General features: G+C 42.8%; 4 protein-coding genes, 1 long non-coding RNA gene and 1 pseudogene across 15 annotated transcripts; 3 read left to right on the top strand and 3 right to left on the bottom strand.

Moving 5' to 3' along the window:
- The first annotated feature begins 2,664 nt into the window (after positions 1-2,664).
- LOC139576754 (B-cell CLL/lymphoma 7 protein family member A-like) lies at positions 2,665-13,814 on the top strand. The gene is made up of 6 exons (XM_071403180.1): positions 2,665-2,914; positions 3,775-3,856; positions 4,108-4,204; positions 4,310-4,489; positions 8,277-8,380; positions 13,076-13,814. Exons 1-6 carry the CDS (start codon positions 2,823-2,825, stop codon positions 13,148-13,150), a joined length of 630 nt encoding a protein of 209 aa, XP_071259281.1. The 5' UTR covers positions 2,665-2,822; the 3' UTR covers positions 13,151-13,814.
- Positions 13,815-16,880: 3,066 nt separating this feature from the next.
- LOC139576755 (uncharacterized) lies at positions 16,881-20,262 on the bottom strand. The gene is made up of 2 exons (XR_011675167.1): positions 20,124-20,262; positions 16,881-18,024 (listed from the first exon to the last, which is right to left on the bottom strand). It is a non-coding gene; the product is annotated as an uncharacterized lncRNA (long non-coding RNA).
- On the top strand, positions 20,097-70,443 carry LOC139576753 (MLX-interacting protein-like). Of its 3 annotated transcripts, none has more exons than XM_071403178.1 (17): positions 20,097-20,410; positions 40,127-40,233; positions 40,549-40,634; positions 40,906-40,995; positions 41,694-41,735; positions 43,326-43,566; positions 46,284-46,373; positions 46,573-46,667; positions 46,827-47,427; positions 47,841-47,935; positions 48,041-48,152; positions 48,452-48,564; positions 48,717-48,824; positions 49,372-49,499; positions 49,615-49,738; positions 50,123-50,252; positions 69,132-70,443. In XM_071403178.1, the coding sequence occupies exons 1-17, from the start codon at positions 20,097-20,099 to the stop codon at positions 69,143-69,145; spliced, it is 2,490 nt and encodes an 829-aa protein (XP_071259279.1). In that variant the 3' UTR covers positions 69,146-70,443. The 3 variants fall into 3 exon arrangements, with proteins under 3 accessions (XP_071259279.1, XP_071259277.1, XP_071259278.1); XM_071403176.1 differs by having other exon boundaries at positions 65,711-70,443; XM_071403177.1 differs by lacking the exon at positions 69,132-70,443 and adding an exon at positions 54,635-55,087.
- An 11,262-nt stretch (positions 70,444-81,705) lies between these two features.
- Positions 81,706-83,695, top strand: LOC139575333 (N-acetyllactosaminide beta-1,3-N-acetylglucosaminyltransferase 4-like; annotated as a pseudogene).
- LOC139576750 (CAP-Gly domain-containing linker protein 1-like) lies at positions 83,322-132,856 on the bottom strand. Of its 9 annotated transcripts, none has more exons than XM_071403168.1 (28): positions 132,723-132,856; positions 119,693-119,975; positions 118,490-119,010; positions 117,456-117,580; positions 117,042-117,258; positions 116,675-116,872; positions 116,032-116,123; positions 115,600-115,660; positions 114,240-114,326; positions 113,091-113,195; positions 109,272-110,180; positions 108,884-109,000; positions 108,525-108,582; positions 108,139-108,222; positions 105,145-105,301; positions 103,964-104,108; positions 103,532-103,747; positions 98,074-100,758; positions 97,125-97,262; positions 96,167-96,264; positions 95,593-95,713; positions 95,413-95,465; positions 95,182-95,202; positions 92,499-92,616; positions 91,481-91,631; positions 91,346-91,398; positions 84,561-84,688; positions 83,322-84,319 (listed from the first exon to the last, which is right to left on the bottom strand). In XM_071403168.1, the coding sequence occupies exons 2-28, from the start codon at positions 119,781-119,783 to the stop codon at positions 84,088-84,090; spliced, it is 6,981 nt and encodes a 2,326-aa protein (XP_071259269.1). In that variant the 5' UTR covers positions 119,784-119,975; positions 132,723-132,856; the 3' UTR covers positions 83,322-84,087. The 9 variants fall into 9 exon arrangements, with proteins under 9 accessions (XP_071259269.1, XP_071259267.1, XP_071259268.1 ...); XM_071403166.1 differs by having other exon boundaries at positions 132,500-132,851; XM_071403167.1 differs by having other exon boundaries at positions 132,519-132,851.
- Positions 132,857-133,536: 680 nt separating this feature from the next.
- LOC139576752 (zinc finger CCHC domain-containing protein 8-like) lies at positions 133,537-138,994 on the bottom strand. Its single transcript, XM_071403175.1, has 14 exons — positions 138,787-138,994; positions 138,012-138,054; positions 137,863-137,937; positions 137,651-137,756; positions 137,478-137,552; positions 137,249-137,352; positions 136,899-136,964; positions 136,767-136,827; positions 136,502-136,635; positions 136,210-136,352; positions 135,959-136,074; positions 135,765-135,851; positions 135,572-135,677; positions 133,537-135,369 (listed from the first exon to the last, which is right to left on the bottom strand). Exons 1-14 carry the CDS (start codon positions 138,950-138,952, stop codon positions 134,474-134,476), a joined length of 2,178 nt encoding a protein of 725 aa, XP_071259276.1. The 5' UTR covers positions 138,953-138,994; the 3' UTR covers positions 133,537-134,473.
- Between the last annotated feature and the right edge of the window lie 2,335 nt (positions 138,995-141,329).

Below are 141,329 nucleotides of genomic sequence, written 5' to 3'. Positions count from 1 at the left end.
TCTGATAGAGTTCAGTGTGTCAAATCGGAGGGCCTGTTGTCCGGACCTCTGGCAGTCTCTATGGGGGTGCCACAGGGTTCAATTCTCGGGCCGACTCTCTTCTCTGTATACATCAATGATGTCGCTCTTGCTGCTGGTGATTCTCTGATCCACCTCTACGCAGACGACAACATTCTGTATACCTCTGGCTCTTCTTTGGACACTGTGTTAACTAACCTCCAGACGAGCTTCAATGCCATACAACTCTCCTTCCGTGGCCTCCAACTGCTCTTAAATGCAAGTAAAACTAAATGCATGCTCTTCAACCAATCGCTGCCTGCACCTGCCCGCGCATCCAGCATCACTACTCTGGATGGTTCTGACTTAGAATATGTGGACAACTACAAATACCTAGGTGTCTGGTTAGACTAAACTCTCACATTAAGCATCTCCAATCCAAAATTAAATCTAGAATCGGCTTCCTATTTCGCAACAAAGCATCCTTCACTCATGCTGTCAAACATACTCTCGTAAAACTGACCATCCTACCAATCCTTGACTTTGGCGATGTCACTTATAAAATAGCCTCCAACACTCTACTCAACCAATTGGATGCAGTCTATCACAGTGCCATCCGTTTTGTCACCAAAGCCCCATATACTACCCACCACTGTGACCTGTACGCTCTTGTTGGCTGGCCCTCGCTTCATACTCGTCGCCAAACCCACTGGCTCCAGGTCATCTACAAGTCTCTGCTAGGTAAAGCCCCGCCTTATCTCAGCTCACTGGTCACCATAGCAGCACCCACCCGTAGCACGCGCTCCAACAGGTATATCTCACTGGTCACCCCCAAAGCCAATTCTTCCTTTGGCCGCCTTTCCTTCCAGTTCTCTGCTGCCAATGACTGGAACGAACTGCAAAAATCACTGAAGCTGGAGACTCATATCTCCCTCACTAGCTTTAAGCACCAGCTGTCAGAGCAGCTCACAGATCACTGCAGCTGTACATAGCCCATCTGTAAATAGCCCATCCAACTACCTCAGCCCCATACTGTATTTATTTATTTATTTATCTTGCTCCTTTGCACCCCAGTATCTCTACTTGCACATTCATCTTCTGCATATCTACCATTCCAGTGTTTAATTGCTATATTGTAATTACTTCGCCACCATGGCCTATTTATTGCCTTACCTCCCTTATCCTACCTCATTTGCACATACTGTATATAGACTTTTTCTACTGTATGTTTTTTATTCCATGTGTAACTCTGTGTTGATGTATGTGTCAAACTGCTTTGCTTTATCTTGGTCAGGTCGCAGTTGCAAATGAGAACTTGTTCTCAACTAGCCTACCTGGTTAAATATAGGTTAAAAAGTACATGTTAAAAACAATAGAAACAACCTTGAATAAAAGTATGTTTTCTTGTAAAAACCTCATTCTGTAAAAGCCATTTAAAATGTATACAAATGATTTAACAAAGGAAAAATATTTTTAAGACATGAAAAACATGTTAAAAAGTCACTTTGTTAAAAGGCTGTCTTCGGTCCTTTGTACAGGAACAGGGTGAGTCCTCAAACTCACCTCCTCCTGCTCCTCCGAATCAATTACCGTCCTGTCCGTCGGGGCCCAGAGGAGATCCCTCCCTCTAGGCACCACAGCGCTGTCAGGTTGTGGCCGCCGGCTCCTTGGGTGTTGTGGGGGACCCTTCGTCTGGGGTCGAGGCTCCCTTTCTTCTGTTCCACCCCAGGGCTTCCGTGGCTACCATGGCCACTACCTGGGGGGTAGTCTCTACTCGTTTCGCTACCAGCAGGTTGCGGGAGGACCACAGTGCTTCCTTCAGACATGTGAGGGTGGGCCAGAGCTTGGTGAAGGCCCTTGGTGGAATAGGCCTTCGGCCCACCCCATACAGCAGTCAGTCGAGGGCACGCGGATGTCCTCACCATGCCCTGGGAGTGCATAACGGCCCTGACTTGGAGGATCTCGTGGGCGACCATCTAGGACAGGTCCCGGTGCCAATTCAGCAGTGCAAGATGGGCCACATTGCGCCAAACCGTTGTGGGCTCACCTATAGTAAGCCTGCGCACTGTACACACTGGTTCCCGCTCCTGCACAAGAGAGAGAAGAGAGCGGTGTTTAGTTAAAACCGTGACTGCTTCTTTTTCCAGTTTAAAATATCTTAACTTCTGAAGCTGGACATAGTGTGTGGGGAGCAGAAAAGAGACTGGGGCTCGCAGGTCGACTGGGATCAGCCTCAGGGTTCTGAGGTAAGATCCCAGGCAGAACCGTGCAAGGGCCTGGGTCTTGTTGAACGGGGAGGTGGCAAGAGTGAGATGTAAATCATGACGGGGAGGTGGCAAGAGTGCTGTAAAAGACTCATGGGAAGTATCTAGTTCATGAAGCACACACATACAGAATACAGGTTTCCTCATGGGTGCAGTTTGATGTGATCTTTAATTGGCTATGATTGGCTAATAAAGATCAATTGAATACAGCATATGTTATGACAAGAACAAATAAATAACACATTTAATTGCAAATGTTTTTAATTTATTTGTGCCAAGTAATTATACTTTTAAAAAAAAATGTATAGTCTATGCATTAACTTTTGTTTTCTGGGAGACTTGCAAGATAAATGCTGTAAAACTTTTGTCTGAAGTAGTGCAACTTCTCTTCAGGCTGTCTGTCTACAAAATACAAAAAAAATTGGGCGTGCACGCGCTTTGCTTGTTCTGAACGCTGTCCTTGGCGCAGGCGCGTTACTTCCTCCTACAGCTCGCTTCAGTGTGTTTGCATTGTGCCTAAACTGCCGGCGAGTTTAAGAAAATATTTTACCTTTAGCAGCTATGTCGGGCAGGTCGGTCCGCGCGGAGACACGGAGTAGGGCGAAAGATGACATCAAGCGGGTTATGGCTGCTGTTGATAAAGTACGAAATTGGTAAGAGGGAAAGCGTTATCTAAGACCCGAGAGCAGCATTGCTAGTGGGGGAGGAGAGACCGGGAGAAGAACAAATTTATGAAACGAAAGATATATTGAATGAAATTCGGTCGGATGATATCTCGGCTCATGTGCGCTGCGCTCCCGTGCTCTGGTCAGATGAGGAGGTCGCTTAAACACGTATCATGTGGGAATATTACATCTATTCATAAAATATTGTGGGTTGAACCTAGAAGCCATTTCGTTGCAGTCACATGAAGCCTTTGCCGTTCTAGCATAGTACATGTACTGCCGGCTTGAGAAGCTTTGTCGGCTACTGGTTTTTCACCGCTCGAATGTTATCAATAATAACATCACAGCCCGCGTTCGACGACAGCGGTCAATAGTTAGAATAGTTTCTATGTTCGCGGGGTTTTAAATTTAGCGCTTGGAGAGGTTTTTGTGTCCTACAAATATAGGGAGCGCGTGGGGTGCTGGTGGGAAGAGGAACTGTGCAAAGACCGAATTGCTTTACAATTTTATTTTGGATGGTCCTCTAGTTTAATAAAATTGCAATTTATAGATTTGCACTAATGTGGATGTGTTTGTAGCCTAAATGTAATCACCGCTAAATTAATTTAAATAATTTAGTTGAGGCTATTCGCCTGTAGGCTCACTCATTGGTAGATTTCTCAAATGGCTACAAGTACATTCCTAACTTTCAAATGAACTTTCCACAGATATGTTGAAGGACATTTTCTACGGGGAATTGACATTTAAAGTGATAGTAAACAAAAATATTTTGTGGTGTTTTGTTGACATTTTGAAATTAATACACAAATGCAAACAAGTGTTCCTCATTCCTTGTGTATCTAATGCAGGGAGAAGAAATGGGTAACAGTCGGTGACACATCCTTGCGAATCTACAAGTGGGTGCCAGTAACCGAACCCAAGTCAAATGATGTAAGTCCGTAGGGTGTTTGGGGGCACCAATTTTTATTCTTTTTTTTAATGGTGAGTGTAGAATGAAACTGGGAACAGTTAAATTACAGAAGTACGGTGGATGATCACCATTATGCTTCCTTTTTTCATCTCCTTTCAAATTCCTTCTGATATGACATATACAAAGTGATTATATTGAGATAAAATACATAATGTAATATGTTATACATAATAAATAGCACAACTACAGCATTTTATGTGCGATCTTGCAGAAGAGCAAAAATAAGAAGAAAGGCAAGGATGACAAGTATGGGTCGGAGGTCACAACACCAGAAAACAGCTCTTCTCCTGGAATGATGGACATGCATGGTAAGAGCCAATTCACACCGTTTGCAAACAAAGCGCAAAATAGTTAAAACTGATGTTCAATAATAGTTGTAAACTCATCTTTCTTTTACTTTCTGTATCTCTTAGATGATAACAGTAACCAGAGCTCCATTGCTGACTGCTCCCCGATGAAGCAGGAGAACAGCAACAGTGCCAGCCCTGCCCCAGAGGCCACGGCAACTTCCCAGAGTGACAGCAACGAGGCTAAGAGCGACCACAGCCAGTCCCCTGGCAAAGAGCAGCTGAAGAGCACAGACAGCAAGAGTGGTCAGTCAATATGCTACCTAGCACAGAACGGGAGAGCATTGCCTTAGTTTCAACTAAACTATATGAAACTATACCATGCATACAGCATATTGTCCTCATTAAAGCTGTGCTCTTGTCTTACCTTGAGGTATTTTCTAAGAGTAGTGTCAACTTGTCAAACAATATGACTTAACTTGAGAGGCAGAATGCTTTTATACAGCCCACATAATCCCAGAATAGTAAAAAAAAATGGCAGTTGCACAGCTGTCAAGGTCAAAAGTGTACATGTTATGGCTTGTAGATGGCATTCATAAGGAACATTTGGTGAACAAAATAATATATAATATATGCCATTTAGCACTCTTTTTTCCCCAAAGTGACTTAGTCATGCGTGAAAACAAATGTTGTTTAATCTTCACTAATGTCAATGGCAGCATTGGGAACAGTTCTATGAATTAACCCATCAGCATACAGAGAATGGCTTGAAACAATTTAGCAAGTTGTGGTTAAAGATTTTCAGGCTAGCGATACATATTGACAAACCATAATCAACGATGAGGGTATGGAAGATATCATGAAATGCTAAACATGCCTCATAACAGTATTGTAAAAATAGGCATCTACTGAGAGAGATTTATTCACAAGTCTGAGCATGTACTCTGGGCAACAAGAGTTTCTCATGTATTTTGAGAAGTTTAGCTGTTATGTACTAGACAGGCAAACAGATTGTTGTTTCCTCTTGTGGGAGTGAAATCCTCTGTTCAACAAGGCCTACTGTAGTTTCTGGTGTAATGAGCTGGTAAATCGATCTGCCATGCCAATGCCGTTTAAGGACGGAGTGCAAAACTCCTCAAAACTACAGTGTGCCAACTTGTCATTGATGTAGTTTTCACCAAGTAGCAAGCTAAACACCCGTGAGAGTAGTATTTTCCATAATTCAATACCAACCCCTTGTTCTTTGATTTATTTAACTAGGCAAATCAGTTAAGAACAAATTCTTATTTACAATGAAAGCCTACCAAAAGGCAAAAGACCTCCTGTGGGGACGGGGGCTGGGATTAAAATAAATAAATAACATAAATAAAGGACAAAACACACATCACGACAAGAGACAACACTACATAAAGAGAGAGACCTAAGACAACATGGCAAGCAGCAACACATAACACAGCATGGTAGCAAACACTACATAAAGAGAGAGACCTAAGACAACATGGCAAGCAGCAACACATAACACAGCATGGTAGCAACACAACATGGTACAAACATTATTGGGCACAGACAACAACACAAAGGGCAAGAAGGTAGAGACAACAATATATCACGCGAAGCAGCCAGTTCTGTACATACACGCAACTTCTCTTTTTTGCCACAAGATGGTTCTGTAATGTAGAGTTTTAAGTCAGTTACACTAAGGTATTTGTGTCATCACTCAGATTTGGTGATATTCATTTTGGGAAAAATACCGGTAAATAAATCTTGCTAGGTCATGCCGCAATCAGACCTCGTCTACCAAGATCTGCGATAATACACCCCAAGCAAGGTCACTCATGCCACGTCTGTGAAGTTGAAACTATTGTGGATAGTAAAGAGAAGAATAACATGCAACCCTCAAAGGCCAAGTTGCGTGAGTGTTGCAAAATACATTTACACATGTTATTCAATAATTTCACCCACACCGCTCGTGCGAACGTGTCCACGCGCTGCAAGTCCCCTCATAGGATATCAGGAAGATTCAAACCCACGTGGATGCTTGAAAAACAAGAGGAGAGATTAATTAAAGAACTAACTAGGTTTCACTTTTTATCTGATTAATAGTCAGAGTAGAGAAACATGACTATGGGTAGAAATTCTACAAAGAATCAGCTAAAAAGAGAACAATACTTATGTCAGGTAAAATAACAACCCAATGTTTATCTCCCAGTATAAACTGGCTAGCAACATCTATCTAGCTAAATGTTCATGAATGTTTTGTGTGTTCGACCTACGGCAAAATTAATATACAGTGCCTTCAGAAAGTACTCAGACGCCTTGACTTTTTCTACATTTTATGTTACAGCCTTATTTTAAAATCGATTAAATAAAAACAAATCCTCAGCCATTTACACATAATACCCCATAATGACAAAGCGCGAGATTTTTTATATTTTTTTGCAAATATATGAAAACTTAAACAGAAACAACTTATATACATACATAAGTATTCAGACCCTTTGCTATTAGACTCAATTTTGAGCTTAGGTGCATCCTGTTTCCATTGGTCATCCTTGAGATGAGTCCACCTTTGGTAAATTCAATTGATTTGACATGATTTGGAAAGGCACACACCTGTCTATATGAGGTACCACAGTTGACAGTGCATGTCAGAGCAAAAATCAAGCCATGAGGTCGAAGGAATTGTCCGCAGAGCTCAGAGACAGGATTGTGTCAAGGCACAGATCTGGGGAAGGTTACCAAAAAATTTATGCAGCATTGAAGGTCTCCAAGAACACAGTGGCCTTCATCATTCTTAAATGGAAGAAGTTTGTAACCACCTAGGCTCTTCCTAGTGCTGGCTGCCTGGCCAAACTGAGCAATCGGGGGAGAAGGGCCTTGATCAGGGAGGTGACCAAGAACCCAATGGTCACTCTGACAGAGCTCCAGAGTGTCTCTGTGGAGATGGGAGAAACTTCCAGAAGGACAACCATCTCTGCAGCACTCCACCAATCAGGTCTTTATGGTAGTGTGGCCAGACGGAAGCCACTCCTCATAAGTCACATGACAGCCCGCTTGGAGTTTGCCAAAAGGCACCTAAATGACTCTGACCATGAGAAAGTCTTTCTGGTCTGATGAAACCAAGATTGAACTATTTGGCCTGAATGCCAAGCATCACATCTGGAGGAAACCTGGCACCATCCCTACGGTGAAGCATGGTGGTGGCAGCATCATGCTGTGGGGATGTTTTTCAGAGGCCGGGACTGGGAGACTAGTCAGGATCGAGGCAAAGATGAACGGAGCAGAGCGATCCTTGATGAAAACCTGCTCAGGACCTCAGATTGGGTTGAAGGTTCACCTTCCAACAGGACAACAACCCTAAGCACACAGCCAAGACAATGCAGGAGTGGCTTCAGGACAAGTCTCTGAAGGAATGTCCTTGAGTGGCCCAGCCAGAGCCCGGATTTGAACCCGATCAAACATCTCTGGAGAGACCTGAAAATAGCTGTGTAGCAATGCTCCCCTTCTAACCTGACAGAGATTGAGAGGATCTGCAGAGAAGAATGGGAGAAACTCCCCAAATACAGGTGTGCCAAGCTTATAGCGTCTCAATGCTGTAATCGCTGCCAAAGGTGCTTCAACAAAGTACTGAGTTAATGGTCTGAATACTTATATAAATGTGATATTTCCTTTTTTAATTTGTAATTTGCAAAAATGTCTAAAACCAAAAAAAATCTTTGTCATTATGGAGTATTGTGTGTAGATTGATGAGGGGGGGACTATTTAAGAAATTTTAGAATAAGGCTGTAACGTAACAAAATGTAGAAAAAGTCAAGGGGTCTGAATACTTTCCAAAGGCACTGTAGTTGGTTCACAGTTGGTTTTGATATTTTAACCTCCGTGTCATGAATGCGTCTGGTGTGGATGGACAAAATCAGCAATGACAGATGCACGCGTGTAGTCGGCATGTAACAGAAAATGTACTTGCCTATTTTAATAATTCACTTTTAATCAGAACTGTTACAGAAGTAGTGCCTTGTCCTTTCTTATTCAATTTCCTTAAATCATCTTGTCTACCATGGTTATGCCTGAAACAGACTTTCTGGTATTGCAGGAAATGTTCACTCCTCAGAGTATTCCAACACAAGCACACCCAAGAGGGACGGAAGGTCCACAGGAGGGAATGAACCATCCTCAGACACTCCTCAAGATTCTCAGGTCCTCCCTTCCACAACCATCCAAGACTAGAATGTCTTTGTATACAGTACCAGTCAAAAGTTTGGACACACCTACTCATTCAAGGGTTTTTCTTTATTTTTACATCTGTTATTTTACCAGGTAAGTTGACTGAACACGTTCTCATTTACAGCAACGACCTGGGGAATAGTTAGAGGAGAGGGATGAATGAGCCAACCATGATGGTTTGAGGGCCAGATTTGGAATTTAGCCAGGACACCGGGGTTAACACCCCTACTCTTACGTTAAGTGCCATGGGATCTTTAATGACCTCAGTCAGGACACCCGTTTAACGTCCCATTCGAAAGATGGCACCCTACACAGGGCAGTGTCCCCAGTCGCTGCCCTGAGGTATTGGGATATTTAAAAAAAAAAAAAAAAATTTGACCAGAGGACAGAGTGCCTCCTACTGGCCCTCCAACACCACTTCCAGCAGCATCTGGTCTCCCATCCAGGGACTGACCAGGACCAGCCCTGCTTAGCTTCAGAAGCAAGCCAGCAGTGGTATGCAGGGTGGTATGCTGCTGGTTAAAGACATCAAACCCATGAAATAACACACATGGAATAATGTAGTAACTATAAAAAAAAGTGTTAAACAAATCAAAATATATTTTATATTTGAGATTCTTCAAAGTAGCCACCCTTTGCCTTGATGACAGCTTTGCACACTCTTGGCATTCTTTCAACCAGCTTCATGAGGACTGCTTTTCAGTCTTGAAGGAGTTCCCACATATGCTGAGCACTTGTTGGCTGCTTTTCCTTCACTCTGCGGTCCAACTCATCCCAAACCATCTCAATTGGGTTGAGGTCGGGTGATTATGGAGGCTAGGTCATCTGATGCAGCACTTCATCACTCTCCTTCTTGGTCAAATTACACAGCCTGGAGTTGTTGGGTCATTGTCCTGTTGAAAAACAAATAATAGTCCCACTAAGCGCAAACCAGATGGGTTTGATGCGTCTCGCTGCAGAATGCTGTGGTATCCATGCTTGTTAAGTGTGCCTTTTTTTACTTTTACTTTTTTTATTTCACCTTTATTTAACCAGGTAAGCTAGTTGAGAACAAGTTCTCATTTACAACTGCGACCTGGCCAAGATAAAGCAAAGCAGTGCGACACAACAACACAGTTACACATGGAATAAACAAGCTTACAGTCAATAACACAATAGGGGAAAAAAGAAAGTCTATATACATACAGTGTGTGCAAATGGCGTGGGGGGGGTAAGGCAATAAATAGGCCATAGTAGCGAAGTAATTACAGTTTAGCAAATTAACACTGGAGTGATAAATAGCAGATGATGATGTGCAAGTATAAATACTGGTATGCAAAAGAGCAGGAAAGTAAATAAAAACAATATGGGGATGAGGTAGGTAGATTGGGTGGGCTATGTACAGCTGCAGCGATCGGTTAGCTGCTCAAATCAAATTTTATTTCTCACATACACATGGTTAGCAGATGTTAATGCAAGTGTAGAGAAATGCTTGTGCTTCTAGTTCCGACAATGCAGTAATAACCAAAGAGTAATGCTTGTGCTTCTAGTTCCGACAATGCAGTAATAACCAAAGAGTAATCTAACCTAACAATTTCACAACAGCTACCTTATACACACAACTGTAAAGGGATGAAGAATATGTACATAAAGATATATGAATGAGTGATGGTACAGAACGGCATAGGCAAGATGCAGTAGATGGTATCGAGGACAGTATATACATATGAGATGAGTAATGTAGGGTATGTAAACATTATATTAAGTGGCATTGTTTAAAGTGGCTAGTGATACATTTTATACATGTATGGCAGCAGCCACTCAATGTTAGTGGTGGCTGTTTAACAGTCTGATGGCCTTGAGATAGAAGCTGTTTTTCAGTCTCTCGGTCCCTGCTTTGATGCACCTGTACTGACCTCGCCTTCTGGATGATAGCGGGGTGAACAGGCAGTGGCTCGGCTGGTTGTTGTCCTTGATGATCTTTATGGCCTTCCTGTGACATCGGGTGGTGTAGGTGTCCTGGAGGGCTGGTAGTTTGCCCCCGGTGATGCGTTGTGCAGACCTCACTACCCTCTGGAGAGCCTTACGGTTGTGGGCGGAGCAGTTGCCGTACCAGGCGGTGATACAGCCCGGCAGGATGCTCTCGTTTGTACATCTGTAAAAGTTTGAGAGCGCTTTTGGTGACAAGCCGAATTTCTTCAGCCTCCTGAGGTTGAAGAGGCGCTGCTGCGACTTCTTCACCACGCTGTCTGTGTGGGTGGACCAATTCAGTTTGTCCGTGATGTGTACGCCGAGGAACTTAAAACTTACTACCCTCTCCACTACTGTCCCGTCGATGTGGATAGGGGGGTGCTCCCTCTGCTGATTCCTGAAGTCCACGATCATCTCCTTTGTTTTGTTGACGTTGAGTGTGAGGTTATTTTCCTGACACCACACTCCGAGGGCCCTCACCTCCTCCCTGTAGGCCGTCTCGTCGTTGTTGGTAATCAAGCCTACCACTGTAGTGTTGTCGGCAAACCTGATGATTGAGTTGGAGGCGTGCATGGCCACGCAGTCGTGGGTGAACAGGGAGTACAGGAGAGGGCTCAGAACTCACCCTTGTGGAGCCCCAGTGTTGAGGATCAGCGGGGTGGAGATGTTGTTACCTACCCTCACCACCTGGGGGCGGCCCGTCAGGAAGTCCAGTACCCAGTTGCACAGGGTGGGATCGAGACCCAGGGTCTCGAGCTTAATTATGAGTTTGGAGGGTACTATGATGTTAAATGCTGAGCTGTAGTCGATGAACAGCATTCTCACATAGGTATTCCTCTTGTCCAGATGGGTTAGAGCAGTGTGGTTGCGATTGCGTCGTCTGTGGACCTATTGGGGCGGTAAGCAAATTGGAGTGGGTCTAGGGTGTCAGGTAGGGTGGAGGTGATATGGTCCTTGACTAGTCTCTCAAAGCACTTCATGATGACGGAAGTGAGTGCTACGGGGCGGTAGTTGTTTAGCTCAGTTACCTTAGCTTTCTTGGGAACAGGAACAATGGTGGCCCTCTTGAAGCATGTGGGAACAGCAGACTGGGATCTGGATTGATTGAATATGTCCGTAAACACACCAGCCAGCTGGTCTGCGCATGCTCTGAGGACGCGGCTGGGGATGCCGTCTGGGCCTGCAGCCTTGTGAGGGTTAACACGTTTAAATGTTTTACTCACGTCGGCTGCAGTGAAGGAGAGTCCGCAGGATTTGGTAGCGGGCTGTGTCAGTGGCATGGTATTGTCCTCAAAGCGAGCAAAGAAGTTGTTTAGTTTGTCTGTGAGCAAGACATCCTACCTTATGTTTAAAGTTAGTAAGGGAGATATGTCTCCAGCTTCAGCGATTTCTGCAATTAGTTCCAGTCATTGGCAGCAGAGAACTGGAAGGAGAGGCGGCCAGAGGAGGTGTTGGCTTTCGGGATGACCAGTGAGATATACCTGCTGGAGCGCGTGCTACGGGTGGGTGTTATCGTGACTAGTGAGCTCAGATAAGGCGGAGCTTTACCTAGCATATACTTATAGATGACCTGGAGCCAGAGGGTCTGGTGACGAATATGTAGCGAGGGCCAGCCGACTAGGCATACAGGTCGCAGTGGTGGGTGGTATAAGGGGCTTTGGTGACAAAACGGATGGCACTGTGATAGACTGCATCCAGTTTGCTGAGTAGAGTATTGGAAGCTATTTTGTAAATGAAGTGTGCCTTGAATTCTAAATAAATCAGTGTCACCAGCAGAGCTCCATCACACCACCATCTCCATGTTTCACGGTGGGAACCACACATGCGGAGATCATCAGGTCACCTACCCTGCGTCTCACAAAGACACGGCAGTTGGAATCAAAAATCTAAAATGTGGACTCATCAGACCAAAGGACAGATTTCCACCGGTCTAATGTCCATTGCTCGTGTTTCTTGGCCCAAGCAAGTCTCTTCTTCTTATTGGTGTCCTTTGGTAGTGGTTTCTTTGCAGCAATTTGACCATGAAGGCTTGATTCACGCAGTCTCCTCTGAACAGTTGATGTTGAGATGTCTGTTACTTGAACTCTGTGAATAATTTATTTGGGCTGCAATTTCAGAGGCTGGTAACTCCTAATGAAGTTCTCCTCTGCAGCAGAGGTAACTCTGTCTTCCTTTCCTGTGGCGGTCCTCATGAGAGCCAGTTTCATCATAGCGCTTGATGGTTTTTGCGTCTGCACTTGAAGAAACTTTCAAAGTTCTTGAAATTTTCCAGATTGACTTACCTTCAAGTCTTAAAGAAATGATGGACTGTTGTTTCTCTTTGCTTATTTGAGCTGTTGCCATAATATGTACTTGGTCTTTTGCCAAATAAGGCTATCTTCTGTGTACCACCCCTACCTTGTCACAACACAACTGATTGGCTCAAACACAGTATGGAAAGAAATTCCACAAAGGCACACCTATTAATTGAAATATATTTTTGATTTGTTTAGCACATTTTTTGTGGACTAAATAATTCCATATGTGTCATTTCATAGTTTTGATGTCTTCACTATTATTCTACAATGTAGAAAATAGTAAAAATAAAAACTTTTGACTGGTACTGTATATTTGTCAATTATGCATTTTACTGATGCAGTATAATGAAACTCGTTTAACAGCAAGTATTTTAATATGAAAAGCTTACTTTTTCTGAAATAATTTGTTTTATTTTTGCAGGAATCTGAAGATGGCACTCCTCCCAATAAGAAGGGCAAGTTGGAAACTCCCTCAGCTGATTTTGAGGAAATCTAATTTATCTTCTCCCATCACCAATTCCTCAACCTGTCGCTATTTCCTAATCACTTCAGGTGTCCTAACCTCTCCTGTGTCTTCATCTCTTTCTTCTTCTGCATTGGTCCCAGAGGAGTCCAGCACCCCCACCCCCCTCTCATTTTGCCACTAACACCTGCTATTGTTTTGGTTCTCCGCCAAAGTGTATGTACATACAGTATTTTCATTTAGTCACTTTTGTTGTTTTGCTCAGGAGGGTCAACACACTGTTTGAATCCTTTTATGATCTGTTGGTTCTGCTGCTGTTGTAACTTTTGTATTACTTTGACAGTTAGACATTAGTTCATTTAACTATAAGACAACACCTACATTTTTTATTAATTAGTGGCACTTGGTTGCATATTGGTTTCCCTTTCTCCTCGTGTGAAAGCTGTAGCTTGTAGCATAGGCCTACTTCCAGGTTTGTGTGCCTTGAATTGCCAGAATAATGTGTGTAGATTTGTTTCTATAGTGTGTATACTTCACTCTGGTATATCAAGTGCCCATTGCCCAGTTTTTGTTAACCTTTTCAAAGCATTTTTCAGTGCAAATGTAGGCTGCTTGGTTATAGCTCTTTGAATACCTCACTGAAGTCCAGCAGTGCTGGCAACACTATGTATAGATTAAACAATAAGTATAACCTCTACTTGCGAAGTGTAAGTGGCCTAAATAGTTGTTTCCTCGTCAGCCTTTGCCCAACTAAAAATGCCTTATTCAATTAGTCCTACAGAAAGTCAAATGTTGAATGTCTTCTTTTGGGACCCTTATTTGTATTATTATTTTATTAGTGTTGGAATACATTTGAGTGGGGTTTAACAAGCATAATTTATTCCACAAATATTAATTGATTTCGTCATGTAAAAGGTTTTAAAATAAAACAATTCTACAAAAAACTACTTGTTATGCAGCTGCCACCGATATAAAGCTACAATGCAGATAGCTCTAGTTTAGATCCCTGTAATATGAATATCTTCCAGAATTGAGTCAGAGAGGAAGAGGCAAAGCAAGGTTTTACACCGGAATTTGCTTACGTAAGGCTTATTTGATCAAATAAAAGTTTTGTAATGGTTAGGTATGCACTGATAAGTGGATGCACATGGCATTTTGGAAACTTTAGGGAAAAAAGACTTTATACGGGAGTTGTGCCTGTCAGATGGAGGACATTGCCATTGAGGGCTTCCACCTGCATGTGGCAGGGCTTGCAAACTGTCACGGATTACAAAGGGAAACCCAGCCTTGAGCTGCTCAGTAACGTCAGCCTACCAGATGAGCTAAATGCCTTCTATGCTTGCTTCGAGGCAAGCAACACTGAACCATGCATGATGGCGCCAACAGACATGGCAGCTCTGCTTCGAGCTCCTAAGCAACTTTGCAGTATTTTGTTTTTACAAGCATTTTGCTACACCGGCAATAACATCTGTTAAATATGTGTATGTGACCAATACATTTGATTTGAGAGCACTAGCTGTTCCGGGTGACTGTGTGATCTCGCTCTCTTTAGCCGATGTAAGACCTTTAAACAGGTTAACATTAACAAGGCCAGATGGATTACCAGGACGCGTACTCAGTGCATGCACTGATCAGCTGGCAAGTGTCTTCACTGGCATTTTCAGCCGCTCCCTGACTGTGTCTGTAATACCCACACGTTTCAAGGAGACCACCATAGTCCCTTTGCCCAAGAATGCCAAGGTGTAAACTGTCTAAATGACTATCGCCCCATTGCACTCATATGTAGCCATGAAATGCTTTGAAAGACTGGTCATAGCTCACAACACCATCATCCCAGACACCCTGGACCCACTCCAGTTTGCATACCGCCCCAACCGATCCACAATCTCTATTGCACTCCACACTGCCCTCTCCCACCTGGAAAAAAAGGAACATGTAAGAATGTTAATTGACGACACCTTAGTTTAACACCATACTGCCCTCCAAGCTCATCACTAAGCTCGACCCTGGAACTTGAAAAACTCGTAATTAAGCTCGAGACCCTGGGTCTCGATCCCACCCTCTGCAACTGGATCCTGGACTTCCTGACGGGCCGCCCCCAGGTGGTGAGGGTAGGCAACAACACATCAACCACAATGGCCCTCAACACGGGGGCCCCTCAGGGGTGCGTGCTTAGGCCCCTCCTGTGCTCCCTGTTCACCCATGATTGCGTAGCCGCACCTAACTTCAACACCATCATTTAGTTTGCTGACGACAAGATGGTGGTAAGCCTGATCGCCGCCGACGATGAGACAGCCTATAAGGACGAGGTCCGTGACCTGCCAGTGTGGTGCCAGGACAACAACCTTTCCCTCAACGTCCGCAAGACAAAGGTGCTTATAGTAGACTACAGGAAACGGAGTGCAACGCACGCTCCCATTCACATCGACGAGGCTATAGAGCGGGTTGAGATCAAGTTTCTCTGTGTCCACATCACTAAGGAATTTAACATGGTCCACACACACCAACACAGTCGCAAAGAAGGCATGACAACCTCCTCAGGAGGCTGAAAAGATTTATCATGGGCCCTCAGATCCTCAAAGTTCTACAGCTGCACCATTGAGAGCATCTTGTATCTACCTCAATTATCCTTTACACCTGCACATCGACTATAATTGGAGCCTTGTCTGGCAGCAAAACAGTTCATTCAGCCTCATTTACTGCCTTTAAAAAACAGCTGATATGGCTGACTTGCTTAAACAAATGTGGTTTCTACTGACAATTGAGATGTACAAACTATGGCATAATGGGACGAAAAGCAGATGAGGCAATCCGTAATTTCGATTAAGACATTAATGAGTGAGCTAGGACGGATATAGTCAATATAACTATTTGTTCAGCACTTTTGAAATGTAAAGCGACAGAATTCAAAACATGGGTGGTTCTTACAGTGTTCTCCCTGTACACCAAGTCAGAACCATAGGATAAATAAAGGGGGCATATAAGCAGACAATGAAAGCTCTTACAATATTCAATAATTACATTTCTCAAAAACAGGTTATAGGCTACATGTGCACCACCATGTCAAAACAGTAGTTGAAATTAAGAGGTGGAAATAGGCCAAATTATTAGGGTGAGGCACATGGGCTACTAACAGCTTACTACACAACATACACGCGGCACAAATCATGCTTCATTGAGAGCATGGCCAATGTTGAATGTTTATTATTTTAAACTAGGAAAAGAGGCCCTTAATCTTAGACTTGGGACCACACAGCCACCACTGAATAGGAGGCTAATGATTGCTTTGCAATGCTTGCAGTTAGCCACTGATTCCTTCCAAACCACTCATTGTTGAATTTGCGATTTCCAACTTGTTGTGTAATGTTTATGTCCAATGGCCGATGCGCACCGATACGTTTTATCTATAATTTCTCTTCATATGACAAGGATTAAAAAGGATTTGTCAGTACATTGTCAACTTGATTCATGGTGATGACTGCTAGCTAAGATTTTGAAAGTCCAATCAAAGCTACTGTAGATATAACGTGATTTGATGTAATTCTGTGGCCAATGACCTTGAGCGTTCTTGGATGGGCACTTCTAATATAACTCTATGGCAGCACCCAAGGGGGCTTGAATTTTCGAGCTCTGCCCTTAACACAGAGCGTTGCGCCACCAAGTCTTTCTGCTGGCTTGTCCCACCACCACAGAAGCACTGAGCTAGGCTGAAATACCTGCATTTTGGAGCTGCCTTACTCGAAAAAACTAAAAAGAGACCATGTTTGTATGCAGTTTTATTAACTCAATGATGTATATATATATATTTACATTGTTTGCAAACTGATGTGACACGTATTAATGCCAAAATAACATGCAAAACAGGCACGCCCCCTGCCATTAACCCTTACCTAACCCATTTAAATGTTCAACTTTAATGGGGTAGGAAACGGGAGAGACAAAATGCATGGTACGTGCCTGAAGACCCTGAGCTGTCAACGGACAGTGAACTTGAAATTGATCCTGACGAAAGTGAGGAGAAAGAACCTGGGTCGTCAGGTGGTGTGAAGGCTTCCGAGCCTCACTCCAATGATCAGGAAGACTCTGGCCCAATGGGAGTATGATTCTTGGAGAAAGTGGATCCATACCTTTGGTTGATCTGTTTGTGGTTTTGAGTCTATGGGGACGAAAGTGGTGTCCTGCTTAAAGAAGTAAAATTCGTTTTATATTGGGTATTCGGTTTCCTCGTCAATAGCTATTGAACCAAGCATAACATGACTATGAAGATGGTATATTCTGAATCACGGGGATGTCAAAAAGTCCAAGGTCAATTAGCTACATGACAATATTTCTACCTAAGTAATTACACAAAAACAAAAACCCCCTACACCCCTGTAGTAACATCTCTTCACAATTTTACACACATGTACCAGCATACAATCCATTCTCCAACTAAATATTCACAATGTTTGCTAGTTATATTACACAGTACTAGAATTAGTCCATCCATAAAAATGTGAAATTAAACAATTAAACTGTAGGTGCAAACCTGTCTATGACTTCACTCTTTCCCAAGCGTGTTAGTATGAATATCCTTGTCAATTGTCATTCTATCTTGGTCTCCTAAGCCAGGTATGTAGATGTTTTAATGCACTGAAAGATCTCTCACAGCTGCTAACTGGGATGGTCAGCACAGTCTGTATGATTGCCTTGAGTGATGGGAAAATATCAGTGTCTAACAATGTATACACACAGGACATGTCAGAAGTGGCATCTTTATGTTTAGCAAGGACTAGTTCCTCTGGCTTGAGATGAATATGCCATGTTTGTCTTGTGTGGGCCTGCCCTCTCGAGATGTTCTCCCGTGTTCTCGCTCTGTCTTGTCCCCTCTATTCCTTGCTGTCTGACGTTCTGCTGTCTTGGGTTTCCTATATTATTACAGAGAAGGCATAGTATCAGTGCGGTAGCAATATGGAGTATCCTGAACAGACAAACATACAGAAGCAATATATGCACACACAACATGAACAGGCAAATAATGTTTACATTAATTTTTTCACTCAATCTTAAACCTGATTAACATTCAACTGTCTTACCCTTCACTAACCACAATACCTGTGTTCTCTCTCTGTCGCTTTAGCAACAAAATCTAAATGCGTGCAACCATGTGGCAAAACAAATGAGGTTGGCTTAGATTGTTTACATGTAAGCTATATTTAGTTTCCAATTTTTATTGAAAACAAATACATTTGCACAATGACCACTTGTTGTTTCAAATAAATCTTTACATTTGTTGGTTAGCTAGCTAGTGAATTTTAGCCATATTTGCATAGACATGAAATCAGTCAAAACACCTCAAAACAAGACATGGTATCAATAACTTGAAATATGCTGAAATAAACCACTTATTATTCCCACACATGGCAGTGTCATTCTTGCTAACAATCTGGCCATCCAGAATCACAACAGGCTGATTTAAGCCCCATGGAAGATCGCACATCATTTTTGTGACGTTGTCAGCCAACCCATCTATGTAGCTAGATGCTAAATAATTGTATTGTTAACACACACACACACAATCTATTCACTTCCTCCTGCAAATACAACAACCGTCTCAGTGTTAGCTCGACTGGGTAGTCCCTCATGTTAGTTAGTTAGCTTAACGTTATTTGTCAGTGCAGCTTTTGAGTCGACATGTTGAATGTAAATGACTCGAATCTGGATTACTGTGAAGTCAATAACATCATTATGGGCTAACAAAATGTGCTATAGTAATAGCAAGCGAACAAAGTTTACCTCCGGTTCTCCTTCTCATCTTTGCGCTCTCTCCCACAGAGATTGAGCCTGTGCACGGCAAAATATATTTTGGGGGGACGAATCAAAAATTACTTTAGAAAACCACCTTGTCTCCGCCTCCTAAAGTGCCACCATACACTGAAATGCTGGTTTTAGGCAGCACTAAAAAGACAGGGCAGACCAGGGCTCATGTTTGTAATATTCCTTGCAGTGTAGAATAGCTTATTTTACACTATCCCAGCAGGGCAAAAGACTCGGAACAGAGACAAAATCATTCGGGGCTAAAGCCCGGGCCTGGTGAAGACAATGCTTGATGCAATGCAGACCCGGAGGAGAGCGTGAGAATGAGCAGACACGGTCTGTCCTTTAGAGTTTTGATGCAGAGTGTTGCCGGATAAAGTCATGCTAGGGTATAAATTATCCTGTGAGAGCTTTTGTTCCGAACCCACTAAGGTGTTTCAGGTGCCAAATTTATGGTTATGTTACAGCAGTATGTAGAAGGGAGATTCAAGTGTGAGAAGTGTGCAGGAGGGCATGGGACAAGTGTAGTTTAAAGGGGAAAAGTGTGTGTTTCAATTGTGGGGGTGGCCATGTTGCTGGGGATCAGAAATGTCCTGTGCTAGTGAGAGATTTGAGCCCTGTGAGTAGTAGGCCTTGTTGATTGGAGCCCTGTGAGTAGTAGTTAACTTGTTGCTGTTATGGTCATTAATTGTACCACAATGAGGGGAAGGAAATCCCAGAATATTGAATTGGTAGTAGCAGCAAAACTGGGAAACGCAGCAATATGGAACAAAGCGTCTACCACACGAAGACGACTACTCTCTTCGTCGAAGTTATTTTGAGCCTGCAGCTCGAGTGGAGGGTGTTTCTGTGATACTCCAGCCAATCACGTTGGCAGACATGACGGCGCAACAGTTAGTCCCTTTAGCTTCACTGGAAATACTTCGATACCAACAACACTTTTGTTAGCTGTAAGCAAGCTATATATAGCTAGCAAAATAGGATACTGAAAAGACTGGCAGTGGCTGCCAACAATGCAACGTTTCTCAAAGGGTGGAGCAAAACTGGAAAATGTATTCGAAAGAGCAAAGTAACATCATGTATGAATAACTTTATTTTAACTCGCAACTACTAGCTATGAGAACAGCTAACGTTAGCAAATAATTCCAGAAGAACTAACGTTAGCTAGCTAAATAACTAAGACATGGCTACCACCAGGGAAATACAATACCGAAGCCCCACAGTGCGTATCAAGCAGGAGCAGGACGATGACTCGGACACGGAGGAGTCTCACATTGGTTTCAAGAAGTCGGATGGACGCGAGTCGCAGATAATCCACAGTGGTCACTTCATGGTGTCCTCGCCGCACATTGAACACCCACCAAGAAAAGGTTACGATTTCGACACAGTCAACAAACAAACCTGTCGGACGTATCACTTCGGGAAGAAGTGTACATCACATCTCTCCATTGACGCGTCGTTGACAAAACTTTTCGAATGCATGACCCTTGCATACAGGTTTGTGTATTGGTTGGTTTTCGTCAATCAATTAAACGTGTAACGTTTGCTAACTAAATAGTTACCTAGCTTCCACGCATTGCTTTAATGCGGTGGCATAAATTGAATGGGCTACATCTTGGACTGTGTTAAAAAATATGCGTTGTCCATACCCAGCTACCGAATTGTGAAGTTTGTTTTGCATGGCCCGGTGCTCCGGTTGAGTGGAGATGTTTGAAGACCAATGGACTAGTCTCAAAATATAAACTCCGCCCACGCGGTGCACCGGGACATGCAAAACGAACTCGTCCAATGACAACTAAGTGGTTTTATTTTCTAAGCGAATCACAAGTTGGACGAGCATTTCCTTTTCCAGTGTCTCTCGAGTATTTGATCCCACGCCCAAAGCATTGGGTGTAGCTGAAGTCACGGGTCTAAATTTCTTAAACACAGGCTACAGTATAGTGGCATACAACAACAACCATAGTCTAATTAATGCTTTAAATGTAATAATTCGATGCAGCTCCTTCGCATGTAGTGTCTGTCAATGTCAAATGAGAAGTTATTAGGCTTGCCAGGCTACTTACTGAATTTAGTTCAGTTATATCTATCCTGGGCGTGGCGTTTGGTCGGGAACGATGTGGCTTGGTAGCCAGGCTTAATATTCGGCATATGCTAAATATTATGTGTTGTGCAGTTGTCCCAAGATCAACTGTCTGTGGTTGCAGTATATTGTCCTGTCCTACTTGCAGGTCTGGTCTGGATAACTTTGCATAGTTTGCATAACAGTTTGACAGTTACACCGCACTAGGCACTACTTATCGGCATAACCTTCCGTTATTTTTTTAAACTGTTGAAAAATGAAGTCATATATTTAAACCCATTCTAATAATCTGAAGAAAAATCTTTGTACACAGAAGGTAACTCGCCCGAAAATGTATTGTAATGAAACAGACAGGGAGCGGGTCTCGAACCCTCGACCTTCTAGCCCGAAGTCCGGCGCGCTATCGACTGTGCCGCAAAAGCATGCTCGAGCGGCAGAGTCGATTTCCGCGCTTATAAACCCAGGGTCGTTACAGTATTCTCCAGCAGGTAGCGTTTTGAGTTTTTTTGTATGGAGGTCAATGAATGTCGAATTTGGTCAACCAAAAATGTGTCTTTATATGCTATGTGAGGTTTATTTGATCAAATAGAAGTTTCGTAATGCTTCGGCTGTCAGAATTATGCCTGAGGGTGCAATCCGGAATCCTTTTGACGTCGCTACCCCTAAATCCTAACCATAACCCTAACCGGCACCGTAACCAATTTAAATGGAAACTTCAATGGGGGTGGGGTAGGGACGTCCCAAAGATCCTAGTAGCAAGGACCGTTGTGGTTCACACGCGTATCTGCCCTTTCTTTGATGCCTCCTCCCGACTACCTTCCATTTTTTTAAGACATTTATTTTCATTGTTAAAGCGGCCAATGGAGTATCTGGTTAATATAATGGAACATTTGCGGCCATAATTTTCAAACTAGCAGAGATCCCACTCTGAAAGTTTGATATGCCTGTAGAGTATATTATGTTCAACTATACACGTGTGTGTCTAATCCAAGATGGCGTAGCAGTCGTGTCCCGTGTATATATCTTTTTTTCTACACGTATATTTAAAAAATATTTTTCTTAACCTCAACTTCAACATACTCTCCTGCAATCCTCCTCACTCAATGTGGTATGGATCTGCTATTTTCTTTACTTTTGTACTGGAACCCCCAACAGAAGCTAGCCAGCTAACTAGCTAGTAGTCTGCTAGCGGTCATCAGCTACCTTTAGCCCGGATAACTCTCGCCAGTCTGCACAGCATGACTCAAACCAGAGCAAATCGGACCCTTTTACCACACGGAGCCCTGCTGATCCATGACGACTGGTCTGCCGACGTAACAGCACGAGGGGGCTACAACAGACTTGTTCCGTTGCGACGTCACTCTAAGGCCCTTCTGCTAGCTTGCTAGCCCCGGCCCGCTAGCTGTCTGAATCGCCGTGTCTCCGGCCCGCCGTGCTACTCACTGGATCCCTATAATCACTCGGCTACGCATGCTCTCCCTAATGTCAATATGCCTTGTCCATTGCTGTTTTGGTTAGTAATTATTGCCTTATTTCACTGTAGAGCCTCAAGCCCTGCTCAATATACGTTAGTTAACCCTTTAGTTCCACCTCCCACACATGCGGTGACCTCACCTGGTTTAAATTATGTTTCTAGAGACAATATCTCTCTCATCGTCACTCAATGCATAGGTTTACCTCCACTGTATTCACATCCTACCATACCTTTGTCTGTACATTATGCCTTGAATCTATTCTACCATGCCCAGAAACCTGCACCTTTTACTCTCTGTTCCAAACGTACTAGACGACCAGTTCTTATAGCCTTTAGCCGTACTCTTATCCTACTCCTCTGTTCCTCTGGTGATGTAGAGGTTAATCCAGGCCCTGCTGTGCCTAGCTCCGCTCCCATTCCCCAGGCACTCTCATTTGTTGACTTCTGTAACCGTAAAAGCCTTGGTTTCATGCATGTTAACATCAGAAGCCTCCTCCCTAAGTTTGTTTTATTCACTGCTTTAGCACACTCTGCCAACCCGGATGTCCTAGCCGTGTCTGACTCCTGGTTTAGGAAGACCACCAAAAACCCTGAAATTTCCATCCCTAACTATAAACAATTCCCGACAAGATAGAACTGCCAAAGGGGGCGGAGTTAGCCTGCAGAGTAATGTCTTACTATCCAGGTCTGTGCCCAAACAATTTGAGCTTCTACTTTTAAAAATGCACCTTTCCAGAAACAAGTCTCTCACCATTGCCGCTTGCTATAGACCACCTTCTGCCCCCAGCTGTGCCCTGGACACCATATGTGAATTGATTGCCCCCCATCTAGCTTCAGAGCTTGTGCTGTTAGGTGACCTAAACTGGGACATGCTTAACACCCCGGCCATCCTACAATCTAAACTTGATGCCCTCAATCTCTCACACAAATTATCAATAAACATACCAGGTACAACCCCAAATCCGTAAACACAGGCACCCTCCTAGATATCATCCTAACCAACCTGCCCTCCAAATATACCTCTGCTGTCTTCAACCAGGATCTCAGCGATCACTGCATCATTGCCTGCGTCCGTAATGGGTCTGCGGTCAAACGACCACCCTTAATCTCTGTCAAGCGCTCCCTAAAACACTTCAGCGAGTAGGCCTTTCTAATCGACCTGCCCCGGGTATCCTGGAAGGATATTAACCTCATCCCGTCAGTAGAGGATGCCTGGTTATTCTTTAAAAGTGCTTTCCTCACCATCTTAAATAAGCATGCCCCATTCAAAAAATGTAGAACCAGGAGCAGACATAGCCCTTGGTTCACTCCAGACCTGACTGCCCTTGACCAACACAAAAACATCCTGTGGCGTTCTGCATTAGCATCAAATAGCCCCCGCGATATGCAACTTTTCAGGGAAGTTAGGAACCAATATACATAGGCAGTTAGAAAAAGCTAACCTTTGCTCTCCTAACAGAAATTTGCATCCTATACCACAAACTCCAAAAAGTTCTGGGACACTGTAAAGTCCATGGAGAATAAGAGCACCTCCTCCCAGCTGCCCACTGCACTGAGGCTAGGAAACACTGTCACCACCGATAAATCCGCGATAATTGAGAATTTCAGTAAGCATTTTTCTACGGCTGGCCATGCTTTCCACCTGGCTACCCCTACCCCGGTCAACAGCCTTGCACCCCCCCCCACAGCAACTGGCCCAAGCCACCCCATTTCTCCTTCACCCAAATCCAGATAGCTGATGTTCTGAAAGTGCTGCAAAATCGGGACCCCTACAAATCAGCCCGGCTAGACAATCTGGACCCTCTCTTTCTAAAAAATATCCGCAGAAATTGTTGCAACCTCTATTAACTAGCCTGTTCAACCTCTCTTTCGTATCGTCTGAGATTTCCAAAGATTGGAAAGCTGCCGCGGTCATCCCCCTCTTCAACGGGGGACACACTCTAGACCCAATCTGCTACAGACCTATATCTATCCTACCCTGCCTTTCTAAGGTCTTCAAAGGCCAAGTTAACAAACAGATCACCGACCATTTCGAATCCCACCGTACCTTCTCTGCTATGCAATCTGGTTTCCGAGATGGCCATGGGTGCACCTCAGCCACGCTCAAGGTCCTAAACGATATCATAACCGCCATCGATAAGAGACAATACTGTGCAGCTGTATTCATCAACTTGGCCAAGGCATTCGTCTCTGTCAATCACCACATTCTTATCGGCAGACTCAACAGCCTTGGTTTCTGTAATGACTTCCTCGCCTGGTTCACTAACTACTTCTCCGACAGTTCAGTGTGTCAAATCGGAGGGCCTGTTGTCCGGACCTCTTGCAGTCTCTATGGGGGTGCCACAGGGTTCAACCTCGGGTCGACTCTTTTCTCTGTATACATCAATGATGTCGCTCTTGCTGCTGGTGATTCTCTGATCCACCTCTACGCAGACGACACCATTCTGTTTACTTCTGGCCCTTCTTTGGACACTGTATTAACCAACCTCCAGACGAGCTTCAATGCCATACAACTCTCCTTCCATGTCCTCCAACTGCTCTTAAATGCAAGTAAAACTAAATGCATGCTCTTCAACCGATCGCTGCCCGCACCTGCCCGCCCGTCCAGCATCACTACTCTGGATGGTTCTGACTTAGAATATGTGGACAACTACAAATACCTAGGTGTCTGGTTAGACTGTAAACTCTCCTTCCAGACTCACATTAAACATCTCCAATCCAAAATTAAATCTAGAATCGGCTTCCTATTTCGCAATCAAAGCATCCTTCATTCATGCTGCCAAACATACCCTTGTAAAACTGACCATCCTACCGATCCTTGTCTTTGGCGATGTCATTAATAAAATAGCCTCCAACACTCAGACTGCATCCAATTTGCTATCACAGTGCCATCCGTTTTGTCACCAAAGCCCCATATACTACCCACCACTGCGACCTGTATGCTCTCGTTGGCTGGCCCTTGCTTCATATTCGTCGCCAAACCCACTGGCTCCAGGTCATCTATATGGCTTTGCTAGGTAAAGCCCAGCTGGTCACCATAGCAGCACCAACTCGTAGCACGCACTCCAGCAGGTATATTTCACTGGTCACCCCCAAAGCCAATTCTTTCTCTGGCCGCCTTTACTTCCAGTTCTCTGCTGCCAATGACTGGAACGAACTGCAAAAATCACTGAAGCTGGAGACTCATATCTCCCTCACTAGCTTTAAGCACCAGCTGTCAGAGTAACTCACAGATCACTGCACCTGTACACAGCCCATCTGTAAATAGCCCATCCAACTACCTCATCCCGATACTGTTATTTATTTTATTTATTTTGCTCCTTTGCACCCCAGTATCTCTACTTGCACACTCATCTTCTGTACATCTATCACTCCAGTGTTTAATTGCTATATTGTAATTATTTTGCCACTATGGCTTATTTATTGCCTTACATCCCTTATCCTACCTCATTTGCACACACTGTATATATACTTTTTCTATTGTATTATTGACTGTATGTTTGTTTATTCCATGTGTAACTCTGTGTTGGTGTTTGTGTCGCACTGCTTTGCTTTATCTTGGCTAGGTCGCAGTTGTAAATGAGAACTTGTTCTCAACTAGCCTACCAGCCTAGCCTACCTAAAGTTGAAATAAATAGAAATGTGTGTGTATGTGTAACAGTATAGCTTCTGTCCCTCTCTTCGCCCCTACCTGGGCTCGAACCAGGGACCCTCTGCACACAACAACAGCCACCCTCGAAGCATCGTTACCCATCGCTCCACATAAGCCGCGGCCCTTGCAGAGCAAGGGGAACAACTACTTCAAGGTCTCAGAGCGAGTGACGTCACCGATTGAAACGCTGTCACCGATTGAAACGCTGTTAGCGCGCACCACCGCTAACTAGCTAGCCATTTCACATCGGTTACATATGTGTGCACACTCGATGTCGGAAATTTACATACACTTAGGTTGGAGTCATTGGAACTCGTTTTGCAACCACTCCACAAATTTCTTGTAAACAAACTATAGTTTTGGCAAGTCGGTTAGGATGTCTACTGTGTACAAGTCATTTTTCCAACAATTGTTTACAGACCGATTATTTCACATATAATTTAATGTGGCACATATCCAGTGTGTCAGAAGTTTACATACACTAAGTTGATTGTGCCTTTTAAACAGCTTGGAAAATTCCAGAAAATGATGTCATGGCTTTAGAAGCTTCTGATAGGCTAATTGACATCATTTGAGTCAATTGGAGGTGTACCTGTGGATGTATTTCAAGGCCTACCTTCAAACTCAGTGCCTCGTTAGACTGACCAGGTGAAAGCTATGTCATGGAAAGAGTAGGTGTTCTTAATGTTTTCTATACTCAGTATATAACTTATAAATGCCTCATGAGCTTACTGTAAAACTTCAATTCAACGTCGAATCTCAAATAGCCGCCTGTCCCTTTTTAATAACCAAACAACCGAACACATTTCAGCACCTAGAAGGCCAGCATCCCGGAGTCGCCTCTTCACTGTTGACGTTGAGACTGGTGTTTTGCGGGTACTATTTAATGAAGCTGCCACTTGAGGACTTGTGAGGCATCTGTTTCTCAAACTAATGTACTTGTCCTCTTGCTCAGTTGTGCACCGGGGCCTCCCATTCCTCTTTCTATTCTGGTTAGAGCCAGTTTGCGCTGTTCTGTGAAGGGAGTAGTACACAGCGTTGTACTAGATATTCAGTTTCTATGCAATTTCTCGCCTTCATTTCTCAGAACAAGAATAGACTGACAAGTTTCAGAAGAAAGTTCTTTGTTTCTGGACATTTTGAGCCACAAATGCTGATGCTCCAGATATTCAACTAGTGTAAGAAGGCACAGTTGTATTGCTTATTTAATCAGAACAACAGTTTTCAGCTGTGCTAACATAATTGCAAAAGGGTTTTCTAATGATCAATTAGCCTTTTAAAATTATACACTTGGATTAGCTAACACAACGTGCCATTGGAACACAGGAGTGATGTTTGCTGATAATGGGCCTCTGTACGCCTATGTAGATATTCCATTAAAAATCAGCCGTTTCCAGCTACAGTAGTCATTTACAACATTAACAATGTCTACACTATTTCTGATCAATTTGATGTTATTTTAATCGACAAAAAATGTGCTTTTTTCTAAGTGACCCCAAACTTTTGAGCGGTAGTGTAAGCTTGTTTTGCTCCAATATTTGTAAACAAATAAATCTAAACAAACACTATACAGTGTCAAAAAATTGTTTAAACCTTTCCTTGCCCAAGGACCACCTCTTGGCAAACTGGCAGCCCAGGGACCCCCATTATACGTTAGCCCCCCCCCCACAAAATTGAAAGAAGTATGTGCATCACATACTTTAATGTGATTCCTGAAATGCCGAGCCTGTTGGAATATTTTTTGAAATTTAAATTATACTTCTGTTACAGTGTTTGCTAGTTAGCTCAGCTGCTTGGCTATACATTGCCTTCACAAAGTATGCCTACCCCTTGACTTATTCCACATTTTTGTTTTTTTACAGCCTGAATTCAAAATGGATTACATTCATTTTTATTCTCACACATCTACACATAATACCCCATAATGACAAAATGAAAACATATTTTACATCTGGATTGTACAATATTTGCACTTAAAAAAAGTAAAAATTCTTCAAGATCTGTGAATTTGGTTGTTGATCATTGCTAGACAGCCATTTTCACGTCTTGCAATAGATTTTCAAGCCAATTTAAGTCTGTAACTAGGCCACTCAGGAACATTCAATGTCGTCTTGGTAAGCAACTCCAGTGTAGATTTGGCCTTGTGTTTTAGGTTATTGTCCTCCTGAAAGGTGAATGTGTCTGTTGGAAAGCAGACTGAACCAAGTTTTCCTCTAGAATTTTGCTTGTGCTTAGCTCTATTCCATTTATTTTTTATTTTTAATAAAAACTCCCAGTCCTTGCCGATGACAAGCATACCCATAGCATGATGCAGCCACCACAATGCTTTAAAATATGAAGAGTGGTACTCCGTGATGTGTTGTGTTGGATTTGCCCCAAACATGTATTCAGGACATAAAGTTAATTTCTTTGCCACATATTTTACAGTTATACTTTAGTGACTTATAATGAACAGGATCCCTGTTTTTGAATATTTTTTATTCTGTACAGGCTCCCTTCTTTTCACTCTTATCATTTAGGTTAGTATTGTGGAGTAACCACATTGTTGTTGATCCATCCTCAGTTTTCTCCTATCATTCAATTCTGTAACTGTTTTAAAGTCACCATTTGCCTCATGGTGAAATCCCTGAGTGGTTTTCTTCCTTTCTGGGAACTGAGTTAGGAAGGACGCCTGTATCTTTGTAGTGACTGCGTATGGATACACCATCCAAAGTGTTACAAATAACTTCACCATGCTCAAAGGGACATTCAATGTCTGCTTATTTTTACCCAACTACCAATATGTGCGCTTCTTTGCGAGGCATTGGAAGACCTCCATAGGCTTTGTGGTTGAATCTGTGTTTGAAATTCGCTCCTCAACCTTACAGATAATTTTTTGTTTGGGGTACAGAGAGGAGGTAGTCATTCAACAATCATGTTAAACACTTATTGCACACAGTGAGTCCATGCAACTTATTATGTGACTTGTTAAGCACATGTTTACTCCTGAACTTATTTAGGCTTGCCTTAACAGAGGGGTTGAATAATTATTGACTCAAGACATTTCAGCTTTTCATTATTAAATATGTACTATGCAGAAATCGCTCCACCATTTCCCTTTTGCTAAAATGTTATGAATGCTGTTTCCATCTGCTGTTGACATCAGGATATGATTTGAGAGCACTAGTTAGTTCCAAAAGTGGTTATAGCTTTGACTGCACGCTGACAGTGAATTCAGAGCCATTCAGTGGCTAGCCACACTACTAACATAATTTTACCAGGTTCCCGTGAAGCAAATGTAATGACAGTCCACCACAACATACACAAGACTTTCCTGATTAGCAAGGGGTAGTCTGTTTTAATTTCAATGTGTATTAGAAACACAGTTTGAGATCATTGTGAGGAGATTTCGTTTGAAACAGTAACCAAGGCAGGCTGAGCATAGTGAAGGGTCAATTGGCTCCAATTAATGTAATTTCCTCAATATTATGAGCTGAGAAATAAAGTTGACATCATGAGAAATAAGATATTCCTCTATTTTCTACTGTAAGTAGGCCTATGTAATAAAACATGTTTATTCTGTTGCTAGCGATATTCATAAAAACATTGAAATAAAAATGATTTTTGTGGACCCCCTGCAGTACCTTTGCAGACCCCTAGGGAGCCACGGACCACCAGATGAATACCCCTGGTTTAAACAAGGACTTTGATTATTGGATAGTCAGTCCTTGCATCCATAGCTCTGTCTATACATTTGAGAGTGGTTACATTTCTCCATCCCTCAGGTTTTTACAGAAACGGGGGCGGGAAGATGCTTATTGCCGCTTTAAAGGAGCCCTGGGTAAGAGCAAAATGTCATAAATATACTAACTTTGAGAAATTATTTCTTAATTATGCTTTTGGATACAAAGGTAAAATATGTCAACAATCCTTCCTCCAAAGGACTATTCTATGGTTTACATTTTGTGAAAATCCCCCAAATCATGGTCTTTTTTTGTCTGCATTTTATAAGGAATCACTCGGATGCAGTTTGTTGTCTAGTGCCAAACACAGACAGACATATACACACCCTGTTTCGCTGGACCCTGGATTGTTGGGATTTTACAGCCCGATGTTTAGCCATGCTTGATGTGCTGAGTGTGGAGAGGTCACTTGACACCAGACGCCCAGGCAATGCAAACAGCCTGAGCACCACTTTGCTGACAGGGGTTTTGCAATAAAAGTCGGTGTTGCTCCTTCTCGGAACACCCTCAACCCATGTCAACACATGATATGACACCTGTGCAAGGGAGATTGCATTCCTTTACAGCTCTCTGCTTGCCAAGGATTGGCACCATCGCACATCCCACAACCTTTGCTCTAGTTTTACTGCAGACTAGGTTTAGTGGATGTAGAGAACAATGACAGATGTTCAGAACCTGAACTAAATGTAGGTGGTAGGGCCATGGTGCAGGTACATAATACAAACTTAGCCAATTAAATCAAATGCATTTTTTGCGCTTTCATTCTCATAAGCTAAGGTCACCCCTCAGTGATATCAAGCTAAGGTCACCCCTCAGTGATGTCAGGTAAGCGCTGCTTGACAGTATATCTCTAGTGAACCACACCCTTTACTACTTGGTCGATAATCTGGATTCCTTTAGCACTTTGGCTCTCTCTTAGAGCAACAAAAGTGTACTGCAATGTAGACGGTCCATGTACACCCTGTTTTGCTACACAATAGGACAGCGCCTGAAGAGTCCACCATAATCAAACTCACTCCTCTTTTTTTCTTACACTGCATTTGAAGATGCACATGAATGTGGTAGACTGGCCCAGTTTAAGGAACCACGACGATTCTGTCAACCTTTTTCACTCATAGTAGTTGCACATTGGCTGGGTGCTTCTTCAAATCTACAAATGTCCTCCATCTATGACAGCCCATGTGAGGACACTTGTTGCTCCGGACGCCCACTTCCTACCCAACCCCCCAAGTGAAAGGCAACACTGTGCGGGTGGGTGATTTATTTGTGCCGTGTCAAGCAATTTGAGGAAGTGCCAAGGTCAAGAGTGAATGCCAATGTGCAACTATTATGAGTGAGAAAGGTTGACAGACCCGTTGCAGTAACTTAAACTGGGCCAGTCTACCACATTCATGTACACTCTTGACCTTGGCACTTGCTCAAATGGCTTGACACGGCACAAATAAATCACCCACCCGCAAAGTGTTGCCTTTCACTTGGGGGGTTGGGTAGGGCGTCCGGAGCAACAAGTGTCCTCACCTAGGCTGTCATAGATGGAGAGGTTTTAAGGCCTGGTGTCCCCAGGAATCTCCAATGCAGTGGCTAGTGGCTACATTTGTAGACATGTAGCCAAGTGGATGGGTGATACGGGCATCCGGCTCAGGTGGCTTTGTACCCATCAACTTGGCTTAAGTGGAAGGACATATCCTTGACTCATTGATAGTTTCAGTTCACTTGTCAGGGGACAAAAAATACCTTTAATTCCATTTCTATGCAAAATACATAGTAAATAGAGTCTATGCCCATTGTCATTGGGTAATTTAAACTGAAAAACACTTGCTAGAGTTGCGAGGTAATTTGCTAATTGATGGACTGCAAGCGCCACTTGAGCTGCGACTCGCGCTACCGAAACAGGGCCTGGTTTCCCAAAATCATCTTACGGCGAAGTTCATCTTTAGAACCTTCGTAGGAGCTACGTTAAATCTCCAAGCTGTTTCCCAAAACCATTGTTAGTAAAGTTGCACTTTGACGCTCGTAATTTACCGACTGCCTCAGACCTCTCATAGAACCAGCCCCAACCTGGCCTCCGAGGCAATACGAACCAGCTAAGTGTGTCGTTTAGATGTTTTTTGCATCTAACGAAGATACCCGCTAAACACAGAATCAAGATGTTTGTCTCTCTGACCGCCGATAACTTCAGTATGATGTTGACTAGGCTACAAATACAAAGTTGCCAATGTCTTTTCAGTTGTTACAAATAAGCAAAGGATAAAAATACGTTTCAGATAAATACAGTATAGGCTATATAGGCCTATATATTTAAATCCCATTTAAATCAATTTCATGTTAAATCAATTGAGTTTTATATTTGGCTAATTGTAGGCTACTTTCTGTAATATTTGCCTCAATATATTTAATGTGTAGGCCTAACAGCATGTGCACAATGATGTGCCAAATCTGTGATTTTAGTGCGTTATTATTGGGTAAGCATTAGAATAACCCTCCTATATTTGCAGTCATGGGTGGTAATATCTCTCTAGGAGCTGATCCATTCTCAGTATTGTGAAAGAATTCTAATGTTAAGGTAAGATTTTAATATATACTGAACAAAAACATAAACGCTATTTTTTTTTGCTCCGTTACAGTTCATGTAAGGAAATCAGTCAATTTAAATATATTAACCAATGGATTTCACATGACTGGGAATACAGATATGCATCTGTTGGTCACAGATACCTTAACAAAAATGGGCCTCAGGATCTCGTCACCGTATCTCTGTGCATTCAAAATGCCATAGATAAAATGCAATTGTGTTTGTTGTCCGTAGCTTATACTTGCCCATACCATAACCCCACTGCCACCATGGGGCACTCTGTTCACAACATTGACATCAGCAAACCTGCTCGCCCACACGACTCCATACACGTGGGCTGTGATTGGATGGCCGGCTGTGACACAGCCTGGGATCGAACCCGTGTCTGTAGTGATGCCTCAAGAACTGCGATGCAGTGCATTTGACCACTGCGCAATTTGGGAGGCATGATCTGGCTGTATAATCAGCTTTTTGATAATCTGTCCACCTGACAGGTGTGGCATATCTTGGCAAAGAAGAAATTGTCACTAACAGAGATGTAAACAAAATTTGAGAGAAATAAGCTTTTTGTGCATTTGGAACATTTCTGGAATCTTTTATTTCAGCTCATGAAACATGGGACCAACACTTCACATGTTGCGTTTATACACTGCTCAAAAAAATAAAGGGAACACTTAAACAACACAATGTAACTCCAAGTCAATCACACTTTTATGAAATCAAACTGTCCACTTAGGAAGCAACACTGATTGACAATAAATTTCACATGCTGTTGTGCAAATGGAATAGACAACAGGTGGAAATTATAGGCAATTAGCAAGACACCCCCAATAAAGGAGTGGTTCTGCAGGTGGTGACCACAGACCACTTCTCAGTTCCTATGCTTCCTGGCTGATGTTTTGGTCACTTTTGAATGCTGGTGGTGCTTTCACTCTAGTGGTAGCATGAGACGGAGTCTACAACCCACACAAGTGGCTCAGGTAGTGCAGCTCATCCAGGATGGCACATCAATGCGAGCTGTGTCAAGAAGGTTTGCTGTGTCTGTCAGCGTAGTGTCCAGACCATGGAGGCGCTACCAGGAGACAGGCCAGTACATCAGGAGATGTGGAGGAGGCCGTAGGAGGGCAACAACCTAGCAGCAGGACCGCTACCTCCGCCTTTGTGCAAGGAGGAGCACTGCCAGAGCCCTGCAAAATGACCTCCAGCAGGCCACAAATGTCCATGTGTCTGCTCAAACGGTCAGAAACAGACTCAATGAGGGTGGTATGAGGGCCCGACGTCCACAGGTGGGGGTTGTGCTTACAGCTCAACACCGTGCAGGACGTTTGGCATTTGCCAGAGAACACCAAGATTGGCAAATTCGCCACTGGCGCCCTGTGCTCTTCACAGATGAAAGCAGGTTCACACTGAGCACATGAGCACATGTGACAGACGTGACAGAGTCTGGAGACGCCGTGGAGAACGTTCTGCTGCCTGCAACATCCTCCAGCATGACCGGTTTGGCGGTGGGTCAGTCATGGTGTGGGGTGGCATTTCTTTGTGGGGCCGCACAGCCCTCCATGTGCTCGCCAGAGGTAGGCTGACTGCCATTAGGTACCGAGATGAGATCTTCAGACCCCTTGTGAGACCATATGCTGACACATGCACATTTGTGGCCTGCTGGAGGTCATTTTGCAGGGCTCTGGCAGTGCTCCTTCTGCTACTTCTTGCACAAAGGCGGAGGTAGTGGTCCTGCTGCTGGGTTGTTGCCCTCCTACGGCCTCCTCCACGTCTCCTGATGTACTGGCCTGTCTTCTGGTAGCGCCTCCATGCTCTGGACACTACGCGGAAAGACACAGCAAACCTTTTTGCCACAGCTCGCATTGATGTGCCATTCTGGATGAGCTGCACTACCTGAGCCACTTGTGTGGGTTGTAGACTCCGTGTCATGCTACCACTAGAGTGAAAGCACCGCCAGCATTCAAAAGTGACCAAAACATCAGCCAGGAACCATAGGAACTGAGAAGTGGTCTGTGGTCACCACCTGCAGAACCACTCCTTTATTGGGGGTGTCTTGCTAATTGCCTATAATTTCCACCTTTTGTCTATTCCATTTGCACAACAGCATGTGAAATTTATTGTCAATCAGTGTTGCTTCCTAAGTGGACAGTTTGATTTCACAGAAGTGTGATTGACTTGGAGTTACATTGTGTTGTTTAAGTGTTCCCTTTATTTTTTGGAGCAGTGTATTTTAGTGCAGTGTAGAAAGGTGATCCGAGAGCAGCGCTGCCTATTTTTCAGTATCGACACATGCTTCAACGACGCATTTAACAAACGTTCTCTGCATGGTGTTTTGACAAACGCATGTTAAGTCTTCGGCCGTTGGAACGATGCGTCGTTAAAACACTCCTAAGTGAGTCGTTGTCGCTGTTCACCGTTTACTCCCGATTTAACAGGGTGTTTTATCCTGAATATTGCGAGTTAAGACAAACAGTTAACAACATTAGAAAGCTAAAATTCCCCTATTTAACCATACGTCACCCACATTCCATGGGTGTACATTTGTTTACCTTGTGTTTGATTTGTTTAGTTTAAACTTGGTGGGCAGGCTTTTGTTAAAAATGTAACAAAGTAGACTAATGATTCAGGAAAAAATACACTGCCTTTTACCAAAACAATGTTTTTGTTGCACGTTTCAGTATGGAACCTGCCTAGAAGTAGGGCTGTTGTAACCAATTCTAAGTGGCACACTAGCGGTTCGCAAGTCTACTTTGAATTTGTGATTAAGCAAGGAATGTAGCTTGTCTATAGTTTTGTTTGTGTATCCCATCAGTTAGATACGTTTTATAAGCAGTATTTCTATAGACCTAATGGGATCTTTTGTGTGCAGCATGCGTGTGAATAGACTAGAGGGAGTGGTCTGATCAGAATTGAGTGAGTGAGGCATGGAGGGTAGAGAGAATGTAGGGGAAAGAACTGGGATCACTTGGCCTTGGTTTATTTTTTGTTGTTTTAAACAAATGGAACACTAGAATCAATGGTAAATAAAGGTTGTCTTTGTGACAATATTGTACCTTTCCCTACCGGGCATTCACAGTTTACCTGCCCCGGGCCATTGGGCAACCTTTAATGTCAACCCAACATTGCATTTTCCCCCAGAATCTCATGGAAAGTTCAAAAGGGGAAAGATAGTTCCCGGGCAGGAATTGTGCTCATGTTTAAATAGGGCAACAAGCGGATATGGCAGTGACGTCACCGGTGACGCGCGTCCATTTCTGACTCATCCTCTCTGTCCCAACTGAAACCGGAACTTCTACAGAAGTGTAAGCTGGAGCGTTGTGTGAGGCAACCCATCTGTGTAGAGCGACCAACTAAACACTGGAATTAGCAATGGATGTTCCCCCTACAGACATGGTTGTGGCGCAACCTGTTAGTCCTACACATATGAATGACCCGTTGTTCCTGTTTTTTTCTTGTCCTGTTGACAGCCTCTGTCTTCCTATGTTTGACTCAGCCCCATGAACTGCACTTTTAGTTATAGTAAACAGATTATACTAGGCCAGGGATTCCAAAACCTTTTTGGGCACGACCCATAGGGTGGTGCACAATTGGCCCAGCGTCGTCCGGGTTTGACCGGTGTAGGCTGTCATTGTGAATAAGAATTTGCTCTTAATTGACTTGCCTAGTAAATAAAGGTTACATAATTTTTTTATGTTGATAGTGAAAAATGATTGCGACCCCAACCAAGTGAGAAACATGTAATTAACAGCCAATGTTAACTTTTTTTATTTGGGGCTATGGCAGTTGATTGAAAAACATTCTAACAGTATTTCTGATTGTCTTCTCAAATCACCATCACATAGCCTACTTTTAATGTGGGGCTATGTCAGTCAATTGCAAATTACTGACATAATGTATATTATCTCACCACCACTAATGAGATGGGTGTGCTTAATGCATGTCGAGTTGGAGATTCTCAAAGTCAGGGGGCGTTTTTGGACAGTGCGCACCTCATCTCTGCTGTCACATCCAACCTGGATCGATATTTGGTTTTAATGCAGACGAGAGCACTGAATCCAGCTACACTACAGATACACTACATGACCAAAAGTATGTGGACACCTCGTTGAACATATCTTTCCAAAATCATTGGTATTAATATGGAGTTGGTCCCCCTTTTGCTGCTATAATAGCCTCCAGACTTCTAGGAAGGCTTTCCTCTAGATGTTGGAACATTGCTGCAGGGACTTGCTTCCATTCAGCCACGAGCATTAGTTGGGTCGGGCACTGATGTTGGATGATTAGGCCTGGCTCGCAGTCAGCTTTCCAATTCATCCAAAAGGTGTTCAATGGGTTTGAGATCATGGCTCTGTGCAGGCCAGTCATGTTCTTCCACACCGATCTCGAGAAACCATTTCTGTATGGACCTCGCTTTGTGCATGGGGGCATTGTCATGCTGAAACAGGAAAGAGCTTTCCCCAAACTGCTGCCACAAAATTGGAAGCACAGAATCATCCTGAATGTCATTGTATGCTGTACCGTTAAGATTTCCCTTCACTGGAACTAAGGGGCATAGCCCGAACCTTGAAAAACAGTCCCAGACCATTATTCCTCATCCACCAAACTTTACAGTTGGCACTATGCATCCGCCAAACCCAGATTCTTCCGTCGCACTGCCAGATGGTGATGCGTGATTCATCACTCCAGAGAACGTGTTTCCACTGCTCCAAAGTCCAATGGCGTCGAGCTTTACACCACTCCAGCCGATGCTTGGCATTGCGCATGGTGTTCTTAGGCTTGTGTATGGCTGCTTGGCCATGGAAACCCATTTCATGAAGCTCCCGACCAACAGTTATTGTGCTGACGTTGCTTCTAGAGGTAGTTTGGAACTCTGTAGTGATTGTTGCAACCGAGGACAGATTATTTTTACTCGCTACGTGCTTCAGCACTTGGTGGTTCCTGTTCTATGAGCTTGTGTTCCCTACCACTTCGCGGTTGAGCCGTTGTTGCTCCTAGACGTTTCCACTTCACAATAACAGCACTTACAGTTGACCGGGGCAGCTCTAGCAGGGCAGAAATTTGACAAACTGACTGTTTGGAAAGGTGGCATCCTATGACGGTGCCACGCTGAAGAGCTCAGTGATTTTCAACAAGGCCATTCCACTGCCAATGTTTGTCTATGGAGATTGCATGGCTGAGTGCTCAATTTTATAAACCTGTCACCAACGGGTGTGGCTGAAATAGCCAAATACGTTATCTGCACCATTCGGTCACATGACAGCTCAATCAGCTGTTAGATTTTACTTACTGGCACATCAACTGAGCCAGGATCACAGTCAAATGGATTGGGAAGTAGGTCCCAAAGTGTTCTTCTAATCGATGGAGGTGAGCAGTCATCACTCGTGTGGGACACTTACTGATACTGTACTCAGAGCATGCTCTGACCAACTGGCAAGTGTCTTCACTGACATTTTCAACCTGTCTCTGACTGAGTCTGTAATACCTACATGTTTTAAGCAGAGCACCCTAGTCCCTGTGCCCAAGAACACCAAGGTAACCTGCCTAAATGACTACCGACACGTAGCACTCACATCTGTAGCCATGAAGTGCTTTGAATGGCTGGTCATGGCTCACATCAACACCATAATCCCAGAAATCCTAGAACCATTCCAATTCGCATACCGCCCCAACAGATCCACAGATGAAGCAACCTCTATTGCTCTCCACACTGCCCTTTCCCACCTGGAGAAAAGGAACACCTACGTGAGAATGCTGTTCATTGACTACAGCACGGTGTTCAACACCATAGTGCCCTCAAAGCTCCTCACTAAGCCAAGGACCCTGGGACTAAACACCTCCCTCTGCAACTGGATCCTGGACTTCCTGACGGGCAGCCCCCAGGTGGTAAGGGTAGGCAACAACACATCCGCCACGCTGGTCCTCAACACGGGGGCCCCTCTGGGGTGTGTGCTTAGTCCCCTCCTGTACTCCTTGGTCACCCACTACTGCGTGGTCAAGCACGACTCCAACACCATCAATAAATTTGCCGACGACACAACGGTGGTAGGCCTGATCACATACAACGATGAGACAGCCTATAGGGAGGTGGTCAGAGGCCTGGCATTGTGGTGCCAGGACAACAACCTCTCCCTCAACATGATCAAGACAAAGGAGCTGATCATGGACTACATGAAAAGGAGGGCTGAGCACACCCCCATTCTCATCGATGGGGCTGTAGTGGAGCAGGTCGAGAGCTTTATTAAGTTCCTTGGTGTCCACATCACCAACAAACTATCATGGTCCAAACACACCAAGACATTTGTGAAAAGGGCACGACAAGGCCTATTCTGCCTCAGGAGACTGAAAAGATTTGGCATAGGTCCTCAGATCTTCAAAAAGTTCTACATCTGCACCATTGAGAGCATCCTGACTGGTTGCGTCACCTCCTGGTATGGCAACTGCTCGGCATCCGACCGGAAGGCACCACAGAGGGTAGTGCGTACGGCCCAGTACATCACTGGGGCCAAGCTTCCTGCCATCCAGGACCTCTAAACCTGGCACTGTCAGAGGAAGGCCCTAACAATTGTTAAAGACTCCAGCCACCCTAGGCATAGACACGGCAAGCGGTACCAGAGCACCAAGTCTATGTCCAAAAGACTGCTTAACAGTTTCTACCTCCAAGCCATAATACTGCTGAACTGTTAATCAAATAGCTACCCGACTACCCGACCCCCCCCTGTTTTTACGCTGTTACTCCTCGCTGTTCATTTTTAATGCATAGTCACTTTACCCCTACCTACATGTATATATTACCTCGACTTAACCTGAACCCCTTGTATATAGCTTCGTCATTATTATTTTGTGTTACTTTTTTAATTTAGGTAATATTTTCCTAACTCTTATTTTTCTTAACTGCATTGTTGGTTAATGGCTTGTAAGTTAGCATTTCACGGTAAGGTTGTATTCGGCGCATGTGACAAATACAATTGTGTTATATTTTTCTGTTAGATACATGCACCGCCAAGGGAAGGGGGCATGGTTCACTTTTGAAAGACTCTCCAATAAGAATTATTTCCTCTGAATCCACTGATTGTCACTCATCTGTATAATGTTTTTGTATTTCCCCTGCATGCGTGCTTGCGTTCAGTTCATTCAGTTTCCCAAATATGTCAGTTACATAGACAAGGAGACACATTTTCTTTTCATTACACAGAAAGTCAACCAAGTCTTTTTTTTAATTTTAATCCTTTTTTATTTGTTTTACATCCATTGTCAATGACGGCAGTTCCTCTCTCAATGCGAAAAATCTTTCCAACACTCCCCCTCGATTACCACCAAGCCTCGGTGTGAAATAGAACATGAAGTTGTTCATGATTGATAGAACATGCTAAAACCTCCACTGCCTTGTCTTTGCCTCACCTATGCTCTCTGCCTCTCACTGTTGTGTTTTGTGTAGTCTCCAGTGTCAACGGTGGCCTACTTAGTCCCTATGGATGCATGTGTTATGTTGGCCTTTTCAGAGTTGGAGTCATGGAGTGTGTCTACTGTCAAGGCAGCCTGCCTACACTTAGGATAAAGGGAAGGTTGAGCTGTCTGAAATCAGGGGTGACATCCATATTTGTTCTATGAAAACCTCTAACTCCACTGTTAACATTACCTCTTGATTTTGCCAACCTGCACCTTTCCCACTTGAGTAGGTCTTTTAGATGCTTGTGTTATCTTCTGCCTTTTCAGCGGCAAGTTGGTGTCGCCAAAATGGAAGAACTTCAAAGGACTGAAGTTGCTGTGGAGAGACAAGATCCGGCTCAACAATGCTATCTGGAGGGCCTGGTACATGCAATGTAAGAGCTCCACACATGGCTTCATACTCTACTCTGTCTCTCACTAAAAACAGTAACCCCACTGTTGTAACGAAGTAACAACCAGGTTTAACTTGGCTGAAAGAAGTATGGGATTAACGCTTGTGCAGGGGTATCCAGGGTTGGGTTTGGAGAGCCACTGAACGGCACTTGAATCACCTTCTGATTGAGAAGTATAGTCTACAGTTAATGTGTACAAATCATATTTAATCAATCTGGGTAAATTGATATCTGCTTAGTGAAGTGGTGTGTTATTTTCACTCAACTGGTAGCTCTTGCATGTGTTCTACTCTACAGATGTGGAGAAGCGAGAGAACCCTGTCTGCCATTTTGTTACTCCTCTGGATGGGACCGTGGACATGGAGGACCATCGTTCGGCAGAGGTAAGGAAGGGATGTGGATTGCTGGCTATATAGGCAACACTACCATACCGCTGCTTCACCCTAATAACCAGACTCTTCTCTCTGATCACTTTTTTATCCCATACGTATCGTTTTGGCTCCTTCGCATGTTACTCTTCATTATCAATTATATTTTTAAAAATTCCTCCTCTGTTCCACTCCCACCCATGTCTCTCACCCCTCCTTACTGCTTACCACTTTTCTGTCAACCTCTTCCCACATTCTTTTCTCCCTCCCCCTCTATCTTCTGTAGGCAATAGCCACAGAGGGGAAATATTGGAAAAGAAGAATTGAAATTGTAATTCGAGAGTATCACAAGTGGAGGACATATTTCAAGAAACGGGTAGAGTAATGGATTTAGTTATTTCCTGAAATGGTGCCTTTTCTGTGTTTAGATTAAAGTACCGCAATGTTAGGCCTCTTGAGTGGCGGAGCGGTCTAAGGCTGCAGTGCTTGAGGCATCACTACAGACCCGGGTTCGATCCCGGGCTGTGTCACAGTTGGCCGTGACCGGGAGACACATTTGGCCCAGCGTCATTCGGGTTAGGGGAGGGTTTAGCTGGCCGGGATTTCCTTGTCCCATCTCTAGCGACTCCTTGTGGCGGGCCGGACGCCTGCAAGCTGACTTCGGCCGTCAGCTGGACAGTGTTTCCTTTGACACATTGGTGCTGCTGGCTTCCGGGTTAAGCGAGCAGTGTGTCAAGAAGCAGTGCGGCTTGACAGGGTCATGTTTCGGGGGACGCATGGCTCTTGACCTTCGCCTCTCCCGAGTCCGTAGGGAAGTTGCAGCGATGGGACAAGACTGTAACTACCAATTGGATATCACGAAAAAGGGGTAAAATGAAAAATAAAAACATTTAAAAAGTACCGCTATGTCGCAATAAAACAAAGTTGACTCGTGTTTAAGACTAAGCAGCAGTATGCCTATTTTAGGTTATTGTCAGTTGCTTTAACTGGCTCGTGAGGCAACCAGTTGAATATCATGTTATTCATTCAATATATGAATCTGCCAATTAACATTGATTTTCCAATTTGTCACAGTTACAGAAGCACAAGGATGATGATCTATCAAGCCTTCTCAAGGTATGCATTCTAAGCGTTCTTGTGTGTGGTGCTGCCTCTATTCAAATTTGGTAATAGCAAAGTAGTGTGAGGGAAAATAAGGTTAACACCCAAATAATCCCAACATCTGAAATCTAATGTGAAAATGGAAAATAATAGGTTATTAATGTCACAGAATGAATTCATTAAAGTTGTAGGTTATGTTCTAATGCTGTTTTTGAGTACACATACACTCACTCTCCTACGTATTTATTTGGACAGTGAAGTTAAAACTTTTAATTTGTCTCTATACTTCAGCATTTTGGATTTGAGATCAACTTTTTCATATCAGGGAACACTACAGAATGTCACCTTTTATTTGAGGGTATTTTCATACATATCTGTTTTACCGTTTAGAAATGTAAGCACTTTATGCATCTAGTTCTCCCATTTGAAAGTGTCAATAGTATATGGGCAAATTCACTTATGTGTATTAAAATAGTCAAAGTTTAGTATTTGGTCCCATATTCCTAGCACGCAATGACTACATCCAGCTTGTGACTCTACACATTTGTTGGATGCATTTGCAGTTTGTGTTAGTTGTAAATTAGATTATGTTGTGCCCAATATAAATTAATGGTAAATAATGTATTGTGTAATTTTGTACTCTTTTATTATAAAGAAGATTATAATATGTTTCTGAACACTTCTACATTCATGTGGATACTACCATGATTTCAGAAAATCTGGAATGAATCGTGAATGAGTTAGGCACGAAGATCATACCCCCAAGACATGCTAACCGCTCACCAGTACCAATAACCGGGGAGGTTAGCATTTTTTGGAGGGAGTATGCTATTTATGCCTCTGTAACTTTCTATCTCATCGTTATTCACGATTCATTCATGATTACCTGTAATCAATGTAGCATGCACATTAATGTATAAGTGTTCAGAATCATATTCTATTCTTATTTCCAATAAAAGTGACTCAAAAATGACACACTACATTATTTACCATTCATTTCTATTGAGCACAACATAATCTGAAACACAGCGTAAACAAACTGCAAATGCATCCAAGTTTGTTGAGTCAGAAGCTTGATGTAGTCATGCGTGCTAGAAATATGGGACCAAATACTGAACTTTTGATTACTTTAATACAAAAGTGAATTTCTCCAAATACTTATGACGCCTTCAAAAGCGGGCACTAGAGACATAAAGTGCTTTCATTTCTAAACGGAAAAACAGAATATATATGAGCATGCCCTCAAATAAAATGTACTGTCACATCATATGAAACATTGGATCTCAAATCCAAAATGCTGGAGTATAGAGTCAAATTAAAAGTTTCAGCTTCACTGTCCAAATAAATACGTAGGGGAGTATAGTGAGCCTACTTCAATTGTGCAAACAAACACCGCTTGGTGCATAATTATTCCAATCAGTCTTTCTGATGTCTCATCAGAAAGACTGATTGGAATCAATTTGAGTATGCGATGTGCATGTTTCATAATTGTTTTATCTTACTATGTTAAGTAGATTAGTTGTGTGACTATGCTGTATAATATGTGCACTGCATGTTTTTTTGTGTAACTGACTGGCTGGCTTGTTGCATTTTGAACACCCCAAGGGGCCGGAAGAACAGTTTTCGCTGTTTGGGGAGGTCTTTCCAGACACCTTCCGTGTGTCCCTTTATCAGGATGAGGAAATGGCTGGGCGCCGCATTGCTCGCAAGAGCCGTGAGTCACCCGTCCCCATGGAGATGGACCCACTCTTTGACATGGACGTGCTGATGTCAGAGTTTTCTGACACACTCTTCTCCACGCTGGCCTCCCACCAGCCCATGGCCTGGCCCAATCCCAGGGAAATAGGTGAGGGCCCGCCGCCAACATCCCATTCCATACACCAGGGCTTATCAACTATATTCTTACAGGGGCCAGATTTGAAGAAGGTTATTTACAGTGGGGAAATAACACATTTGTTTTGAAAATAATTTGGTTTTTCAATCATGTCACTAAATGTTTTATCCCTCCCCTGTAGTCCCAAATTAAGTCAATTTAATTGATTGAAGATGTCACAAAAAAAAAAACATCTGATATGCATATTTTGTCTAGATACAGTGCATTCAGAAAGTATTCACACCCCTTTGACATTTTCATTTTTTTAAATTACGGAGTGGGATTTAAATGAATTATTATTAAATTAAAATAATGTTTTTGTCAACAGTTTACACAAAATACTCTGTCAAAGTAGATGATATTTTTTATTTTTTTGTATTAATGGAAAATAAAACAAGTATTCACCCCCCTGAGTCAATACATGTTAGAATCACCTTTGGCAGCGATTACAGCTGTGAGTCTTTCTGGGTAAGTCTATCTGTCTGGATTGTAAAATATTTTCCCATTCTTTAAAAAATGTGTCAAGCTCTGTCAAGTTGGTTGAAGTCTTGCCATAGATGTTCAAGTCGATTTAAGTAATAAAAAAAACTGTATCTAGGCCACTCAGCAACATTCAATGTCATCTTGGTAAGCAACTCAAGTGTAGATTTGGCCTTGTGCTTTAGGTAATTGTTCTGCTGAAAGGTAAATTTGTCTGTTTGAAAGCAGACTGAACCAAGTTTTCCTCTAGAATGTTGCTTGTGCTTAGCTCTATTCTGTTTTTTTGTTGTTGTTTTTTACTCCCTAGTCCTTGCCGATGACAAGCATACCCAAAACATGATGCAGCCACCACCATTCTTGAAAATATTAATAGTGGCACTCAGTGATGTGTTGTGTTGGATTTGCCCCAAACGTAACACTTGTATTCAGAACAGAAATCAATTTTTTTTGCAGTGTTACTTTAGTGCCTTATTGCAAACAGGATGCATGTTTTGGAATATTTGCATTCTGTACAGGCTTCCTTCTTTTCATTGTCATTTATGATAGTATTGTGGAGTAACTACAATATTGTTGATCCATCCTCAGTCATCTCCTATTACAGCCATTAAACCCTAACTGTTTTAAAATCACCATTGGCCTCATGGTGAAATCCCTGAGCTGTTTCCTTCCTCTCCAGCAACTGATTTAGGAAAGGCGCCTGTATCTGTAGTCACTGGGTGTATTGATACACCATCCAAAGTGTTAAATTCATAACTGCACTATGCTCAAAGGGATTTTCAATGTCTTTTTTATTTATTTACCTATCTACCAATAGGTGGTCTTTCTTTGCGAGGCATTGGATCTTTGTTGAATCTGTGTTTGAAATTCACTGCTCGACCGAGGAACGTTACAGATAATTGTGTGTGTGTGTGTGGGGTACAGATGGGGTAGTAATTTAAAAATCACGTTAAACACCATTATTGAACACGGAGTCCATGCAATTTATTGTTCTATATTTTTACCAGGGAAGTTGACTGAACACATTCTCATTTAAAGCAACAACCTGGGGAATAATTACAGGGGAGAGGAGGGGGATGAATAAGCCAATTGGAAGCTGGGGATAATTAGTTGGCCATGATGGTCAGATTGGGAATTTATCCAGGACACCGGGGTTAACACGCCTACTCTTACAATAATTGCAATGGGATCTTTAGTGACCACAGAGAGTCAGGACACATGTTAAACATTCAATCTGAGAGATGATGCCCTAAACAGGGCAATGTCCCCAATCACTGCCCTGGGGCATTGGGATATTTTTTTAGACCAGAGAAGAGTGCCTCCTACTGGCCCTCCAACACCACTGCTAGCAGCATCTGGTCTTCCACGCAGGGACCAACCAGAACCAACCCTGCTTATCTTCAGAGGCAAGCTTGCAGTGGGATGCAGGGTGGTATGCTTCTGGCCTGCAGGGTGGTTATGCTCATTTTTACTCCTGAACCTATTTAGGCTTACCATAACAAAAGGATTGAATACGTATTGACTCGAGACATTTCAGCTGTAAATGTTTTATTAATTTGTAAACATTTCTAAAAACATAATTCCAGTTTGACATTATGGGGTTTTGTGTGTAGATCAGTGACACAAAATCTACATTTTCTCCATTTTAAAATGTAGTCTGTAACACAACAAAATGTGGGAAAATGTATGTAAAGTAGATCATGATGCTCAGCAGACTACGAAACAAGCGATGTTGCAGGCTAGATGTTGATCGGATAAAGGTTATGATAGCCACAACTGAGTCTGATGTTTTTTAAACTCAAATCACGCTCTGCTGTATCAGGCAGTGTAGTGATCTCATCTGCGGTGAAAGAGCCAATAGGCGGGAAAACAGACTTGTATGTTGGGTGATATTGACTGACAGCACTTAATGGTTGGGACTACAGGAAAACAGATTCTCCCATTGGAGAATATTGAACGAGGGCTCCTTTTGGCACTTAACATTGGATTTTGGGGGGATTGTTTTGGCTGTTCTTTTTATTAATGTTCAGAATTGATCAAAGGGCCATTCTAAATTGATAAACGGGCCTGATCTGGCCCGCGGGCCGACAGTTGAATAGCACTGCCATACACCAAGCCTTTTTCTATTTACTCAGATCCACCCAAACCTTCCTCCAACCAGATCTATAGGAAAAGTCTGTTTTTTATTCACACCCCATCCATGTTCCCCATAGCTCATGCAGGGAACGCAGACATGATCCAGCCTGGACTCATCCCCCTACAGCCCAACTTGGACTTCATGGACTCCTATGAGCAATTACAAGGTAATAACAATGCACTCTGCCACAACGACAAACTCTAAATAATGTCACTTGCACAGTGCACCAACTCTTTAACAGGTCCCTGGAGCACCATGTTACTCTCATACGGTAAGTGTAATACAGCAGGTGGCATATCCTAACACTTATGAGGGTAGAGTGAATGTTATACTAATTCTAACTAACCTAGAGACTCTTCTTCCAGACTTATTTCACAGCCTCCGTCAGCCCATCTTCCCCTCTGCTTCCCTCACTGCCTCATCTGCCACTCCTCTACACAGCAGCAGCTCTCAATCCCAGGTAAACCCCAACCCTTGGCCCGGTCCCTGTGAACCTCAACCCAAACACACCCCCAGACCTAACACACCTGCCTTTTATTCTTAGATGTTTTCACAACATCTTACTAGCTGATAACATTATAAATGTGCTATCTTTGCTCTTGTCCTTGTGACTTGATAGGGCCAGCTTCTCTCCTCCATGCACCTCTCAGCTGACCTCCTGTCCGCCAGTCATGACCACAGACTCATCGCCTCCCCAGCCCCCCTGACTATCTCCTCCCTCATGTCCAATCAAACCAGTGGGACCAGTGGAAGCCCCTCTTACGTACAGAACTACATGCCTCTGTTCTCTGGGCCGGTGCCCTCTAGTGCTCATGCTGGAGGCTCCTCCCTCATGCAACCCTCAGCCCTTCCCACAGTGCGGCACACCCAGCCCTGCCAGGGTGCTGCCACCCCAACACTAGTAGCCCCCCCACCCCTAGACGATGCCACAAGCCTGGACGGTTCCCCGCCCTCATCTGTCATCACACATACAACCACCTCCACTGTTATACCCAGTGATGCTGCCACCACCTTCAGTCACGGCTCTGACTTCAGCTCCCTAAACCGGGCACCTCCACCACCACCCCTCCAGCCCCTGGCACCCTCACCTGCCGCCACCCCACAACACCCCCAGACTTTCGCCCTGCCCAGACCCATCCAGCCCTCTTGCTCCAACAAAAAGACACGCCGTGTGCAAAGGATTGTTCCTGCCATCTCCTCGTCTCACCTCATCCTAACAGGTGAGTTAATCACATCCCAAAAGGTTTAACTGTTGCTGAATAAGAATGGTGGATTGATTTAATATAAATTGTAATATTGAATTGATACATGCCTAGCTGGTGCTACCCAGAAAAAAACGACCACATTAGAAACAATAGTATTTATTGAAGTGGGGGATTACTGCTCCACTAGAGCTGTCTGATCTCACCACTAGGTGGTGCTACCGCCTATCATTATATAGTCAGTCACTATTGTAATGAAAAACTAAATGAAAACTAGTCAATGTTTGTAGGCGATTCAGCCGAAATGATCCTAGCAAAGATCATCAATGACATCCAGGCTCAATATTAGACATTAAATACATGAGAGAGTCAGCATTTACCCTGTGGTTTTAATGTCAAAGGCCCTGACAGATGATGTTTTGCTGTCCCAGGGCATACCAGTGCAGTGATTGTTACTCCAACCGCCCTGAAAGCAAATGTGGTTCCCTCAACTGGCGTGGTAATCGGCTCCTCCAGCCTATCAAGGGTAAGACCCGGTCTGCTCTGAACCGCCCCCTTTGCATTCAACTGTTTTAATTAAGATCGTTTTCATTTACTTTGTGTTTTATTTCTTCGCATCCCTCTATCTCAGGCTCCTGGATTTCACATCCTTCCACAGACTCCGAAGTCTCCCCAGCTCATTATCCCTAAAGAGGAGACCTACTCTTCCAACCGCAAGAAACAAGAACCCTCCACAAGTACTGGTGAGAGTGACATACGCCAGGCCCTTACTTTTTTTTTTATATGTATGTACACTAAACTCAGTCATGTGTCACAGGGTGCTTTCCTCCTGTCAAACCTAAGCTATCAATCTATTAGCTCTACATGTGCATACAGGATGTGGCATGGTAACACATTCATACACATTGTTTTGGAATGTTTACAGTACTGATCTGCTTCCCATAAAATGAATGAATTGTCTTTAATGTGAGTTGGTGCTCACTGGTGTAGCAGTCTTTGTTATGATGGTTTTTGGTAAGTGTGGATAATTTGTGTCTCCCAGGGCATGAGGACCGTGGCTCAGGTCAGGGGTCACTGTGTGGGTCAGAGCAGGTCTCCAGTCCTCAGTCTCCACACAGCAGCTGCATTGCCCTTTCCAAGAACGAGTCCAACCAGGTAACAACAGCCCACCCTCCTGCCTACTATTCTCTGTCTGTGTATGACTCCAGCTTTTTCAAGCAGGTCCAGTGTTGTGTGCCTGCCGTTGAAGCATTGCAGACTAATCATTCTGATTATGTGTGTGTCTGTTCTCTCCCTGTCTGTTCCAGAGCCGTAGGGTGACCCATATCACTGCTGAACAGAAGAGGCGCTTTAACATCAACATTGGCTTCAAAATGCTGTGCAGCCTGATTCCTGCTCTCAAGTCCCAGTCCAATGTAAAGCCATGTCTGTCTGTCATCTGTCTACTGAGTCCTCCTACTAATATCTTCCAGATCTAGCTTTTGATGGCTTTTATTTAAAGATCAGTTCAGAAGCATAGTGTTTGCACATCCTATTATGTTCAGGTACAGGGTACAAATATAGTATCCCTTTCATACACAGACCAAAATCCCACACATTTACCATGCCTGCTTTTCTATACCAGATTTTGCATATATATGAAGGGGGTAGGGGGTAAAAAACCCATTGTAAATTAAAAGCCCTATAACCAAATACAGTTATCGGGGCTGTGTGAATGGTTCTATGCTTTTTCTGCAGGTAAATTCATTAACACTTCCATTGTTTAACACCTCTCTAATGTGAAATGTAAACAGCACCCATGGTTTAATTTTCTTTTACAGGTAATATATCACATCTTCTGTCTGAAATGGTAAAGCCATGAAAGAATGATACATACCCACACATTGTTGAATGCTCCAGCAGTTGACGACGTGTCATGACCTTTCCAATATCGCCACCTATTCTTGTTGTGTTTGATACCAGATCAGTAATGCAGGCACGCTGCAGAAGACAGTGGAGTACATAAGGAAGCTGCAGCAGGAGAGGCAACAGATGCAGGAGGAGACCAAAAGGCTACGGGAGGAGATTGAGGAGGTCAATGCCTCCATAAAGTATGTACTGCCTCACTGTTATCTCTCTTATCTGAGTAGACGAGTTCAGGACACAGTTTGAGTACGAGTATACATGACATAGTAATCTGATCTGTGTGTTATTGCTGTGCCACAGTGTGTGTCAGGAGCAGCTGCCTGCTACAGGTGTGCCCATCACACGCCACCGATTCGACCACATGCGGGAGAAGTTTGATGAGTACGTGAAGAGCCGCACCCTTCAGAACTGGAAGTTTTGGATCGTATCCTTTTTTACCCTTATCACTGACATTTAACATGACTTTTGCATTTAACATGACTTTGTCATAATGATATAAGATTCAATCAGGCTACTTTTAATATGTATTTAATTTATGTCAGATGGCTAGATTAGATGCTGTATATAGGCAAAGAAGAGCTATCATTTTTGACTGTCGGAAAAGGTTTCAGGGGGACTTGTGAAAGGTTACGACTGTAGAAAATGAAGTAGTATAATATAGGACTGTATACCATGAGCCATCTGAGTACATCTGAGGTCCTTTCTGCCAGAGAGGTTCGTTCATATGTCTTCTGAGATTGAAATTGGATGCAACTTTGGATCTGTTCCCTCAATAGTGTGTGTTTGACCCTTGACCCACCATCCTTAGTTCAGCATCATTATTAAACCCCTGTTTGAGTCCTTCAATGGGACTGTCTCCACCACAAGCAAAGGGGAGCTGTGTGAGACCACACTGCAATGGCTGGACCGTCACTGCTCCCTCCATGTGCTGAGGCCCAGTGAGTAGACTACACTCAATGCCCCAAACCTCTCACTCTCTCTCACACACGCACACAGCATATGTTTTATTGTCATTGTGGGGACCTAAAATAGATTTCTATTCAAAATTATATTTTCCCTAACTTTAATCCTAACCCCTAAACCTAACACCTAACCCTAATTCTAACACTAATGCTAACCCTAAACCTAAAATAGCCTTTGTCGTTGTAGCGACCTGGGAAATGTCCCCACGAGGGATAATTTTCCTTGTTTTATTATCCTTGTGGGGACTGTACCCACGAGGATAGTATACAAGCCCACACACACGTTTGTTTTAAACAATTGACTCCCATTAACCTTTACTCCTAAATCTAACCCTAACCCCTAACCCTAATTGTAACCCTAAACTTAACCCCTGAGCCAAGGATAATAAAACCAAAAATCCACACAGACACACACCCACTCAATGTTTTCAATTAAATGGTTTCAAGATTCCCCCATGATTTTCCTGCAAATCAGTCTTCCTGTAGCTGAAGCGTCAGAGTAGGACAGTGAGGAGGTGGATAGAGAAGGGGCAGTTGGCAAATGGTTCCATTACAGCAGTGTTATTCAAATGGAATTGCAGTGGGATCGCAAAATAAAACATTTTCTTTCAGGGGGAGAACCAGAGTACGTATTATTTCATAGGACAATATATTAACGTTATTGAGAAAGATAATAAAAATATATACAGTACCAGGTAAAAGTTTGGCACACCTACTCATTCAAGGGTTTTTATTTATTTAGACTATTTTCTACATTGTAGAATAATAGTGAAGACATCAATACTATGAAATAACACATATGGAATCATGTAGTAACCAAAAAAGTGTTAAACAACAAATATTTTAGATTCTTCAAAGTAGCCACCCTTTGCCTTGATGACAGCTTTGCACACTCTTGGCATTCTCTCAACCAGCTTCACCTGGAATGCTTTCCCAACAGTCTTGAAGGAGTTCCCACATATGCTGAGCACCTGTTGGATGCTTTTCCTTCACTCTGCAGTCCATTTCATCCCAAACTATCTCAATTGGTTTGAGGTCGGGTGATTTGTGGAGGCCAGGTCATCTGATGCAGCCCTCCATCACTCTCCTTCTTGGTCAAATAGCCTTTACACTGCCTGGAGGTGTGTTGGGTCATTGTCCTGTTGAAAAACAAATGATAACCCCACTAAGATGTGGTAGCCATGCTGGTTAAGTGTGCCTTGAATTCTAAATAAATCACCATCTGTGTGACCAGAAAAGCACCCCCACACATCACACCTCCTCCTCCATGCTTCATGGTGGGAATCACGCATGCGGAGATGATCCATTCACCTACTATGCATCTCGCAAAGACACGGTGGTTGGAACCAAAAATCTCAAATTTGGACTTAGCAGACCAAAGGACAGATTTCCACCAGTCTAATGTCCATTGCTCGTGTTTCTTGGCCCAAGCATGTCTCTTCTTCTTATTGGTGTCCTTTAGTAGTGGTTTCTTTGCAGCAATTCGACCATGAAGGCCTGATTCATGCAGTCTCCTCTCAACAGTTGATGTTGAGATGTGTATGTTACTTGAACTCTGTAAAACATTTATTTGGGCTGCAATCTGCGGTGCAGTTAACTCTAATGGACTTATCCTCTGCAGCAGAGGTAACTATGGGTCTTCCTTTCCTGTGGTGGTCCTCATGAGAGCCAGTTTCATCATAGCGCTTGATGGTTTTTGCAACTGTACTTGAAGAAACTTTCAAAGTTCTTGAAATGTTCCATATTGACTGACCTTCATGTCTTAACTTCTCTGGGATATGTGGGACGCTAACGTCCCACTTGGCCAAAAGCCAGTAAAAATGCAGAGCGCCAAATTCAAATAAATTACTATAAAAATCTAACTTTCATGAAATCACACATGAAAGACACCAAATTAAAGCTACACTTGTTGTGAATCCAGCCAACATGTCTGATTTCAAAAAGGATTTACGGCGAAAGCACACCAAATGATTGTTAGGTCAGTACATAGCCACAGAAAAACACAGCCATTTTTCCAGCCAAAGAGAGGAGTAACAAAAAGCAGAAATAGAGATAGAATTAATTACTAACCTTTGATGAGCTTCATCAGATGACACTCATAGGACTTCATGTTACACAATACATGTATGTTTTGTTCGGTAAAGTTCATATTTATATACAAAAATCTGAGTTTAGGCGGGACGCTACTGTCTCACTTGGCCAAAAGCCAGAGAAAATGCAGAGCGCCATATTCAAATAAATTACTATAAAAATCAAACGTTCATTAAATCACACATGAAAGATAACAAATTAAAGCTAAACTGGTTGTGAATCCAGCCAACATGTCAGAATTCAAATAGGCTTTTCGGCGAAAGCAAACGATGCTATTATCTGAGGATAGCACCATATTAAACAGAGAGAGAAGCATATTTCAACCCTGCAGGCGCGACACAAAACGCAGAAATAAAAATATAATTCATGCCTTACCGTTGACGAGCTTCTGTTGTTGGCACTCCAATATAAACATCACAAATGGTCCTTTTGTTCGATTAATTCCGTCATATATATCCAAAATATCCATTTATTTGGCGCGTTTGATCCAGAAAAACACTGGTTCCAACTTGTGAAACGTGACTACAAAATATCTCAAAAGTTACCTGTAAACTTTGCCAAAACATTTCAAACTACTTTTGTAATACAACTTTAGGTATTTTTTAACGTAAATAATCGATAAAATTGAAGACGGGATGATCTGTGTCCAAAATATCAATTTATTTGGCGCGTTTGATCCAGAAAAACACTGGTTCCAACTTGTGAAACGTAACTACAAAATATCTCAAAAGTTACCTGTAAACTTTGCCAAAACATTTCAAACTACTTTTGTAATACAACTTTAGGTATTTTTTAACGTAAATAATCGATAAAATTGAAGACGGGATGATCTGTGTTCAAAACAGGATTAAAACAAACTGTAGCTAGCCTTCTGGTCATGCGCCTCTAACAAACAGGACACAACAAGTGACCCTGATTCAAAATGGCCGTACTTCTTCATTACACAAAGGAAAAACCCTCAACCAATTTCTAAAGACTGTTGACATCCAGTGGAAGTGGTAGGAACTGCAAGAAGGTCAATTAGAAATCTGTATTCCCAATGAAAACCCATTGAAAAGAGAGTGACCTCAAAAAAAAAAGAATCTGAATGGTTTGTCCTCGGGGTTTCGCCTGCTAAATAAGTTTTGTTATACTCACAGACATGATTCAAACAGTTTTAGAAACTTCAGAATGTTGTCTATCCAAATCTACTAACAATATGCATATCTTATCTTCTGGGGATGAGTAGCTGGCAGTTGAATTTGGGTATGCTTTTCATCCAAACGTGAAAATGCTGCCCACTATCCTAGAGAAGTTAAAGTGATGATGGACTGTCGTTTCCCTTTGCTTATTTGAGCTGTTCTTGCCATAATATGGACTTTGGTATTTTACCAAATAGGGCTATCTTCTGTATACCACCCCTTTCACAACACAAGTGATTGGCTCAAACACATTAAGAAGGAAAGAAATTCCACAAATGTAACTTTTTAACAAGGCACACCTGTTAATTGAAATTCATTCCAGGTGTCTACCTCATGAAGCTAGTTGAGAGAATGCCAAGAGTGTGCAAAACTGTCATCAAGGCAAAGGGTGGCTTCCTTGAAGAATCTCAAATATAAAATATATTTTGATTTGTTCAACACTTTTTTTTGGTTACTATATGACTCCATATGACTGTTATTTCATAGTTTTGATGCTTTCACTATTATTCTACAATCTAGAAAATAGTACAAATAAAGAAAAATCCTTCCTTGAATGAGTAGGTGTGTCCAAACCTTTCATGTGTATTGAGTAAATAAATGTACAGTACCTTCAGAAAGTATTCACACTTTTTACACATTTTGCTATGTTACATTGTGGGATTCAAATGGATTGAATTGTTTTTTTTGTCAATGATCCACACACAATACTCTGTAATGTCAGTGGAAGAAAAATTCAAAGATGATTTGTTTTATATGGAAAAATTAAACACTAATATACTGTATCTTGATTAGATAAGTATTCAACCTCCTGAGTCAGTACATGTTAGAATCATCTTTGGCAGCGATTACAGCTGTGAGTGTTTTTGGGTCTCTAAGAGCTTTGCATACCTGGATTGTACAATATTTGCCCATTTATTCTTTGTAACATTTTTCAAGCTCTGTCAAGTTGGTTGTTGATCATTGCTAGACAGTCATTTTCAAGTCTTGCCATACATTTTCAAAGTTAAAACTGTAAATAGGCCACTCAGGAACATTCAATGTCGTCTTGGTAAGCAACTCAAGTGTATATTTGGCCTTGTGTTTTAGGTAATTGTCTTGCTGAAAGGTGAATTTGTCTCCCAGTGTCTGTTCGAAAGCAGACTGAACCAAGTTTTCCTCTAGGATTTTGCTGGTGCTTAGCTCTATTGTTTATTTTTATCCCAAAAAAACTCCCTAGTCCTTGCTCATGACAAGTATACCCATAACATGATGCAGCCACCACCATGCTTGAAATATGAAGTGGTTCTCAGTGTTGTAGATTTGCCCCAAATATAACACTTTGTATTCAGTACAAAAAGTTAATTGCTTTGACACATTTTTTGCAGTATTACTGTCGTACCTTATTGCAAATAGGATGCATGTTTTGGAATATTTTTTATTCTGTACAGGCTTCCTTTTCACTCTGTCAGTTTGGTTAGTATTGTGGCGTAACTACAATGTTGTTAATCCATCCTCAGTTTTCTCCTATCACAGCCATTAAACTCTGTAACTGTTTAAAAATCTCCATTTGCCTCAAATCTCTGAGCAGTTTCCTTCCTCTCTGGCAACTGATTTAGGAATGGCACCTGTATCTTTGTAGTGACTGAGTGTATTGATACACCATCCAAAGTGTAAAATAATTTTTTACACATCTACCAATAGATGTCCTTCTTGGCGAGGCATTGGAAAATCTCCCTGGTCTTTGTTGTTGAATCTGTGTTTGAAATTCACTGCTCAACTGAGGGACCTTACAATTATCTGTATGTGTGGGCTACAGAGATGAGGTAGTCATTCAAAAATCATGTTTAACACTGTTATTGCACACAAGTCCATGCAACTTATGTGACTTCTTAAGCGCATGTTTACTACTGAACTTATTTAAGCTTGCCATAACAAAGTAGTTGAATACTTATTGACTCAAGACATTTCAACTTTTCATTTTTAAAGATGTATTATGCAGAAATCATTCCACCATTACCCGGTAAAATTCTAATAGTTCGCCTAATTTCAGTTTGTGACAAAACAAGTAAGTATAGTGTAGAGAATCATTTTACCATCTAAATGGCTATGAAATATATTTTCCATAACCAAAAATATTGTATTTTCTGCTGTTTGAAGCTGGTGTTCAAAACTGAAAGTAACAAAAACAAAACTTAAGAATGGGAAGCATAGAAATAATGCACATAGAACAGATCTACCATTTCTTAGACCTACTTTCAATGAGAATGACAGATCTATAACTCATATTTTTATGTGAATTTGGTTGGGTTGCCCAAAAAGTTACATATTGCAGCTTTAATTAATTTGTAAAAAATTCTACAAAATGAATTCCACTTTGACGTTATGGGGTATTGTGGGTAGATCAGTGACACAAAATCTCAATTTAATCCATTTTAAATTCAGTGTGTAACACAAAATGTGGAATAAGTAAAGGGATGTGAATACTCTGAAGGCACTGTATATATTGGTTCTCTTTACTTTGATAGGAGAGATGGTTATTTGTTGATGTGAAAATCTAAATGTACCAATTTTTAAGGTTGTTTCATTAGATTTGTGGTGTGGTCTACAGAATTTCCGGCCAAAAAAATGGTGTTCCAGAAATGTTGGCGAAAATAAAAATGTTAGTCCCCGCTGAAAAAGCGAAGCACCACTGCAACACATAATATTTTGCCATGAACACTGCAGCAGAAGTGAACTCCTTCCTCCGCTACTCTTTCATCCGCGTGAGGCTACAATACGTTGAGTTTCTTGGTGAAGCTGTGAAGTGATCTGTAGCCTATTGCGTGATTGTGTTTATTTCACATTCTTCAATAACAGACTCATAATGTGTATGTTTACTGCTTTTCGTTTACTCATATGGTTCTAAATATTGTATAGCCTATTGGCCTACATTCGTTCACATGGACAGGTGTTTTTAGTGCTTTTCATTTAATCACGTATGGCTACAAATATAGTATATACATTAGCGCTCATGGGTAGAATATTGTGCGTGTATATACAGAAATGGGTTCAGTTATGGCCTAAAATAAGTTAGTATGGGCAGAATATTATATATACATTGGTGCATATGGTTTTATATACACTGCTCAAAAAAATAAAGGGAACACTTAAACAACACAATGTAACTCCAAGTCAATCACACTTCTGTGAAATCAAACTGTCCACTTAGGAAGCAACACTAATTGACAATAAATTTCACATGCTGTTGTGCAAATGGAATAGACAACAGGTGGAAATTATAGGCAATTAGCAAGACACCCCCAATAAAGGAGTGGTTCTGCAGGTGGTGACCACAGACCACTTCTCAGTTCCTATGCTTCCTGGCTGATGTTTTGGTCACTTTTGAATGCTGGCGGTGCTTTCACTCTAGTGGTAGCATGAGACGGAGTCTACAACCCACACAAGTGGCTCAGGTAGTGCAGCTCATCCAGAATGGCACATCAATGCGAGCTGTGGCAAGAAGGTTTGCTGTGTCTGTCCGCGTAGTGTCCAGAGCATGGAGGCGCTACCAGAAGACAGGCCAGTACATCAGGAGACGTGGAGGAGGCCGTAGGAGGGCAACAACCCAGCAGCAGGACCGCTACCTCCGCCTTTGTGCAAGGAGGAGCAGGAGGAGCACTGCCAGAGCCCTGCAAAATGACCTCCAGCAGGCCACAAATGTGCATGTGTCTGCTCAAACGGTCAGAAACAGACTCCATGAGGGTGGTATGAGGGCCCGACGTCCACAGGTGGGGGTTGTGCTTACAGCCCAACACCGTGCAGGACGTTTGGCATTTGCCAGAGAACACCAAGATTGGCAAATTCGCCACTGGCGCCCTGTGCTCTTCACAGATGAAGACAGGTTCACACTGAGCACATGTGACAGACGTGACAGAGTCTGGAGACGCCGTGGAGAACGTTCTGCTGCCTGCAACATCCTCCAGCATGACCGGTTTGGCGGTGGGTCAGTCATGGTGTGGGGTGGCATTTCTTTGGGGGGCCGCACAGCCCTCTATGTGCTCGCCAGAGGTAGCCTGACTGCCATTAGGTACCGAGATGAGATCCTCAGACCCCTTGTGAGACCATATGCTGGTGTGGTTGGCCCTGGGTTCCTCCTAATGCAAGACAATGCTAGACCTCATGTGGCTGGGGTGTGTCAGCAGTTCCTGCAAGAGGAAGGCATTGATGCTATGGACTGGCCCGCCCGTTCCCCAGACCTGCTGAATCCAATTGAGCACATCTGGGACATCATGTCTCGCTCCATCCACCAACGCCACGTTGCACCACAGACTGTCCAGGAGTTGGCGGATGCTTTAGTCCAGGTCTGGGAGGAGATCCCTCAGGAGACCATCCGCCACCTCATCAGGAGCATGCCCAGAGGTTGTAGGGAGGTCATACAGGCACGTGGAGGCCACACACACTACTGAGCCTCATTTTGACTTGTTTTAAGGACATTACATCAAAGTTGGATCAGCCTGTAGTGTGGTTTTCCACTTTAATTTTGAGTATGACTCCAAATCTAGACCTCCATGGGTTGATAAATTATCAATGGAAATCAAATTTTTGTGTGATTTTGTTGTCAGCACATTCAACTATGTAAAAAAAAAAGTATTTAATAAGAATATTTCATTCATTCAGATCTAGGATGTGTTATTTTAGTGTTCCCTTAATTTTTTTGAGCAGTGTATATACAGTATATAAGGCTCAAGGCTAAAAACAAACTATAATATATCTAGGCCTATATCTAGTTTCTACAATGTTTTTTTGTTTTATATAGTTTTTACACCATCCATTCACACCAACCATTCACTATAAAACATGTATTTATCAACAAATAAGCAAGCCATGTTGTCTGAAAGTATGTCAGGAGCTCTTCCAGTTGACATTTCTGGCGCTGAATGAACCGGGTAGCCAGCAGGTCGTGGACACATTCGCCTACATCAGCCGGCGGGATGAATGCTAGCACGCCGAGCTCCCTGATCTCTTGTGCATAGTCGGTGTCGTGGAGGTACTTTTGCCGCACTTTGGAAAGCATTTGTGCTTTTCGCCAAATGGCCTGTTTCATGTGAAAAAAGCAACCCCGGTTGTGAGTCCCAGGAAACACCTTTGTGAAAGCTTTAAAAGCCGCTGGCTTGAAGTAAGTCATGATTGGGTCGGGTTTCAGGTCTTGCCTCACACCATGCCCAAACTGCGTCCCCTCACACCAAATGCGATCACGACACGCAGGTTGAAATATCAAAACAAACTCTGAAACAATTATATTAATTTGGGAACAGGTCGAAAAGCATTAAATATGTATGGCAATTTAGCTAGCTAGCTTGCAGTTGCTAGCTAATTTGCCCTATTTAGCTAGCTAGCTTGCTGTTGCTAGCTAATTTGTCCTGGGATATAAACGTTGAGTTGTTATTTTTACCTGTGCACAACGTCCTCTACTCGGACAATTAATCCACACATTAAACGGTCAACCGAATCGTTTCTAGTCATCTCTTCTCCTTCCAATCTTTTTTTTCTTTGGACTTTATATGGCGATTGGCATCTAACTTTCATAATAAGGTGTATTACCACAACCGACCGCCCGACCGACCTCAGTTCATCTTTCAATCACACATGTGGTTATAACCAATGAGGAGATGGCACGTGGGTATATGCTTCTAAAAGCCAATGAGGAGATGGGTGAGACAGGACTTGCATCGCGTTCGGCGTCACAAATAGAAGCAACTTATATTTTAGACCCTGGCAACACAGACGCTCGTTGGCATGCGCGAGCATTGTGGGTGCAATGATTGAATAACATGTATGTGTACATTTATTTTGCAACGCTCGCACAGATGCCGAGCAGTTGCCATACCAGGCGGTGATGCAACCGATCAGGATGCTCTTGATGGTGCAGATGTAAAACTTTTTGAAGATCTGGGGACCCATGCCAAATCTTTTCGGTCTCCTGAGGGGGAAAAGGAGTTTTCGTGCCCTGTTTTTGGACCATGATAGATTGTTGGTGATGTGGACACCAAGGAACTTGAAACTCTCGACCCGCTCCACTACAGCCCCATTGATGTTAATGGGGGACTGTTTGGCCCGCCTTTTCATGTAGTCCACGATCAGCTCCTTTGTCTTGCTCACATTGAGGGAGAGGTTGTTGTCCTGGCACCACTGTCAGTTCTCTGATCTCCTCCCTAAACGCTGTCTCATCGTTGTCGGTGATCAGGACACTGTTGTGTCATCAGCAAACTTAATGATTGTGTTGGAGTCGTGTTTGGCCACGCAGTCATGGATGAACAGGGAGTACAGGAGGGGACTAAGTACACACCCCTGAGGGGCCCCAGTGTTGAGGATCGGCGTGGCAGACGTGTTGTTGCCTATCCGGTGGCCCGTCAGGAAGTCCAGGATCCAGTTGCAGAGGAAGGTGTTAAGTCCCAGGGTCCTTAGCTTAGTGATGAGATTCGTGGGTACTATAGTGTTGAACGCTGAGCTGTAGTCAATGAACAGCATTCTCACGTAGGTGTTCCTTTTGTCCAGGGACTATGGTGGTCTGCTTGAAACATGTAGGTATTGCAGACTCAGTCAGGGAGAGGTTGAAAATGTCAGTGAAGACACTTGCCAGGTGGTCCGCGCATGCTTTGAGTACACGTCCTGGTAATCCATCTGGTTCTGCACTTTGTGAATGTTGACATGTTTAAAAGTCTTGCTCATATCGGCTACCGAGAGCGTTATCACACAGTCATCCAGAACAGCTGGTGCTCTCGTGCATGCTTCAGTGTTGCTTTCCTCAAAGCGAGCATAAAAGGCATTTAGCTCATCTGGTAGGCTCCGGTCATTGGGCAGCTCGCGTCTGTGTTTCCCTTTGTAGTCTGTAATAGTTTTCAAGCCCTGCCACAGGGCATAGCGGGATTTTCTATTGGCATCCAGATTAGTGTCCCGCTCCTTGAAAGAGGCAGCTCTAGCCTTTAGCTCAATGCGGATGTTGCCTGTAATCCATGGCTTCTGGTTGGGATATCTACAGTTGAAGTCAGAAGTTTACATACACCTTAGCCAAATACATTTAAACTCAGTTTTTAAAAATTCCTGACATTTAATCCGTGTAAAAATTCCCTGTCTTAGGTCAGTTAGGATCACCACTTTATTTTAAGAATGAGAAATGTCAGAATAGTAGTAGAGAATGATTTATTTCAGCTTTTATTTCTTTCATCACATTCCCAGTGGGTCAAGTGTTTACATACACTCAATTAGTATTTGGTAGCGTTGCCTTTGAATTGTTTAACTTGGGTCAAACATTTCGGGCAGCCTTCAACAAGCTTCCCACAATAAGTTGGGTGAATTTTGGCCCATTCCTCCTGACAGAGCTGGTGTAACTGAGTCAGGTTTGTAGGCCTCCTTGCTCTCACACGCTTTTTCAGTTCTGCCCACAAATTTCCAAAAGGAATGAGTTCAGGGCTTTGTGATGGCCACTCCAATACCTTGACTTTGTTGTCCTTAGGCCATTTTGCCACAACTTTGGAAGTATGCTTGGGGTCATTGTCCATTTGGAAGACCCATTTGCGACCAAGCTTTAACTTTCTGACTGATGTCTTGATGTTGCTTCAATATATCCACCTAATTTTACTTCCTTATGACGCCATCTATTTTGTGAAGTTTACCAGTCCCTCCTGCAGCAAAGCACCCCCACAACATGATGCTGCCACCACTGTGCTTCACGGTTGGGATGGTGTTCTTCGGTTTGCAAGCCTCCCCATTTTTCCTCCAAACATAACGATGGTCATTATGGCCAAACAGTTCTATTTTTGTTTCATCAGACCAGAGGACATTTCTACAAAAAGTAAGATCTTTGTCCCCATGTGCAGTTGCAAACCGTAGTCTGGCTTTTTATGGTGGTTTTGGAGCAGTGGCTTCTTCCTTGTTGAGCGGCCTTTCAGGTTATGTTGATGCAGGACTCGTTTTACTGTGGATATAGATACTTTTGTACCTGTTTCCTCCAGTATCTTCACAAGGTCCTTTTGCTGTTCTGGGATTGATTTTCACTTTTCGCACCAAAGTAAGTTCATCTCTAGGAGACAGAACGTGTCTCCTTCCTGAGCGGTATGACGTCTACGTGGTCCCATGGTGTTTATACTTGCGTACTATTGTTTGTACAGATGAACGTGGTACCTTCAGGCATTTGGAAATTGCTCCCAAGGATGAACCAGACTTGTGGAGGTCTAAACAAAAACATCTGAGGTCTTGGCTGATTTATTTAGATTTTCCCATGATGTCAGGCAAAGAGGCACTGAGTTTGAAGGTAGTTCTTGAAATACATCCACAGGTACACCTCCAATTGACTCAAATGATGTCAATTAGCCCATCAGAAGCTTATAAAGCCATGACATAATTTTCTGGAATTTTCCAAGCTGTTTAAAGGCACAGTCAACTTAGTGTATGTAAACTTCTGGCCCACTGGAATTGTGATACAGTGAATTCTAAGTGAAATAATCTGTCTGTAAACAATTGTTGGAAAAATTACTTGTGTCATGCACAAAGTAGATGTCCTAACCGACTTGCCAAAACTATAGTTTGTTAACAAGAAATTTGTGGAGTGGTTGAAAAACAAGTTTTAATGACTCCAACCTAAGTGTAGGTAAACTTCCGACTTCAACTGTACGTGCGGTCACTGTTGAGACGACGTCATTGATGCACTTACAGTGCATTAAAGTCCCCGGCCACTAGGCGCGCCGCTTCTGGGTGAGCATTTTCTTATTTGCTTATGGCCTTATAGAGTTTTTTAAGTGTGGTCTTAGTGCCAGCATCGGTCTGTGGTGGTAAATAGACGGCTACGAATAATTTAGATGAGAACTCTCTTGGTAGATAGTGTGGTCTACAGCTTATCATATGGTACTGTACCTCAGGCGAGCAATACCTCGAGACTTCTTTAATGTTAGACATCGCGCACCAGCTGTTATTGACAAAAAGACACACACCCCCACTCCTCGTCTTACCAGACGTAGCTTCTCTGTTCTGCCGGTGCATTGAAAATCCCTCCAGCTCTATATTATCCGTGTCGTCGTTCAGCCACGACTCTGTGAAACATAAGATATTACAGTTCTTAATGTCCCGTTGGTAGGATAATCATAATCGTAGGTCATAAATTTTATTTTCCAATGATTGCATGTCAGCAAGTAGAATTGATGGCAGTGGGAGTTTGCTCGCTCGCCTCCGGATTCTCAAAATGCAGCCCGATCTGCGTCCTCTTTTCCTCCGCCTTTTCTTCATGCAAATGACGGGGATCTGGGCCTGTTCCCAGGAGAGCAGTATATCTTTCTTGTCGGACTTGTTAAAGGAAAAAGCTTCTTCCAGTTCGTGGTCAGTAATCCCTGTTCTGATGTCCGGAAGTTATTTTCGGTCATAAGAGATGGTAGCAGCAACATTATGTACAAAATAAGTTTTAAAAAAGTTACAAACAAAGCAAAAAAACAAACAAAATAGCACAATTGGTTACGGGCGTGTAAAACGTCAGCCATCCTCTTCGGCGCCATCTTCTAGACTGTAAGCATTTATATGTGAAATTAGACATTCAACTTGAACCCTGTTTCAACAATCAGCTGAATCAGAATTTTGACAGTAAAGTGAACAGCTGTTGTGATTGCATGCAAGGTTAAAAAAATTATAATAAATGGAAGTCTCATACTTTACGAAAAAGATAGTCCAAACTATACAGGCTAAAAATGTAGGCCTATAGCATGTTTAAAATGGGTTCAAAAGCAAAGAGCTTAATTTCCTTGTAATTAATTGTATTCAGTGGCTTCACCTGTGTCCTCGGCAGCCAGGGTAGGGCAGCACTTTACAACATTCCAATGTTATAGTCTTGTGAGTCTCTCATGCATATTTCTTTATTGAAAACGGGAACAATGGGCGATATGGACAAATACTGATTTCAAAACGGATTTCTTTCACATTATCAAGACATGAGGTGAGTATCAAAATAGTTTTAAAAAAGGCCCTTGCCTTAAAGTTGAACCTCGTAATAGCCTATAGAGTCAACTCAATGTGGTATTCAATTATTTTGAAATAGCCTACATTTTCCGCATCATAGTGAGACTACATAAAACGACGTAGGCCAAATGGATTTTGTGATGTCTTATATTACGTTGACTTATTTGACTGTTAAAATGTAGGGGAAAAGGCAGACTTTTTATGTAAACAGTGGATTTCTTCGGTCCTAATTTCATAATCGGAAAGTCTGTTCATTGATGTCAATACCAAAGCCGATAATTGTGACTTGATTGAATTGGAATGATGTGAATAATGATGATGACGGTATAGCCTAACCCTTTAATCATAGGTTATTGTTACTTTGTGTCTCTAAAATTGTAATGTTTCCATTTCTATAGTCATGTGACAGTCTGTTTTAACTGAAACATCCAAATGTCAGCCTTTTACCAGATCCATTTTTCTGCATTAAATGTTTTATTTTCATAACTGATAAAAATTCAGTATGCTATAGCCTATAGATAATTTTCTGCCCATATGAACACATTTATTTTAGGCCATATAAAGAACAGCTATGCATGATTTAACGAAATGCAACAAACAGACACATTGTTTCACATTCTTTAATAAAAGACTCGTAAACAGAAACAGGCAATAGGCTATACAGCTGGATTCACATTTTCAATGCCAAATATACCTATAAGGACACTTGACGTATTTCAACGAAGTTTGTTGTGCTCTGTGTATTACTTTCCTCAGAAAATTTTGCTCGACAAAAAGACACGTAAGCCTGAAAAAGTTTGAAAAAAAATTGAATACCATTGATTACAGCATTTCACTATGATTTTGACTTGAATGACTGGTTGTCTGTAGGTGTTAGATGGTACAGTATGTGTGATGTACGATATACTTCTTTTTTTTTAGAATGTCTAATAGTCCATTTCACCCCCATTTTTCTTTGTAAGGAAAGATTTGCCTCCTGATGTGACATGGTCTCACACACTATTTTCCCTGTCACTTATTTACAAGAAGGAACACATTCTCCTTCAGTCTCTTGTTCAACCTGTGTCTCTCACACACTCAATCTAAGAGGGAGGGATGTTGACGTCAGAGATTATCATCACTGGAGACAGTTCAGTTCACTAGGTTACAGTGCCTAGTGAAAGTCTATACACATCTTTGCACATTTTGCTGCCTTAAAATTACATCTAAAAATAGACCAAATTAGATCTTGCTCAGTAAATTTGGTTAGGAATCATTGATGAACAGCAATATTCAAACCTTGTCTCTGATTTTCAAACAAATTTAAGTTAGAACTGAAACTGGACCATTCAGGAACACTCAACACCTATTGGAAAGCCATCATAGTGTGTCTTTGGCATTACATTTGTGTAATTGTCCCGCTGAAAAATAAAACCATAACCCAGGATAAGGTATTTAAGTATTGTGGTGGCAGCATCATGTTATGAGTATGCTTGTCACCGGCAGGGACTGGGGAGTTTTTCAGGATCAAAATAAATATAAAAGGAGCAAAGCCCAGGTAAAAAGTTAGAGAAACCCTGCCACAGTCTTCTGAATACCTAACCCTGGGATACAGTTGTATTTTCCAGCAGGACAATTACACAAAAGTAATGCCAAAGACAAACCAGAATTGGCTTTCCAAGAGGTGTTAAGTGTTCCTGAATGGTCCAGTCTCAGTCCTGACTTACATTTGTGTGAAAATCAGAGCCACGGTTTGAATATTTCTAACCATCAATGATTCCCAACCAAATTTACTGAACTTGAGCAATTTTTACAAAAACAATGGATATTTGTTGCCTTAAGACTTGTTGGTGACTTATTCAAAATGATTCAAAGCTGTAATGGCTGCCAAGGGTGCTTCCACCAAGTGTTACAGTTTTTGTGCAAGTTTTTGTGCATCTCTGAGCGATGTTCTATCGATTCCCTGGGTCATAGACTTTTACTAGCGACTATATATTACTACCGTCTGATTAGCATGCTTTTGGAAGTAGGATTATGAAGAGTCAGATGCACAATCTGAAGCCTTACTGAGAGGCATGCTAGCTCCTCTTTATCTTTGTCTGCTGTTTCATAAATTATTTTATGGAGGGAAAAAAGTAATATTTTTTGTAACTTGTTTTGTGTAACTTGTCACACAAAATGTCAACTGTGATGAATGTATAGCTGATTGGTCTTTCTGTTGTCCAGTGGTACTGAGCACTCTCCGACAGTTCAGCACTAGCACATCCATCCTTACTGACCCCACCCTTCTGCCTGAGGAAGCCACCCAGGCTGTCACCAACACCCACAGTCACTTTGCAGACTCCTAGCCGCACCTCCAGGGGAGGGGAAGAGTGATTCAGATAGAGTGCATGGTCATAGTACCCTCTGGTACAGCACTCCACAGAGGGTCTCTACCACAAAGTACTCCAACTTCTCCAGATTGAAAAAGACCTTGAAACTACAGAATGGAAAAGTACCAGCACTAGTTTGCCTTAAAAGGTAATCCAAAGAAGTTACTCTGTCTTCCACCCTATTCATTACCGTTTAGAACAGGACATGAAGTTTGTGGTCTTTTGTATACGTCTTTGTATACGTGACCTCATCCAGCTTACTGACCTCTCATTCCTACACATCGACTGGGCTTTGCGGTCAACAACCCAAGCTCGGTGCATTACTTTGGATGATTAATACACACCACACCGAACAACATTTGCAGCATATTATGAACACAGCAATAACATTGCTCTTTGTTAATGTAACTCGCCACACTGTTGATGGTGGAACTCCCAATTAGTTTTAAGGCTTGCAGTGCCTTCAGAAAGTATTCACACCCCTTGACTTTTTCCACATTTTGTTGTGTTACAGCCTGAATTTAAAATGGATTAAATGTAGTTTTTTTGTCACTGGCCTACGCACAGTACCCCATAATGTCAAAGTGGAATAGTTAAAAATATTTTTTTTTACTAATTCATTCAAAATGAAAAGCTAAAATGTCTACATTCAATAAGTATTCAACCCTTTTGTTATGGCAAGTCTAAATATATTCAGGAGTAAATATTTGCACATAAGTTGCATTGACTCACTCTGTGTGCAATAATAGTGTTTAACATGATTTTAACATGACCAACTCATCTCTGTACCCCACACATACAATTATCTGTATGGTCCCTCAGTCAAGCAGTGAATTTCAAACACAGATTCAACCAGAAAGACCAGGGAGGTTTTCCAATGGCTTGCAAAGAAGAGCACCTATTGGTAGATCTGTAAAAATAGGCGTTCTTCCTAACTCAGTTGCCGGAGAGGAAACCAACCTCATGGTTACAGAGTTTAATGGCTGGTATAGGAGACAACTGAGGATGGATCAACAAAATTGTAGTTACTCCACAATACTAACGTAATTAGAGCGAAAAGAAGGAAGCCTGTACAGAATTGTATTTTCTTCTCCAAAACAGGCATCCTGTTTGCAACACGGCACTAAAGTAATACTGTAAAAAATTATGCAAAGCAATTCACTTTTTGTCCTGAATACAATGTGTTATGTTTGGGAGAAATCCAATTCAACACATTACGGAGTATCACTCTCTATATTTGCAAGCATAGTGGTGGCTGCATCATGTTATGGGTATTTTTAGGTTCTGAACAAAGAGTAAAAACTCAAACAGACGACTAGGAAAAGCTAAAACCAAGTTATTCCCCCACTGGGTCAAACAGCTGCAAAGACAAAAGACATGTTTACACAAGCACATATATTTATACACTCCTACTAGGCTGAGTCAACTCCTTGCACATCTAAACAGCCAATACATCTCTGTTGCAAGTCCGGACTTAATTGGTTCCTCTCACTGGTGTAGTCATGGCCCCGCCTCCTGCTAGAACCTTCATGGGCATGGAAGTATAATGTGTGTAACAGGACTGTTCCTTGTCAATTCATCTGACCCGACCTCGGGACAAATTCCTCACTCCTTCTTGCTCCACGGCTGTTCTACCTTATCAGTGACTGGAACCAGACTGTTGCAGTTTGCTTCCCTCTTTAGGAGCCATGAGATTTAACAATACCATGTTTTGACAGAATGTAAACTTTCTGCACTCCCCCTTCCTCACTCAGTAACTTTCCATACACCTAGTTCTTACACTCTATTGACCTGAACATATGCATTCCTTATACATGTAAAGTCATCAATAAGTTCTAGTATGGTAACATTAATAAGTATATTTCAAACTAGAATCCAACATTATGCTTGTAATCGTTAAGCACTGGGGAGTTTTTCAGGTTAAAAAAGAAACGGAATGTAGCTAAGCACAGGCAAAATCCTAGAGGAAAACCTGGTTCAGTCTGCTTTCCAACAGACAATGGGAGATGAATTCACCTTTCAGCAGGACAATAACCTAAAACACAAGACCAAATCTACACTGGAGTTGCTTACCAAGAAGACAGTGAATATTTCTGAGAGGCCGAGTTACAGTTTTGACTTAAATCTACTTGAAAATCTATGGAAAGACCTGAAAATGGTTGTCTAGCAATGATCCACAACCAAATTGACCGAGCTTGAAGAATTTTGAAAAGAATAATGGGCAAATGTTGCACAAACCAGGTGCGGAAAGCTCAGAGACTTACCCTGAAAGACGCGCAACTATAATCGCTGCCAAAGGTACTTCTACAAAGTTTTGACTCGGGTGTGAATACTTATGTAAATGAGATATTTCTGTATTTTATTTTCAATAAATTTTGCAAACATTTCTAAAAACATGTTTTCACTTTGTCATTATGGGGTATTGTGTGGAGATGGGTGGGAAAAAAATAGGTTTAATCCATTTTGAATCCAGGCTGTAACACACCAAAGAAAAATGGAATAAGAATGAATACTTTCTGAAGGCACTTTGGCAGGTAAATAACATGGTGTTGAACCAGAGGTGTTTTACCGTGCTTGCTCGTTTTATTTGGTATTTTAGTTTTTATTTAGCTCTTATTGTTATTTAAGGTATGAAACAAAGAAAACAGCATATGATTTGTCATATAAGGGAAATATCTCTTGAATGAGTTGTAGCGTCCTGAGATTCTGTTGGTTCTGTTGTTGTTTTCTCTGTTGTATGACGGTGAGTGTGGATACATTGAGTGTTATTTAAAAGGCTATAAAAAAAGGCTTAGCACTGATTGGCAGTATGCTTTGAGTACTCTGAAAGCCTTCAGTAACTACTTACTACTGTTTTTTCATCATCATTCTGCTCATGTGCCTTTGCTTCTGGTGGGGTCTCAAACTCATGCACAGTTGTCTTACATGAAGTGGGAGTGTTTCCCAGTTTTTTTATGGCCAGACGTTCTGGGTATTCTACCCTTTTTTGCGGGGGTTGGACTGTTCAAATAATACAAGAAGTCTTTAATATCCTCAGTGTTGTTAAGCCAAAGTCTATCCATGGAAAAAGGTGCACTTTTCACTCAAGGAAAATTATGTCTTTACTAATGGACTCTGAGTGGTTCCTGGAAAAGGCCATGGACAGGTGTGAAGCACATTTAACCTTACACGCTGCAGCCTACCTTTTCATTGTCTTTTGAACAAATAAACCTTGTGCTATAGGAGCATTCAAACATTATGTGGTGAATGTTGCTTTTTTCTTCTTGTTCTCTCAGGGATGCGCTGGTGAGCTTTTTATGCTGTTCCCTATAAACAAACAAACACAATCAGGATATTTTAAGCTGAAGAAAGCATCAGCCATACTGTAAGCATACAGGTTACATACATAGCATATGTATGATGTTCTTTTTTTGTTTCTTATAATCAAGTCATCCTTATGTCTAACGTATGCTTATGACAGCATTATGCTAGCCTGTCAAAGATACATAGCTCTTCTCATAGTTCAGATCGTATTTGTCTAAGATACAGTTAAACATTATAGGTCATATTGCAAAAGTAGAAACTTTAATTTCACGTCTCTCCTTTATTAGTCTAAGAAACCCTGACCTACATTGGTACATTGTGGGAGGCATTTAGAGAAACTACTCTTTTATTAGGGGCGGCAGGGTACCCTAGTGGTTAGAGCGTTGGACTAGTAACTGAAAGGATGCAAGTTCAAATCCCCGAGCTGACAAGGTACAAATCTGTCTTTCTGCCCCTGAACAAGGCAGTTAACCCACTGTTCCTAGGCCGTCATTGAAAATAAGAATTTGTTCTTAACTGACTTGCCTGGTTAAATAAAGGTAAAATTTAAAAAAAATGCAATGCACCTCAGAACAGCAAATACATGGATATACTTTATTACTGTAACTCATGACTGATACAGAGTGATATTTAGTATTTTTTGTTGTTGTTGTATTTATTACTTTGATGCACAACAGAATTTGCTTTAAATTATATCACATTTAGCACCATTGGTTCTGTATTTCCTGAATGTATGTTATTTTTTTAGAGGCTATATGGGCTTTACGAGAGTCCTTAATACATGTCTCAATAACTGTGATCACCTAAATGTTTGCACTCTTCGCTACTCTACGAGTGGAGTACCCTTTATCCTATGACTGGGGACTGTATTATTGTTACTGATTCTGAGCCCCATGTACAGTATTGGCCACATCAGACAGCATTTCTGTGGGCTAATCCCAACTAACATGAATCTAGTGTCATTCAGATCAAAGGTTTTATTTCTGTTCCATTCTAAGGGAACTTTGCAAAGACTCCAAAAGGACAAGAGCAGATGGATGTCATTAAAACATTTTGTTTGCCAAGCAGTTACTATGTGGGGAAAGTTTCCAATATTCCTTTGTCAAGAATCATGACCTGGTTTAAGTTATAAAACAAGGATTAACTATTTTGTTTTAGAGGAGATTTCATTTATGAGATTACTTTTTGGAAGTCTTTCTATGTTTGTTCCCCCTGAGATACAGTAATTAAGTGTTGTAAATATTCTCTTTCTTGGTCTACAAAGTAAAGACATTTTTTCCCCAGCATGGTTTCTGTGTTTTTGTACTGTGTTTTAGGTAACATCAATATCCTCCTTTCTTGCATTCCCGAGTGCATATGTTACAAGTCTAGGAAGTATGACAACGGTACACTTTTCTGCTCTTTGACAGTTTCTCTCATGTTCAAGACATTGATTTTTTTTTCTGAATAGTACTTTTATTCCATGTTAACAGATTTGCATCAGGTATAATACCTGGCATTTCCAATGATGGCTAATATTCTTTAATCCAATAATTGTCTGTAACTAACTGTACAGTGAAAATCTCACTTAAAAGTTCATATTCTGTTAACTCATACCCAAATAATGTCGACTCATCCTATACTTGTGTGGCCAAAGCATATATTGGATAACAAACCCTTCAAAAACCCCACCTCAAACTTGTATCTCAAACAGACGGTTTCAAAAATGAGCTATTTGAGGATGAGCTGGCCAGTCAGACTACTCTCATTAATATTTTTTATGCCCGGTATACGCCCACACCATTCTGTTGTTGGGGTACGCCTAGCCCTCGATCATGACTCTGTTCCATAACACTACACACCATTCCAACACAGGAAAGATGCTTTTTAACATACTTACTTCCATTTTTTGGGGGGTAAGGGAAACTTTTTTTCACTCATTGTAAATAATTATAAGTCATAGAGATCTGGAAACACTGGACAGTTACTTTAAACGGTATATTCAATATGTGAACTAGAATCAAATGAGTGCATTTAATAATTAAGACACTTATCGGTACACTGATAAATACATGTGGTTATAAATAAATATTTGCATTCATTAATAAAGATACTTTTACTAGTCACATTGTTCCTTTTCTCAACCATTGTGTGTAGAGAGTGAAGCGGTTCACATCAAAAGGGAGTTGGCATACTTCTTGGTGGTCGCACATCCATTGTTTCAGCTTTTTGATCTGTTGACAGGCCTCATGAGTCCATTGATCACCCTTTCCAGGTTCTGTTTGCTTCCTTTTTTACATGAGAGAAGCTGCCAGAGATGTTTTCCAGTGATCTTCTCATTCATCTTTGGCTCCTGGATCCAGCCCACCTGGTTGGGACCAGTATGGTCGAAGAGAATCCCGGTCTGGTTCTAGTGCAATATGAAAAGTAGAAATGGAAGTCATTTTCTACTGTTAAAGGTCTACAGTGTAAACATAGTCATCCGTTGCTTTAGTTGGTGCGTATTGAGACAACTGAGACAACTGTCAATGGCGACCCTGGCACAATTAGGGTTAAGTGCCTTGCTCAAGGGCACAGACTTTTCACCATGTCAGCTCGGGGATTTGAACTAGCGACCTTTCAGTTACTGGCTCAGCGCTCTAACCGCTAGGCTACCTGCTGCCCTTGATACATGATTTATTAGAAAACATAATGCATGTCTAGGTGTTAGGGATCTGCTTCTTCAGGGTAGCTCACTGCCAGAGCGAAGCGTCATATGAAGATTATAATAGAACTACAATCAGGGAGCACGATATGCTATATCAAATCCCCTGAAAGAAGAAACACAGAACCCAGATAGGTGGAGGCTGTGGTGGTGGTGGGATATTAGAAACAGCAAGCATAGCAAGTAACAGCTAGTTACGGCAGCACGGACGAAACACCAGCGCGTGACATCCGTCATTGAGGAAGCATGTGTAGAACTGGTCAACTTAAATAGATCATGTAATTAGTGTGAATCCAATTGGTGCGATATCAGGTTTCCCTTCTGAACTGCCTATGCTTAATTTCAGAAAGGAAACACCACATGTACATTTAACCATTTATTAGAAAAGATAACAATGCATGTCTTGGCGTTGGGGCTCTGTTCCTTCAGGGTAGCTCACTGCCAGAGCCAAGCGTCATATGAAGATGATAATGTAACTACAGGCAGTGAGCATGAGATGCTATATCAAATCCCCCAAAACAGCAGAAACCCAAGCCAGACGATTAACTGAGTACGGCAGCAAGCGCCGTTTAAGAGACTTCAATAGACCAGCGAAGGTCATTCTACCATACATGACTGGACTACAAGCCAATGTGTGAATAATAACCATGTGTGACATACGGCTAATGCAGCCGTATGACTATTTCACGATGCACCGTCGAGTACCCTCGATGAGGCAAGATGAGCAGTCATCTTGGATCATGAGTATATTCTACTTATGAGCCCAGCCAACCACCTGCAAAATAGATGCACCGCCGGGGTACCAGCCAACCACCTTTTAGCTAACAGTGTTATATACTGTATCAGATGCAACGCAGAACAGAAGCAACATAGTTACTGACCATAGGGCTGACACAATCATGATCATATTAGCAATACTGCCAAACTAATGTAGGCTCCACACTCAGAATTCCACTTGAGTGTAACATCGTAGGAAGGTCAGGATTATGGCCCATAATCTTGAGGATCACGCCGTGACCCGTTGAGGAGCAGTGCCTATGCAGGAGTAGCTCAGAACTGTCCAGCAGCCATGACGAGGGAACCAGAGCTGTGACGAGTTCCAGGATCTTGTCATTGGTTGCCAGCATCAGTGTTGAACAGGGTTAGCCAGGTGCCGCCCGTGCTCAGCTTGCAGGTAGTGTAACATGAAAGAGAAGATAAGGTAGTGTTAGTTCTTATGACGACTGACGTTCCATTGCCAATTCTTCATCGCCGAGTGCATAAGTACTGTTAACATGCTGGTGCCCATAATACAATAGCATTTGAGATATCATGAAATATTAAAGCGATGGAACATTTAGTGCATTCCAGACTGAAGAACCCATCAAACAGACCGCCTCTAGCAAAGGTTATTGTAAACCCAACACCAACTCCTAAAGTGAACGCAAACTTGTGCTTCTGAGAGAGGAGAGATACTCTTGATATGCATGTTGGTTGCTTTTCAGTAGGCCAAAAAGAGTAGGCGAACAGATGGATTCCTGAGTGGACTACACGCCGAAGGGTCCTGACAGCATTGATGAACTGAATCCCTGTTATCGGACCGTGATGATAAGGCTGCCTTTGCCTACCTGAAAGTAGGAATAGAAAATGCATACATGGTTATGAAATAGAAGACATCGTACAGAGAGAAGAGTAGACAATGACTGTTGCAGAGTGCATGCTCAGCCATGACCTACCATCACATAGCATAACAACAAAGTATACTAACAACCCCCCAAAAACAAATAAGATTGTATTTGTCACATACACATGGTTAGCAGATGTTAACGCGAGTGTAGTGAAATGCTTGTGCTTCTAGTTCCGACAGTGCAGTAATATCTAACAATTCCCCAACCCTACCTAATACACACAAATCTAAAGGGGTGAATGAGAAAATGTACATGTAAATATATGGATGAGCGATGGCCGAGCGGCATAGACAAGGTGCAATAGATGGTATAAAATACAGTATATACATGTGATATGATTAATGTAAGATATGTAAACATTATTAATGTGGCATTATTTAGAGTGCATTGTATAAAGTGGCCAGTGATTGGGTCTCAATGTAGACAGCAGCCTCTCTGAGTTAGTGATTGCTGTTTAGCAGTCTGATAGCCTTGAGATAGAACCTGTTTTTCAGTCTCTGTACCAGCTTTGATGCACCTGTACAGACCTCAACTTCTGGATGGTAGCGGTGTGAACAGACAGTGGCTCGGGTGGTTGATGTCCTTGATGATCTTTTTGGCCTTCCTGTAACACCGGGTGCTGTAGGTGTCATGGAGGGCAGGTAGTTTGCCCCCGGTGATGAGTTGTGCAGACCGCACCACCCACTTGAGAGCCTTGCTGTTGAGGGTGGTGCAGTTGCCGTACCAGGCTGTGATACAGTCCGACAGAATGCTCTTGATTGTGCATCTGTAAAAGTTTGTCAGGGTTTTGGGTGACAAACCAAATTTCACCAGCCTCCTGAGGTTGAAGAGGCGCTGTTGCGCCTTCTTCACCACACTGTCTGTGAGTGGACCATTTCAGTTTGTCTGTGATGTGTACGCCAAGAAACTTAAAACTTTCCACCTTCTCCACTTCTGTCCCTTCGATGTGGATAGGGGGGTGCTCCCTCTGCTGTTTCCTAAGGTCCACGATCATCACCTTTGTTCTGTTGACGTTGTGTGAGAGGTTGTTTTCCTGACACCACACTCTGAACGCCCTCACCTCCTCCCTGTAGGCTGTCTCGTCGTTGTTGGTAATCAAGCCCACTACTGTTGTGTCATCTGCAAAGTTGAGGATTGAGTTGGAGGCGTGCATGGTAACGCCTCCAACTAAAACGGTAGCTACATATAACCACCTGTGCTATCCAAAGCGTAATGTCACTACTGATACTGCTCAGCAGTAGCTGAACATCTGCAGCATACACGGCGTGCACGGTGAGAGTGACATGATCATCTAAAACCTAGACCTACAAAAAAGTCTACCTGAGCTGAAGCTTATGTCTAACGGTATATGCTGGTAAGCCATGAGACAAGATAGAGGACCTGATAACAAGATAAATAGACCCCATAGATTACTAGAATAAGCCTCCAGAGTGTCTGAAATAAACTCTAACAGAACATTCCGATAGAGGCAATGAACAGCTGATTGCCAACAGCTGATCGCCAACAGCATGCTAGGTAATATATATATATTTTTTACCCTTATTTTAACATGTAAGTTGACAGAGCACGTTCTCATTTACAGCAACGACCTGAGGAAAGAATAATTACAGGGGAGAGGGGGGAAGATTGAGCCAAATCCCAATAAAACCACATCACATTTGGAAAAAATCTAAATAGCCTAATCTTCATGACTAATGTTCAAACTTAGAAGTCAAACAGTATCACGGTTCTAGTCTAATGCTTCTAAAAATCTTAGGCATAACCGTGTTCATGGAGTTCTCAACGAGCCTTACACCTCACAGATTAGGGTGTTTTTTATGTTGGTGTAACCTCAAATTTAGCATCACCACCCAATCCAATGGGACTAGAAGCTATAGCGAGTCTTGATTGGTCATCACACCGCGATACAGCCTCAGCTCCCCCACTAAGGTCCAAAGTGATAACAAAAAATCTGAGTGGGGAAAAATGGTTATGGTTAGCAGTAGTAGTCGGTGAATATATGCTTAATGATGAAAAGACTGAGTAATGTTAAAGGGAAACTTCGAAATGTTTCAACTTCATATTCATCTCCAGCACCATCCCAACATCAACATATGTGAAAATGGCACATTTCTATGTTTTGTAGTAAAAAATATAGAGGAAATAAGTGTTTCCAATTACATAATCAACCAATTAGTAGACAATTAAGCAATTTGTAGGCAATTCCTACTCACAATTGGTCAAAATGAAACGATGCACACCGATTGTCACACCAGCCTTCGCTTTGGCTCTCCCTCCTGTCCAGCTCAGGCGTTCGGCATCACCGGCCTTCTAGCTGCTGCCGAACCTACTGCTGGCAAACGCAATTCACTCATCAGCCCCGGACTTAACTCATCATCATTACATACACCTGGTTCCAATCCCCACTCTATCATTGTATACAGTTGAAGTCAGTATACGGTTGAAGTTTACATACACCTTAGCCAAGTACATTTAAACTCAGATTTTCACAATTCCTGACATTTAATCCTAGTAAAAATTCCCTGTCTTAGGTCAGTTAGGATCACCACTTTATTTTAAGAATGTGAATTGTCTGAATAATAGTAGAGAGACTGATTTATTTCAGCTTTAATTTCATTCATCACATTTCCAGTGGGTAAGAAGTTTACATACACTCAATTAGTATTTGGTAGCATTGCCTTTAAATTGTTTAACTTGGGTCAAATGTTTCAGGTAGCCTTCCACAAGCTTCCCACAATAAGTTGGGTGAATTTTGGCCCATTCCTCCTGACAGAGCTGGTGTAACTGAGTCAGGTTTTTAGGCCTCCTTGCTCGCACACGCTTTTTCAGTTCTGCCCACAAATTTTCTATAGGATTGAGGTCAGGGCATTGTGATGGCCACTCCAATACCTTGACTTTGTTGTCCTTAGGCCATTTTGCCACAACGTTGGAAGTATGCTTGGGGTCATTGTCCATTTGGAAGACCCATTTACGACCAAGCTTTAACTTCCTGACTGATGTCTTGAGGTGTTGCTTCAATATATCCACATAATTGTCCTAATGGCCAAACAGTTCTATTTTTATTTCATCAGACCAGAGGACATTTCTCCAAAAAGTAAGATCTTTGTCCCCATGTGCAGTTGCAAACCGTAGTCTTTTTTATGGTGGTTTTGGAGCAGTGGCTTCTTCCTTGCTGAGCGGCCTTTCAGGTTATGTCGATATAGGACTTGATTTATTGTGGATATAGATACTTTTGTACCTGTTTCCTCCAGCATCTTCTCAAGGTCCTTTGCTGTTGTTCTGGGATTGATTATCACTTTTCGCACCAAAGTACGTTCATCTCTAGGAGACAGAACGTGTCTTCTTCCTGAGCGGTATGACGTCTGCGTGGTCCCATGGTGTTTATACTTGCGTACTATTGTTTGTACAGATGAACGTGGTACCTTCAGGCGTTTGGAAATTGCTCCCAAGGATGAATCAGACTTGTGGAGGTCTACATTCTTTTTCTGAGGTCTTGGCTGATTTCATTTGATTTTCCCATGATGTCAAGCAAAGAGGCACTGAGTTTGAAGGCAGGTCTTGAAATACATCCACAGGTACACCTCCAATTGACTCAAATTATGTCAAATAGCCTATCAGAAGCTTCTAAAGCCATGACATCATTTTCTGGAATTTTCCAAGCTGTTTAAAGGCACAGTCAACTTAGTGTATGTAAACTTCTGACCCACTGGAATTGTGATACGGTGAATTATAAGTGAAATAATCTGTCTGTAAACAATTGTTGGAAAAATTACTTGTGTCATGCACAAAGTAGATGTCCTAACCGACTTGCCAAACCTATAGTTTGTTAACAAGAAATTTGTGGAGTGGTTGAAAAATAAGTTTTAATGACTCCAACCTAAGTGTATGTAAACTTCCGACTTCAACTGTATATACTCCCTCTGCCAGTGGTCTTTGTCGGTCATTGCAAATGTTACTTGAGTACTTTATATTTTGCACTTTGGTTTTGCCATTTGCCTTTTTGTTTATGAAGATATATTTTGAGCACAACAGCGTTTGGGTTTCGTCCCGCTTTGATCTCTGGTCCTTAAATAAACTCAGTAGTTCTACACCCGTGACTGCCTCCTGCCTACTCCTCTCTACACCAGTGACACCGATGATGTCAATGGAAACACATCTTTATCTTTGATTGCACCAGCCAATAATACATCACATTAAATACTCAATAAAATGCCAAGACACACCGACACTAAAGCAGGACATCATCATGAATGTAAACTAGGTGTTTATGTAATGCCTCATTGCATCTGGGTAAGAAATGACGAAACATCCTGAGTAAAATATATCGTACTGCGATGCTCCAGCAGATGCTGTGGAAGGGGTGGCTTGTGTTTGCCACTATGTCACCACGACCTCACCATACTCTTAGCAGTAACAATGCCGTCATGCCATAACGACTATGTGCAGAAGATACAGGACATAACAGCCAATGCATGAATTAGCATTGCATCGGCAAGGTGATGAATATAGAGCCTTAACATGCACATGCTCCAATAAAAGCAATATCGGCAGCCATGCCATAATGCTAAACTGTACGCAGATAATGAAGCAAAGATGTCAGCTAACACCTGAATGTGTGAGCGTTCACCATAGCACAAAACTTGCAGCATGAAACACCTGAAGATAAAATGCAAGCAGAATAATTAATAAGAGCTAAAACATGACTAGGATGAAGTGATCACTACAATAGCATACAATACAATAGCATATGATAGAATAGATAGTCACTAGGCTGTCACTACAATAATACTACTAGAATGCAAGATAGGTAGTCCCTCCCTGTCGGTCTATGTCAAATGCATGGCGCATGATAGAAGCATAGCTATAAATCAGCATAACCTACTGCTGATAATGATGAAGTAAATATAACTACATTACTGAAATTATACCATAAAATGTATGTAAATAGGTGACTCATTGCAACAGCACTAATGAGCTTGCATAAACGTTGGTTGCTCAGAGCAGAAAGCAGCAGGGTGTAGTTATACAAGCACACTAATCCAGACCAGTCTGCACTTAAAGTGAATGCATTTGACCATAAATCAGATCATTTGTACAGAATGTAAAAAGTGACTGCCTGGCGCAAGTCACACTAATGTGACAGATGCCACCATAAAATGTATTGCTGGTTGTGTACCTTGCAGCACTCTAGTGAGCTGCTTGACATGTAGTTATAGCTACACTATATATACCAAAGTATGTGGACACCCCTTCAAATTGGTGATTTTGGATATTTCAGCCACACCCGTTGCTGACAGGTGTATATAATTGAGCATACAACCATGCAATCTCCATAAACAAACTTTGGCAGTAGAATGGCCTTACGGAAGAGCTCAGTGAAGAGCTCTAGCGACTCCTTGTGGAGTTTGCAAGCTGACTTTGGTCGTCAGTTCGACAGTGTTTCCTCCGACACATTGGTGCGGCTGGCTTTCAGGTTAAGTGTGCAATGTGTCAAGAAGCAGTGCGGCTTCGATCTCAACCTTCGCCGAGTCCGTAGGGTAGTTGCAGCGATGAGACAAGATCCTAACTACTAATTGGATATCATGAAAAAGGGGGTAACGCCATGGGACAGAAAAGTTTGAATACATTGGCCATGCTGTCAATCCAGCATGATTTCTGCCGCGTTCAAAACAACTGGAAACTCTGAACTGGGAAATCTCAAACTTCAGTGAGTTCAAGACAACTGGGAAATCGGATAAAACTAGCTCCGACTGGGAAAATACGGAAAATAAAAAAAATCCAACTTGGAATTCCAAGTCGGGATTTCAGGCCTCTTTCCAGAGCCCACAAGAAGGACCACCGGAACACCTTCCTGTTGAAGTGAGCACCCCAAGGTGAGTCCAAAAATGTATTGTATGCTGCTGCATAAATTATGTAATATGCCAGGGAGATACAGTGCCTTCGGAAACAATTAAATCCCCTTGACTTATTCCACATTTTGTTATGTTACAGCCTTAATAAAAAATGTATTAAATAATTTCCCCCCCTCATCAATCTACACACAATACCCCATAATGACAAAGCAAAAACAGGTTTAGATTTTTTTTACTGAAATATCACATTTACATAAGTATTCAGACCCTATACTCAGTACTTTGTTGAAGCATCTTTGGCAGCGACTACAGCCTCAAGTCTTCTTTGGTATGACGCTACAAGCTTGGCACACCTGTATTTGGGGAGTTTCTCCCATTCTTCTCTGCAGATCCTCTCAAGCTCTGTCAGGTTTGATGGGGAGAGTTGCTGCACAACTATTTTCCAGTTTCTCCAGAGATGTTTGATCGGGTTCAAGTCTGGGCTCTGGCTAGGCAACTCAAACTCGCATTCAGAGACTTGTCCCGAGGCCACTCCTGCGTTGTCTTGGTTGTGTGCTTAGGGTCGTTTTCCTGTTAGTAGGGGAACCTTCACCTCAGTCTGAGGTCCTGAGCGCTCTGGAGCAGGTTTTCATCAAGGATCTCTCTGTACTTTGCTTTGTTCATATTTCCCTTGATTCTGACTAGTCTCCCAGTCCCTTCCTCTGAAAGAAAATCCCTGTAGCCTGATGCTGCCACCACCATGCTTCACCGTAGGGATGGTGCCAGGTTTCTTCCAGATGTGACGCTTGGCATTCAGGCCAAATAGTTAAATCTTGGTTTCATCAGACCAGAGAATCTTGTTTCTCATGGTCTAAGAGTCTTTAGGTGCCTTTTGGCAAACTCCAAACGGGCTGTCATGTGCCTTTTACTGAGGAGTGGCTTCTGTCTGGCCACTCTTCCATAAAGCCCTGATTGGTGGAGTGCTGCAGAGATGGTTGTCCTTCTGGAAGTTTCTCCCATCTCCACAGAGGAACTCTAGAGCTCTGTCAGAGTGACCATCGGGTTCTTGGTCACCTCCCTGACCAAGGCCCTTCTCCCCCAATTGCTCAGTTTGGCCGGGCGGCCAGCTCTAAGAAGAGTCTTGGTGGTTCCAAACTTCTTCAATTTAAGAATGATGGAGGCCACTGTGTTCTTTGAGAACTTCAATGTTGCAGACATTTTTTTGTACCTACCGCCAGAACTGTGCCTCGACACAATCCTGTCTTGGAGCTCAACAAACAATTCCTTCGACCTCATTGCTTGGTTTTTGCTGTCAACTGTGGGACGTTATATAGACAGGTGTGTACCTTTCCGAATCATGTCCAATCACGTCCTATCAATTGAATTTACCACAGGTTTACTCAAATCAAGTTGTAGAAACAATTTAGAGTCTCACAGTAAAGGGTCTGAATATATATGGAAATAAGGTATCCGTTTTATTTTTAATAAATTTGCAACCTGTTTTCACTTTGTCATTATGGGGTATTGTGTGTAGATTGATGAGGGAAAAAATATATTTGATCAATTTTAGAATAAGTCTGTAACGTAACAAAATGTGGGAAAAGTTAAGGGGTCTGAATATTTTCAGAATGCACTGTATATCAATATTTGCTCATAAAGTGTTTCCACCGCCATTTTTTGCATAATTCATTTTACAGACAAAAAGATCAGACCATGTCGAAAGAACAAATGATCTGTTGGCATTTATAAAATTTTACAGAAATTTCCTGTTTCCATCACAGCTGTCATGTTTTTTTTTATATGCAATGACTTTACTCGCATAAAAAATGTAGATTGAAATGTGATTTATGTCATGGAAAGAGCAAGTGTATAGGTGACTATTTACCAGTGGTGCCCTACATTTTTGTTTGTTTTGGGGATGTCTGTAGAGACGTGGGATGGTTTTAAAATCGTGTTTTGTCCGGCATCTCGCAAACACACTGTAAGCAGTGTCTGACTCTCTAGTTGCCTACTTGAGCCAACTGCGAGCTGGGGTAGTTAATTTCACTTCTCAGGCTCTCTGTCTGTGCCGCGAGAGGGCTGGGTTAGCCGTTTGAGAGAGTGGTGAAAGTACGCTAAAAAAGGCAAATCCGGGGACGCAGGCGAATATAAAGAATCATAAAGCCCTTGAGTATGTGAATCAGGTGAGCCAGTTCAGGGCTACAACAAAACTGTCTCTGGATTCCTGAGAGCTTTGAAAGCCACTGGCCTAGGGCCTACATTGTCCCAAAAAGGTGTATTATTCTGTAATGGAGAAAGCCCCAGAGGTAGCCTGGGGACCACCAGTCTGTTTGGTATAACAAGGAGTGACATGGATGGCACAAACATGTTTGGTATGGCAAGGTGTTGACATGATAGCATGAACAGATCTGGGACCAGGCTACCCCAGAGGAACAATTGTGTGACCTGCGTACTTTTGGTAGTGAGACAAAAGAAATTGGCAGCTTGTAGCCTATTGTAGGCTTACTTCATATACCAGCGACAATTCTGTCTCCTTGTTGCTAAAAAGTGGTGTGCCAATTATTTTTCAGAACAACCAGGATCCTCTTCAGAAACCAAAGCTGCAGTAGATGGTCCATTGTCATTGTGACTGTTGATGGGCTTCCTCTTTATGATGATGGACCTCAATGTCCCACCACCAGATAGTGCTCAGACTGTGGCGCATGAATCACACAGACTGGCACGGGAACACCTCTGCCACACCACCAGTTACAGCCCACTGTGGATGTTTTCAAGTGCTCCCTGAATGACAGCATGCAGAACATTCCGTCCTCTATCCCACCTCCACACCGTAACTTCCTCATGTACAAACACTGCAAGACATTCCCCCACCTGCTGTCTCCAACACCCTGTGAGAATAACCTCTTTCTCCTGCTGGCCAATAAGTCCACAGCCATCCAGGTGGATAGCAGGATTGCACTATGGAGCACTTGTGGGAAGAGGGTGTACTTTCAGGGTAAAAGGGGGAAACTGTTGTTCTTAGTAGGCAAGTCATCAGACAGAATACAGGGATTCCTGCTGCAGCAGCTACTGGCGTATGAGAACAGGCAGTTTGGGGACATCCTGCAGTGGGATTTTGAGGACAGTTTTTTTCAACCTGACCCTGAAGGAGGTTTATTTCCTGAACTGGTTCAGCCTGGAGTGCCTGCGGGCCCATCTGTTCTAAGGGGACGATGACGTTTTTGTTCACACCAGCAGAATGTTAAGGACCACAAGCCCTCTGATCAATTGTTCGCTGGTGATATTATTCCAAGAGCCTATCCAATCCGGCACAACCAATGGATGTACTTCATACCAGTGGAGATGTACCCTAACAAGCCAGATCCTCCATACGCTGGCGGTGGGGGCTACCTGATGTCACGTCAGACAGTGCTGAGCTTGGGAGTGGCAGCGTCCAGCGCTGATTTGTTCCTCATTGATGATGTCTTTGTGGGCATGTGCGTCACTCTGAAGCACACATCAAATCAGCACAGATGGTTAAAGAGCCATTTAAGAGTAGAGGTATTGATGGTACATTTTAAAAACAGGTCAATTGATTTAGAGGTAATGATGTGAAACAAACAGATCTATTGTGTTCTAAGGGGGGGATGTCGAGAGCTGTGGTGTAAAATTATTAAACACTGCAGAGGCAAAAAACATATTACTTAATAGTTTTTAAAGGGAACAGTGATTAAAACTGCACCATAGCTGTAATCTGTGTAATGTACATTTAAACGTGATGTTATAACACTAGCTGAAACCAAGTGCTTACAGTACAAGTGGTCATTTCCAAGGCATACAATCAAACAAACTGTATTGCTTAGCATAGAGAGTACTCAGGAAGTAATTGTGTACAGAAAATATTTGGCGAGAGAACTTTAAAAAAAATACTGTAATATGAAATTTGTTTGAAGGGTAATTTCACATGAGCTCCTACAACTGTTATGAAACAAACTTAAAATGTATACATAAATTTCATTTATTTTTGTACAGATATTCAACATTCAAAAAGTTAGGTACAGAAATTCATGAGCATCATACCATCTGTTTACAATATTTTATCCTTAAATTATAATTTAATTATGCATTGTTCTTGTAAAGGCCATTTAAAAAGGAACCAAGGATTTTAAACAGAGGAGAGGAATAAAGTGTGTGCAGTGCTTTAGGTTTGTTTAGCGGCTTCAACCTTGACCATCCCACACGGCCGAGGTAGTCTTTTTATTTTATTTTACTAAAAGTCAAACGCCGTTGTTTCACTGCTCCAACCCTGCCAGGCAACAGGCGCCAGCCACGCCCCTCTCCATGCCTTTCCACCACACAATTATCACAGACAGATTGACAAGGCAACTTTTTCTTAAAGTACAAAGTATGTCCAAGTGTAAAAAAATAAACTTTAGCCTCATCTTTTGCACACACTGAAGAGGGTCGCAACACAAACAGTGGATTTTTTAAACAATTCCCAATGAAAGCCTTATATCACAATACGTCAGCATTTCTGCCCCTTTTCCTAGTCAATGACGTGTGAGTGCGGATAATTAAGTTGATCGTTTTGAGACAACATCCTCCCAATTATAGCACTTAGGGGCTTGTGCAAGAAATACTTTCTGCACAAACAAACACATGCACACACCCATACAGTAGAGAACTCCATGTGCACTTGCGCACCTCAGAATTTGGTTTATGTGCAAAAGTTGAGATTGTGCCAAAGATGGTTCTCGAAGGCTTTAGATTAGAAGGTCTGGTCGTCGTTACAGGAATCAGTCCAGTGGCCAAAGGCCTCACAGATGTCACAATAAGCCCTCTCCTCATCCTTACTGCCGTGGTAGGTGGTGTGGGGTGGGGAGTCCGGCATCTGCATCTGAGTGGGACAGTCTTCTGTATCATGGAGGTCGAAGCAGTCACAGATGTCACAGAAGAGCCTTGGTGGGACCTTCTTTTTGGAGGGACCTTCATTAAAACCGCTGAAGAGAGGGTGGGAGACATACAGGGTCAGGGCGTGAGTATGTACAGATGACTAGACAAATGGGCAAGTACTGTATGGAGGGGGGCAAACTAGGACTATGATGAATTGTTAAAATAGAAATACTGCTTTATGCTCTGAACTAACTTAATGAAATTAACAAAAAATGAAAAAGTATGAGGTTACTGTGGGCTTGAACTTGTCTAACTCAGGGTTAGTGTTTAAAATGGGAGAAGGCTGACCCGTCATAGTTATCAAGCTCGCTTGCATTATTCCCATTAAGGGAAGCCTCCGCCATCTTCTCCAGCTTGCCCTTAAGGTCTTCATTCTTCTTCTGCAGGTCCACGATAACCGAGTTCAGGAACTCAATCTGCCGCAGACAAGGGAAATCACGGACAGTAACAGTTCTTTATGCTCATACGGCACAAACTTCAGTTAAACATAAATGTAGCCAACTTATAACTTTGGAAAATGGAACACAAACAACAGGGCATCCAACAGCATCCACATCTCATTGAGTGCTAAAATCACACAAGCTGTTAATATATTCACCCCTTTCCCCAACCCACCCTGCTACAAGAATAACAGTGAAACATCACCTTCACCAACGTGCTTGTCCAGTTTCTAAGTTATGAAAACAAACCCCACATCCTGGCTTGAGCAAGAGTAAAGAGGGCAACACTGAACAGTAAAACTCTGAATCGTCCACCAATGAGAAATTGTGGCATCCAGGCATGTCAATTTGCTGGAAATCATAACTCTGGTACATTTCCTTTATGAATAGGATATGGTGTTAATTTATTTTTAAAGCTAATTGTAAATACACTGCTCAAAAAAATAAAGGGAACACTTAAACAACACAATGTAACTCCAAGTCAATCACACTTCTGTGAAATCAAACTGTCCACTTAGGAAGCAACACTGATTGACAATAAATTTCACATGCTGTTGTGCAAATGGAATAGACAAAAGGTGGAAATTATAGGCAATTAGCAAGACACCCCCAAAAAAGGAGTGATTCTGCAGGTGGTGACCACAGACAACTTCTCAGTTCCTATGCTTCCTGGCTGATGTTTTGGTCACTTTTGAATGCTGGCGGTGCTCTCACTCTAGTGGTAGCATGAGACGGAGTCTACAACCCACACAAGTGGCTCAGGTAGTGCAGTTCATCCAGGATGGCACATCAATGCGAGCTGTGGCAAAAAGGTTTGCTGTGTCTGTCAGCGTAGTGTCCAGAGCATGGAGGCGCTACCAGGAGACAGGACAGTACATCAGGAGACGTGGAGGAGGCCGTAGGAGGGCAACAACCCAGCAGCAGGACCGCTACCTCCGCCTTTGTGCAAGGAGGTGCACTGCCAGAGCCCTGCAAAATGACCTCCAGCAGGCCACAAATGTGCATGTGTCTGCTCAAACGGTCAGAAACAGACTCCATGAGGGTGGTATGAGGGCCCGGCGTCCACAGGTGGGGGTTGTGCTTACAGCCCAGCACCGTGCAGGACGTTTGGCATTTGCCAGAGAACACCAAGATTGGCAAATTCGCCACTGGCGCCCTGTGCTCTTCACAGATGAAAGCAGGTTCACACTGAGCACATGTGACAGACGTGACAGAGTCTGGAGACGCAGTGGAGAATGTTCTGCTGCCTGCAACATCCTCCAGCATGACCGGTTTGGCGGTGGGTCAGTCATGGTGTGGGGTGGCATTTCTTTGTGGGGCCGCACAGCCCTCCATGTGCTCGCCAGAGGTAGCTTGACTGCCATTAGGTACCGAGATGAGATCCTCAGACCCCTTGTGAGACCATATGCTGACATATGCACATTTGTGGCCTGCTGGAGGTCATTTTGCAGGGCTCTGGCAGTGCACCTCCTTGCACAAAGGCGGAGGTAGCGGTCCTGCTGCTGGGTTGTTGCCCTCCTACGGCCTCCTCCACGTCTCCTGATGTACTGGCCTGTCTCCTGGTAGTGCCTCCATGCTCTGGACACTACGCTGACAGACACAGCAAACCTTCTTGCCACAGCTCGCATTGATGTGCCATCCTGGATGAGCTGCACTACCTGAGCCACTTGTGTGGGTTGTAGACTCCATCTCATGCTACCACTAGAGTGAGAGCACCGCCAGCATTCAAAAGTGACCAAAACATCAGCCAGGAAGCATAGGAACTGAGAAGTTGTCTGTGGTCACCACCTGCAGAATCACTCCTTTTTTGGGGGTGTCTTGCTAATTGCCTATAATTTCCACCTTTTGTCTATTCCATTTGCACAACAGCATGTGACATTTATTGTCAATCAGTGTTGCTTCCTAAGTGGACAGTTTGATTTCATAGAAGTGTGATTGACTTGGAGTTACATTGTGTTGTTTAAGTGTTCCCTTTATTTTTTTGAGCAGTGTACATCCTTATGGTAAATTATGTCAGAGAGAAGGCCTAATTCCTCCTTGGGAGACGACCAGAAATGTAAACCAACAGGAACTTTTAGGAATTATTTTCCAGAACACACAACAGCACAGATGGAACGAGAACCGTGGGGAAATCTACAGACAAATAGACATGCATGAGTGGAGCTGATGAAAAACAGTAACAAACCGCTGCCTGATTTTCGGATAGCATTGCCAACATCAGTGACAGAGGAGGAGGTAAATGAGAAAGAGGAGAGGGAGGAGACAAAACAGATCAAAATTAGGACCCACCTAAAGCCAGACAAAACAGACTCAAGTCATCACTGACAGAGAAAATAGTAGGCAAGCAGTACAGCTAGACTACATCACAGTAAGTAAAGGGATGCTGATCTATGTATAAAAGCCTGTTAGATTATAAAAAATGTTTATTGATCTGCCAGTATATTCATTTAGAGACTCCAGTCAATGTTTTGATGTTAACTTTCATGTGTCCTATCAATTATCATTTGATTATTCACCATGGCAACCAATTGTTAGTATAAAAACTGAACTTATTTCTCAGTCCAGTTGGCTTTTGTGGAGATCAGACCCTTTTTTATTTGTAGGGATATTTGTGCATTTTTGACCAAATACCACATGTACACTCTGTTTCATCATTAAACTCCTAGACTGGCTTCTGTGTCTGTAATCACTCTTTGACCAGAGTGCAGTCCGGTATTTGTTTACTCCCAGTGGCCTATCCACACAGAGAGTACCAGACTCTGTTTCATGGTCCTTCGAGATGGATGATGGACATCGAGACTGAGGACAACCAGATCTCCCAAGGGACCCAGCCCCGAGGAGATGAACGTCCACGACGGCAGATAAAGCAGCCTAAACGACTGGAGGACTACATAGTCAACCACCCACGCACTCTAACAACCACTCCAAGTGGGCATGCCCACCGAGGTGAGGGTATTATAACTGGTGAGCCCTCCCCCACAGGTCAGCTTCAGGCAAGCCACACCCCCAAAGAAGAAGACCTTAAGGAGGATTCTGATGAAGAGGATGATCACCAACCTCAACAAAGCGAACTGTTGAGCCCAGGCCAGCCACAACAAGGTACAGCATTACAATCCCAGCCCCTCCAAGGAAGGGGGTCGCCAGCTCCCAGTCAACAAAGCAGTAATGGCGACAACAGTGATCACTCATATATTCAAGTTCATCTTAAGAAGACAGCACTTGAAGAACTGGGACACCAGTTAGCTTAAGAGAGAGAGGCAGCGCGATATAATTCCGAAAAAAAGATGGAGAGATTCAAACTCACCATGGAGAGAAGATACCAGGAGATGCAGCTGAAGAGTAGAGAAAGACAATGGAGGGAGCAGCAATGCCTTCGCCAGGCCCAGAACAAGCTGAAGAAGGCGGCGCGGCTTCTTCAGCTCCTAAAAAAAATCATGTGAAGGGCACTCCGGATGGCCCCAGACCAGCCACCCACTCATACCAGAGCAACCTCCAGCATAATCCCATGTCATGACACCAACCAAGGACTTACCTCAGGTCCAGGTGTCCACAACCATGGTCTAGTCAACCAGAGCAATGCCTCCTCCTTGCTGCTAGGCCAACACCGTTGGATTGATCCACCTCCATTGTCTAATCAGCCAGCCCAGCTCTCGGCATCAACTGTTGGGCATGGCAGCACCATGTCAGCTCTTATCCTCCAAATGGTCTTGGGACGGTGCCACCACACAGGCCCAATCCATGCCAGCAGCCAACACCTGCGGTGCCTCTAGCACCTGTGACTCCAGGCCCAAACCTAATGGACCTAGTTGTAGCCTCCTTTGGGATCCCAAAGCCAAAGCTCCCACACTTCAGCAGCAGTCGTGAGAGTGACTTTGCCCTACTGAGGAAGGCCGTGGACAGCCTGCTTGGCCCCCATCCTCATCTGACAGAGCATTACAAGTACCAAGTTCTGCTGGAGCACCTCAAGCTTCCAAGTGCTTACAAACTGTCCCACTCATGTATGAATGATTCAAATCCTTACTCCACTGCCCTGAGCGCACTTCAGGACAAGTATGGAAAGCCAAGGCAGTTGGTGCAGAGCGAGCTTGGAGCCATCCTGAATGCGCCCCCTATCAAGATGGGAGATGCTACAGCATTCGACGAATTCGCTCTCTCATGAGTATGCTCCAGACACTCAGACTAGAGTGCCAACGGATTCAAGCTGATGTGCGGCTCATATGTGGATCGCCTACTCACCAAGCTGCCAAGAGCCTACAGAGACGGTTTTATGCAGTATTGCATTACCAAAGGCATTCTATAAACCAGTGGAGGCTGCTGAGGGGTGGACAACTCATAATGGCCGGAACAGAGCAGATGGAATGGATGTTGTTGATACCTTTCCACTAATTCCGCTCCAGCCATTACCATGTGCCCATCCTCCCCAATTAAGGTGCCACCAATCTCCTGTGATACAAACAGGGGTCGATAGAACTTACAGCCTACCTGACCTGACTGTCTGGTTACAAGTCAAGTCTCGGGACAAGTGGATTGCCAGTCGGGCCGTTGAGTTGTACCAGAAAGAGGACAAGGGAGCTAAGGAACAGAGCCCGTCTTCCCACAACAAGAACGAGTCTACCACCGTCCTCTACAACACAGACCAGACTACTGAACATTGAGTCTTCAACAAAGTCCAGTAAGTCCTCAGCTCCACAAGAAGGAAAGGCATCTAAGGGAAAAGAAGCCTAAACCGTCCTGCCCTTTTTGAAAGAACCAAGAACACTACCTCAGTTCTTGTGAGGAGTTTAAGCTCCTCTCCAAATACCAAATAGCTCAGTGGGTCAAGGATAAAGACCAGTGCTGGCAGTGTGGGAGAGGACACCAGCCAGATTCCTGCACCCTAAAGAAGCCGTGCAAAGTCTGCAAAGAGCAACACTTGACTGTCCATCATGACCTCGCTGAAGAAGACGATAAGAGTTTCCTGATGGTCAGCACACCTCTGACCACAGTCTACCTGGACCGCCCAAATCACTCTGGCAGTGTGATGCTAAAGGTGGTGAAAGTCCGGCTCTACAATGATAACAGATCGCTCGAAACCTATGCAGTCATAGATTATGCCTCAGAGTGTACCATTCCCTCTGCTGTTCAGCACCTGGCGTTGCTGAAGAAAGCAGAGTCCCTGTTGCTTAGGACTGTACATCAAGAGATGGTGCAGTTAAAAGGCAACTCGGTCACTTTGAAGCTCTCACCAGTGTGCAACTCATCCAAGCAGTTCAGTATCACCAAAACCTTCACTGCTGATGACCTATGCTTCGCAGAGTACTCCTACCCAGTGGAGGCTTTGCAGTAAGCATTACCAACACCTCTGAGGTCTTCCCCTCAAGACCTTCACCAAGGCCAGTCCCCTGGTCCTGATCGGTTCAGATCACCCTCACTTGCTAACACTGATGGAACCGGTGCGCATGAGCCATCAATCTGGACCTGTTGCAGTCAATACAAGACTTTTCCGCCATGTGGAGAAGCTGTTGCAGATTGATACTCTGCCTTACCACAATGAGAAGATGGCCTTGACCCGGTCCAAGCAAAATCATTAGGCTTTCCGCACCCTTGAAACTGACACCGTATGTGTGACTGTTGCACACTACACCACTCCGAGTTAAGGACTCTCCACACTTGAAAGCACTCGAGGCAGTCTTGGCTCATCTGAGGAGCATAGAGCGGAATTTCGCCAAGAACCCAGAGCAGGCGAAGACCGATTGGTGGAGCTTCCCACCATGTTAGACGACGCAGACCTGCCTTCATAGAAAGGAAGATGGGCTTTTATACAGCCACCCCATTAGATTTGAATTTATAATCCTCAAAATGTTATTAGATCTACAAAGACATTTATTGATCTGCCAGTATTTCAATTTAGAGATTCCGGTAAACTGAGGTTTCCTTTCATGTGTCCTATCAATTATTATTGGATTATTCACCATGGCAACCAATTGTTAGTATAAAAACTGAACTTATTTCTCAGTTCGGTTGACTTTCGTGGCGATCAGACCGTTTTCATTTGCAGGGATATTTCATGCGTTTTTGAGTAAATACCACATGTATACTCTGCTTCATCATTAAACTCCTAGACTGGGCTTCTTTGACTAGAGTGCAGTCCGGTATCCATTTCCTCCCAGTGACCTATGCACACACATTAGAGCGTACCAGAGTCCGTTTTAATCTACACGTTAAGAAATTTTAGTGCACATGATCGTTTTGTGTTAAACTGTTTAGAGGTTTGTGAGGCCCAAAAATAAGGTTTCATTTCACATAACAAATCAATCGTCAGAGGTTCTACAGCGAATTTAAATTAAGCCTATATTGCCAGCCATGGACTTGGCAGACATGGACATCAGTTTCAGCAGAGTTTTAGCAGAGACCTCATTGCCATTTCATGAGCAAAATGTAATTGCTTTAGATGTAATTACCATAACACTGCCAATATGAAAGTTGACATGATCATAGTACGCAAAACATCCAGTGCATGTCATATGGCAATAGTATGGAAACATTAAGTGAATGCACAAATCGTCCAAAAATATACATATTTGTAAAAACCAACTGAATGGCATACCCAAGTTGTGTTTTATATACCAATTTTTGCTAAATTGTCATGCATACCTGGCTCTCTGAAGTCTCCTTGTCCTCCTTTAATGGGTTCAGAGCTGCATCACCTGAAGGGAAAACATGTATATTAAGCATTCAGTGACAGTGGAGCTCAATCTGTAGAGTTAAGCTTTGACTGCCCAGTCATACCGGAGGCGCTGGTAAGAGTGTCCTGTCCTCCTGCAAGGCTCTTCTCCAGGCTCTGAACGCGCTCCTGCAGCCGCGACTTGTCTTTCTCCAGAGACTGGACAGTAGACTTCAGTGTCTTCGCTGTGGCGCTCTCCCCTTGCAGCACTGAAAACTGCTCAGAGGGAAAAATACAATATTATGTCATATACACTACCGATCAAAGGTTTGGGGTCACTTAGAAGTGTCCTTGTTTTTGAAAGAAAAGCAAATGTTTTTGTCCATTAAAATAACATAACATTTATCAGAAATACAGTGTAGACATTGTTAATGTTGTAAATGACTACTGTAGCTGGAAATGGCAGATTTTTTTATGGAATATCTACATAAGCGTACAGCTGCCCATTATCAGCAACCATCACTCCTGTGTTCCAATGGCATGTTGTGTTAGCTAATCCAAGTGTATCATTTTAAAAGGCTAATTGATCATTAGAAAAGCCTTTTGCAATTATGCTAGCACAGCTGAAAACTGTTGTTCTGATTTAAAGAAACAATAAAGCTGGCCTTCTTTAGACCAGTTGTGTATCTGGAGCATCAACATTTGTGAGTTCGATTACAGGCTCAAAATGGCCATAAGCAAAGAACTTTCTTCTGAAACTCATCAGTCTATTCTTGTTCTGAGAAATGAAGGAAAAATCTGCCGTTTCCAGCTACAATAGTCATTTACAACATTAACAATGTCTACACTGTATTTCTGATCAATTTGATGTTATTTTAAAAATGGACCAAAAGAAAAGTGCTTTTCTTTCAAAAACAAGGACATTTCTTAGGGACCCCACACCTTTGAACGGTAGTGTACATTATACAATGAATATAGTATACAAATGCTGAAAAAAACATTATCCTGAAAAGAGAACTCATTACAACTCCAGATCTAATAAGACTACCCCAATGCTTTTTGGCCTACAAATAGTGCCAGGAAGCCTGCCATGAGGTTAGGGAATTAAAATGTATAGAAATAGGGAAGAGCGCCAATTCTTACCTCACTCTTTAGGGTCTCCAGCTCCTGATCCTTCTCGGAGATCAAGGCACTGCTTTTATGGATGGACTTCTGGAGGGAGGCTTTCTCCTCATCTAACTGTTTCTTCAAGGCAGTCTCTCTGTCAAGGACAACACACAATTATTATGAATAGAGTTTAACCACTCCAACAAGGACTAGTGGAGCATTGACCATGCATAATCTGTGTTAAATCTAATGTATATTGGAATACTACCAGCAGCCAACATGTGACTTTTACCTGTAATGAACTGTGGCCGGTAGTTTAAGTTTGGTAAAGATCGATTTTTATACAGTATATACAGTGTGGTCTGAAATTGTTGACACCCTTGATAAACCTCTCACTATTAACAATAACAGGGGAGGTTAGCATGCATTATTTACCATTCATTTTTATTGGGCACAAAATACTCTGAAACAACCAAAACTTTCTGCAAATGCATTCAGCAAGTTTGTAGAGTCACAAGCTTGATGTAGTCATTGCATACTAGGAATATGGGACCAAATACTAAACTTTTGAGTCCTTTATTTACAGTTGAAGTCGGAAGATTACATACACCTAAGCCAAATACATTTAAACTCAGTTTTTCACAATTTCTGAAATTTAATCCTAGTAAAAATGCCCTGTTTTAGGTCAGGTAGGATCACCACTTTATTTTAAGAATGTGAAATGTCAGAATAATAGTAGAAAGAATGATTAATTTCAGCTTTTATTTATCATCACATTCCCAGTGGGTCAGAAGTTTACATACACTCAATTACTATTTGGTAGCATTGCCTTTAAATTGTTTAACTTGGGTCAATCATTTCAGGTAACCTTCCACAAGCTTCCCACAATAAGTTGGGTGAATTTTGGCCCATTCCTCCTGACAGAGCTGGTGTAACTGAGTCAGGTTTGTAGGCCTCCTTGCTCTCACACGCTTTTCAGTTCTGCCCACAGATTTTCTATGGGATTGAGGTCAGGGCTTTGTGATGGCCACTCCAATACCTTGACTTTGTTGTCCTTAAGCCATTTTGTCACAACTTTGGAAGTATGCTTGGGGTCATTGTCCATTTGGAAGACCCATTTACAACCAAGCTTTAACTTCCTGACTGATGTCTTGAGATATTGCTTCAATATATCCACATCATTTTCCAGCCTCATGATGCCATCTATTTTATGAAGTGCACTAGTCCCTCCTGCAGCAAAGCACCCCCACAACATGATGCTGCCACCCCCGTGCTTCAAGGTTGGGATGGTGTTCTTCGGCTTGCAAGCATCCCCCTTTTTCCTCCTAACATAACGATGGTCATTATGGCCAAACGGTTCTATTTTTGTTTCATCAGACCAGAAGATATTTCTCCAAAAAGTACGATCTATGTCCCCATGTGCAGTTGCAAACCGTAGTCTGGCTTTTTTATGGCGGTTTTGGAGCAGTGGCTTCTTCCTTGCTGAGCGGCCTTTCAGGTTATGTCGATATAGGACTCGTTTTACTGTGGATATAGATACTTTTGTACCCGTTTCCTCCAGCATCTTCACAAGGTCCTTTGCTGTTGTTCTGGGATTGATTTGCACTTTTCGCACCAAAGTACGTTCATCTCTAGGAGACAGAACACGTCTCCTTCCTGAGCGGGATGACGGCTGCGTGGTCCCATGGTGTTTATACTTGCGTACTATTGTTTGTACAGGTGAACATGGTACCTTCAGGCGTTTGGAAATTGCTTCCAAGGATGAACCAGACTTGTCTACAATTTATTTTCTGAGGTCTTGGTTGACTTCTTTAGATTTTCCGATGATGTCCAGCAAAGACGGAATTGAGTTTGAAGGTAGGCCTTGAAATACATCCACAGGTACACCTCCAATTGACTCAAATAATGTCAAAGAGCCTATCAGAAGCTTCTAAAGCCATGACATTTTCTGGAATTTTCCAAGCTGTTTAAAGGCACAGTCAACTTAGTGTATGTAAACTTCTGACCCACTGGAATTGTGATACAGTGAATTATAAGTGAAATAATCTGTCTGTAAACAATTGTTTGAAGAATTACTTGTGTCATGCACAAAGTAGATGTCCTAACCGACTTGCCAAAACTATAGTTTATTCACAAGAAATTTGTGGAGTGGTTGAAAAACAAGTTTTAATGACTCCAACCTAAGTGTATGTCAACTTCCGACTTCAATTGTACATAGAAGTGTGCTTGTGAATCTAATTCAGAAGCATGGAATGAAAAGATGAAGTCTGCTGAAAGGGAAACAAAGGCATAACATCAAGACAGAACAAAGAAAGAAAAGAGACGGTGGGCCTATAATAATCAGATAAATGTGAAAGTGCTCCGTTTGCTCTGTTCCGGCCATTAGCCTCCTTGGATAAAGCAGGCATGGTATTGGAGAGACGTGACGGATCTCTGTTTAAAAACAAACAGAGATCCAATGTCAATGGTGTAATCAAGCATGTGTTTTCCATTGGGAAAAACAGGTGGGGCGAGAAAATTTTGCATTGCCATTTTATAATCTATGGCACGTGAACTTCCGAGTCTACAGTTTGATTACAAATAAGGACAAATAAATATGAGATGACAAAAAGCAAGTGAATTAAGAGGGATTACTCATTGAAAAGCATTGAGCTCCTCTTACCTTCCTAAGGTAACAGTATGACACGTTAGGTAACAATTCAAAAAGGCATGGAAGTACCTGAAGGTGTTATTAGGCAAGCTTTGAAAGGCAAAAGAAGAGGATGTAATCAAACAGAGCATGTAGGACAGAGCACAAGCCAGACATGCCACGTTGGCGAAGGGCAAATTGATGCAAGCATCCATGCTTAATTGCAGAACTGTTGGGAGTCTCCAATGCCATCTGACTAGAAACGTCAAAATTATACTTTTTTGCACACTTGATTTGGATAGAAATGAAACAGTTTCTCACCTTTGCTTCATATCTTGCAACTGTTTATTGAGCTTGGACTGCTGAGTTTCCACCTTAAAAAAACACATTATGGAATTAAATTGCTTGGTTGGACAGGAGCCTTCAATGTAGGCTATGTGTTACATTCTTAAAATAGTTGTGGCAGTTTGAGGGAACAGATCAGTAGTCCAGTGGTGGTACCTTCTGCTGACCACTGGTCTCCTTCTTGCTGCTGCCAACCTCCTTAGTCAGCTTGTTGTTCTCCTCCTGTAAGGCCACCAGGGACTGGGACTTCACAGAGGCAACTTGCTTCAGCTCCTCACTAAACACACACAGACAATATTATAAACACATAGCTACATGAGTACAAGAATATACAGACAACTGGTAAGGGGGTGAGAGAGGGAAATAGGTACAAGGGAAGGTTTGAGGAAATCACTTTCTACAACTGGTAGCTGCTAGGATTTGCATGCCAGATATCATTCACCTCACTGTCTACCTATCACCTGGCAGGACACAGGCACTTTCGCTTGTTCAACATCAAACAGCAAAACAATTGTAACTTTAATGTGTGTGTATAATGTATTTCCACCCCAAATAAAAATGCCAAAGCAAGGAGCAAAGAAAGCAAGTTTGCATTACTTCTAAGTAAATCTATCAACAAAAAAATAATAATCAGGGGCCCTGGGGATCGACTGCATTGAGGTGGTCCCTGCGTCCAGGGTCAGTTAGTGCGATAGGCCCATACCTGCCCCCCCACACACAATATACTCACATCTCCTGGCACAGGCTGCTGATTTTCTGGTTGTCTGCGCAGAGCTGGAGGTTGAGCTCCTCTTGGTATTTAGAATTCTGTTGCTTCAATGCATCCAGCTGAGAAATAACACACACAAAACATAAAGAACTTTTAATGTATATAATACATTGATGCTTGTTATTGTTGGTCAATCAAAGAAGCACTACAGTCAAAGGTTCATGTGTAGCAATTGAAGTGGGAGATTTCTAATTAATGCAAACTGGAATTATAAATTACAGATTTAAGTTGGTTAAATGAGAAGGAATAGGCTACAATGATCAACCAACAGGTAGGCTGTTGTTTAATATGAATGTTGGATATAATTGAGGCTACTTTGCTATGGATGGGGAGCATAGCAAAGTAGCCTCAATTAGCCTTGCAAGCTAGCTAGCTAACTTAGCTGACTAGACTGAAGCAGTCAAGACTGACAATACCAGATGAGATGATAGATAACCTATCGCAGCAACAAGTTTGTCTAACTTGCGCAAGTCGGTTTGGCTACTTTCTCTCCCTCCGTGTCAGACACACACAGGAATGGTCATGTGATCTTGGTAAGTGTGAACATGTCAGCATCTGTGGCTGAATTTCTGTTTACGTGTAACACTGTATTATGTTGTGAAGACTAACTTGTGAAAGTGGTTTGTAACCATGACACCCCACACACCCAACTTCTGGTAAGTTAACACACAACACTCAGAAATGTCAAATTGGTTCAGTTGTTCAAAGAGGATCATTCAGTTCATTTTGTTTATTTGATTCCATGTTAACACTAAGGAGCCCCTTCCAGCGTCCTTAGTGAGGACCCTTTATGACAGTGACAAATCATTCCATACCCACAAAATTTCAACCTTCTCCATACCTTACTGAAAATACATGCTGTTCAACCACCACATTACACCCCATCTGAGGCATTGCATACTCCTTATCCCTAACGCACCTGACTGGTCATCTCCTGCTTGGCACTCCTGAACTCCTCCAGCAGAGACTGGGCCTCACTCTTCTCCTGCTCCAGACGGCCCTTCTCTTGTGTCAGCCGCTCCACGGCCTCAGCAGTCTTCCCTGAGGACTCTGCTGCCTAGGTAGTGAGGGAGAGGGGGGCATGTCAACCAGACATATATGATGAAATACCTACAACTTACTTGGATTGGTGTTGGTTGACGTGAACAGCAAACCCCTATGTCCTGAGATTTATCATCATTTGATGGACACTTATTTTACAAAGCCCAAATCAACTCAGAGGGATCACTATTTACATTTTCTCATATCATGCAGAATTAATTTGCATGCATTACATGTCAGTCATCCAAATCACTCCAAACTTGATTTTGAAGCTTTAGTGGGTTACGATGATTGTGTTTCCGAAATTACTATGCAATTGATGTAATCCTCAGGAATCATTGCAATACCCATATCTACTACTACAGTCAGGTAACAGGCAACTAGCTTTGACTACCAGTGTTGGTGAAGCACCTAAAGGCTAAAATGAAAAATTAGGAGTAGAGAAAAATAAACAAATTACATCCTGTGACCTGAGAACGGATACTTGCAGTAATGTATTTTGGCCCTAACATATTGCTTGACATCTCAATTAGAGAACAGAGACCATGGTTGTGGACATGACTCTTAAAACCAAATTCTGTAACCATCTGCCCCAACCAAGGAACAGACCCTAACTTCTCAAACAACGTTCTAAGCCCACAGGAATATATTTCATACAAACTTTTTGCAGGAGACTAGAATAAAGTTAGAACAGTTAGTAAAGGAGATGAAACAAAAAGTGAGATAAATAGAAAAGGTGACCAGACTAGCATGCAGTGAGGGTGAAACATGACCACAGCCATGTCAACATGAGGGGTTAGATACAGGATTTGTTAGTAGTGGAGTACCTCAAGCTGTTTGGAAAGAATGTTTTTGAGTTGAGCTTCAAGCTGGGTGACTTGCTGGGTGGCTTCGTCCCTCTCCTTGAGCAAGGCATCCTTCTCGACCTTCAGGTCTTCCAGCTTGGTGCCAATTTCTTCCCGGGCCTTGGCAGACACAGATGCCTCCTCCACAGAGACTTTGTGCTGTCCCTCTATCCTTGCCTTCTCAGCACGTAGGGTCTGGGCATCTGCCTCAAGCTGTGTCTGGGCAGCTCGCAGCTTCTCCACTTCCTCCAGGAGCCTTGAGCGTTCCCCATCACCACTCTTTTGGCTGCTGTGGAGGGAGGAAAGGTTTTTCTCCAGCCTGGACTGTATAGCTAGGAGGTCTACCTTCTCCTTCGCCAGGGAGGAGACCTCTTTGCCAAGCTCCTCCAGCTTGGTAAACAGGGACTCTTGGTCTTCAGCCAAGCCATCCTTTTCCTGGTCTCTCTGCTTCAGCTGTGCCTTCAAGTTCTCAACCTCCCTAGCCAAGGCTTTTCTCTCCTCTCCAATATCCTTAAGGCTGGCAGACAATTCATCAATGGCCTTGTCTCTAGTGACAGATTTCTGAGTGAGGTCCTGCACTTTGGCTTGCATCTGGGCATTCTCCTCAAGCAGACCATGTTGCTCACCTAACAATCCAGTGTGAGTCATCTTAAGTTGCTTTAAATCACAACACAAACTATTTTTCTCAGAGGCCATTGTGTCTCTTTCAACACAAACAGAGGCAATCTCTGCCTTCAGGATAGATTCAGCCTGCAGGAGGGCAGTATTTGTCTGTGTCAGAGTGGACAACTGACTCTGTAAGTCTTCTCTCTCTCTAGAGAGGTCATCCTTTGCAGAGGACAGTTTACTTCGCTCAGTGGCTTCAGTCTGCTGCTGCGATTCAAGAAGCCTTTTTTCCTTTGAAAGTGATTCTGTCTGACCCTTGACCTCCTGGACCTGCAGAAGCAGATCATCTTTATCCTTCTGCAGGATCTGTAGGCTCTTTTTAAGCTCTGCCTGCTGGGAGTGCAGGAGATCCCGCTCTTTTCTTAGGGTATCCCTCTGCTGGATGAGTTCCAAATGCACCTGCTCAGAGTTGCCTTTTAGTTTATGATGCTCTTCTGCAAGTTCAGTTTTGCTTTTTTCAAGGGCCTCCCTCTCAGAGCAAAGCTTCTGCAGCTGTGCCTGTAGATCATACTTATTTATTTTCAAGGAAGCTCCCTCAACCTCCACCTTTTGGATCTTCTGTTTGGATTCCTCCAGCAAGGACGTAAGGTTGTAATTGGCTTGCTTCAGGTCATCAATGGCCTTGGAGGAGCTGTCCAGCTGGTCTTTCATACTGCGGATCTCACCTGCTATCTTGTCACGCTCTTTTGTTAGAGTAACCTTTTCAGAGATCTCCTTTGTGTGCTTTTCTTCAAGCTCTTCCTTTTCATGTACCAAACTGTCACTCTCCATCTTCTGCTGTTCCAGTGTTGATTCCATGGCCAGCTTCTCTTTCAGTACGGAGTGTAGTGCCTTCTCTGTCTCTTCATTCTGGAGACAAAGAGCTTCCTTCTCCTTGGAAAAAGATGACAACACCTCTTTGACTTTCTCCTTAGAGGTAGCCGCTTCCTGTGTAGAAAGTCTGAGCTTCTCCTTCAACTCTTCTATCTCCTTGAGAAGTTCATCCTTCTCAGAACACACCTTTCGCTGGGTAGAAAGCAGGTCCTCTTTCTCCTGCATGAGGTGAAGCCTCTCGGAGTCTGTAACCTCACTGCAGGTCTTGGACTCGTCCAGCATCTTGGCCAGGCTCATTTTGGAAGCCTGGAGCTCGCCGTTGTCACGGACAGACTTCTCAAGATCCTTCTTGGTGATATTCAGCTGATTCTGAAGCTCCGTATTCATGGTTTGGAGGGCCTCTTTGTCAGATATAGCAGCATTAATTTGAGCAGACATCTCCTCTTTATCTCTGGCCAAGGTCTCCTTCTGGGCCTCCAACTGAGTGTTTTTCACACAGAGATCTACTTTTTCCAAGCTCAACGACTGACACCTTGTCTGCAACTCTGTATTCTTTGCATCAAGGGATTTCTTAGCATTTCTTGCTGCATCCCTCTCCAACACAAGGCTATCCATCTCAGAGATCAGCTTCTCCCTGCTTTGCTTGAGCTCTTCCTGGAGCCCATTCCTTTCCTCACAGGTCTTCTCATAGATTTCTGCTAGCTGATTCCTCTTAGTTTCCTGCTGCTGGATCTCCTGTTTGTACTTTAAGAGGACCTCCTGCTTCTCTGCATTTGTCTTTTGTAGCTCCTCAATTTGGGACTGATGCTCCATTTCAGATTGACTGAGGGATTCGTTTTTGGCCTGTGCCTCCTCAACAGCAACTCTGAGCTTCTCAAACTCTTTGAATAGTGAGGCCTTCTCTCCATCCAGCTGCTGATTTGTGGTCAAAAGTTCCTCCTGCTCTTTTGTAAGCTTGTCCCTCAGAGTCAGCAGTTCTTCAGTCTTAACCGAGAGCTCATTGTGACTAGCCTCCAAGGCAGAGAGCTTGGCCTGGAGTTCGAAGAGTTGCTTCTCAAGATTTTCCTTATGAGCTCTGAGATCTGAACTTTCCTTAGACATGTGTTCCAGTGCTGAGATTTGCTTCTCCAGGTCTGTGGACAATCGCTCAACATGCTGCATGGAGGAGTCGAGCTCAGCAGAAAGAAACTGAGGGAATGAAGTTGAAAGAAAAAAGGGGCATATAAAGGGAAAAGTTACAAAATAAGTCAAGAGGTAATAAAATGCAACTGGAAAGGTTAAGCTGGTGCAAGCATAAAAAACAATTGGGAGAAAAGAAACAGTAGCTGACACCACAATGAAAACAGAAAACATTGAAAACAGGGGCACGCCAATGGAGTGCTTATGCATGCCTATGTATGTGTGTGTGTTTGTCTTGTAAGTGTGCTCTAATGATAGCTTCAGGTTTTCAATCGGTGTGCAGTGTATTAGGTGAGGATGAGAGTGTCTGCGTAATTGTGTACTTTCCATTCAGAAGAAGATTTTGACAAGTATATAACCCTTTTTAAAAGGGTTATATACTTTAACTCATCAAGACTGTCAGTATCAGGTTTTTTTATCTCTAAGGTGTGCCCCTGCTTTTTAAGTAGGCCCTAAAACCACACCACAACATAGCCACACTGTCAATGGTCAAATGAAGATGGTGCATAAAAGACGATCATCCTTGGCTGTTAATTCTACATAGTGCAATGAACTTGAATAAACACAGTGAACAAAAAACAATAATATGAGCAGATAAAATACTAACATGAATCTCATAGCCTTAGGAATAGGCTTAGTGAGTTAAAAAATATATATATTTGTGTTAGTGAAATCAAAGAATGAGGTCACTGTGATAGAATAATTATGGCATAACAGTCTGTGAACCCTTCACAAAACGGACTTCAGGTACTTCTTACAGTAAGATAACTACCCAGACAATAGAAGTATGGCTGGGCGATATATTTAATGAATAAGATGAATTTGAATGTATGTATTGCACGATATTCCAAATGCCAGTAAGGCAGACTCACATCTTTTTTGTTTTTATGAGCGTTTATGTCTGCTTGTTCACATATTGTCTTTTTGGTCTTGTCTCATTCGCTCCTTCTGTGCTGTGCAACTTCCCATTTATACCAGATTTGCATATAATGGCGAGATGCTCAAGTCTTTTCGCCCTAACAACGGGAGCCGTTGTCCCAAAGGCGGGAATACAGGAGACAAGCTTAGGTTCAAAATAAGTGCATAGAAACGCATTGGACTTATTTTGTATATATTTTTACGAGAGTGAAACCTCTTGCTTCGCCTCTTTCTCCCAAGCCCCTCCTCCTACCACTCACAACAACAAAGGTGGGAGATCACTTCTTCCTCTCTGACAAACTGTTTCAACTCGCTATTTGCATTTGAGGTTTGGTCCAACAGAATCGGTCACCAACACCAAAACACATTATTTTACTGTAATAGAGAAGTTAACCTTTCGAACCATACACTGTTTGTCTCAACTCTTCACATTTTGAGCAGAGCAGACACTACTAAAACGGATGTACCAATGAACATTCATTCTGGAAAATGAATGCTCAGGTTTGTCGCGTGCGCATTACGTTACCACGTATCGCTAGCAGCATTTTAGTCAAATCAAGATTGTTATACTAGCTGTTTAGTCTGTATTTTATAAATGTGCAATAAGCATAAAACAATTATATATGGAATTGGCAACTCGTTCTCATTCTGAGAAATAAGGTAGGCCACTTGATTTCAACATGTGAACAAAGTGGACAGGCTAGCATGCTGTTCAAACAGTTGGAGATGGACAGAAGGGTGTGTTCATAACAATTCAACTGTTTTGCCTTGTTAGCTGAATTCAGAGCTTGTGAAATTATACCTAGATCCAAGTTGGCTAAATTTCAAATATAAATACTAGCTGGCTACTCACTAGCACGTGGGCTTGAGAGATTGTTTATGAGACCTGTGTTAATTAAGCAGTAAGGCCCGAGGGAGTGTGGTATATGGCCAGTATACCACAGCTAAGGGCTGTTCTTATGCACAACGCAACGCGGAGTGCTAGGAAACACCCCTAAGCCATGGTATATTGGCCATATATCACAAACCCCCGATGTGCCTTATTGCTATTTTAAACTGGTTACCAACGTAATTAGAGCAATGTTTTGTCACACCCATGGTATACATCTGATATACCACGGCTTTCGGCCAATCAGCATTCAGGGCTTGAACCACCCAGTTTATAATTTGCTATAATGCCTGCTACATTATTAGTGAATATGCATTATGTATGGTTCTGGTTAAATTTGTTACAAAATGGGCATTTGTATAGACAGACCTGAAAGCCAGATCAGTGATTATTGCAAAAAAAGCAGGTACAACTATTTTGATAAAATCAATACATTATTAGTGGGTCTTATGGTTATGGAAGGAATATATCCAGCCTAGGTATAATTTCAAAAGCTCTGAATTTATTAGATTATTGCTGACTGTCTTAAATGCAGTGTTTTTTTTTAGCTTTAATTGTACAACAAAGCATATATATCATGAATCGCCGATAAGTTATAATATGAGTTTTAGGTCATATCGCCCAGCCCTAATTAGAAGTGAGGTGGTCTAATTATTATCAAGTGCACATCCATCCTGACCATAGACCACTTAAGGTAGCACTTTTATTTACTTGGAACCTACATGGTAAAATGGTCAATTACACAATAATAACCAAGTCATTTCTGTACCGTAAAATAAAGCGCTACCAACCTCTCATAGAAAGTGGATGGGAACATACTTGAAAAAAGTTCTCACAAAAAACATCAGTCAACCTAAAGCAACATAACTACAAAGCAGTCAAAATTGTCATTAGGGTAGATTTTTGTACCAAAAGGCAGCACCTCCTGAGAACTTAAAACATGGTGGTCCTGATAATGATATGGTGGGTGCTCACCTGGGCTTTCTCCTTGTAAGGCTGCAGATCGGCCACCAGCCTCTCCAGCTCCTGGGCCTTCTCCCTGGAGACACTCAGCTCCTGCTTGGTCTGGTCAGCCTGACCCTGCAGCTCCTTGAGCTGCTTGGCATGGTGCTCTGAGGCCTGAGACAGGGCTTGCTGCTGAGAGGTCTGCAGCTCCTTGGCCTGGGCCTCACCCTGGAGCAAACTCTTCTCCTACACACAACATAAAGAGGGCAAGAGTAGCTAACATCAATAATTTGCTGTTTGAAAGGGGGGAAGTGGTAGAGTGAGGTATTCCGTGTTTATGGTAGAGACAGTAAAAAGTATATTCCTGAGAAGAAAAATGTATGCTGTTTTACAACAAACATCGAATCATGTACTTTATCCCGACCATCAACATCTCAAAGCCTTCACTGGGTTGTCACTCACCAGTTGTGTGATCTTCTCCTGCAGGTTGCTTAGCTGACCCTGATGCTCCTGCTCCTTCAGGGCCACTTCCTGCTGTTGTTGCTCCTCAGAACGTGCTCTCTGCTCCTTCTCCTCTGCAAGTTGAGTCTGTAACTCTTCCAGCTTCCTAGGTAAGGGGGAGGAGGGGGAGAGGGGGGTGACTCTCTGACCAAGTGAGACAGGTGGCATTCAAACAAACCAGGGATTCATTGTAGGGGGCAGATTCAAATGTTTTTGGACTGAAACTGATGAACTGAAAACCAGGGTGATGGAAAAGTCAAACCTGCTTTAAGGATAATGATAACAACCCATGAAAACTACAGGATCATGGCAAGTTCAGTCAATAAATAAGTGATTATACACTGAGTATACCAAACATTAAGAACACCTTACTAATATTGAGTTGCACTACCCCACACTGGAAACTGAAAAGCGTTAAAAACCCAGCAGCGTTGCAGTTCTTGACACAAACCATTGTGCATGACACCTACTACCATACCCCATTCAAAGACACTTCAATATTTAATCTTGCCCATTCACCCTCTGAACAGAACACATATCAATCAATCAAATGTATTTATAAAGCCCTTTTTACATCAGCCGATGTCACAAAGTGCTGCACAGAATCCCAGCTTAAAACCCCAAACAGCAAGCAATGCAGATGTAGACACACAGTGGCTAGGAAAAACTCCCTAGAAAGGCAGGAACCTAGGAAGAAACTTAGAGAGGAACCAGGCTCTGAGGGGTGGCCAATCCTCTTCTGGCTGTGGCGGGTGGAGATTATAACAGAACATGGCCAAGATGTTCAAACGCTCATAGATGACCAGCAGGGTCATACAATCAATTGTCTCGAGGCATAAAAATCCTTATTTAACCTGTCTCCACCCCTTCATCTACACTGGTAGAAGTGGATTTAACAAGTAACATCAGTAAGGGATCATAGCTTTCACTTGGAATCACCTGGTCAGTTTGTCATGGAAAGTGCAGGTGCTCTTAATGTTTTGTATACTCAGTGCATGTTCGACGGTTTTGTGCATCGTTGTGACACGCTCATTAAATATTGTCACTAGCGTTTAACCTGATTGTCGACGGTGAAATTAAGCCAATCTATTTGCATACGTTTGAGAACACCTTTGTTCATGACATTTCATTTCATTGTGTACCTTTCTTTCTGAGTGAGGTCTTCATTCATTTTGGTAAGCTGTGCTGAACTGTCACCTGATGACTTCATCATGTCTGAGATGTCACTTTGGAGCTTGGCCTTGTCGTTTGCGAGCTGATCAAGCTTCTCCTCTCCAGCCTTTAGCTTCCTCTCCAGCCCTGGGTCAGAGGAAAACATCATTCAGTCAAGGGTAACAAGCCTCAGTCCACATACACAATCACTAGTGATGGGGGGGTTACAATTGCATATCGCAATATTATTTTGGACGATATTATATTGATACTTTGACTCCCAAGTATTGATCTGTAAAAAAAATACATATGATGTGCTAGGTAGCGTTAGCTAGCACTAGTCGGCTGTACTAGCTTTTTCTCCATCTTCTTTTTAAATAGTGAGCCAATGTTTTCAGCACTTATTTCCATGACTGATCAAAACTCATTTTCTCATGCTCTCTCGTCTCTCTGCAGCAGAAATATAGTGAGTAATGTGTTTGGAACATCAAATTGCAATAAAATTGCAGCATTGAATCGCAATACATATAGAATCGTGAGAATCTGCACTGTTGGTGAAGGGCTTGTAAGTAGCATTTCACAGTAAGGTCTACACTTGTTGTATTCGGCCCATGTGACAAATAAAGTTTGATTTGATTCGCAATACATATCGTATCGGCACCTAAGTATCGCAATAATTTCGTATCGTGAGGTCCATGGCAATTCCCAGCCATAACAAGCTAACATACTGTATCAGTGCATTTATATTTTCCAACGGGCCTATACATTTGGGTGAGGTTTTATTCTCGCCTGAGTAGCCTCGTTTCACTGCCAAAAATAAAATTAAAATTAGTGTTCAGCGAAATAACAACACAATGTCAAATACAGGTAGCCTAGTTGAATAATTAACATCCAATCACATTAACCGTTACTCTCTAGCGGGAAACGTTCACTCTTGTGCAGACATTTAGAAACGTGACAATTTGAGAGAAAAAAAGCCACGGGAGTTTTTTGAGCGAGAATAAAGACGACATTCAAGTAGTGACATGCATAAAAGCAACAGATACAATTAATAAGAAGGGGCTAGAAGCGTCTTATATGGTGAGCTACCGAGTGGCTAGGACAGACAAGCCCCATACTATTGTGGTGGACTTTCTTCCTGCTGCTGCAGCGGATATGGCTGGGACAATGCTGGGGGAAAAGGCCCAAAAAACTATACAGACAATGCCTTCATCAAACAACACTGTTTCACGCATCATTGACATGGCAGGAGATGTTTTGAAATTACTGCTTCACATACAAGCCAGTGAATTCTATGTGTTACAGCTGGATGAGTCAAACGACGTGGCGGGCCTGGCACAGCTCCTGGTATATGTCCATTACGTTTATGGGGGTCAATTAAGGAAGACATCCTCTTCTGCAATCCACTGGACAGCTTTGTGACATCAAATGGAGTTTGGTGGTCAAGATGTTTTGGTATCTGTACTGATGGGGCAAAAGCCATGACTGGGAGACATAGTGAAATGGTAACGCACGTGCAAGCAGTTGCTCCCGACACCACTTGGGAACACTGCAGCATCCACCGAGAGGCTCTTACTGCCAAAGGAATGCCTGACAGCTTGAAAGACATTTTGGACACTACAGTGAAAATGATTAACTTTGTTAAAGCAAGGCCCCTTGTGTATTTTCTGCACTACGCAATGATATGGGCAGCGACCATGTAACGCTTTTACAACATACAGAAGTGTTCTGGTTATCAAGGGGCAAAGGATTGACCCGTTTTTTTAAATTGAGAGACGAGCTTAAAGTCTTCTTTACTGACCATAATTTTCACTTGTCTGACTGATTGCATGATGACGAGTTTCTCACACAACTGGCCTATCTGGATGATGTTTTTTCTCGCCTGAATGACCTGAATCTAGGATTACTGGGACTCTCCGCAACTATATTCAATGTGCGGGACAAAACTGAGGCTATGATTAAGAAGTTGGAGCTCTTCTCTGTCTGCATTAACAAAGACAACACACAGGTCTTTCCATCATTGTATGATTTTTTTTGTGTTCAAATGAACTCAAGCTTACAGACAATGTAAAATGTGATATAGCGAAGCACCTGAGTGAGTTGGGTGCGCAATTACGCAGGTACTTTCCCAAAAGGATGACACAAACAACTGGATTCATTATCCCTTTCATGCCCTGCCTCCAGTCCACTTACTGATATCTGAACAATAGAGCCTCATCGAAATTGCAACAAGCGGTTCTGTGAGACTTTAATTTAATCAGAAGCCACTGCCAGATTTCTGGATTGGGATGAGCTCAGAGTATCCTGCCTTGGCAAATCGCGCTGTTAAGACACTGATGCCCTTTGCAACCACGTACCTATGTGAGAGTGGATTCTTGGCCCTCACTAGCATGAAAACTAAATAAAGGCACTGACTGTGTGTGGAAAATGATTTAAGACAGACTCTCTCCAATACAACATTGCAGAGTTGTGTGCATCCTTTCAAGCACACCCTTCTCATTAACCTGTGGTGAGTTATTCACAATTTTCGATGAACAAATAACGTTTTATATGTAAGATGGCTAAATAAAGAGAAAAATTGTTGATGATTATTATTATATTATTATTTGTGCCCTGGTCCTATAAGAGCGCTTTGTCACTTCCCACGAACCGGGTTGTGACAAAAACTCACACTCATTCTTATGTTTAATAAATGTATTGTATAGTGTGTGTGTGGCAGGCTTACAATAATGTTAAAAAAAACATTTGAGAGTGCGCTGACCCTGGTGCTAGAGGGGGTACACAGCTGGAGGTTGGAACGTTTGGAGGTGTATGGGACTATAAAAAGTTTGGGAACCGCTATCTACCAGAAACACTACAACAAAAAACAGCAGGTTTGGAGACCCCTGGTGTAGGTTACACAACTGAACGCATGTAGGGAGAATGGTCACATTGAGCTGTGTGTCCTGTAGGTTAAGAACCACAGCGCTGGCCAGTGTTCTGACCTGCAAGTTGGCTTCTAAGAGCCTCTGATTCGGTGGAGAGCGATGTGCACTGCCCCTCTTTTTCGCCAAGCTTCTGAAGCAACTCTGAAAGAGAGAATTAAGAGACTGACACTATTAGCTTGCGTCATTCAAGCGCTTAACACCATGCAGCACAAATACATGTACTATATGTACTAATCTACTGTGTACTGCCTGGCCCTGTGGACCAATATAATACATAATTTTTTATAAAACCACATCATTGTTAGTCATTAAATTAGCTTGAAGTCAACATTTTGTCTCTAGGAATATGATGCGTCTTGCTGATAAAAACACATGTAACACAAGTAATAAGAAAACAAAGACTAACGTTACAGGACCAACATGGTCAAAGTAAATATATTTACCTTGCATAGTTTGTGTTGACTTAGTCTGATCGTCTGTGCTCTCTGACAGTTTTTGTTTCTGAGGAAATAAAACTTTGATGAATACATCCGTGCGTGCGTTAGTCAGAAAAGTATTCCACAAACCTCAAAATGGTTGCCAATTACTAATGTTATACACAAGTTTCATCATAAGTGTATAATTGAAGGTCTACCTATAGGTAGATACTTTATCATTCCCATGAAAACAAAAAGCTAGCATTTCAATACTATGCTCTTCCTTACCTGAGCTTACTTTAAGCCTTACAGTCCCATCAGTCATGCAAGGCCACCCACTCCCATTCCCTGGCTCCTCACCACCCCACATAAGCGCTAGTACTCACCACGTTGCCCAGCTCTTGCTCCAGAGAGCCCGTGTTCTGCTGCACAGTGGTCAGGCTCTCCTGCAAGGAGAGGATCTCCTGCTGCCTGCCCTCCAGCTCAGAGCTCAACTCACTGACCTACAGCCACAGGCCAGGGCATGACACCATGAACATGGAGGACATTTTGGGGTGGGGGGGGGAAATTAATGTGTGACATTATGAATATGAAGGACAAGCTAAAAATGAATCCAAATGAAACAAAGTAATGACTGAAGGTAAGGGTAAATCATAACATGACATACCAGTTGTATTTATTTCATGCCAATATTTCTGGAAAACTCACATGGACGTAAAATAGAAACTGGATACGGTCATGGACAATGGGAGGATGGTATGGGTATGGACCTACCTTGTTGCCCTGTGAGCAAGCTTGTCTCTGGGTCTCCTCCAGCTGGGTCCTCAAACTCTGGAGCTCTTGGTTACCTTGGCCTGCCTGGGAGTGCAGAGCCTCCATAGCTGCCACCTGCTCCTGGACCTCCTTGGCCCTGTCTTGGGTCTGCTGGACTAGCTTAGCCTCCTGCTCCTCCAGTTCCTTTACCTTCAGCTCAGCAGTGTGCAGTTTGACTAGCACATCCTCCATCTCCACCAGGTGCTGCTCCTCAGCACTCTCCACACTGGACCGCAGGCTCTCCTCCAGGCGCTCCTTCTCCTCTGACACGACCAGCAGCTGTTTGTTGAGCTCCCCCGTCTCCTGTGCCCGGGCTGCAGCCTCTGCCACACACCTGGCCCCAGCCTCTTTCAGTGCCTGCTTGTGCTCCACCTTCAGCCTCTCCAGGGCACTCTTGGTCTCCACCAGCTCTGTCGCCTGGGAGCCAGCCCCTTTGCTGAAGGAAACCTTAATCTCCTCCATGGCCTGCTGGTGTGAGGCGATGGCAGATTCCAGCTTAGAGCTCCACAGCTCTATGGCGTCTGCATTCTCCTTCTCGTTCTGGCTGATGTGCAGCTTCAACTGCTCGTTGTCAGTGGAAATCTTGGTGGATGAGACTTGGAGCTGGGCCATTGCCTCACTGTGTGCCTTCTCCTCCGCTGCCAGCTTCTCCCTCATCCCGGCATGCTCAACCCGTTGCTGGTCTTCCTGAGAAGCCAGCTGAGCCCTCAGAGAGCTCACCTCCTCCAGGAGAGGGGAGGTAGTGGAGTCTGAGCCCTCTGACTCTTGCTGGGCCTCCAGACGCAACCGCAGGTCATCCACCTCCCTGGTCCTCAGCACCAGGTCCCTCTCCAGCTCCATTATGCGGGACTTCTCTGAAACTGTGGCCACCTATGGGATGGCACAACTCTGGCTCAAACAAAACTGTGTTCTTCAACCTTTGGAAACATTGTGATTGTGCATGTACTGACAGGAAAAAAGGGTAGCTGTTGAAACCCCCTGCCATCAGATAGGTCTACGGGGAGGAATCTTTTTCAAAGAGGGTCCTATAGAAACAGATGTCCACCATAGTTGCAGTAGTAGCGTAAAGCAAGTAAACAGTGCAATCCCACATTTACATAGGATGCCTACAGTTGAAATATTACACTGCCCTCTAGTGGATATAAAATAAAACCATATCATTCCTCACATGTAATTCTTGTGTATTGAACTACACTCCCCAAGTGCTGCAGCGTTTACTGGTTTTCATCCTTACCTTTTAATCAGGGGTCGATTTAGACCAGAATAAAACCAGATAGACTTTCTTGCCAACTAATGATATCAACCTATGAATTAAGGACCGGAAGGAAAATAAAACCAGTAGACTACGGCTCTTGAGAATGGCAGTTGAATACCCCTGCATTGGCTGACACCCCTGAGGGAAGCACAGAAGAATTGCTAAGGGATGGGAGTAGGAGAGAGACTTACAAGAGGCGGGGGATACTAGATGGGCAGGGCAATTGGGGCTTGTAGGATTGGGGGGGTGGGACAAAGGACCACTGGGAATAAGGGATGGTTGTATATAGGGGTGCTGTCTGGCTACATGTCCTAACAGCAAAGTCTTTGAGACTGTGTGCTAACTGTGAGCAGAGGAACACATGGAGAAAGAGGCAAAAGAATCAGACGGCTTTGCCGTTCTCTGGGTAAAACCTAATCTAAAAAGAACAGAATTGTTGTATAGTTAAACTAAAAGTATAGAAAAAAATAACCCTGATGTTTTCAAATGTTTTCAGTGACAGCAGTAAAGTGGTTACGATTGCTGTACTGGTGACACACAGGAATGTGAATGGTTCATGTTTGACAAAATGGGAAGAAAATGAAACCCTGCGTAAGATGCTGCATATTATAAAGCAACTTTGAAATTGGTTTAATTGGTAGCACACACCTTGGAACTACGGATAAGGCCAATAGATAATATTAGTTGCTAGCAAGTAAAAAGATTAGACAACTACATCATTCAATGTTTGCTTAGTGACATTCAAATGCAGCTACAGTGCCTTCAGAAAGTATTCATACCCCGACTTATTCCACTTTGTTGTTACAACACAAATGGTTCTTTCACCCATCTACACACAATACCCCATAATGACAGTAAAAACATGTTTAATGTATTGAAAATTAAATACAGAAATATCATTTACATAAGTATTCACACCCCTGAGTCAGCGATTACAGCTGTCAGTCTTTCTGGGTAAGTCTAAGAGCTTTGCACACCTAGATTGTACAATATCTGCACATTATTCTTAAAAAAAAAAAATTCTAGCTCTGTAAAGTTGGTTGTTGATCATTGCTAGACAGCCATTTATAAGTCTTGCCATAGATGTTTAAGCCGATTTAAGTCAAAACAGTAACTAGGCCGCTCAGGAACATTCAATGTCGTCTTGGCAAGCAACTCCAGTGTATATTTGGCCTTGAGTTTAAGGTTATTGTCCTGCTGAAAGGTGAATTTGTCTCCCAGTGTCTGTTGGAAAGCAGACTGAACCAAGCTTTCCTCTAGGATTTTGCTTAGCTCTATTCCATTTATTTTTACCCCCCAAAAAAACTCCCTAGTCCTTGCCGATGACAAGCATACCCATAACATGATGCAGCCACCACCATGCTTGAAAATATGAATAGTATTTGCCACATTTTTTGCAGTTTTACTTTAGTGCCTTATTGCAAACAGGATGCATATTTTTGAATTGTTTTATTCTGTACAGGCTTCCTTTTCACTTTATTATTTAGGTTAGTATTGTGGAATAACTCCAATGTTGTTGATTCATCCTCAGTTCTCCCCCATCACAGCCATTAAACTCTGCAACTGTTTTAAAGTCACCATTGGCATCATGGTGAAATCCCTGAGCAGTTTCCTTCCTCTCCGGCAACTGAGTTAGAAAGGACGCCTGTATCTTTGTAGTAACTGGGTGTATTGATAAACGATCCAAAGACTAATAACTTGATTATGCTCAAAGGGATATTCAATATTATGCTCAAAGGGATATTCTTTTTTATTTACCCATCTACTAAAAGGTATTTATTAGGATCCCTATTAGCCGCTGCAGAGATATCAGCTACTCTTCCTGGGGTCCACATGAAACATGACATTATACATAGTACAGAACATTACAAGTCAAGGACTGAAATACATCAACTTAAAACGCCCTTCTTTGCGAGGCATTGGAAAACCTATCTGGTCTTTGTGGTCGAATCTGTGTTTGAAATTCACTGCTCGACTGAGGGACCTTGCAGATAATTGTATTTGTGGGGTTCAAATATGAGGTAGTCATTCAAAAATCACATTAAACACTATAATGGCACACAGAGTGAGTCCATGCAACTTGTGACTTATTAAGAAAATGTGTTTACTCCTGAACTTATTTAGGCTAGCCATAACAAAGGGGATGAATACTTATTAAGACATTTCAGCTTTTAATTAATTTGTAAAGATTTCTCAAGACACTTTGACATTATACAGTTATTGTGTGTAGGCCAGTGACAAAAAAAAATCTAAATGTAATCAATTTTAAATTCAGGCTGTAACACAACAAAGTGTGAAAAAAGTCAAGGGGTGTGAATACTTTCTGAAGGCACTGTAAATATTGACTCCTACCGTTCCCAACCCTCTAAGGCAGAAAAGGTCAGAAAAACAGCATATGGAAGCCAGTGCTACAGGTATCTGGAGATCCTCTGTACCCCATCCCAAGATTTTCAACATTACCCTGGCCCCACCCCCACTCCACCCCTCTTTCCAAACGCAGAGCTATGTAGAGCAAGATCCATTACCCTAGTGTCTTCTAACTCTCTCTGGAGTTTCTCAGCTTTGGTCTTTTCAAAGAGCAGGCTCTGTTCAAGCTCCTTAATGTGGGCATGCTCCAGTTTGGTCTGCGTCTGTTAGTAAAGAAGGGAGAGGAAGAGAACACAACCAGTGCCACTATCACATGCCAGCCCAACACAGAGAGGAAGAGGGAGGTGGGAAGATTTGCGGGTGGAGGAGGGTGTTGAGGGAGGTGGAGTGGGGATGGGAGGGGAAGGGTACCCCATGCCTAGCACAGGTGAGCATTGGGGATGTTGATGAAGGAAGGTGATATGCGGATATGGGAGAAGGAGCAAGGGAAATGGGGAGATGTGTTATACTTATGGGTATGCAGAGGAATACATGCAGAATGACCTGGTGAACCACGACAGGGACAGACTATGAAGGAATGCATAGAGGCATGTGTGAACTGAGTGAGTGAGCCGGCAAAGGAGTGAAAATCTAAATGGACGAGACCCCCCCCCCCCCCGTTTTACTCCATGACATGAAGGGCCTTCATGCACAGAAAAGGGACAGCAACACTGCTCTCTCTCTCTTTTGTGATTGCTCCCATTTGTAAAGACCACTGATCAGTAGATCAATAAAGAAATACCAAAAACCCATGTACATTTATAAACAACTTAGAACAGACAAAATCAGTAAACACTGTAGAATATGGGGCAAAACATATAAAATGGACTAGTACTCTGATAAACACCTCCCCCTCCCAAAACTGATACATTAAGTTTAATATTAAGGTTAAAATGCCCCTAATAATTCAATGCTACCAAGTGCAGAACATTTACTTTAAATTTCAACAGATTGCAATGGGAAGGTCAGAGGTCAAGCCTGTGAGATGGTGGAGGGGAGCATCTCCAGTGGTTCCATGCTTAGCACTGGGCCAACATGAAGGACAGGGGGAGGAGAGGAAACAGAAGCAGTAACATCACTGATTGAAGTAGGTAGAGGACAACATTAGTACACCGTCAACTGTTGCCGTGTTGGTTTGATTTGAGGTTTTTTTGTAAGTTTGTTTGTTTTTAAAAGCTGCATGCATGTGCTTAATACATTTGTTGCAGTAATTAGTACACAGACCGTTAGTACGCAAACAAAATAAGATAAAAAAAAAGGGGGATTACTTCTAACCCTGTGGCACTCATTTTTAAAGATAACGTTTGTAGTGGAATGCCTTCAGGGTAATTGGGATGGTCCCGATTGTAGTGGCACTGTGGGATAGATAATGACAAATCATGTTCATGTTAACAGCCACCCTGAGCCCATTTGCTTCCGAGTCTCTGCTCCATAAACAAAGATATGGGTTGCCAAGGGAGAGGCAGAAATAGTTAGTTGTTTTCCCCCAAAATTGCCCACCTTTCCTCATTCCCATCAAATATAACTAGAGAGATGTGTTGGGGAACAACACTGTGCTAACCTTAGTCTGATGTACCACTGGTATTTCTTAACGAGTGGAACACAGGAAATAAATAAACACCAACAAATTCCTAAAATGATTCTCGGATCAGGTGTTCACTTCAAGCAAACTATGTTCCAAAACACTTTAGGAACATTCAAGCTATGTGAATCCCACTGTGTGGATTTCTACATGTTACATAGTCATGAAATGAGAAACACCTCCAGATTTGTGCAGATCGGCCTGAGAAAGGCACCGCGCAAATTTGGAATAGTAGTTTGGGGGCGTTATTTGTAGATCAGCGAGTCTGCGCAGTGCCATGCTCAGGCTGACCCTCTACAATGCGCAGTAGCATGACTTCATGGATACTAGAAGCGCATGAGAGCCGGGCTCAGTCAGATCTGATTCTGACACAACCCTGCTCCATGTGGGAATGGATGACCTTGCTGTCACTTGTGAGTGCCATCAGCACCATAGAGAGAATGAGATTTCAGTCAGTCTCATTTTACAGGGCATATGAGATGGCTGTGGGCACTGGGCAGGACGGATCTCTGGTCTACATAGACAGACTGGAGGGAATACTTAATGCTCAGTCCTTGGCATTCTAGACTAAGGAGATGTCACTGATCACTACCCTGTCAACTTAAAATCCCAAGCCGGAGGCCAAACTGTTGATCTAATGCATACATTACAGAGTATCCAAATAGTGACCGTCTGTAAGATATATTAATTCCTTAAGTTAGAAACTATAAGGCATATTCTGCACCACTCTAATCTCAGGGATCGGGAGCAGGGATGTTGCAGAGTGACTTCATTCCAGAGATGAACTCCAGTCTGCATTGTCATCAAAACGCTTTTACCTCGAAATGTCCCAATTTGACAAGACAGGGAGTTTCAACTGCAGTCCTGATGAGCTGCAGCAGTGGGGTACTTCTGATACACCTCAGCATCAAAGTGATTAATTCCAGTCACTTAGGGGCAGATTTTGACTTGAGATAGGGGCATGTGAATCAAAGATTCTACTCTGTGCATACAAAGGAAATCCGTATACATATTTTTGGAGTGTGTGTAGAACAGTGTGTGTTTACCTCCAGATCTCCTTTGGTAATGCAAGCTTCCTCCACGCGAAACTGAAGGTCCTCCACCTTTCTATCACACAGAGCACACTTCATATTATAGTTCAGAAACATTGAACACAAGAGGTCTGAAAAGGAATCATGGATCAAGAGGTCTGAAACAGGGTTTCAAATCTGAACTTGGAATCAAATTCTAGGTTCTAAATTCAACACTCCACTGTGGAGATTGGATACACATAATTCATCTGCCCCCCCCCCCCCATTTTCCTTTTGTGATACTGTGCTGATAATCTTATAAACACATAGTTATACCCATAGTAAGACCCCATGCCCCCAGGTCTCCTGTCACCCCCAGGTCTCCTGTCACCCCCAGGTCTCCTGTCACCCCCAGGTCTCCTGTCACCCCCAGGTCTCCTGTCACCCCACACCCCTCTGAAGCCTCACCTTTTCTCCTCCTCCAGCTGATTGAGCAGCTCAACCTTCTCCTTGTCAGCAGCCTCCACCAGGGTGCGTAATTGGTCCATCTTGGCCTCCATCTTCACATGATACACATGAATATGCATTCATTAAAACAGGTCATGAATATAGGTCCTGAGACACCCAAGAAAAAACTATATTATTATCGAAGGCAGCTATGCATCCGGCAGCTGGCTGTAAAAAAACAAATATGTTTTTTCATTTACAGTATTGAGCATTGACAGCAGATGGCAGTGCAGAGGTTTATGTGACAAGAGTGTTTGATTGAGGTACAGCACTAAGGTGTTTTCATGGCGCCAGGTTTGTCATTGTCATGCATGACATAATACACTTTTGCTAATGAGAGTTCCAATACTGGAATGTCCTGGATCTCATCTGTGGGGAATGTGTGTGTAAATAATCCTGAGAGCGAACTTTGTATGCTGTGTGTGTGTGTGTGTGTGTGTGTGTGTGTGTGTGTGTGTGTGTGTGTGTGTGTGTGTGTGTGTGTGTGTGTGTGTGTGTGTGTGTGTGTGTGTGTGTGTGTGTGTGTGTGTGTGTGTGTAAACCATGACAGGGGACGTGTGTGTGTGTGTGTATGCATAAGCCATAAGGGTGAGTGTGTATTGACCTGTTCCTGGTCATCTCTCAGCAGGGTCAGTTCCTGCTCCACCTCGCCCACATGGGTGGTTGCCTTGGCCACCTCTGCCCTCTCCATGTCCCGCTCCGCCATCAGCTGCTCGATGTGCTGCTGCTTCTCCTTCAGCACCTCCTGAACTGCTGTGGTGCCAGAGATCTTCCTTGAGTACCGTGATGACGTTTCTGTCAGCTGTGGTGGGGGACCAGAGAAGAGTGTTTAAAGACTGGTGAATTGGGGGGTGGAGTTCTACCAGACAAGATCCAATTAAAGAACAGACATCTTGTTTACACTGCAGGTGTGTACGTGTGTGCACTTATGAGTGTGTGTCTTTGAGTGTGTGTGTGCTCGTGTTTCTCACCAGGCCTGTGCGACTGGGCTTGGCGCTGACAGAGGAGGTCACAGAGCTCATGGAGCTGATGGAGGAGGTGCTGGGGCTGCGCTTCAGGCCTGAGGGCGTGGCCACCACCTTCCGCACCGTGGTCTTTGCCTTGGCCGGCGTGGTGGAGGGGAAGCCGATGCGCGTGACCTTGTGGACCGGGGCAAACAGGCCATACTTGGGTTGGCACTGAAAGTATCTGGGGAAACACAAATTAAAGGCATAAGACAAAAAACATGTCCGTGCCAACTTTATTATTATTATTATTTATTTTTTTACAATATATGAATAACACCCATAAGACTTGGCTGTTCTTAACTCTCTTTTATGCCAATTGGTTGCCAGGGAGTGGCATCTTTCTCAAGCCTGTGTAATAATCCTCTCTGGTCTGATTACCTGGTTCCTGCCACTGCCCCATCGTTCTTTCCCAGGGGCTCATCCAGTTCCACACCACACCACTCTCCCTTGGCAAAGTCCGTTTCACCAAGAAAGCGAACCACACCAGCTTTTGTGCCACCAACCTGCAGAGACAGTACAAAGAAAGAGTTCAGAAAAGCCTAATAAAAATAATACCAATAATAATTTAACTTATAGAGCACTTTTCATTACAGAAAGAATATACAAGCGCCTAGAGGGTAACTAGCTTGGCTTGCAATAAAACCACTAAGGCAACAGTACATAATAATAATCATCAATACATGCAACCTGTCAACATCAAAGAGCTGATGAATGCAGTCAGCATTTACTTTTCCAATTCTCTAAAGGGAGAAGTGAGAAAAGCACCCTCCCTTCAAGTGAATATTGCGAATATTTGATCTTGTATCTCCACAGACGAGTTTGTTTTAGTTTGCTACTATATATGGTATTTTTGTGGACAGCCCCTGTCACATTTCCTCTGAGCGTCAGTGACACACTTCCTCTCAACACAATGTGTTACACAGCCTGAAGCTGACTATGAGAGAAAGAGAGAGGGGCCTTGGCCAACACTCAGGAAGGAAGGTGCTCATAAGAGGACAGAACTTGGCTGTGAACCGAGTGACTATACACAGACACTGAGCTCACGGAGGCGTGTTAGAACGTACGTTCTCATTGGTCAGTGAGAAGTTGGGAGTGAGGTGGGTGGAGACTGTTCTGCAAACACATTCCTGAGTGATTACAATGGTGAAAGGTGTCCGTCATATGACTCTGAGACCAGCCTGCATTTACGGCAAAGTCGCCACACAAGGGGCAAGAGGAGTGGGTGGAGCCGGGGCTTGCCCAGGGGAGAGGGGGAACATTTGAGACCAACTTGCAAAGATGAACTAGCGAGCAGGTGCAGAAAAATAAGCATTCACACCTATTAACCGAACGGAATGAACCAGGCTTCGGGATAAAAGCTGCCTGATCAAAAATAACCGCTGCTTTCAAAGTGTTAATGAACTAAGCCATACCAAAACACGGTCTCCATTCTTCAGCTCCCTCTCCCCCTTCTTGACCGAGCCGGTGTCTGAGAGGTTGGAGATAGACTCGCTGTTTGTGCGTGCCAGGTTGGAGGCTGGAGTGGCGGGCATTGCAGTTGAAGCCTTCTTGACAGAGGGGGTGTGAGAGGCCAGGCTGGCGGTGGAGGGGGTGGGTGACCCAGCCCGGGATGGAGGTGCTGTCTGAGTCCCGTTGGCCTCGCCCTCTGTGTAGGACAGCTTGGAGGGGCGAGTGAATATCCCCTTCAAGGGCTCACACTGGAAGTAGCGCACCCCTGCCACCGAGCCATCGTTCTTCCCAATGGGCTCATCCAACACAATGCCAGCCCACTGTCCTGGTGCAAACTGAGCATCCCCCAGGAACTGCACCACGCCAGGTTTGTTCCCATTCACCCACACCCGCTCCCCGACCTGGAAGTTCTCCCCGCCATCTTGCGTCCCCACTGCACCTCCACCTGGAGTGGACTTGTCAGCTGCGACTACTTTGGGTCCGGCTGCAGGGAAACGGTTGGAAAACATTCAATTACTGCCAGTGAGCCAACTTCACTGAGCTAACAGATCTAACATGAAGGAGTTAGCTCACAGAACATGACACATTTACCTTGTTATTCAATAGTTTCAAACTCTTAGCCCATAGTGCCATATGTTACATACCGTCAACAATTACTGTTGCCTGATATTCTATATACAAATGAACTTGGTCAAATGTTAACAGCTGACCAATGTACAAATAATTGTTTATTGGATGACATCAAGAGGTCAAATTTCAGTCACATTTTCATATGACCTCTGACTGTCAACGCTTTGAAACAAAATAGCAGCACATTTCACACAGCAAGATAAAGAGCGCTGTGTCTAAAGCCTCTAGTAGACTCACTTCACCCAATTTCTCCTACTGAAAAATATAGGTAATCCACCATATTGGAGAGATTTTAGGGGTAAATACTATAGCCTGCGGCTCCAAAATGGCCAGTGACTGATAAGGTCTACAGCATAAGGTCTACATCAAATCTAAATCAGCAGATCCAGACTGATGAAGCAGTAAAGCCCCTTTTATTGCAACCGTAAGCCGATTGATGATGATCCAAGCCAGAGGTTAAGTGCTGTAGCTCCCACAGCCTGGAATGAGAAGCAGCCAGGCCATGTGAACCGCTGATGCTGAGGAGGAGATCTTACCAGTGGAAGGGGAGGTCTTGGTGGCTGGCGCCCCCGTCGGCCTGCCTATCTTGCTGGGCGCTTTGAGCCCGCTGGGCTTGGCTGTGCTCATGTTTCCTCTCTGTGTGCTGTGAAATCCACAGGGCCTTTCTGTCTGTCAGTGGGCGCCGGCTGACCCCAAACCATCGACGTAGTTGTGCTCAGCCTCTGAGATGACAATGCTCTCCAAGTAGCAACACCAAAATAAATGAACCAGAAATAAAAGACAGGAAAAAGGGGTGAGGGAGGGGGGGGAAAAAGGACCCTGTTAAGAGAAAGGAAATACATTAGTGCAACAAACAGCTTTGTACAGTATGCACTTTTTAAATATTAGCCTATTTACTTTGCATAATAGACTACTAATGATAATAAACCAGCATAATAAACCACATTAAAGGAAATGGGATTTTCAATAACCATAGAATACTTCAGTTAAATGGAAAGCCAGGAGGGAGTGTTTGTTCCACTGGTCCATTTTTTACTTTCAAAACACTGGCTTCTTATATTGATTTGTTCATTTGGTTCAACTTCAACATCATGGGTGGCACTGCCAAGGCTTATTGTTTACAATGGATTAATGGTGAGAATAGATGGGCTGAATGGTCTGTCCTCGACATTCAAATGATCTCATGTCAATGTAGGCAGTCTGTTATCACAACAAGCAGAATCTCTCCCCCGTCACAGTGAGTTCTATTCTAAAAATACTCAGTCACAAGCCAGGCCACATTCAAGTGTCTCTGTGTCTGTATTTGTCACCACCATACGAAAACAAGTTCTCTCGCTTTCCCTTTCACTCTCTCACACATGCAAAGTCGATCAGTCTTCTGTATCAACCACCCCAATACCATTCATTTGCACTCATATTCGATTTTTTGTTGTTGTTGTGAAAGACAAACAGTGTGAGGCACCTGACCAGAGCATAAATCATCTTTCAACACCAGACATAAAGACCCCAAGGCGCCTACTTGTCAGCCAGAGTACACTTCTTTTTTTGTTGTTGCTCAATAACATGTTGTTCTACCCTCACTGCTTTACTAAGCAGTTCTTAAAAATGGGCCCATTACATTCATTTAAAACACAATGACATCTTTCTAAATTCCTCACATTCCCACCACTAGTGCTCTGCTGTGTGAATGTGTGTTTGTCAGGGTTTACCAACCAATCAGGCCTAGCCTATAACTCTGTCCTCATCAAGAACAACTCATGAGTCTTGGGCCCTCCCTCGTCACCATAAACTGTAGAGTTTGTGTGAAGAGGGAGGGATTAGTGCATAAACAGAAAGGAGTAGGGTGTTAAGCAGCCCTCCTACAGGACAGACTACTTTAGCTAAAGATGCTACAAGGGTCTAGCCTACCCGTTACTACCAGACTGACAATGAAAGAGTGACCTTGCCATAATCCGGAAATGTTTGTGTTGTCTTTTAAAGATTTCTCAATAAGGATAGATGACACTACAATTAGGATACCTAATAATATGTGAGAAATAACATTAATAATGTAGTAACTGATGAAGCCGTTGGCCCGGAGGTGGCAACATGTGTGCTACTCAAGGTAGGTCAGACTGAATTTTATTGACAGTCTGCTAAGACTTGCAACAAGTTAGGAACTCCAAAGCCTTGAAATAATGCCTGTGGTTAAGAGACAGAGCAGCAGGTGGACAGCAAGGCTAGGGCAGTGAGCCTCCAGCCTGCACATATCAAGTTACGACCTTACCCCTGGAGGTCAACCACACACACTACTGCAGTACTGGAGCTATGGCAACACAAACTATGCACTATTGTAGTAGTAGGAGGTATGTGGTCGTACAGAATGTCATCCAATAGGACCCCATTGCCTACACAACTGTTCTACATCTGGCATACTGTATAGGTGAGGCAACATCCGTAATGGAATAGTTCAACTTCCTACATCCATTTCCCTGACTATTATGCTGCCAGCCCTCTGAGTGAGAGCATCTAACATTATCAAGTCGCCTTGCATAATGGAAAACTGCGAACTAAAATAATTCAAAATAGATCTTGCAGCTAAGTCAGACACAAAAGCCTAGATCTATCGAGGGCTCTCTCACACACAAACACAGATCTGCCTGAATGCCAAAATAGATCTCTCAGCAACACAGAATAAAGGGTGAGTCAGCAGCATTGACCCAGTTTCCATGCAGCACTCCAGTTTTCCCACTCTGTGTCTTTGAATGACACTGATTTGTGCTCCGAGGTCAGGAGGACGAGCACAGGCCCTCAAGGAAAAATCACAGAAATGATTGATATCTTTGTGGCAGCGAATAATGAGAGGATACATAGAAAGAGTAGAGGGGTCTATCTATTGTTGTGCCTGTTCTATTTAAGATAAGTTCACTATCTACTCACTATCTGTTCTACTCTATAGCAAATAATAATGAGCCACTTTACCCCAAATGTCTAGGCCTACATTTTCAAAGCTGTAACAGTATTAAACAAAAACAACCTCCCCAAAAACATGACTACCTCTCGTACATTGCGTTGCAAACTTCTTATGTCTTGAATCTATAGCAATGTTTGGAAAATGCTAAAGTCAACTTGCTTTCCCAAATAGACCAGCAAATTCTAGACTTGAAACCTGAGCATTACATTTAGAAACTGTGGACGTCTTGTGCCTATGAAAGTGAGAGAATGTTCTCAGCTTTCAGTTTATCCCTGGTGTAGTCAGCTGGTAATGGCAGGCCTAATCCTTTGCTCCGGACTCCCACTCTAATCTCTAGTTAGGAAGGCAGCCAAACACCAATGTTCTGTCAATGCAGGTTTTGGGTAATTCACATATCCTAGTGATGAACGCGCAAAATGACATGGTACTATGGAAAAGTTACCATACCAACTTCTTAAAACTAGGTTACTAGTCAGGCTTTTTTCATTAAAATAATTCCCATCCAGGTTAATTTAAATGAATTAACTTTGATTTGTTTAAATTTAAACTTACTTTCAAACCAGGATCATTTGCTGAAGCGCTTGTTTGACCAACTTCCTGTAGTGTGTGCAGACATTTTGTATTTTAGTGTCTCATAACATGTTTCTTATGGCACTGGGTTCACATGCCACCTGCAGAAAGTAAAGCACTTATTAAGAATTTACTAACTGAACAACACCAGTGCATGCTGTAAATTTAGGAGATATCAAAAACCAGATAGCTTGCTGGTCCACCATTCAATTGTACTTCCAAATAGTTTTTCAATGAAGACAGCACTGTAAAAATAAACATAACCTTGGGGCTCTGTTGGGATACATGACATGGGTGGGGACTGGAAGAGGACATGTTCTGGAAATCAAATTTACTTCCGAAACTGATTTGAGGGCCCAAAACATAGAGATAATCGAGTTCCATGTATGATTACTTGTTGCAGGAGCTTATCTACAGCATATCTGGCTTAGCTAAACCATGCACAGTAGGGAAGCATCGCTCTGACAGTTAGTTAGTTCTCTGAATGCAGGAAAAAGGCAAAGGACCTTGCATTTTTCACTGTACAATATACTTTTGCTGACATCAGTGGTGAAAAAGCCTCACTAAATGACACCTAATTTGCTTATTATGAATAATTGCAAAGTACTGTACCCTCCACTTCCCCATTCCCTTCATGAAGGGCAAAAAGAGTAATTCACTTTCTCAGAGAAATGGATGCACTTGGAAACAGTTACTTGTCTCAGGGCATAAATCTTGAAAAGAGTGTTTACCCACTTGGTACTACAAGACTAGGGTTGAATGGCGGGAACCCGGTTACTGAGATTTACAGCACAAAACCACTCTCTTCTCACGGGATAAATAACTGTAGAAACCGGTAAATTATAATAAAAAATGTATATGAACAGCATGGCGTGAAATGGAAGTGTTAAATTATATCCAATGTCTAAATCTGGCTTCTCTATGGCCTCTGCATGATGGATCAACAAAACTCAGGGTAGGGTTCAGACCATCTCAGATTGGAGCGCAGTTCACAATCCATGTAGATCTATCATCTTACCATGGTCACTTTTTGTGACAGGTCGGCCTACATTTGCTGCAGCATAGTGTATAATATAAAGTCTGAATGCACGTTTAATTGACCCATCTCCATCCGGCTTTCAGGGGTCACTTAATTTCTTTAATTGTAAAGATAGGCTGTTTTAAAACACTGCAGCTGCAATAAAAAATAACTATCGCTCGAATATCGTTGGTTTAAATCAGTGCATCGCGCGAGCACTCTCTCGCAGTCTTTCTCTCCATCAATTCCATTCAAATAGATAATCCTGTTCTAGATTGAGATATATATATGTCCTAGCCTACCTCTTTCAGGTAATACGTTCAATGCAGTATTATCCTTATATTTAGGTAATTAATGATGGGTTATGCATAATAAGCTTCTTAACTTATACCCTCCGTCTCTTGCACAATACGCACGCACCTGAGCTCCGCTGGTGTCGCTCCTTAGCTCTTGGAGTCCCATGTAAAAAAAAAGATAGACTAGAATAGCTTGCAGGACATTATTTTTTTTGCATTTCTTATACCAATATACTATTTGAAGAGGTACGCAAGCTCTTGTTTTCTAAATGTTAAATACAGCAGCCAATAGAAATCACAGGTACTGTCATTGGCTGCCACCTTTCCAACAAGTCAGTTCGTCAAATTTCTGCCCTGCTAGCGCTGCCCTGGTCAATTGTAAGTGCTGTTATTGTGAAGTGCAAATGTCTAGGAGCAACAACGGCTCAGCCGCGAAGTGATAGGCCACACAAGCTCACAGAATGGAACCGCCGAGTGCTAAAGGACGTAGAAATTGTCTGTCCTCGGTTGCAACACTCCCTACCGAGTTCCAAACTGCCTCTGGAAGCAACGTCAGCGCAAGAACTGTTCGTAGGGAACTTCATGAAATGGGTTTCCGTGGCCGAGCAGCCATACACCAGACTAATATCACCAAGCGCAATTCCAAGCGTCGGCTGGAGTGGTATAAAGAGAGCGAGCAGTGGAAACGCGTTGCCTGGAGTGATGAATCACCCTTCACCATCTGGCAGTCCGACGGAAGATTGTGGGTTTGGCAGATGCATAGTGCCAACTGTATGTTTGGCGGAGGAGGAATAATGGTCTGGGGCTGTTTTTCATGGTATGGGCTAGGCCCCTTAGTTCCAGTAAACAGAAATCTTAATGCTACAGCATACAATGACATTCCAGACGATTTCTGTGCTTCCAACTTTGTGGCAACAGTTTGGGAAGGCACTTTCTTGTCTCAGCATGACAATGCCCCCGTGCGCAAAGCGAGGTCCATACAGAAATATTTTGTTGAGGTCTATGTGGAAGAACTTGACTGGCTTGCACAGAGCCCTGACTTCGACCCCATCAAACACCTTCGGGATTTAATGGGAAGTCAACTGCGAGCCAGGCCTAATCACCCAACATCAGTGCCCAACCTCACTAATGCTCTTGTGGTTAAATGGAAGCAAGTCCCCACAGCAATGTTACAACATCTAGTGGAAAGCCTTCCCAGATAAGTGTAGGCTGTTATTGCAGGACCAACTACACATTAATGCCGATGATTTTGGAATGAGATGTTCGACGAGCAGGTGTCCACATACTTTTGGTCATTGTGTATGAGTCAGCCTATTAATAATACAAATAGGCCCTATTATATTTCAAAATGAAAATCTAATTTGCTAGCCTATACTTGTAACTTTGTAGGCGGCATGTGCTGCACCATAATCCCATGTTCTCTGCTTTAACATGGTTTGAACGATGTACGTAATTCCAGTCCATATAATACAATACAGCACAGCAATAGAATGTACATTAAAAAAGATTAGCCTACAGGAGCTAGTTTCATTTATTTACCCAAGAGAGCATAGAGTTGTGTAATGTGCAGTAGCCTATATCATATATGTATTGGATAACGGCATGATCATTTGGGCTAGGGCTCCTTAAAATGTCTATAACGTATGGCTCATCAGCATCAGGTAGCGTCAGTCTTACATTTTCGATCAAAGCTCTTATCAAATCCAGACATAGGCCTATTTATATGCTTTATAATGCTTTGAATGACACTTCCGGTTTCAGCGGGAAATACCGGGTTACCACAGAGAAAATATATTTATTCTCGGGATGGAAAAATGTTTAAATACAGGGAAAATATTCAAACCTACAACAGACTGTGGTTGTAGAATGTAAAAGAATCAGACAAGACTACCTGCCTAACCAACCTGGTCCAATATAATGTAGGCTAGGTGAAAATAATAAAAGTTCTAGCAGGCATTTTAAATCTAAGGACAAGGTCAAAATATCTGTGCCAGGGAACATAGTCCAACTTTTCTCTGCATTAGATGCACCACAATAGCAATGCAATGGGCTGTCCCATCAACCTTTTACTAAGCAAGCCGTTCTTCCCATCATTGTCTCAATGGAAATGCCAGTGTTTCGTAGTGTATTGATGCAGATTTCTGGCCGATTTCCCTCCAAAGAAAAGACCAAGAATATAATTAGGCCTACAATGGAATGAAAGAATATCAGGGCAAATAACCTCATATTTTCTTTGTAACTATAACTTGTTACAATACTATAACCATGTTAGTACGACTTTATTCTGTGGGGTGCTGTAACAAACATGAAGCTGTGGGAAATCAAAGTGCAGAAAAAACAATGTGCCCTATATACTTTGTGTGGTTAACAATTGCATGCTGAAAAAGAGATTCAGGGACATGCAGGGACACTCAGCATGGGACTTAAGGATCTTGGTCTAAAAGACAGCTATTGAATAGCACTTGACTAGTCTTGACTCGTGCACCAGCCAGTGGGCAGGCTTAGCCTAAAGAAGAGCCTTGGCACCTGCCACATCTCTTGAAGAGCCTGCCCGAGCGAGTGGCTATAAATCACAAACAATGGAAGGAGCTGAGCTGTGTGCCATCTGCACTCTCATAGGTTTTCTTGGTAATTTGCCCAATCATAAGGCCTACTATGTCCCTGTCCTCCCTCAAATCGCTTCCCAGTATTGTACACTGTTCGACTGTAGAAAGTGTGAACAACACATCACACATTCGAATCAAACACACCCCTGCTGCCCCCCACCACATATTGAGTGCACTAAAGACATGCTCCAGCTCTTCTCTTTGAGGAAACATCTACTGGGGTCATTATATAGCCCCCTTAGTGATGGCAGCAGAAGGTGTGCGGAGCAGAGACACTTCATTAGCTGTTAACAAAAAGGCAGGATCCTGCAACCCCCAATACCTATAGCTCCCCACTTACAACCTCTGATAGGCCAACACGAACACAACCAGCCTGGTTCAGCACTTGTCTTCTAGAGCTATAGTTGAGTTAGGCCTAATGCCACCCTCCCCCCAAAAAATAAATAATCAAAGTTTGTTTTCATGGCTTGGTTGTGAAATAGGCTCATCATTACACACACATTTTTCCTCCAGCATTGACTGTACTTTAAAAAAGCCTCAACTTTAGAACATTCAAGAAGCATTGTTGGGTTTACTTGTAATACCAAATAACTGTTCTTTTTTAATGACCAGTTCCTTCATAGCAGGCATAGAAATCGTACATATTAAATCATAAACAATAGCCTAATCAGACAGCTCAGTTTGGGATCGACTAAATTCTGAAACATCAGTAGTACAGTGAGCAAAGCAGGAGTTTAAGACAACCAGCACTTTCTTGGATCAAAAGATTAAACAAATATGAGATCAAACAAGCTTGGCTGGTTTGTTTTAACATTTAGCAGATTCATGTGGAAACAATTAAACTGTAAACTAATTGCTTGTAGTGGTATGTTATGTTATTGTTTGTTGATGGTTTTGCTGTAAATCAGAGATGGTAGTCAAACACCAGACTCAATGCCATAGATATTATTCAATAATAAATGGTCAGCTCACTGGCACACTTTCTGTTACTTATCTTGCTCTAGTCTAGCAATTCAAGTGAGCTTTCAGAGCAGGGACAATACCAAAGAGCCCTCACTTCTTGGGCACCTGAGATGCCCAAGAAGTGAGGAAACCAGGTTAACTGTTGGCAACCTAAAACCTGGCTGAGCTCTTTTACCCTGAGTATATAAAGGGCCTGGCTGCCTCTGCAGAGTACAGCCTTGGTGGCTGAGAGCAGGTATCAGATCCACCACCGAGCCTGGCACAGGACACAGAGGAACATAAGGTCAAATAAACCTTGGTCGGTGCACCTGCTTCTGTTACCGGTGGAGGCCAAACTTCTTGAGCCTTGTTGGTGGACTTTGATCCAAGCATAAAAAGAAACCTAAGCATGAAGTTCTCTCCATTCTGCTGAACTCTATCAATGATGAGGCCAAAAACTAGGCAGATGATTTTTCATGATCAAATGTTACCCGAACAGGTTTATCATTTAATCATTACTGAAGAATTTCAACTGAGAGCATGATCAGTGTCAAACAAGCACTGAAACCAAGTCAAGGTCACAGATATTTTTTACACGTCTTCCGTTTCATTTTTCTGTATTTATTTGATTTTGTTATTTTAACTACTCTATGGTTATTATTTAAGCAATAACGCATGAGGGGTTGTGGTATATGGCCAATATACCACGGCTAAGGGCTGTTCTTTTGCACGACGCAACACGGAGTGCCTGGACACAGCCCTTAGCCATGGTATATTGGCCATGTGGCGGCAGGTAGCCTAGTGGTTAGAGCGTTGGGCCAGTAACCGGAAGGTTGCTGAATTGAATCCATGAGCTGAGCTGACAAGGTAAAAATCTGTTGTTCTGCCCGAGCAAGGCAGTTAACCCACTGTTAACCGGGCGCCGAAGACATGGATGTTGATTAAGGCAGCCCCCCGCACCTCTCTGATTCAGAGGGGTTGGGTTAAATGTGGAAGACTCATTTCAGTTGAATACATTCAGTTGGACAACTGACTCGGTATCCCCCCTTTCCCTATATATAGCAAACCCCTGAGGTGCCTTACTGGTAACCAAAGTAATTAGAACACTAAATATAAATGTTTTGTCATACCTGTGGTATACGGTCTCATATATCAACATTCAGAGCTTGAAACACACAGTTACTAATATTGCTTAGATAACCATAAGCGCGAACCACTGCTTTTAACCAGGGCAAGGTGACCGGAAACATGACCGAATACACACAGTGTAGCTATTCTCTCCGCAAGGCTATCAAACAGGCTAAGTCCCAGTACAGAGACAAAATTGAATCGCAATTCAACAGCTCAGACACAAGGGGTATGTGGCAGGGTCTACAGTCTATCACGGATTACAAAAAGAAAAGCAGCCCCGTCGCGGATCAGGATGTCTTGCTCCCAGACAGGCTAAATACCTTTTTTGCCCGCTTTGAGGATAATACAGTGCCACTGACACGGCCCACTACCAAAACCTGCGGGCTCTCCTTCACTGCAGCCGAGGTGAGTAAAACATTTAAACGTGTTAACCCTCGCAAGGCTGCAGGCCCAGACGGCATTCCCAGCCGCGTCCTCAGAGCATGCGCAGACCAGCTGGCTGGTGTGTTTACGGACATATTCAATCAATCCTTAGCCCAGTCTGCTGTTCCCACATGCTTCAAGAGGGCCACCATTGTTCCTGTTCCCAAGAAAGCTAAGGTAACTGAGCTAAACGACTACCGCCCCGTAGCACTCACTTCCGTCATCATGAAGTGCTTTGAGAGACTAGTCAAGGACCATATCACCTCCACCCTACCGGACACCCTAGACCCACTCCAATTTGCTTACCGACCCAATAGGTCCACAGACGACGCAATCGCAACCACACTGCACACTGCCCTAACCCATCTGGACAAGAGGAATACCTATGTGAGAATGCTGTTCATCGACTACAGCTCAGCATTTAACACCATAGTACCCTCCAAACTCGTCATCAAGCTCGAGACCCTGGGCCTCGACCCCGCCCTGTGCAACTGGGTCCTGGACTTCCTGACGGGCCGCCCCCAGGTGGTGAGGGTAGGTAACAACATCTCCACCCCGCTGATCCTCAACACTGGGGCCCCACAAGGGTGCGTTCTGAGCCCTCTCCTGTACTCCCTGTTCACCCACGACTGCGTGGCCATGCACGCCTCCAACTCAATCATCAAGTTTGCGGACGACACTACAGTGGTAGGCTTGATTACCAACAACGACGAGACGGCCTACAGGGAGGAGGTGAGGGCCCTCGGAGTGTGGTGTCAGGAAAATAACCTCACACTCAACGTCAACAAAACAAAGGAGATGATTGTGGACTTCAGGAAACAGCAGAGGGAGCTCCCCCCTATCCACATCGACGGGTCAGTAGTGGAGAAGGTGGAAAGTTTTAAGTTCCTCGGTGTACACATCACGGACAAACTGAATTGGTCCACCCACACAGACAGCGTTGTGAAGAAGGCGCAGCAGCGCCTCTTCAACCTCAGGAGGCTGAAGAAATTCGGCTTGTCACCAAAAGCACTCACAAACTTCTACAGATGCACAATCGAGAGCATCCTGTCGGGCTGTATCACCGCCTGGTACGGCAACTGCTCCGCCCACAACCGTAAGGCTCTCCAGAGGGTAGTGAGGTCGGCAGAACGCATCACCCGGGGCAAACTACCTGCCCTCCAGGACACCTACACCACCCGATGTCACAGGAAGGCCATAAAGATCATCAAGGACAACAACCACCCAAGCCACTACCTGTTCACCCCGCTATCATCCAGAAGGCGAGGTCAGTACAGGTGCATCCAAGCAGGGACCGAGAGACTGAAAAACAGCTTCTATCTCAAGGCCATCAGACTGTTAAACAGCCACCACTAACATTTAGCGGCCGCTGCCAACAAACTGACTCAGCTCCAGCCACCTTAAAAATGGGAATTGATGGAAATTATGTAAAAATGTACCACCAGCCACTTTAAACAATGCCACCTAATATAATGTTTACATACCCTACATTACACATCTCTTATGTATATGTATATACTGTACTCTATATCATCTACTGCATCTTGCCATCTTATGTAATACATGGACCACTAGCCACTTTAAACTATGCCACTTTATGTTTACATACCCTACAGTACTCATCTCATAGGTATATACCGTACTCTATACCATCTACTGCACCTTGCCTATGCCGTCTGTACCATCACTCATTCATATATCTTTATGTACATATTCTTTATCCCTTTACACTTGCGTGTATAAGGTAGTAGTTGCGGAATTGTTAGGTTAGATTACTTGTTGTTATTACTGCATTGTCGGAACTAGAAGCACAAGCATTTCGCTACACTCGCATTAACATCTGCTAACCATGTGTATGTGACTAATAAATTTGATTTGATTTGATTTGATAATCTACTATTATGTATTGATTTCTTTATGCAGTGTGCACTGACCAAAACACCGGAATAATTATCACTGTGAATCAATTTAATGTTTATTTGTGTGTCAATTAATCCCATAAGTAAGGGATGGGTTGCCAACTGGTGATTTGACACGAAAATTAAAATGTAATTCATTCATTCATAGAATAGATTACCTTAACCTGAGTTTAGGTACAAAGTATCAAGTGATTTTAATCACTACCATGTTAGAATATTTTACTCCACTACATTCCTAAAGAAAATAATGTACTTTTTACTCTATACACTTTCACTCGTTACAGTCGTTACATTTTGATTGCTTAGCAGGCCAGTTGTGGTCCAATTCGTATCAAGAGAACATCCCTGGTCATCCCCACTGCCTCTCATTTGGCAGACTCCCTAAACAAATGCTTCGTTTGTAAATTATGTCCGAGTGTTGGGTGTGACCCTGGCGATCCATAAATCAAAAAAAAATAAATCATGCCGTCAGGTTTGCTTAATGTAAGGAATTGAAATGATTTATACTTTCACTTTTTATTTTGATACTTAAGTATATTTGAGCAATTACATTTACTTTTGATACTTAAGTATATTCAAAACCAAATAATTTGACTTACTCAAGTAGTAATTTACTGGGTGACTTTCACTTGAGTAATTTTCTATCTTTACTTTTACTCAAGTATGACATTGGGTACTTTTTCCACCACCGAATAGCATTTCCTTGAAGTTAGCTAGCAAGGTATAAATAAGTAAGCTGACAGAGACATATATTTCGTCGTCCATTCGAAAGGTTCCCTGGGAGATTTCCCACGTGTCATAGTCCCACTGACGCATTGCCATTCCAGTGTGTTGTTTTCAGTGTGGTCGATGAGGTGGCACATCTGGACATCGTTTGACAGTACCTTCGAAAAGTGCTATGATGCGAACTTCAAGAAAACTCGATTGGGTTAACAATCTAAATGTATTGAAACAGTTGCTAGTAGATCGTCTCGCAAAAAAAACTACACAAGCGAGTTAGCTAACATTAGTAGCTATACTCTGCCAGGCCTGTGCCTGCCAACTCAGCTCGCTAGCTACGATACTAAGTTATTATTCCACTTGAGAAAAGTGATTAAACTAATGACACATTTTCCGGTCTCTGTTCGCAGCAAGGCTATCATGAAGTTTCGAGAAGAAAACTGACAAATACATGGCGTTCCGAAAAAGTTAGCTACCCAGTTGCTACGTTTTATACTATTTTAGCTTTCCTAAGCCACGCAAACATAGCACACTGACAAAGGGTTGCCATTAACGTTACTAAGGAAACTAACGTTATCGTTAGCTAGTTCTACTGGTAGACGGAATCACAGGTCCGAATGCCAAATCGTACTGCAATGTCAACGCTAACGGACAACCGGTCTTGAACTAGCGATTATGATCTCTGGTATAAAAATGATCTAAAATCACGTCTTCTGTTAACATATAATCTCCAAATCAAAACATGCTGAAAATGTGGTTAGTTACCGGTTGTTAGCTAGCTAACCTTGAAGGCCCAGGTAGTAGTGGCTGGCTTGGCTTCTTCTACCTCCAGAAGGCTAAACGATGTAGCCGTGAGCTAAGATGAGGCTTAGCAACTCCCTTTTCCTCCGTGGGTTGTTGTGGGCTCATTGACCTGGCTGAGGGCCCGCCCGGCTAACCATAAAGCTAACGTGAGATAGCGGATGCAAGTCTTTTCACACATCCTTACCTGTGGCACTCTCGTATGAACCGTTTGACGAAAAGCTAGATAGAAACAATCCCACAGATACTGCTGAGTTGTCTCCCCAACCGAAGCCTTCTGTTTCGAGTCCGACCGAGGTGCTGATTGAGTGATGCAATGACGTAAAATGGTCTCGCCTCTTTAGACAGTAAAAAAAAAAAAAAATCTAATACTGGACCACAAATTGAACAATAAGTTACGAGAATTGTTATACGAACACGCAATAGGTTATAAGATTAATTTGCTAAATATATATTTGTTAAACAAGCTACTAAACTTGCATTATTGCTCGTCTGTCAAAACGAAAAATCATTTATACACTTTAATTAGGACCATTTGCTCGGATTAACATTTTTTGAGCATGCCATTTTCGTCATATTTTTCCAAACAATCCATATAGGCAAACGGTTACCACCCAAATACAGTTGCTCGTTTCCCTGTACTGATTTTGAAACCCTGTGTGGAACATGCTTCCTTTTACCGTTCAAATTCTGGTAAGAGTTGGGTCCTTTTCTAATAACGTACTTTTTACATGGTTTGACTGGAGAACAGTTGTACAATTTCAACCATCCAAAAACATTATGTACATACCAATAATTGCTTCTATGGAAAGGCTATATTAGTGCAGGGCTGGCAGTCAAGAAATGTGACAACGCTTTAGACCAGTCCATTTCTAGATCTAATTTTGGCCAGTCTCCATCAAGCACCATCAGGGCACGACCCTTAAAAATCAGCCCTCCAAATGGTTTATAATCTTGAACACTATTTAAAAACAGAAACATGAGAAATTCATACTGCAAGCAGCCTTCCCACATACTGTGTACGTTTAATTCAGACGTTCAATGGCAAAACTACAATGACAGTCCAATTTAGAATAACAAAAACAAACCATTGACCCCTAAGTAAAAAGTAGGCCAATCTCCTTTGACACTTCTCCTCTAGACAAGTTGCTCTTAGTCAAATTTAATATGGTTACCTGAAAATGTCAAATTAGGTTTTGCTGCTCTCTAGTGCCATTATGTAGTAGCAATAACCAGATGCTGAACCAAGTCTATGACGCTGACGAAAAGACTTACAATGGTCGTTACTTTTTTTTTTAAATAAACGTGCAATATTAAGCAGAGCCATATTGCTGTAGTGAAATTCTGAATTAAGACACCGACTTCCTGTGTCAAAATAGAAATAATCCAGTTAAAAATCACCTCAACAATCCAATCAAGTTTCAAATTAACTTAAAATCGAGATGAATATGTCCTTATTTGATAGGAGTAGCCAATGGGAGGCTACTTTAACCATGAGAAGAGGAGAGGCGCCTAGAATGCAAAGAGTCATAGAAAAATGATCAAGCGATGGTAAAAACAGAAGAAAAACATTTTATAAAATCTTATCTTTACACCTAAAAGAGCAATATGGATGTTGTCATTGCTACAAAAATGATTTTATGTGAATGGCAAAACAGACACGCCAAAACTGGCTTATGGGGTTTCCTTAAAGAAAAATATTCTAAAAAACCTTGCGTCTTTATAGACCACAGCTAACGCATAAAATACATTAATTTTGGTACAAAAAAAATAAACCATTAAAAATCAGTTTGAATGACAGGTCACCAAACTGTTCAGCTCCAACTTTTGTGGCACACTTAAAGAAAAGTGTATTAAAACCACAGATTTGTTAAAAAAAATAAAAAATAAAAGTGTTTATGCAAAAGAATCCCTGGATTTTAATTCAAGCCAGTCTTTTCACTTTTTTTTCGCCATATTTCGAGGGGAACCTTTCAGCAAGTCTCGGATTCGAAGGTATGTACCGGTGGCCTCAGCAACTTCTGTGAATTCTGGCGTGTCCTCAAAAGGAATAATGCCATGTGCGAACCTACTCCGGTGAGGCACGGCTGTTACCTTCCCCATAGAGTCAGACAGATCTCCCTCGACAGCATCCTGATCTGAGGGGTCTGGCTGACGGCTCTCTTGTTGGACTGGTGTTTGCAGCAAGCTGGGCCTCTGTGCAAGCACATTGCCTCTATCTGCAGCAGCTTCAGGACTCATAGGACTCTCCTCTTGGACTGGTGTTTTCAGCAAGCTGCTCTCATCTTCAACCACCTTGCCTTTATCTTCAGCATCATCTTGACATTTGCTAGAAGATGGATCAACACTGATCTGCTCATCACTGTTGTGGCTGGAAACCTCCACAGATCCCTCCTTTTCCTCATCTTCAGCCTCACCTTCCTCCATTTCAGTTTCAGTGTCGACTTGGGCAGGTGTGGAGACGCTGGGCGAGCTGGGGAGGGGTGTTCCAACAGCTGGTGTCTCAGAGTCACTGTTGGTGGTGGTGTCAGCATTTTCCAATGCAGCCCAGATCAGCCTCTGCTGCTCCTCTAGCTCCTCCAGTGTCAGCTCTTCCTCCTCCCCACCTACAGACTCCTCACCCACTCCCACAGTGCGTCCCCGTAGAGCCGGTGAACCATTAGTGGGTGTGGGGGGAGGTGTTCCCTTAGGAAGAGGGGGTGGAGTGGGAGTGGCTGGTGGTGTACCATGAGGTAAGGGAGGTGGTGAACCAAAGGATGGTGAGTCAGGGGGCAGCGGGGGCTGGAACTGGAAGCTGTCTGAGCTCCGGTGGCGGCGAGGTGTAGTATCCTGGTCTGGAAACAGACACTGACAAGCGTTATGCACTGCCAGAGCAGGGAGGCCATTGCACACATACAACATAAGTGACTTTTGTTTTCTGCAAACAGACAGACCGACCACCCAGTCATGACAGTGAATAGCAAAATGATCTGCTGGTTGCAATAGAGTAATTGGTTATACATTGTATTCAGACACCTGGAATAATAACACCGCTACCTGAATCAACATCCATATCTGAACTCCTGGCATCAGATCTCCTTTTCTTCGTCTGCTGGGGAGTTGATTCGGATTCATGCAGTCTCTTATTGCAGTTGGCACCAGGCTATTGGCAAATATATTACTTTATAGTGTGCACATATACAGTGGACAAACAATTTATTAAAATGTGGAATAGGAGAATTGTAGTTACCATTGGAAAATTGTTAGACAGATAGTCAGCAAAATTCTGCTTCATATGGTTATGCTGTATTGGAATAGAGCCATATAGCCTGTAGTCCTAAAAGTCAGGGGAAAATGTTGGTTGTAAAGGTCTACAAGTGGTGGCAAAGATCGGTATGCTTGTACCCTAATGATGGACAGCAAACTGATTTCAAGAAGACTTACATCCTTCACACTAGGTGGTGCAGATATATTGAAGCCTGGGAAATCTACTAGCTTGGAAACATCATAGGAAATGCTTTGTCCATGGTCGACCTCTGTTAGTTCTCCATCTTTTGACACTATAAAGGGTGAACACAGTTTAAATACATAGCAGCCCAATATTAATTAAGAATCAGAAAAGATCAGTGATTCAACAAAAACTGCAAGGCAAGTGTTTAGTAAAGTGGTTATGGTCTCTCCGGGTGAAATCTTACCCTTCCCATCATATAGCGTGAGACCCGAGTTCTCCATCTCTGCCTCCTTAAGCCAGCCAGGTGGGTAGCCTAACCGCCTCATGCGGTAGATGTGAGGGGGTAGTGTGTTCATTTCAACTCCCAGTGCAGACATCAGCTCCTCACTGATCAATGCCAGAAACACAAGCAAAGGTTAACAGATTTGTGATACCAAAAACCCTAGTTCTACAACTTCACTTAAACCTTGCAATAACTGAAAACAAATTAGTCTCTTCTTGTGTCAGTGTCTTCAGACATTTCAAATGTGCCTTGCCTCATGATTCCAGGTTTGTATCTGGCAAATCGCTCCTCCACTTCCTCAGCATGGTAACGCTGATTGCTCAGGTTGCCCTGGTTACCCTGAGAAAACTCCTTCCGCTTCTCATTGATTCTGGCCATGTCCTTTGGCTAAGAAGAAACGAACAGAGCTGTTGATCACGTGTCAAACCTGGTTTTAAGCTCTTCTGTCTGCCCATGGTAAGTAAACAACTTCCATGTTATAAGATGTATATTAAAGTAAAATGATATTCAAGACTTACCTGAGGACAGTCTCGCAGTTGATGACCATCCAACCCACAGTTGAAACAACAAGGCTTAGGTCTGTAGTATAGGCACAAAAGCAACAATAAAATGTACAGATATTTCCTGCATAAACTAAATCTCTGCTATACCTTTTCTCTTTCATCTGTACTTCCTGTCCATCTAAGGCGATGACCTGGCTGAAGACCTGCTGATATCTTTGCAACAATTAAGGAACTCAATTAAATGATGCAACTGTAGGTTCAACGTGCGTAACAAAACACTGCACACTTCTTTACTCATATACCGACTACCACGTACATTAATACACACAATGAAAGATAGAAAAGATAATGGTTCAAAAAGTGAGATTTCTTTTCAGTTGATGTTCTCCAACAATGAAAGCTGGATTCTACACTGAAATGTGTCATTTTAGAAAAAATAAGTGACTGAAGGACACAGGGCTGTCCACAGAGAGCAGAGCAAGCAGTGTTGAGGATACTTTGGAACCTCCCATCCTTCTGTCTGCTGGGGGTTATCATTAAGCAGGGGCTGTCCAAGTTTGTCCACACAGAAACTGGTGAAATATAGGACACTTCCCACCATCTGTGAAAAAGAGACACACAAATATATCCAGACAAACAAATGCAAATGGTGCATTTTACAAGACATGCAGGGGACAGACACCTAGATTGTCATTAAAACATTTTTTTTTTAATTAAAACACCCACACTGAAGGCCTCCTTAATCTTTTTGATGCCACAGCTCTTGGTCTTCTGATCTTCTTCCATAATGAAACTTGAAGACTGCATGTGGAAGGAAACAGATGTGAAATATTTTCCTTGTAAAACATATTTTCTTCTTTGAAGCTTGAGCAAGACCATCTCCAAATCCGAAGATGTACCTGAGGGTTGACATTGCCGGAGGGATTTCCTTTTTCAACTTCTCCATGCGGCTGATGTTTCTGAACAATGCTACAGATGGAGTCTTCAATTTCTTGACGGCATTGCCTGGGAAAATAAGATTAACAGTTCACATGTTAACACCCATAGACATAGAAATAAAGTTACAAAAATCATTGGAGAAATTGACTAAGAAACCAAAAAAAAATCCTACTTTGAGATGCTATTATTTGCGAAAAGGATCTGTAGAAGAGGCCCATCAATCTTGATGTTTTCAACATTAATGCCACTGGAAGAAAAATATTTGAATGAGGACATTACACACAGGTTATGCCTGTAGTGAGTAGCACATCGATAACTTACCTTGGCCTTGTCAAAACTTTCAATTTTCTCTTCAACTCTTGATGTGGACAATAGGTTAAAGAAAAATAATACTGAGGCATTTTTGATCAAAACAAAATAGACATCGAGCACGTTCAACCAATCTGCTAGTTTGTTTGGAAAAGGTTATTCAGTTAACCACAAACTATTTATATTTGGATGAATGGAAAGTGGATCTGCTTCTAGCATTGTACATAAACTAAGCAGTGTTTATTCAAGAGTGTGACTAAATGTAACAGTTTTAGGCTGACGTTATTCCTCCCCACCAGACTTGGGAGTTACTAGACGATTAAACTCAACTCCACGATTAACGATGTTGAGTGGCGACTAGTGCCAGATGTCACATAAAATTAAGGTTTTGTTATGTGTAATTGCAGATTATTCTTTCGGTCCTGAAATCAGTAGTTTTTAATAAAATTAAGTTATGTGATGTCGGAGCTCCAGTTCACCCACACTAGTTGCCGCTCAAATTCATCGTAAATTGTTGAGTTTATTCGGCTAGGGAGTTAGCGTGCTAGTCTTGTCTAGCTATTTGTCAATTCGTAGTAAACGTCGATTTTTTTTGCATGGGTTCTAACTAGTATGTTTTTTAGCTGCGATGACAAAATTGTTTGCAAGCTAGTGAGCTGAAATGCTGTCAAGAGGCAGGTCCAGTGACTGGTTGAGCGGTGAAATAAAGATGTCTCGTTTGCTAGCTAAAGTTAGGCCATAGACATGGTGGCTAGCTAGCACCCGCTAGCTTCTCACACAAGGATATTCTCTTCTATTAGACCACGGATTGTCTCCTCACACTCCTCCAATCTTTCACTGAGCTCAGAGCCTTCCTCTCCACCTTCCTCCGTGAACCGAATGTGAGTAGCAACAGGCATACTCTCTTCCAATTGTTCAAAGAGCTCACAGTCACCAAAATCAACCTCCGCCATCTTCACTCTGTTGTTGCTGGCCAGAGTTCAGAGGTCAAAACTTTATCACGCAAGAGCGTTGATTGGTTGTTTTATGCCACATGTTCAAGGGACACCATAAAACAGATATTTGGATATAGTGACCACGTTTACATGCGCACAGTTTTAGGGATAGTAGCTCATATCCCGCTTAAGGTCGTATTCGGGATAAACTGTTTACATGCACCTGTGTTATCCTACTTACAAGTATCCCTGTATCCATGAATAAACAGAATATTCCTAATTTAAATTCATATTGGTTAAATGGAATAATAACTGAAATATGGACACTGACTGTAGGCCTATACATTTTCACATGTAGCGTAATATAATATTAACTGCAATAAAATCATACAACAAATGTTAATTTTGTCTCGGGAACAGGAGTGGAGAAATATGATATCTTTCTTTCACCATCTCTTGAGAAAATGTGAATGCGTGTCTGTCTTATCGTTGACACTTGTTATGCAAGCAGACAGTATTTCAACCACATAAAATATGCACCCAAGACCAACTGAAGTCTTATCAGAAACGTGTTTCATCGTTTTCTCAGCTTTTCATTTCCTTAAAACTGGTCAAACTGATGACATTTTGCACAATAACAATATTTCCACTGTTTTTGTGTTTTCTCCCTCGTCCTTAAAGGAAACAGACAACTGTACAGGTGTTAACTAAACTGAACTAAAATATAAACAAATGTAAAGTGTTGGTCCCATGTTTCATGAGCTGAAATAAAAGATCCCAGACGTTTTCCATACACACAAAATTCTAATTTTTCTCAAATTGTGCACAAATTTGTTTACATCCCTGTTAGTGAGCATTTCTCCTTTGCCAAGATAATCCATCCACCTGAAAGGTGTGGCATATCCAGAAGCTGATTAAACAGCATGATCATTACACAGCCACCTCCAAAGTTGTTTAGAGAATCTGTCAGTACATCCAAACGGCCACACAACCGCAGACCACGTGTAACCACAGCAGCCCAGGACCTCCACATTAGGCTTCTTCATCTGTGGGATAATGTGAGACCAGCCACCCTGACAGTTGATGAAACTGTGGGTTTGCACAACTAAAGAACTTCTGAGAACAAACTGTCAGAAACCGTCTCAGGGAAGCTCATCTGCGTGCTCGTAGTCCTCACCAGGGTCTTAACCTGACTGCAGTTCGGTGTCGTAACCGACTTCATTGGGCAGGTGCTCACCTTCAATGGCCACTGGCACACTGGAGAAGAGTGTGCTCTTCACAGATGAATCCGAGTTCAACTGTTCCAGGCAGATATCATGGGCAATCATCAGCTATGGACAGCGAACACAATTGCATTGTATCGATGGCAATTTGAATGCACAGAAGTACTGTGACGAGATCCTGAGGCCCATTGTCGTGTCATTCATCTGCCGCCATCACCTCATGTTTCAGCATGATAAAGCATGGCCCCATGTTGCAAGAATCTTTACACAATTAATGGAAGCTGAAAATGTCCCAGTTCTTCCATGGCCTGCATACTCACCAGACATGTCACCCATTGCGCATGTTTGGGATGCTCTGGATGGAAGTGTAAGACAGCGTGTTCCAGTTCCCGCCAATATCCAGCAACTTCACACAGCCATTGAAGAGGAGTGGGACAACATTCCACAGGCCAGAATCAACAGTCTGATGAACTCTATGCAAAGGAGATGTGTCACGCTGCATGAGGCAAATGGTGGTCACACCAGATACTGACTGCTTTTCTTATCCACGCCCCTACCTTTTTTATAGGTATCTGTGACCAACAGATGCCTATCTGTATTCCCAGTCATGTGAAATCCATAGATTAGGGCCTACTGAATTTATTTCAATTGAAAAATCTTTGACATTGTTGCATGTTGCGTTTATATTTTTGTTCAGTGTAGATTACTAATGCATTCATTCTATCATGTAAAACATTATTCTGGTGAGCACTACTTTATAGTCTTCTGGGGCAACAAGTTATGACAGAAGATAAGCTGCATGTATCTGACTATAGTTGACAAACAAATGGCCTACCAAATGTCAGAAATTATAATATGACCTTCCAAATGTTGGAAATGATAAGGGACAGATCGCAATTTACTGGGGTGATGGGTGTTTTTTTATTGGGCACAGGTGTGTGTTGTTTTTCCACTGGTTTACATTCACTATTTGCAGGTTTAACTATATAATTCTTCCTTCCTAGACACATTTCCTCATCTACTTGCATGTGGTTCTCCTATATCAAGGTGTTTTAGTACTTCCCTTATGCACTACGCTTTTCCATGTGCTAACTTTTACTATACCACAGGTCACTATAGTTTACCAGTCTAACGGTCTATCCGGCACTCCATCCACCATTCATAGTGACAAT

This window comes from Salvelinus alpinus, chromosome 5 (genome assembly GCF_045679555.1).
Source record: "Salvelinus alpinus chromosome 5, SLU_Salpinus.1, whole genome shotgun sequence".
Lineage (NCBI taxonomy): Eukaryota > Metazoa > Chordata > Actinopteri > Salmoniformes > Salmonidae > Salvelinus > Salvelinus alpinus.
Note: the sequence above shows the minus strand (reverse complement) of the source record. Positions and strands in the feature narration are given on the sequence as shown.

Excerpts from the sequence above, each read along its gene's own strand:
- LOC139576754 (XM_071403180.1), top strand. The coding sequence starts at position 2,823 with ATGTCGGGCAGGTCGGTCCGCGCGGAGACACGGAGTAGGGCGAAAGAT. Across the intron at positions 2,915-3,774 it reads GTTGATAAAGTACGAAATTG|GGAGAAGAAATGGGTAACAG; the intron begins GTAAGAGGGAAA and ends TATCTAATGCAG. Across the intron at positions 3,857-4,107 it reads CCGAACCCAAGTCAAATGAT|AAGAGCAAAAATAAGAAGAA; the intron begins GTAAGTCCGTAG and ends GCGATCTTGCAG.
- LOC139576753 (XM_071403176.1), top strand. The coding sequence starts at position 20,097 with ATGGCTACCACCAGGGAAATACAATACCGAAGCCCCACAGTGCGTATC. Across the intron at positions 40,635-40,905 it reads AGGACCATCGTTCGGCAGAG|GCAATAGCCACAGAGGGGAA; the intron begins GTAAGGAAGGGA and ends TATCTTCTGTAG. Across the intron at positions 46,374-46,572 it reads CTCCTATGAGCAATTACAAG|ACTTATTTCACAGCCTCCGT; the intron begins GTAATAACAATG and ends CTCTTCTTCCAG.
- LOC139576752 (XM_071403175.1), bottom strand. The coding sequence starts at position 138,952 with ATGGCGGAGGTTGATTTTGGTGACTGTGAGCTCTTTGAACAATTGGAA. Across the intron at positions 136,828-136,898 it reads GTACAGATGAAAGAGAAAAG|ACCTAAGCCTTGTTGTTTCA; the intron begins GTATAGCAGAGA and ends CCTATACTACAG. Across the intron at positions 136,075-136,209 it reads CACGCTATATGATGGGAAGG|TGTCAAAAGATGGAGAACTA; the intron begins GTAAGATTTCAC and ends CACCCTTTATAG.
- LOC139576750 (XM_071403168.1), bottom strand. The coding sequence starts at position 119,783 with ATGAGCACAGCCAAGCCCAGCGGGCTCAAAGCGCCCAGCAAGATAGGC. Across the intron at positions 114,327-115,599 it reads TTACCAAAGGAGATCTGGAG|TGCCACTACAATCGGGACCA; the intron begins GTAAACACACAC and ends TCTATCCCACAG. Across the intron at positions 108,223-108,524 it reads GTCAACACAAACTATGCAAG|AGTTGCTTCAGAAGCTTGGC; the intron begins GTAAATATATTT and ends TCTCTCTTTCAG.